Source organism: Amblyomma mixtum, chromosome 8 (assembly GCF_055824585.1).
Source record: "Amblyomma mixtum isolate Tamu chromosome 8, ASM5582458v1, whole genome shotgun sequence".
NCBI classification, from domain to species: domain Eukaryota; kingdom Metazoa; phylum Arthropoda; class Arachnida; order Ixodida; family Ixodidae; genus Amblyomma; species Amblyomma mixtum.
The window spans coordinates 61,277,682-61,421,860 of NC_143019.1; the positions used below are offsets into that span (position 1 = coordinate 61,277,682).

Genomic DNA, 144,179 nt, shown 5'->3' on the forward strand with positions numbered 1-144,179 from the left:
ACGCCACCAGTCCTTTGTCCCCTCGACCGCAATATGCTTCGGGTGACATCACCGTCGGCAGAACGAGAGCTCTCAGCAGAGCCTACTCTGGTGTCGCTGTCGCCGTTGAAGAGGATGCGGGCCACAGCTTGGGGCGCTCGATGGCAGCGTGCTGGATTGTTTCATCGTCCCCGCCACAGCTGGGGCACCGGGTGGGTGCACGCACCTTCGGTGTCCTTGGCCTAGGTTGTATTGGTGCATAGAACGCAGCATTGATCATTAACTCGAAGAAGGGACAGAGTAATGACCAACACCACTTTACTTGCTATTATATAAGTGCGGACAAGCATTAAAAAGGCGCCCGTGTGCTGTGCGATGTCAGTAGTCGAAATTACTAATTTTATACTATTCTATATTAGAGTTTGATATTTCGCTGACACGGGCTGCAGCTCTCAGCTAACAAAAACCAAGTTATCTTTGGTACTGGGAAACAGTGGCGTGATTGCGATCCACGGTGGGATTCCTACTGCATTCCCACACTTAGCTGACATGTCGTTGCCTGATCAGGTTTATTTATTTATTTATTTATTTATTTATTTATTTATTTATTTATTTATTTATTATTTTACCCTCAGGGCTTACAAAAGCATTGTAGAGGGGAGGGGCAGAAATACAAAGGACGCTCTGCAATTTGGTTAAGAAAAGGAAAGAATAGTAATAAAATAGAAAATAAAGGCAAGAACAACAACGACGAAAAAAGAACAAAAATGGCACGTATTCAAAGGACACGGGTAGGATACAAATACGCAATAGTTTAGTTGAACAGAAGGCAGCATAGTACAGCATCAACGTGTTAAAAAATAAAAAAAAATGAAGGAACAGTCATACAGAACATGATGAACGCCAAGTGAAAGTTATAGATTAAATAAAAAAGGGCTACAAAATATGTTAGTAATGGAAGTATGAAAGCGGTGGTTGTCGGTAATAGCGACCAGGGGATGGTTCCAGTCACGGGATGTTTTTGGTAGAAATGAATGTGCATACGTCATGGTGTTTTGGCGAGCTATGGGGACTTTGTAGCAATGATCTACACGGGCAGAAACATGAGCAGCATTTGTAATCAGGCTAGCTGAATGATTTGGCCACAGACTTGGTCGTTCTTGAACTACTGTCAAGGTTCGTACGCCACAGGTCGCCTGCTTCCTCACTCGCGTTGCCGCTATTCGCAGCTCGATGCCATATAACTCTGAATTAATTAATTAATTAATTGATTAATTAAGTTTAAATTTTTGCCACTAAATTCACCGGCTTTTACCTAGCATTTAATTCTGAAATGAAGTGCGAAGAATAAAGCCGTCCAGCATGCCATTGTACTTCCCTGCTTGGTTCTTCAGATAATAAAGTTCTTTTCTAAAACGGTTGAATTGTGAACAAAGCGTCAAAGTTGCGTGCGAATTAAGAGGCGAGTCGCCTCCTCGTTTCACTGGCATTTTCAGCGCTAAAACGATGTTTGGGGGCTTTGTGATTGCTCCAGAACCTTTGAGCTTTGACATAATCCAACAAAGCGCCTTTGACCTTCAATCATTCAGCGCTTAATCTCACCTTATATTATTTTCTCCTTTCAACTGTAGGTGTCCTTTAAGTCTTGAAATCCCAGTGGGAACCCTGCCCGCTGACGACGTCCCCAACCCGCTGAAAACCGTAATCTCTGTAACCGTAACCGCAACCGTAACCGTAACCGTAATCAAGAACACAGCGCATATTCTTGGACATGTGGAGTAAAAAACGTGTGTATAGCATGCGACTCAAGTATAATTAAATACAATGAAGCTTTCACGAAAAAATATTCTTGTTTAGCGCTAATGCACCGGTTCCTGCATCATTGCTTCACGAAGAATGGGGTAACGGATCGCGCGAAAGCCGGGGCATCATGACTAATTTCGTTGGTCTTGAACAACAATTGGCAAAAAAATTCTCTGAAAAATGAGACCCACACTAAATAATTTTAGGCATCAGCGCCTTGGCTGTCTTCATATTTTACAACTCTTAAACGAAAAACAGCAAAGAACAGGATCCCTCATCCGACAACCCCCAACGGGAACCTGAAGCACACTACTCAGACAAAACCCAATATGTCGTTCTCCTCAGACCCAAGCCTCCAACTTGCAAATTTTGCGACGGGTTACGCTGCTTCCCACGTGTTTTATAGGATTCCCCAGAATCAAGAAAAGCTGCAAAATAAAGAATGAAAAATACCTCTGTCTCCGACTCTAGCCCCGACGTTGACAGACCAACTTATTTTAGTCAAACATACAAAACAAGTATTGCAGACAGATTCCTAACTACGCTATTAAGGCCGTGGACATACGGTAGCTCAAAACGCTTAAACTACCTGCTAAGGTTTTCTTCCTCTTTATGTTCTCTATTTTATTGTTGCATCTCAGCAGGGCTGAGTTTCGAAGTAAAGAGCTGTAGTAATAAAAAAAATACCAATACATTGCCATCTTCCAACTCTAGATAATTCCGGAAGTAGTAAAAGCTGTACGCTTGAGATTAGTTCCGTTTCTGGCGGCTTTGAAACTTTTCCTTACGATCTGCAGCGTATGTCTGGAAGGCAAAAAGCGGATCTTGATGCGGCAGCAATAAATGCCCCTTGGGCCAAAATGCGCATTCGGTTATGAAATTCGCCCGCTGGCTGTAGAAAAAGGATGTCATCAGAACGGGGCATTCCTGTTGGCTGGAGGGAAGTGAGGTACACAGACGGGAAGTAAAGTTACTTCCGATAACGGCATCAACAGCTTCTAATACTGCCGCGCTGCCGACACATATAATGAAACTATGCGTGTGCCTGTTTGTTTTTGCTACCCCTTTGTGTTTTGTTCTTGGCTCGCGGCATGGCTGTAGAAAAAGGATGTCATCAGAACGGGGCATTCCTGTTGGCTGGAGGGTAGTGAGGTACACAGACGGGAAGTAAAGTTACTTCCGATAAAGCCATCAACAGGTGCCAATACTGCCGCACTACCGACGCATATATTGAAACTATACGTGTGTCTGTTTGTTTTTGCTGCCTCTTTATGTTCTTGGCTTGCGCCAACCTTGCCCGTAAATTTCGAAGTGGCTGGCGAAGAGGGGATCGAGGTTATAAAGACAGACGAGGTTTATTGGGCTTTAACGTCCCAAAGCGATTGAGGCTATGAGGGAGGCCGTAGTGCAGGGCTCCGGAAATTTCGACCACCTGAGGTTCCTTAACGTGCACTGACTTCGCAAAGTACACGGACCTCTAGAATTTCGCCTCTGTCGAAATTCAGCCGCCGCGGCCGGGATCGACCCCGCGCCTTTCGGGCCAGCATCCGAGCGCCGTAACCACTGAGCCACTGCGGCGGGGTCATACATACCGTACTGTCATACCACACCCTACCATACCATACCCCACAACATTATACCACACCATAGCATACCGCACCCCACCGCACCATACCATACCATACCATACCATACCATACCATACCATACCATACCATACCATACCATACCATACCATACCATACCATACCATACCATACCATACCATACCATACCATACCATACCATACCATACCACAGCGTTATTTCGTTAAGTGCAGTAACCATTCAGCCACCGCAGCGGGTGTCGTTATTTTTCAGAGACCACAACATTTCAATACCACAGGTTAAAGATCATTAGTTTGACTTTCACCTCCACATGTGCGTGTCGTCATGATCCGGCGGCTAACAATATAGCTATTGGTTTCGTTTGCAGTTCACGCATCCTACAGACTTTTGGGCACGGTTTAAAGCACACGTCGGTGGCTCTGAATCAGGTGGTTTCACAATCACGGTGTCGCAACTCATCCTATAGTACATGTATATGCCTGCGCACTGCACACAGCTCAAAGCACACCCCTAAACCTTTACGTAGACACGTGAAGATCGAAACACGAAAACATGAAAACGTGCGTCCATTCCAGAGCCATTACAGAACCCACAACTAGCCGAGACAGGGAAGTAATCAAGGCATTACGACACTAATTTCGTGCTTGCTGTTTCACTCTTTTGCCTAGGTTCTGCGAACATCGACTTCTGCACGATTGCTCAACTGCTGTCGCTGATGCGAGCGTCTTGAGCTCTTGAATGCCGCATGGAGAAAGATGCTTTTTCTCCCGTTGCGTATCAACGTAATAGCGGTGCGAGTTTTATCTTCGGAAGACCGGGATCCGAGTCCTCTGGCACATTATGCGCAAGGCGTTATGCATTGAGGCGGAATGCGTTTCCCGTTACCATGACGCGTGAGTAATAAGGTTTGCCATTACGTTGATGCTGGTCCCTGAAAGGCTCGCGCAAAGTATGTACTCCTGCTTCGGGATGTTAGGTATCACTCTTGCTCTTCTACGAAGCATCCCATAGGAGAACTATATTTTTGTTTTATTTTTACTTTTCTGCGTTCCTTCTCACTTCGTAGGGCAGTGCCTTCGATAATGGGAAGTGGCAGCACATTTATAGAGTATAGAAAGCGTGATGGTGTAGGCTGGAATTGCCACGGAGTGCCAGCACGCCGGGGCTTTCACCGCCATTTTTTGTGTTTATTTATTTAAGGAAGGAAGGCACAGGAAAGAAATGACTTGGCTGATTGCACACTACTGAGTTCTTAATTCTGCGAGAAGAAAAATGACTAGACTAATACTTGGGCTGCGCAACATGCGTCTTTTTGGCCCTTGTCATCAGCTGTCTTTCGCAGCAGTACATTAGGCCTTCGTATAAGGTTTTATTGATTGGGAGACCAATGGCAGCAACGCATTGTATTGGTTCTGCAAGCCATTGCGAGGAAGTCAAAGAGCTGTTGTTGCTCCGTAGGCTTGCGCCTATTAATAATGCAGCTTTATGGATGCTGGACAAAAGACCGCTCTCAGAACGTTGAGTGAAGAGGCAAAGTTCTCACTTAGAGTACAAACGAGCAAAGATTTCGTGGGTACCACTTTTTTAGGAACAGTAAAAGGTACGGTCACCTGTTACATCACTGCGCACTGACCCATGTGGCACATTTCGTTTTAAATCTCTCTTCACTTTTTTTCGCCCAAAAATATGGTGCTTTTCAATCACCAAATTAAGAAACAAAACAGATTGCCGCGCAGCTGCTTTGACCTCTATGTGATACTTTATTTTATTCTCAGTCTATGTATGTTCAATGCTGTTTCAGAGCTTCTTAAACACGTATATAAAATTTGCACATGTTCTGCGTTTCCTCAAAAAACGTACTGGCGCTAGAAGACGAAGACAATACACACAATGAGACAGGACTGGCGCCTGGACTGTGTGGACTGTGTGGACTGTGTGTATTGTCTTCGTCTTTTAGCACCAGTACGTTTTTTGCGTAAACATGTCATGCTACAACCAACTAGCTCAAATCAAAGTATTTCTGCATTTCCCTTGTCCCTATAGGCAATAGAATGAATTCCAAGAGCAGAAGGTACTGTTCTGACGGGCTGGTGTGGAGTATAGAGATAGGAAGAGTAGGGGTGCTCGAAGGAGGCTCTACAAGGCAGGTTTGCTCTACATATTTAGAGCATGGCAAAGGAGCGTGCTAAAATTAAAAGCACACTGAAACAAATCTGGCTCGTTGAATAGCTTCCATGGCCTAGTTGGGGAAATAATGTCGGAGAATATAGTGCAATGCCGTGTTGCTCGTTGTAAGTTAGGAGGCGCCAAAAGCTACACTGCAATAGCTAACACACGCATTTCGCCGTAAGCCTCCGAATGACCTTGAAACGACCTATTTCACCGTGAGCCTTCGAATGACCTTGAAACGACCTTGAGATAAGTATTGGTTGCATGTCTGCCTTACCCTGTGTGTCCACCTTGGTGCTGCATCACTTGACCTGTGACCTTTAGTTTTGACCTTTGACCTTTCAAGTTGTCTTTGGAGGGCGGTAACCACGTGGTAATTGCATGACGTCATGTGATTCAGTTGTGACGTCAGAGTATGGGTATATAAACCGGAGCTGTGCGTTGTGCTTCCATACGAGTCTCACAGTTCATACGTGAAAACTCGGTTCAGCCGAGTTTTCAGTCTTTCTTTCTTTAATTATAGTGGCGGGCTTCCCTGAAACACCTAAAAATATGAGCCCTTTTTTTTGTCATCGTTGGGAAGAATTCCCAGCGTGGCACTAAACATAAGCGAGCTGCTCTGTTGGATGCCTCTTCCGCTGTTGTCGGACTTCTCCTGGCACGTAGCTAGTCATCAGAAGCAGTAACCAGGCTCAGTCACAGTAGCCGTCCTTCGTCGGTGGGGATACAATGCAAACTGTGCAGGAGAAGCTCCTGACTCAGAAGCTGGGGGGGGGGGGGGGGGGGGGAGTGCCATTGTCTCCTCCTTGCTTGCTTGTCCCTTCTCTGCAGCGGTTCGTTGGCGACATAAAGCACCGCTCTCCTGTTGGCTTTTCCGTGTTGCCGCGTCAGATTCCTCATTCCAGAACATCAACAGCAGGCGTAGCAGGGGGCGGCAGAAAACAAGGCGGGCGAATGACATTAGCGAGTTCGCTGAATAAGGTGGCCGCAGCTGGCACAGGAAAGTTCTTTTAATTGGAGAGTTATCGGAGAGACCTTTGTTGTGAGTGATGGTGATGATGATGATAATTAGCAATTCGAGCTTTTCTTCAGTGACAACGATAAATTTTATTTTCTTTTTGTTGCTCTTTCATACTTTAATTTTACTGTTGCAGCAACAATGTTCCACGTTACTGAATATAATTGCCTTTGATTTTTATTTGTTTCCAAGTGCTGTTTCATTGCAGCGTTTTCTAGAATCTCACTGTACTGGAAGCCCCGCATGTGTGGTAGACCAGAGGCATTTGCTAGATTTGTTTCACTAATGCCTAAATGAAAAATCTCGGGGTTTGGATTTAGCCTTCCTAACACGTTTTTCTACTTTTTGAGGTTGTTTAACAAATTCCTGGGGTGTCTCCATACTCTTGTCTCCCATGTTGATGTCTGTGCGGTGGTCTCTTCTGTCGTAATCTATTCCGGGTGTCTCCGATCCCGCTTGCTATGCGCTAACGATGTTAACGCTCGTGCGATGCGGACGTTGTCACTGCAATAGAAGCGTTAATGAGGTGGGTGTCACTGCGGAACCAAAAACGGGCACCGCTTCAAGCTGTAACGAAGTTAGCGGCCTGCTGTTGTACATACGCTTGATGCGTTACGTTGCAGATAACTGTGTACAACGCCGCAAGCGCTAACAACGTGTAGCGATAAATTTAGCGCATTTCTGGCGTCAGTGGAGAATTCCCAGAGAACAGGTCTTGCTTGAACGGCGGCAGCATGTGTACGTACGGAGCGAAGTGCGTGCTAACCTAGTTAGCACTACCCCTGGGAGAATAAAACTTATTCATTAATTAGTCGGGCTCCAGAGCTGATGTGCTCTCGACAACCCAGCGCCGCAAAACGTGGTCTACTCACTTTGTTATGGCTTGAAGGCTCCAAGTTCTGCCACCACATCGCGAGAAGTCGCGTTATCCTAACTGCACGGGAACTAACTAAATGATGGCACAGATGAGAGGACAATAATTTTGACATGATAAAGAAAATGTTTTTTTTTTATTCAGTACTGCTTACAGGTTTCTACATTGCGAAAAACAAACTCGTCTTGATCTGAAGCGGGCCCATCTTTGTAGAACTTGAATTTGCAAGCATCGCAGCGTTAAACGTGCACTAATAAGTCTGTCTGATCAGGTAACGTAGAAAAATGATTCCTTAAAGCGACTATGTAAAACGATGCAATACATTCCCGTTCTCGACTAGGTGATGAAACTGAATATTGTATTTGATGTTCGAAGTTATAGGCCTGAGCGCGAGATGGTTTCACTTTAAATTGTGCGTCATCATTTGTCAACGGGAGATTAGTTTGGCTAATATTAGAGTAAGTAATCTTCTACTGTCGTTTGCAATTCTTTCGAACGTTTGTTTCATATTCATTCTAATATAAAAGGTACACTGATCAACGAAGCGGATATCTCGCCGTTTTAGAAAAAAGCTTCACATGTTGAAAAAGATTGACTTTTTTTTATTCTACAGCGCTTTTGTAGTCAGGAATCTATAATAACATACATTAAGGCTCGAAAGACAAAGTGAAGCTTTTACAGATAGCACCTAGTTTTTTCCTTATGGGCGAGATTGTAAACGAATACATTTTGCATTTAATTAAAAACTCCTTATTCTTTCGGAACTGAGCGGGAGCTTAAAAAAGAAACATGGTGTACAGAGTTGTGTGAAAACCGGTCTGAGGTAATTACAATGCAGAAATGCATTTAAGAGAGCAGTGTTCAAAAACAACGAAAATGCCTTGATGATGGTTAAGTTCAGAGGTGCCTTTAGGACACAACTATATATCAAGTGGCTAGCTAGAAATTAAACTTTCTGGCCACTTCCCTGCTTCGCGCTCATGTCGCTGTTATTACCTCACACCGCTGTGTCCGTCGAGGGTCCCTAAATTAAGCGAACGGTGAAACGAAAATCGCGCGGAACATCAGGAGACCTAAAGTGGCTGTTTGGGCTTGTTGGTCAGTGATCATGGTTAAAGAATGCAACGCGAAAAGACAAGGACAAACGAATAAGTGGACAGGACTGGCGCTGACTACCAACACATTTATTCAAAGGAACGAGCAGCTTTTATAATGCCATCCAAGACCCACGTGACCAGATAAAGCAGCAGGCGTCGGAAATCTAAACACTGATACACATCATTGCACACAACATGGAAGAAACAGCACATCGAGGCGACGCAACGTCACCCCGGTACCTAAAAACTGCATGACTAAATGACCAGGAAGAGCCAAAATAAACGAGTAACAAAAGAATGAATTATCGTCTATTGCTGTCCACTCATCGTGAAGCAATTGGCAGAAACAAAGAACAGAAGCCAAAACAAAACAATACCGTAAGATTGTGTAAAAGTCGAAGAAAAGCAGAATCAAAGAGACACACATTGAATAAGTGTGTTGGTAGTCAGCGCCAGTCCTGTCCACTTCTTCGTTTGTCCTTGTCTTTTCACGCTGCATTCTTTAACCATGATAAGGAGACCGTCCACAGCTGAAAGAACTATGAGTAAACACTCAGAATAAACTAAATAAAGGATAAGAGCGAAGAATTGCTTCTCCTCCAACCGTCCTCCCTTTTGACGCTGCGCAAGAAAAAAAAATCGTGAATTGCAATAAGTGGCGGCGTTTCATGATCCTCGACCTCTCACATGTCCGGTCCAGAAATGACGGCGGCCGGAAGGCGGGAGAAGCCGGGCGACAACCGGTTCTTTACCGCCGCCGCGACCGCCTCCGTCTTTCCAAATTTAGCCTGCGAGGGCCGCAGTTGTCTGGGCGTGACGTGACGTCCGAGCGTGCAGTGAAACGCTCTTGCTCTCAACCGTGCTTTGTTGCTGGCGAAGGGGAATTAATACGCAACAGCAACAAGCGCAAAACGGTTGCCAAGTGGAACGGATTGGCAAGGACAACATCAACTTCAAAGCTTTTTTTTTTACCCAGTGAAGCCTAGAATAAAGTAGGGCTGACATTGGGGCTCTTTGCTTGAATACAACACCAATCAAAGCCATGCTTTACGCCTCCTAAATTTGTCACGGCCAACATTCTTAAACGAAAAATTTGAGAACGTAAGTTGCTGAGCGATTTGGTTCCTATATTCCATGAATACAGCGCAACTAACGGGACAAGAAGAAGGACACAGGCAGAAGAAGGACTACAGCGCTGTGTTGTGTTCCTGCCTGTGTCCTTCTTCTTGTCCCGTTCGTTGCGCTGTAGTCATGGAATATCGAAAAATTTGAATATTGGAAAACTGTAAGGTACTGGTATAGAAATATTGAAGGTAATGGTAATTTTTTCTGATACGCAGCAAAATCTTTCTCTTATAGTGTTTTTCTTGTTCGCGTCGAGCAGTTAAGATTGCCATAGTAAACCAATGGGGAACGCTTTGGACGATAGCAAAAACGCTAATAGCAAAACAAATTCAAGCTTGCCGACGGGAGATCTGTGGACATATTAACTGTTAAGAGAAATTTTACAATATATGAAAACTATGCACTAATTAACTCTTGCCCATTAAAAAAAATGCTTTTGTCCAGAATTGTTGGGTATGGTTTCACGCCACGTCACGCGGTCACTAGACATTCCTACTGAGCGCAAACGCTCACTCGTGAACCATCCATGTTGAGAGTAAATATAAAAATGCCGTTAAATCTTCTGTACACACGGAATGGTCCTTTACTGACGAATGAGAGAAGAGGTGCGATTGGACGAAAGAAACATAAAGGGATGGGTCTCAAATAAAATTAAACAACGTGCCAAATAAAAGCGGCATGGCGTCGTAACGGGCGAGGGCTTGCTCCGTATCTTTATCAGCAATATTTCAATGAAGGCGCAAGAAACTGAGGCACGCATGGACTGCTTCCGCAAACAGTCTTTCTAATGACCTTGCTCACTAGCAGCGTGTTCAAATGAGGGTAGGCGTACGCGATAATGTGTGTCTTGTGTAGTCACGGGAGTCAGGTGGGATCACGTGATTGGAGGGCGACAAAAAACACAGGATCGAGTCTTTGATCAACCCGCCGCGGTGGCTCAGTCGTTACGGCGCTCGGCTGCTGACTCGAAAGACACGGGTTCGATCCCGGCCGCGGCGGCCGAATTTCGATGGAGGCGAAATTCTAGAGGTCCGTGTACTGTGCGATGCCAGTGCACGTTAAAGAACCCCAGGTGGTCGAAATTTCCGGAGCCCTCCACTACGGCGTCTCTCATAGCCTGAGTAGCTTTGGGACGTTAAACCCAAATAAGCCAAACTAAACCAAGTCTTTGATCAAAACTGCGTGCGCAGTTACTTTCTATCTTCTCGTTCTATCTTATCTGCTATCTTATCACTTCTATCTTATCACTTCAAACGGCATTATTGACAACCTTTCCAGCCGTTCAACAGCCCACTTTTCTGCTCACCTTGAAGGCGTACTTGAAGTACTCCACCTCCTTGCAGTATAAGATATCAAGTTTATCCAAGAAACTGACTACCGTTTACGTTACTTTGCGTAATGCGGGATCCCAGTGTTAAGCGCTGTGCTGTGCCCTCTTGCGTCGTGCTACGGCGCCTCATCCTCTCCCACCGCACTGCGTTTTAGCTGTGAGCCTTCACCCTGCGCACTGGGCCTCTGTTAAGGCGAAAGCCTTTAATGGCTCATACTCGCGGCCATGACTCTGTTCGTCCGTCCGTTACATCTGAAGTGAAAGTCATAACTAGACATTACTAGTCACAAGTCATGAATAACTAGTCATTAATCAGTCATCAACTATTTAGTCAAAGTTGTTAGTCACAGCCAGTCATGACTGGTTAGTCATGAGTAGTTAGCCATAATCAGTCATGACTGGTTAGTCATTAACAAATAATGACTAGTTAGTCATGGCTAGTTAGTCATGTGTAATGACTAACTAGCCGTGATAGATTAGTCATGACATAATTAGTCATGACTAATTATTAATGACTAAGTAGTCATGACTAGCCAATCCAAGCCGCCCCATAACCGCCTCGTGTGTGCCTACGGTCGTGCAGCCAAAGTTGTGGGAAAGGCTTTGGCCTCGTGCATATCGTCAAAGTGCCCCCTGAATTTTTTTTGTACTCCTCATTGGTAGCAAGGAGTGAATTGTATCCTACCTGTTGCTGGCGAGGAAGATTCATGGAGCTCAATCGCTGGGTAATTCTGGTTTGCAAACGCGCAACCTGTGCTGTTTTTCCAACACGCTGCTAGCATCTAATGTGCTACAAAATTCGAAACAAAAACAACAGGCGTTGTCCTTGCTGGTTATTTTTTTTTTCTCGTTGCCACCTGAGCGAGGAACTTTGACCGCGATGAACGGCGTCGACCAACTCCCACATTCTCGTCTTGGCCGCAGAGAATATAACAGTCGGCCACAAAAGTTCACGAGATGTACTATTAGGGGCAAAAGTAACAGACCGTGCCACTATGCGTAGAGGCGCCGCTTGACAAAGCACTTCTGGTGTCCAAACGAGCCCACTGCGTCGGTCTCGACACCAGAAGTGTTCTGTCTGGTGGCGCCCCCATGCAGATAGGCAAGGGTCGGAACTTAGAGGAGGTCTGTTACTTTTGCGCCCGATGGTACGTGCTGGGAAACAAATTTACTCTACAGCTGCCTCGAGGCACATCGCATGTTGCCGGTACTAATGACTGGAACATGCATGTCCCCTCTTACCTGCAGGCATCTCAGGCGATTGTGTTGCGGGACTAATTTTATTTCATTAGATTTATTTCCAAGAAGAAGACACTGATTAGTAGGTGGAAAGAGGTGAAGAGCTGCTCTAATACCGCTTGAGCTGGCCCCAAATTCCGGGCAATGACTGCAGTGGGGTGGAAATTAGTTTCCAACCATAATTAGGCACAGTTCCCTGCGCAACAGTTACAATAAAAAGCTGAAAAAGCAATGTATACGCTTAAAGCCTTTTTTTTTTTTTTACAGAAGCAGCTGGTAAGGCCACGTTTCCGCGTTCTGCGGTGTTCGCGTAGCACTGCGCCACTGTGATTGGCCGGCAATGAATGGCGCCAAACATGACGTCACTGCAATGCGCAATGGTAGCAGGCTTCTCTGAGTGGTCTGAATGCAGTGATATCATAAGTGATAGCTTAGTAATGTCATTACGATGAGGTCGTGCAGCGCGGCATGGCAGCGCCCCACTCTGTGTGATCTTTACAAAGTGATGTCACCTGTGCTCTACAAGAGGAGAAAAATAAAAATGAATAAAGAATATTAAGCTCACCACCACAAACTTAGCTGTCGCTGACTCTCGAGCTACACAGTGTTTACTGCCCAAGAGTTTGTTTTTTCCCCACACATCCTCATCCCTTAAACTTTTGGTGCTGACTGTACCTAAGCCTGAAGCCCAAGGGACATGTGAGGCTGCGAGGAGGCACTCAACAGAGTATGCCATCAGCCGGCATGTGGTCCAGATGAGCCTCGTTGAGAACGTATTTAAGGTGGGGTAAGAGTGAGGATGAATGTGGGACGGGGCAATGCAGTTCCTTAGTCGTCGTCAATTCGACGTAAACGAGTAAAAAACGTTCGCAACGTTGTTTAGTTTCGTTGGTATGATAACTATTTCCCCATTGCATTAAAGAAATTAAATAAGTAGACTAGAACAGGTTTGCGGAATTAGTTCTCTAGAAGGGCAGACAATGGGGGGGGGCTCCCTGTTGTGTTCCGTGATGCATGTGCAGGCTGGGAGCTTTCCTGTGGAAGAAATTTAGTCCTGAGGCCTCTGCAGTATATGGGCGGCGATTTTACAGATAGAGAATCATTTTTCAAACAGAGATTGCGAGTGGTTTGGTTCAGTGTGAGGTATAGTGTTTGGGAGGGCTATAAGCAGAAAAAGCATTTCCCCTGTGAAGAGATTCAATTGTTCAGGACAGATCGAAGACTCTGAAAAGAGCAGCTCATTACTAGAGCGCTTAGTTTCTCAGACAAAAGGGATCTCTCCGCACAGATGGTAGGTCATTAACGAGTCGTACTATAATCACGTGGCAAATGTTGTTAGAATTATAGCAGCATAAAGCTTACGCCGCAGTACTGATTTCGTAAAGGTGTTTGTTCGTGTTTAAAAAAAAATTAAGGACGCCGAAAGGCAACGGACGAAAGTTCAATAAAAACCCTCCTTTTAATGCCGATGTCGAAGAAACGATTGAAACAACGGGAGCAACACTGGTTTGAAAGTCCAGCTGGTCGGTCGAGATAGTCCGTCGTCGTTAGCCGCCACGGTTCGCCGGTTCGCCACATAGGTTCGCAGCCACTCGGTGCTTACATTCACGACACACCCGACACTTGTGTCACTGAAAATCACGCGTTTCGCCCAACTTGCAAAAGTATAATGCTCAAACTTGAATGCAGGCTTGCTTCGCGTCAGTAAGATTCCTCTGCAAAAAATCCGCGACTCAGTGCGAGCTCCGAACGCGTTGAGGATAGCAGGTGGCTCAGAATAGCAGGGAAGAGCCGGCGATGCATGCTTGTTATTGCTGCAGTCCATATCGAACGGTCGTTGAACCTAATCTAAACCTGTTTAAGGCGTCCCCGTCTGCTATAAAATAAAAAAATGTCAGAACTGTGGAAATTCAGTTGACAACGGTAGATAGAGAGTAATTTACCAAACGAAGGTATAAAGAGAATGAGTGAGCAGAGTACTGTTGGGGGTAAAGGAAAGAATCGGGAATATAGCAATGGTAAGTGTTGTTACTGCCACAATTTAAAGAAGCTGTATACTTTACTGCGAGGTAACAATTTTAAGAGCTGCGTTAAAAGGCGGCCGCTACTACTAAAAAATCTCTACGCTGCTCGCCGTTATGCGTTCGGCTATTCAAGAATAGTCAAGTGTATGGTGCAGTACAGTGGAACAACGCGCAGTATGGCCAGAAAGGCAACAATTAGATCGGTTCAGGTCAAGTAGCCACGAATACGCAAACTCGCCTCTTTTGGCTGGTTGGGACCAAAGTAGTGTGACACTAATTCTACAGTTGTGAATCAACTATCTATAATTATGGAGTCCCTAAAGAAATAAAAGCCCTAATGCTCAGCTGCTGGCTCCATGGTTATTTTTGAAGAAGTTGGCGTTAGTATAGGACAACTAATGATGAGCCGCGTTTGCGGATTTACAAGATAACCAAGAATGCTACACTTTATTGCAATTCTGTGTGCTATTGTTTCTGATACACCACCTCTAGCTAACCATGACGGAGTCTAATAAGTATCCTTGTGACTTAAGACTGACTGCATGACAACCAGACGATGAAAATAAGTGCACTAAAGAAGATATCTAGGCTTATACCGCATCACTTACAGCAGCACTCATGCCTAATGACTGCTCCGGGGGAGAGAGAGAGAGAGAGAGAAATGAATTTTAATGAGAGGAAAGGGAGGAGAGGAGCTGCTCAGAGGATTCACAGAAGACCTAGGTTCTCTTGGAAAACAGCTTACGAATGTTGTACGCAAAATACTGAGCGATGCCCAGTGCCTGACGCCGTGTTCACCATCGTGGCAAAATTACCTTTCAAAACTCTCTTTCAGAGCGAAAAATGCTCAAGGACAGACGACACTGCGAAGCACTTATTAACGACGTGAAAGACGCTGTCAGGCTCGGGCCTTATTCACGCAGTGAACTGCTGCTGAGTGCGTTCTTTTTGTTTTCTCCTTTCCTTCGCATTCCTTCCTATCTAGCCTTTCCTAGTTGCTGGGTGCGCGATCGAAATATTCATCTTGCTAGCCTCCCCACCTTTCTTTTTCTCTCTCTCTTTATGTTGTATACGCCCGAGTGAAAGAAGTGCCGTCGCATGCCACTGCTTGCATTACAGGGGGTGACAGCTTCGCCAAGGTGCAATCGCTTTTGTGCCCCCCCCCCCCCCCCTCCATCTTTATCTGATGGTGGTGGAAGTAAATCAGTATTATCATTGCGATACTATTAATATTTCTCTGTCTGTCTTTATATTTGTCTCTCTCTCTCCAGTTAAGTTCGTTGAGCAATGAAATCTCGTCAGGCACTTCAACGCGTTTTAGTGTTCTGGGGACTTTGACCGCAACGTCAGTGGTCTCAGCTGTCTGACTGCTGCACTAAGTATCCGGCTGTTTTCACATGTCATGAATCCGATTGAACACTGAAATGGAGCGGTTATGTTTAGTTTTCAGGAATGACTGCCATTATAAACGTTGAAATAAACGTCGTCAAGCCAGATTTCCTCTCAAGGCGTCTGTAGCATGCTCGGAGATTAAGCCGAAGTGTTAATGCACCCCGAACAGGTGTTATTTGAGGAAATTGACCATGTTTAATTTTTTTTTCCGGGAATACTATGGCTCGGGTTCTTCTTGCAGATGTTTTCTGAATGCTCAGTTCGAATGGGAGAGGTTTCCTCGACCTGCCGGAGCTTATCACCGGTGATACTCGCCATCAAAGGTAACTTTGTCTCTGGGTTGCTCCAATCTTCATTTCTAATCGTGTATAACACTCGCCGACTACATCCGCCATTGTATCCAGGCGTGTACCAAAATAGCCTTGTCCTCCCTTTGGAGCTGTTCTGTTTTGAATATCACATGTCGTACTCAAAGGAAACATTTATAACGGCAGACCAGATAACAATCGGGATAAGGTAGAAATCACAGGCACAAAAAACCAAAAGGCGGCTGGGTTCCTGCGGAGAACGGGTAAGTTTAGTGAAAGAAGTGTCAAGAACAGGCACTTGGCATTTTCACTCTAGTGCGGCCCTATGGAACGCTCGGTATTCCCACTGACTCTTCAGGCAGAATTTCTTAAGACAGGCAGAGTGATGCACATACGCAAGGAGTTCATCGCATGGAACTTGCCGGCGTGGCTTTAGCTTGTGTAGTTGATCTAAAGAAAAGCGAAACTCCAGCTCACTATGGCATGTCACGCCAGCGTAGTGTGCACAATGAAAGCGCATGCGCACTGGAGCCAGGGAAAAAGTTCCGGCATGAAGTCTTCGGCGCACATCTTGCACTTGTCCTTTGAGCCGTTAGTACGTACTACGTCGTAACTGCTCGAAAACACAGCCGGATGTATTGCATAGACTGTCATGACATCATCTGCATTCTACCTCTCCACCGTTCTCCTTTCAATTAGTGTGAAGGAGCATGATAGAGTCACATTTCCTTCGCTCCGCCTTTCCTGTCAGTAAAAGTATCTCATTCTCTCTCTCCAGGCATGTGCAGTCCAAAAAGAATGGCATATTTACCACGCGCTAAGCAAAAGTATGATCTCCTCGGTTTAACTGACTGAAATGCTGACCAGCGGCTGTAATACTTAAGCTTAGTGCTGAGAACATCGCACGCTTTGCTTCGCCCGAAAGGAAAGTACTACTTTTTTGCTGATCGCTGAAACGCACACTAAAGTGACCGAGGGTCATGCAGCTATCGATGTGAAATCATGTACTGGGCCTTCGTAGCCGTGTTATTTCTCTGCCATTTCAGTTTTAAATTCTGTAACAAGTGCTGACACTAAATGTTGCTTACATGTAAACGGCTTTGAACCAAGAAGTTATTCTTGTATCTCCACGATGTCCGCATGACAATGCTGAATGCTTGCGTGAACAATGTTAACCTGGCGATGTTTGTTATGTGACAGGCTATTTTTACATTCGAAGCGTTGAAATCACGTTTTTCGGCCAGGAAATGCTAGTGGTTCTGGATGAAACTCAGCCCACCGATGCAGCGTGTGAGCGTCATATGCTGATGCCAGTGAGCTTCTCACTGACGTCCCATAGCTTCTTTGCAAGCACTGGATCCTCGGCGCTTTTACTTGGAAGGGCCCTGCGGCAGTCCATAAAGTACTGGCCGGTAACCTTGACGACTTCGTCCGACACAGCGAGGTATATAGATGTCTGCGCCCCCTCCTTAGGAGTCTGCAAGGGAAGATTAGAGTGACGAATAAGCTCAAACGTAACACTTGTGTATACATACCAAGGTTTCCTGGATGTATTTTTTTTTTCAAAGTATGCAACACACTTTGCCAAATTTACGCACACAAAAAGAACTTGACGTGTGTTTGCCGGGTTCCCCTCGCAGCCCAAAATCAGCCGTCATGAAGATGCACCGTTGAGCTCGTCGAGGCTTTGGTGGGCTGACGAAGGATGTTGACGAAGGGTGCTGGCGAAAGACATGGTTGGGGGTGCTGCCGGAGAACGCTGATGGAGGACAGTGACGAAGGATGATGATGAAGGGCGTGAGCAGTGAAGAGGCAACACTACTGTGCACTTTCGAACAAATGTAAAAGCCTGATTTCTTAGCGGTGCAATTGGCCACGGAGGTGAGGACGATACAACATATATTCGTAAAGAAAGGCGACGCTGGGTTAAATTACTCCTTGGTCCTTTGAATAACCTTTATTCCACTACTGCTGCCTTGGTCAAAGTAATCAAATTGCTCTCAGGAGTTGTTGTATTTGGAACATGCATGAGCCCTTCTTGCAATGATCCTTACAGAAAACGGCAGTATTTCGGAATAAATAAATAAATAAATAAATAAATAAGTAAATAAAAGAGAGGAGAAAACAAGATTACTCTATGTAGTGGGGTTGTCTCTTGACAGAATACTGGAAAGTAAACGCTTTGATAGAAGTGAAAACATTTTGTTAGCGGCTGTTTATTCATAAAAATAGCAATAGAAGGAAAATATATTGCTAGCCGCGGCATCTGCAACCGAAGCCTGAAGCACCAGAGCTGCGGCTAGTGTGAAAGGACAGGGGGAGGGAAAGAAAGAATGGAGCGATAGTAAGGAAAGATAGGGGTCATGCCCAGCTTTCCGGGACGCGTGTTTATTTTTCAGCGCAAGCCCAGCCAGGCCACTGCTCATTGGCTCGCTGTACTGTGCACGTCACTTCCTCTCCGATCAGTACGCAAGCATTAAAAGTAAATGGCTGTTCTACAAAACTATCTACACAAACGTTTCGTATGCATACAAAATATAATAAATCTTTGAGAAACTAGATTTCAACGTTTAGTTTGGTCACGTGACTAGGCGCACACGAGCAGACGACGCCCAAGAGTGCGATCACGTGATATGACGTCACTTTTTGTCAACAGTCAAAATGGCCGCTCGGTGTCTCGGTGTTTTCGGCGTGGTTTTCGGGCAGTTGTAAGCAAGTAGTTCCAAGGCTAGTGCAAGCCGCCTAGTTGAATCCAGGATACTTGCCTCTGAATGGTTAAAGTGCGTCGATTCCAAAGTGCTATGTAAGCCGCGCGGTTAGATGCTAGATATGCGTATCTTCAAACCGACGTAGGACCTACGCAGTGGCGATGTCACGAAGCGTTTGTGGCCGTGTTGCAAGCGTTTCTAATTCCTGTGAGTATCACCACGGACAGCGACGAGTAACAGCTGCTCACCTTGGAGAAAGGAGGCTGCTCATAGTGAATTTCCTGTGCGTGCATAAGCTACACAGCACAGTGACAGTGTCCGAGAAGTGAAAGTGATTGCGGTCGGAGCTAGTGCTTCTCCGCCGAGGCAGAGAAGTGCGCACGTGCGAAGGCTCACTACGCACGCAGTGTTTTCCGAATGCTGAAATGAACTTTGCGTTCTGCAGCTAGTCGTACTGGTTGCAGTGATTGCAACCGAAGCGAGCGTTGTTATACGACGTTGTTTCTGTTACGTATCCATCACCGATTTTGATCGCGCTTCGTGTAGGTACTGTGCTTCGAAACTGCTGTGTGTGCGACGTGACGCGATCCTGGCTGCGCGGCCGTCGAACTGTTTTCTTCCGCGACAACAACAGCGTCGCCATTCTTCGGCGTGTTGCTGCTTCATGCAGTACATTTTGTGATTATGGATGCTCGGGTTACGACGTGCGAAAACATCGGTGTGTAGTGCAGTGGTCTCTTGTGGAGCGTCGTTTTTTTTTTATTTCCTGCCTGCTGTGTGGACCTATGTCTGCAAAAATATTTGCATGAAGAATTGTTGACAACACAAACTTCTCTGCATGATGGTGGGCTGAGCCAGAGGAGTAGTTCTCGGTTTAGGTTGTGACATGGTGCACTCCGTTTAAAAAGTGCTATAGCATTGTGGGCTGCGGAGAGGCATCTGTGAGCCTATAATGTAAGCTTGCGATTCTGTTCTTTATTGTTAAGCAGCTTAATTTATTTTGTGCAATGAGTAATCTGAGCCAGGATGTGAGTCGCCGAGCACTGACAATGCTTTTGACACCAGAAAAAGAAGTGCTTTGGCATCCAGAAAGTGTTTGAGCAGGAGGAGTCGCTGGGCCTGGCAGTTCATGGGTTAACACAAAACTCTCTGCACACAGTGCGACAAGCAGTATGATGGCAATTACGGTGTGTAAAAAAAGCGTATGATTCAGGCTGTGCTTGACTTATCTACTCAAATTCAAGAAGTCTTAACAGTCTTTGCACTCTGCACAATTATGCGACAAAGAGCTGTATTTATTTTCACTCTGTCCACTGTGTTATGAGCGAGTTTTCATGTTATTGAGGTGTGAGTGCATTGAAAAAGTTTTGCCCCAAGAAATACTGTCCATAATTTGAATCCATAATGGGGTCTGTATTAACGAGGCATGACTGTATAAATTAAATTATAGTTATTTTTAGTCCTGATGATGACACAAGTTATTCAGCTGTGTTATTTGCCTAGACGACTTATGAAGTAAATTTGCCATTGCAAATTATGAAAGCTGATTAAAGTATGGCACAGCAGTTTGCTGGTTGTAGAGTAACAATTGGCTTTACCTGACACCACTTTGAAACAGCGGATAGGAAAACAAGGCCTGTGGAGCTAGTGAAACTACAAAGAACAAAGACGACAGGAAAGAACATCACCACCACCGCACCCAGTAGCCATTCTTGTTCTGTCATTCTCATCCTTAGTACATCGTCGACATGCCGTCTTTCCAGCAGTTTACCCGACAGCACACTTAAGCCCTGTGAAACTTGGAGAATGCAACAGCTGGACAGGACACAGTGTGCACATATATCTTGTGCATGCCATGAAGATAGCCTCCTGTTTCATCATAGCTTAGCCCCTGTATGTGTCTTGCCAATCATCACCCAGCACCTATGACCCAATTTGTGCCGTTGGCATGTGCGCCCAATTGTAAACATAATTTATACTCTTGTGGTGCTATAATGTTATGGCCAATTAAGTTGTTTCATCCAAATTGGCAAGGCTTTAGAAAGCATTCCTGCGATAGCCAACTTGCTCTCATTCTCCCTCAACGGCAACATCCCCCTTAACACTTTTTTTTCTGGGCTTTGAAAGAGCGTGTGATAAAATCCCTCATTTATATAAATTAGGCGTAATTTCTCATGCTATAACTTGAATCCAGTTGCTATAAACTGATTCCAAGCTTTAACAGCCAGCCGTCAACAGAATTCCCATACGAATTCTTACGCGTCCTGCTTTTTTCCTGTAATCTCGGGTGTTCCCAAGGCATTGCCCTTGGGCCCGAGGTTTTATTAAATTCAATATGAGCTTCCTTTCAGTGTTTCCTAACGTGCCTTCATTGACGACTATGGAGTCTGCCCTCTGCAATCAATAACAGTATTTCAGTTCTCAGAACAATATTTCGGATGCTCTCGACTAGCCTGTTTGCTAATGTTATTAAGAATGCACTAACGTTTTTTTACTTTCAGGATAACTACATCTTGCCTACTTAAGGCCTTACTGAGAAAGGCATATTCACTGCATACTGAAAAAAAAAATTGGTTTTTGAGGAAAGGAAATGACGTAGTAACTGTCACATATCTCGGTGGATACCCGAACTGGCTGGCAATGTAACATGGTCTCACCTAATAATCCTTCATCATCATCATCATCATTTATTGACCCTTAAAGACCCCTGGAGGGGTATAACATAGGGGGGGGGGGGGGGCAACATCGAAACAAGTAATGACATTATTAGGTCAAAAAAAATATACAGTGAAACAGTCAAAAAAACAGTGATAAAAAAGAATACAGTGAAACATTCGTTGCTTGGGGAAGAGAAAAAAAGAAATACACGTTTATAAATCAGGCAGACAGGTGCAGTAGTAGATCAAACAATCATAACATCAAAATAAAACGCAAAGGCAACAGTTACCCACATTGGGATTTGAAGTGAAATGACAGCAATGGGTGGAATTTAAGAGCATCGCGTTCAGTGACAATACATTCGAGTAGTGAATTCCATTCTTCAATGGCAAGAGGCAGAAATGACTTGTCAAATGCGTTTGAGGAGCCATGGAGTCTTAGGATGCTCATGGAGTTGAAAAGACGGCGTGATGTTCGGAGGGGAGGGAGCAGAAGGGAGTCTCGAAGTGAGGGAAAACAATAGTACAATTTATGCAATAATGATAAACGGGCAATTTTACGCCTATGCGCGAGAGGCTCGATGTTGGCAGATAATTTTATTTTGGTAATGCTAGAGCGGGTGTCCTGTGTGTGTGTATCTTGGTGTTGTGTCTGTTTCTTACCGCTAAGAATATGATTCCTTCAAGGTGTCATAGTTGGAGGAAATAAAGCGGGCTGCACGGTTTTGGACGGCTTCTAGGCTGGCTATTAAGTAGGCTTGATGTAGGTTCCATATTGGGGATGCAAATTCAAGTTTGCTACGGATGAAAGTTTTGTAGGCTTGGCTGCGAATGGAAGAAGGGGAGAAACTGAGGTGACGTCTGATAAAGCCGAGTGTTTTCGATGCATCAGCAGCAATCTTCGTGATGTGCTCGGACCAAGTGAGGTTGCTCGTGATATGGATTCCAAGATACCAGTATGATTCGGCTTTAGTGAGGATGGTTGAACTGAGTGAATACGTGTAGCCGATATTAGTGCACTTGCGTGATACCTGCATGTATTTGCATTTTGTTACATTGAGCGTCATTAGCCATGTGGAACACCGGCTTTCAATACTGTTTAGGTCGCTTTGGAGCAATTCCTGATACAACTACCTTATACAACTTATACAACTACCCACAGCCCAGGATATTTACACCATAGCATGTCCTTGTCACCGTCTTCCATGTTGCTTGCATTCAAAACTCCTGTGCGGCATCAGCAGAATATTGTTATGCCACATGGAATAAATCTAATTCTTCTCAGATCCTGGGATGAATTCAGAACTGAGCTGCTTGTTTTATTCTCTCAGACTATTGTAGAAGCTCCAGCGTCACAGCACTAAAGATGAATCTTCTAATTTCTTCATCTCATGTAAAAACTGCAGGTTTTTTTTGCTCTTTACTGTCACATAACCAACTAATCTTTTCCTGCTCATGGTTCCTTCTGCACTAGCTGCACAAGCACTGTCCCTTCCTTAGCTTATGCCATTGCATTTCAAGATTCAATTTTGTTTTTGCCACGAAAGGCTAGAATGGTCTTCCATCTCGCAAGGCTATGCTTGCTAACCTCTTGTCCTTCGAACTGGTCACTGTAGAAATCCATGCAGTTAATGACAATGCAAGTCCAATATTTTTGAGGAATCCCCCAGTGTGGAGAACGTTTGTAATAAGGGAGTAATTCATTATCACCCACCCAAGCGTAGCCATACGGCTACAAAAGAAAGCTACTCAGGTTCCACAGAAACTTTGTAGTTAGAGGAAAAGTTACCCTAGTCTGGGGTTCGAACCCGGGACTACTGCCTCACCGGGGCAGTTGCCCTACCAAGTGCGCGAACCGGGATGGCTAGCATATGATGGGGCGAGCTCGAAATGGGAGCGGTGTTGGTCCAATATTTTAGACGAATCCCTCAAGGTTGAAATGATTTCTAATAAGGCAGTCATTACTCATTGGCATCCACCCAAGCACGGCCATACGGCTACAAAAAGAGCTACAAAGCTTTTCTTTGCAGCTGTATGGCTGCGCTTGGATGCTAATGAGTAATTATTCCCTTATTAGTACATTGCAAACTCATCAAGCTCCTACTTGCCTCACCATGTCAAAGTTCACGATTCAGGTATTGCCACTTAGGACCGTTGAGGTATAATAAATATTAAAATAAATTGATCTAATAAAGTGCCTACTGACTCGTTCACTCGGGCAAACGAATAAAATGCTCTATTATGCATAATGTGGTCATCGAGAACTTTCCTCTATTTCAGGTAATATCCCGGCATATAAATATGTCCTTTGCACAGCTGCTTTTAGAAATGGTATCCTTTACTATGATACATGTAATGCCCCTCTGCTAAAGTTTTAACCAGAGGCTGGCAGAGTTCCAAATAAATAAATATATGCGCACAGTAGTTGCATTCAGGCTAACTTGCACACTGCACACGAATCCTCTATCGAGTCGAACACACTGAGTGGAACAAGCCAGGCTGCAGTACAAGCTGCTAACAACCGTCATAATTACTAAATCACATTTTTCAAATAGCTAAGGTTATATATTTTAAATTATTAGTGAGTTATTCAAAATAGCACACAGCAGTGGTTTTACATTTGTGATAGAAAAAAAATTGGCCAGGGGAAGGCGCAAAAAAGGACGATCACGAGAGAAGAGACAGGATGGGACGAGCGTTTCCCTAGCAGTGCACAGTAGTTGTCACTGTAATATGTAATCAGGCTTCCTCCCTGCAGACAGTTATTGCAAAAGAAATATGCGTATAACAACGGTCGCTTCGGTCGCGATCACTGCAACCAGTACGACTAGCTGCACAACGCCAAATTCATTTCAGCATTCGGAACACACTGCATGCGTAGTGAGCCTTCGCACGTGCGCACTTCTCTGCCTCGGCGGAGAAGCACTTGCTCCGACCGCAACCACTTTCACTTCTCGGACACTGTCACTGTGCTGTGTAGCTTATGCTGCACGCACAGGAAATTCACCATGAGCAGCCTCCTTTCTCCAAGGTGAGCAGCTGTTACTCGGCGCTGTCCGTGGTGATCCTCACAGGAATTATAAACGCTTGCAACACGGCCACAAACGCTTCGTGACATCGCCACTGCGTAGGTCCTACGAATGCAATACGCATATCTAGCATCCAACCGCGCGGCTTGCAAAGCACCTTGGAATCGGCGCACTTTAACCATTCAGAGGCAAGTATCCTGGATCCAGCTAGGCGGCTTCCACTGGTCTTGGAACCACTTGCGTACAACTGCCCGAAAACACCGTGATACAGTGCTCCAGAACCTGCAACCATGGCACTCTACCGTGACTTGCCGCGACGACCTTTAAAGCGGCCATTTTGACTGTTGACAAAAGTCACGTCATGTCACGTGATTGCAATCTAGTCACGTGACCAAACTAAACGTTCAAATCTAGTTTCTCAAAGATTCATTATATTTTGTATGCATATGAAACGTTTGTGTCGATATTCTTTAGAACAGCCATTTACTTTTAATGCTTGCGTACTAATTGGAGCGGAAGTGACGTGCACAGTACAGCGAGCCAATGAGCAGTGGCCTGGCTGGGCTTGCGCTGAAAAATAAACACGCTTCCGGGACATGTACTACTTGCGCCATCTGTCGGCAGTGGCGGTGACACGGCGCGTACTGAGCGTGGCAACATGCACTATTTATTATCACGATGAAAAAAAACGCGAACAGAGCGGAGCCTAGGCACTCCACTGTTCGCATTTCCTTTAAACACGGTTTAACTTCGGTGGTAGCAAAAATATGCTAGAGTTGTCCGTGATGCATTTTAAAACTACTCTAACGTCTTTTTCTTACCACGTAGGTAAAAGCGCCATCAAAAAAAAAAATTCAAATACCGGAACGCGTAGGCGCCGCGCTGCTCGCGCTACTTTCCATCGCGATAGTACAGATACAGAATATCGAAATACATGAGTAGTCAAAGCATTTGCGCTTTAAATTCGGAATGCCAAGATACGACCAAAAGCTGTGCTGCGTCACGAAACTGCGCAGACATTTCTGCCTAGCTCCGAAAAAAGACGAAGTTAGCAGGAACCCGTAAATCGATGGCTACCAAACTATCCACTGCTCGCAACAAATGTGTTGCAAGTCTTGAAAATAGTCGGTTTGTTTGAGCTGACATGTTTTCGGCGCACGTGAGCGAGTGGTTTCCAATGTCGCGGGAAAACTTTTGACTGGCGAAATTGAGCTGTGTCAAGAACAGCTGTCTTCTCGGTCTGGATATCTTTTTTTGTTCGTGCATTCCTCTTGTTTACAGCTTACCTTCCAGAGGGTTAGGTACTCAATCAAAACCTGCAAAGTGACGTTCCACGTTCTCGATTATTTTTCCTTATGGTACTTAGCCGTGGAAGTTTTGAAAAATATCATACTTATTTCTTCGAACTTTCATCCTTGTTACATATGGCTGGTTGCGTGTGGGCAGCATTATAGAGTAAACAAATTACAAACTTTCTAGTCACCACATTAATGTAAGATGATTGAACGATCGTATGCATCGCGCTCCCCTCCCACGACTGATTGTAACGGAGCGTTGAAAGCCGAGCGTACCTTTCCGAAAAAGTAGAAGAGGGTGTTCATGACGATGTTCATGAATCCGACGTATGTGCTGTTGATGTCCGTCTGCACCGCTCCGGGATGAACGACGTTGGCGGTGACACCTGCAAAAGGCACGAACAAATTCAGCGCTTACAAAGCTAAGTTCAGGATGCAGCCCGCCCTTATAAAAATGGTCTATAGACCTCTTATTGCCTCTATTGACTTCCTACAGATATTGATTTTTGTCTAGTCATAGTCTATAGACTGTCCATAGACAAAAGTCTACTAAAAGTGTATGGTGTTGTGTTTGGGATGCCCCCCCCCCTTCCCCCTCCTGCCTGGGTGGATTAAGGCAGCTCGCGCTCCCCTCCTGCCTGAGTGGATTAAAGGTGCACTGAAGAGGAATCTGAACTCGTCTTTTTGCCGCGGGAACTTGATCTACACGTTCCTAGCATTCTTAGAAACTGCGACTTATTGCCCTGTGTGGCAGATTTCCCCAATTAAATCGAATGAACGCACGGCTCCCGCCTTCTTTTTTTAAATTCTGCCTCGTACGGTGGGCGGAGTCGACCAACGCGGGGAGTGCCTTTCAGCTAGCTCAGTGGAGGCTTTGCTTTCGCTTCATTTTGTTTTTTAGCTTTCCGTGAATAAATAGTTTCATTTGCAGATAATATAACCGCAAAATAAGCCCGCAGAAATAAAAATACGCGCGGACTATTTGCTTCTACGGACTACTACGTATTACTCCGCCGATGGCAGAGCGGCAAGCCGCCACGGGACTGGGTGAAAGGCACTCCCCGCGTTGGTCGACCTTGCCCACCGTACGAGGCAGAATTTAAAAAAAAAAAGGCGGGAGCCGGGCGTTAATTTGATTTAATTGCGGAAATCGGCCACACAGGGCAATAAGTTGCAGTTTCTAAGAATGCTAGGAACGTGTAGATTGAGTTCCCGCGGCAAAAAGACGAGTTCAGATTCCTCTTCAGTGCACCTTTAAGGCAGGGGACCCTGACCGGCGAAGGCCGAAGATGCGGCGGGGGCTGTCAAAGACGGCAGCAGCGGTAGAAACAGCGGCGACGTGGTGCCGACGTGGCGGCGTCAGGTGGCCGAGTCGACCCTCGGGTCGACGGATGTGCTAATTGAAAGACGGCTGTATCCTCGACGTCTCGTGTTTTGGACATCGGGCAGGGAAGCGTCAAACATGTGCACGAGGAAGGTCGTTGACCTGCTGGTAGACTGATCTACCCTTTCCCATCGACCAAGCTGCAAGAGAGCGGGCCAGCCAGCACCGCCCCTGCGGTGGGTGGCATCAACAGTGTCCACAACTGCCCGTCTGATTGGACGTCATTCTTCGAACTATATTCCCCAGACAGGGATCTGGGGAATCCATGCGCTATTTAACGGGTGTTGTTTTGAGGACTCCATGGCACTCCCGTTAACGAATAAGTCCTCATCCACTGAGATTCATTCTCAGTTACCCTTTGTTGTAAATAATGTAAATATTCTTGTATAAAGTTCCTCCTTCCTTGTATTCTTCTTCGTAACCCCGTCTCCCGCCTTCCTCGTCCCTTCTCCGGCCCGACCACGCTCACCCGATCCTAATAATGGCCATAAATCTAAAGAGTGTCTACAGACCGTCTATGGCATTTGTATTGCCTATAGACTTTTGTCTGTAGACAGTCTATAAACTTTATAGACAGAAGTCTATAGACGCTCTATACACTGTCTAAAACTTTTTTCTGTAATGGCGATAGCATCACCGGGTAGCAACAGTGTCCACTGCAGATGTATGCAATGCAGGAGCATAACCGAAAAGCCATAGCTGGCAGAAGAGCTCGCAGAAATGAAAGAAACTTGAAGTTCCAACTCATCACAACCTGCACAAGAAAATGCAATGTGGGTTCGATCTCTCCGGGACACGGACTGTGAGCTCAAAATAAAGCTTCTATACGAAGGGCATCCGGAATTCAGCAAGTGGGTAAGCAGAGCCAGAGGTTACAATAGAAAGCACTGACGTATGTGCATTTGTTGTACGAAGGCGACTGTTAACGGCGAAGGTTGCACATTTGGAAACTCGCGGCAACTTTGGAGAACTTACTCAGACAAATTAGGCAAGAACACACTAGCTGTCAGGTTTCAATACTCCTAAGGTAGCAGCGCTGTTGTGTCGTCTTCTCGTCTCGTGTTCCCGTCTGCGTTCTGCGCTGCTACATGAGGATGAAAAACAAACGAGCCCAATCCGCTGCTCTGGCTAATTAGGTTTCAGTAAGTGTCGCCTTTTCTACCTTGGATGAGGCCAGTGAGAATACTATCCAGATGGGAATTCAGCTGTGTGCTGTCTTCTGAGAAGACCAAGGTTATAAAGCTACGAGGTCACTTTTGCAGTGTGGATGTAGGGCGGGAAGACTTTGCGAGTTTATTCCGCTCCCATTCTCTCTTGAGGGTGCTTTCTGGTTTGTGGTGTTTTATGTTTTTGATATCGTTAAATTGTTTTCTGTTATATAACCTATAAGGCCGTGAATTAAGGAATTAAGGCAGAAAGATCAAAATCTGACTTGCAAAGAGGCGGGTCAGAGTAATTAAGCTGGAGACTGCCTAGGCAGATTAACTCCACAGAACGAAGCTGCTATAGACAGCATCTATGTCGATGCCGACGAGAAGACAAGGTAAAGAACTGGAAGTAGTACGAAGTGGCAGGTAGGAGACAAGATGGACGGTTAATTGTGAAGACACAATTACAGCGTTGCTACACTGGCTCTGCAAAAGGCACTGAAAGGAATCCATTTTGACCTCAAATAGATGAATGCGTTGGTGACGGAGGATTGTTGTAATGCTGCTGACAGATTTAGCTGTCACCCTGGCAGATGCGGAAAAGACACTAACTTGGCAGACATTCGGATGAGGCACAAAAATTATGCTGGATATTGTGTCTGTTGTTCGCTTAAAACAGGCAACAGAAAAGAAACAGACAAAAGGAAGAAACACACAGGCGTGGACGAGGCTGCACTGACAACTGAATGCGTATTAGGAACGCCGCATAATATAGACCGGAAGAGTGAACACATCGAACGAGTTTTTATCATTATTTGTTTGCACCGCTGCGCAGGAAATTCACTTCTTTCCTCGATAGGAACACTGAAGGCGCGCTGACGCTTTGTTCTCCGGATTCACGGATTGCCAAGGCTTCCTAAGTTTTTGTTTTATTTCTATTTCAGTTTTGCTCCGGACGAACTAGTGCGCTAGTTGGTTGCACATCTATTTGTTTACAGCGAACAATAAAAGAACAAGGGCCGGCAGAGTAGACACCACAAAGCGCTCACTTCAACTAGTTTATCGCCACATAAGGCGTCTGCACAGTCAACCTTTGTGACGCCTACTCTGTCGGTCCTTGTTCTTTTATTGTGGGCTATGATAAAACAGACATAAAAGTAGTTGTAATTTGATGCTGCGCCTACGGGTTCCGGACTATAGCCCCGAGCTTTCATCCGATAAGTTTTCCTACTGGTCGCATGCTTTTTTTTTTTTTTTTGCGCGCTGCTGCGTGAACAGCGTGCATAAAGACAGGCTCTAGAGCGCTTAAAAATGGATCAAGACATTTTAGAGTTCCGTGAAAAACACCGCGATCCGACGAACATTGCAGACTAATGAAACATTTTATTCGCAGGTAAAAATCGATAGTTCCCTTTGACTGGAGCAATAGCAAAGCCTGTCACCAAAAGAACCCTGGCTTTTGTGACAATATACGATTCACTTATACTGCTTTAATGAGCGTCGTTCCGAGCGCTGCTTCGGATGGCTGTGCTTCCCAATAAAGCGACTGATTTCAATCTTCCCTGCAAGTGACTGCACTACAAAACCTAGATATCAAAAGCGCCTTCTACTTTGCATACAAAAAGGACCGAGTACGCGGATTCGGTACTGATTTCAAGGTCGGCAAATAAATCTCTCGACAGAAGAAAGAAGGGAAGGTATATAACGTGCGTCGGAATTCGCTTGTGCATTTGAAAGAGGGAAAACCTTTGAATGCGGGGGTTCTTTCTACGGAAGAAATGAAAACTGCAGATACACCAGCCGGCAAAAGTTCAGGAAACGCAAATTAGCGGGAAAAAAAACGATTTCATCGCTGTGTTTACGCGCAGCCTGCAGTAGACACATACTGCCTAGTTTTGAGTGGGTAAATTATAGAGTGCGGCAAAACATCTCAGGCGATGAGCCCTGAAAGCGATGGGAGTTGAAATGTCTCGAAAATGTCGGCTCCCACGAATTTTTGTCAGCGGCTGTTCACCAGCGAAACGGTCGGCGCTATTGTAGATGCAGAAATGCATTCGGACCGGCTGCACGTGCGATTCGGGACCGGTTATCGTGGTCTTCAAGTCAGCTATGGCACTTATCATCGTAGAACGGATTACCACCCCTTCCATACAGTCTTCTATTCATGGAAGCTCTCATAGAAACCCATGTATTCCATCGAGTATATCTTCTGCTTTTATGTCTGCTACTTCTCCCACGAGCATGACCTACTTTCCTCATGCTATAGTGAGCGAACCGGACAATTTTGAAGCCGTCTTTTAGGAAACGACTGGAGCCCAACTGCCACCAGATGCACCAAGGCAGCGATGCTTACTAACGCGACTAATGACAAAAGTCTACTTCCGTCACTTCCTCTCACAAAAGAACACATAACCCACCTGCCACAATAGTCAGGAGGCAACCTGCTTGGCTTTGCAGATGACAATGAATTTAATTCAAATAAATTCAATGAAGTTGCCACCTGTACAACGTGGCGCTGTGCATAAGATCATTGGTCGAGAGGCAGCCTGCCGAAGAACTGTCTATGTAAAAGTGAGCCTTACGGGATCTCGGGAAGAGCAACCTGCGTCTCACAAGCCCCACTGGTCACTTCGTCTGGAACAACTACGTGTACCTGCCGGAGCAATGGCGCACTGTGCCAGGAGTGGTTTGAGTACTCCCTATGATCTATAAATCTATGAAAGATAATAAGTCCTTGTGCCAGAGCGATCATTGATAAGCGATTGATAAGGATAAGGAGCATTGATAAGGATATTGATAAGCGTCGTCCAAGTTTTTACAGCGTCAAACTCCAAGACAAAAAAAAAATGTGAGCCAGTCAAGAGCGCTCGTGAAGAGGGGACCTTCATCTTATCTATTTGCTGTTCAGTTCTTGATTGAAGCTATTTCATGAATCCGGTTCTTGAGAAGGCATATGCTTGGGCTTGAGCAGAGCATGCAATGCGAAGCAAAGATAACTGCTGGTCCTTAAGTGTAACAGAGTGGATTCGATTCCAAGAGAAGGTAGTCGTAGCAGGGGGCGGCAGAAAGTGAAGTATACGCGAATGAGATTAAGTAGTCTGCGGGGATACAGTGGCCGCTGCTGGCAAAGGACAGGGTTAATTGGAGAGACATGGCAGAGGCCTTTGCACAGCAGTAGGCGTAGTGAGGTTGATGATGATGATTCCTAGGGACTGATGTTGAACCTTCCACTTCGACCACCCCTTCGTATTCCAGTCCGTAGGGAAACCTTTGCCTCGCTGGCTACCGAGATAAAGATATCTCTTAATTTCAGTCTCTGCCGCGTACGTATTCACCCCGACTTTTCTGACCTCCACAACACATTATTCTACGTACCTGCGTTCGGAGCAAACATTGAGCTTCCAACACGAGCTCACACCGATTTTCGGTGCGTGCTTCCCACCGCAAACTCTGCGCCTCTGCCCACGCCCACTTCCGTAGCCATTCGTTTCTGGCCAGTGAGTGCTTTCACGGCGCGTCCACCCGTCCCATACCCTGTGATTTCCCAATCTTCCACTCGTTAAAACGCGTGCGCACACAAGCGCTACAACTGCTCTCCAACTCCGACATAGTCTGTTGGACTCCTCTGCACCTTGTAAACACGTCTAAGACGACGGATCGCTTTTGTTTGCACTTCCACTCGTGTGCCGACACAATCAGAAATGAAGCTTCACGGCCTCTGCTTCGCTCGTTTATTTGCTAGTCTTGTCCACTACCTATGAATTTGTGCGTGTGCTTTGGAAGTAGGCCGTGCATGTGTATAGAGCGCCGTGTGTTGATAGAATACCATGTTCAGTGACGTCCTTGTATCCATTCGTAGGCACGCATTCTAACGATGAATACGCTATATTGATCGCTGAGAATGAAGCGTTGCGGACGTCAAGAGTTTATTTACAGAAAAAGGAATAAAAAAAAAATAACTTCGAAGTTCGTGCTTCATCGTTGTTTGGTGCTCGCGTACGTATCCGTTTCTAGAGTTCCTCTTGAAGCGCGATGTAGAACATGATGAAGTCTGTGTTAAGTTATGCTGGCCAGCGGGTTTCTTGCTAACTAACTTAGTGAGGCTTTTATAGTATACTGGACGTGGCTAAGTTCGGAAGGACTAACCATGAGAATCTCACTCCCTATTGAGAGATTTAACGTCCTTGTTAAAAGTAATAAAAGGTGTCTTTACTGTGCAGCCGGAAGCAAACTTGAAGGCCCTTCAATTTATGACTAGTGTGTGCGTCGTAACTCCATACACGGACTTAGGTCATACCCCTGCGACATGCCGGTGCCCTTCAGTTATTGCTCACTTTTTGTCGGAGCTGCCCCGTAGACGTGATGGGAACACTTTGGCGAATGAATGAATGAAATGAATGGAACTCATTGCCATCCAGCATTGTCGGCCATACTGAATTATCATCTTTCCAAACAGCTTTACTAACATTTCTGAACACGGAAAATGCGCCATAGAGTGCTAGATTACTTACCGTGTTATGACGACCGTAACTTTTTGGCGGTCCTTTTTTGCTTTGCGTACATTATGCCATTTCTTGTGTGCTGAACAGCTCCGGAGCCTCTTTTGTGTGCCATTGTATTTGTAGTTATTTGTTTTGCCTTAATTATTACTCACTTGTTTGAACGTGTTGAATTTTTCTGTTTCAATGTGTTATGCTGCACTTAACCAAATGTTACCCAAACTCTCGCTTCTGTATATTGACTATCATTTATTATGAGTTGATTGGTTATGAGTGCGCTTTCTTTTAATCATCCCCCCCCCCCCCCCCCCCCCCGTATGTAATGCCCTCTTCTGGGTCTTTAGGGTAAATAAATAAATAAATAAATAATAGCTGCGAAGCTGTCGATACCGCACTCCGAGAGGTACAAAATTCGGAGGTTAGCTGACTGTTTCGCCACGCCGCGGCATTAACGCGAGCTGCACAGCGCCGCTTAAGACACGCGCTTGGTAGAGGAGTTAAAGTTCCGTGAAGCCATCAGCGGCGCTTCAAACTGTTGATTACGAGCTGGCGACAGCATTTTCCGAGATTTCGATTATGAGTTTCGTTGCTGCTATGAGAGCAGAATTATGGGCATCAATACCAGTAATCGCAAGTTAGCCGCCTGTCACGTTCTATTCTTCCGCCACTAGGTCATTCTCTCTCTTTCTTACGTCACGGATGACGTCAGCGCAATATTTATGAATGTTCGAAGAAGTGCGCCATGTGGTGGCAGCCAAGGAATCTATCAGCGCTTTTCCCGAATCCCTTGTGATGAACAACATGGATTGCAGTATTAAAATGAAAGCAGATGGATTAAAAAATAATGAATAAACTAAAGTAGTGTTTCATTTTCGTAGCCAGAAGGAATCAGATATCGTTTTCGCCACGCTTTCTTTAAAAAAGAGCGCTCATAATTTCTTAATGAATACGCAGACACAATTATTTTCGAAACAGAAACACTAATTACGCGCCTCTAGCTCATTTGAATTCTTTGAGCAATACTTTGCCTTCCAAGTCCTGTTGCCGTCTTCTAAGACTTCGCAAATAGCTTGGCTGTTTTTTTCTTCGCTTCAAGCTGAAGAAATTGCCTCGTTCCTCCCGTCTCCATAATTAATTGGCATTAATAATGTACAACGAAATCCGCACTGTTCTATAATTCCGTTTGCTCTGCTCTTTAGCTCATTCGTGATTAAACCTGCAGGCTCTTTGCTCTCTGCTTCGTCCTGGCTGCTTCTCATTTTAAGTTACTTTCTATTTTTGTTTGTGTTATATGCTTTAATGTAATAAAAAGAAAAAAAAGTGTTCTGCTCTTTGACACGAAACGGGAATGGTCCCGACTTCTGTTAACAGGCACACCGGACTCAACAATCCAATTAGTATGCGTGGCTTGCTCCTGAAGTTAGTGTAGAAATAAAGTCTCATTATTTCTCTCGGCTTTAAGTGATCTCAAAACTGGCGTAACACCGTCAGCGTAAAACTACTTATGCTGGGAAAAAGAGCTACATCCCGAAACGGCTGGATGGTTTGCAGGAAAAGCTTGAATTTTGGTACGTAATAAGGCTTGACAATGTTTTTCGCCATGCAAACCAGTCGCTTATTTTTCTTTCGTATGTCTCCATCGTTCTTGCTTCAGTGGCATACATGTCTGTTTCACGTCTCTGCTATCATGCTCCATGCTGACTCTCACGCTAAATAAAGCGACAGGAATTGCAGACAAGCCTCACTAAACGGTCCGGCGATTCTGTGAAGTGGCCTACGTATTTCTGACAAAAGGACTGTACGTTCCGAACATCGTCCTCTTAGTGACACGTGCACGAAAATACACAAATGACATCCCTATAGTAGCACGCTAATGTGGCGATATTTTTACCAATGAGTGTCACATTAAAGCTATTCATTCCTTTATTGAATTATTCGGTTGTTTCCTGAAATGAATGGTTAATCCATTTTCCTGAAAACAGCTTAACAGCTGAAGACAGAACAATGATAGGCACAAATCGGGCGTTGAACTCTCAAGCGCATTTTACTAACCGTGGTGCTCGTTTACGCGCATGTGTGGCCAGAATCAGAGAACAAAAGAATAAACACAGTAAAAAGAAACAAACAACTAAACAACACAGAACGCAATATGATGTGGTCCACTGATGCCTTGGAATGCGAGCACCCCAACTGGTTATTATTTTGTCTGATTAACGCACGGGCATCTACAGTCTCTTCTGCAACATGCACCACAGCCAACAAAACCCAGCTTTGAGAATATAGCATTGATCCTGTGTCTATAGATATTTTATCAGGATTTTCGTCTGGGTAAGTTGGTGCATTACTAATTGACGGAAAGCACAGCGCGTAATAACGTCGACAAGAAGGAGCACACAAGATAGGATGGGCGCTGACTACCAACTCTAATTTTTCACAAAAGCAGCGCGATAAATACCACCGCACCACGTGGTCCTGTTCGAATGGTATTTCTGGTGCTGGTTTCGTGAAAAATAAACAGTTGGTAGTTCAACGCCCGTCCTGTCTTGTGTGTCCCCTCTTGTTCACGTTCTTTCGCGCTATGTTTTCCCTCAATTGGATCCCTGCCACAGTGGCTCAGTGGTTACGCCGCTCCGCTGCTGACCCGAAAGACGCCGGTTCGATCCCGGCCGCGGCGGCCGAATTTCGATGAAGGCGAAATTCTAGAGGCCCGTGTGCTGTGCGATGTCAGTGCACGTTAAAGAACCCCAGGTGATCGAAATTTCCGGAGCCCTTCACTACGGCGTCTCTCATAGCCTGAGTCGCTTTGGGACGTTAAACCCCAATAAACCAAACCAAACCTTATTTATAACGGCAAATTAAAAACACTTGCCAGACAAAAAAAAAAGCAAGTACTCGTTTTCTTCAAATTTCTCCTCGTTTTTTGTTTCTTTTCGGAACCATGGATTGACAAGAACTCACCCAACTCATTTCGCTCTAGGACACATGAACAGTTACTTTTACAGCGGAATTACTTTTACGGCGCTACCCGTTACCTGTAACGTAAATCATCAAGGAATCAACGTACTCCTACCGGTTCCTAGCAGCCTCCGCGCGAGCTCCTTGGTGAAGAGCACGTTGGCCAGCTTGGTGTCGCTGTACACCTGCATGGGTACGCGGTACTCGGTGTAGTCCAGCCGAACCGGGTCGATGCGGCCAAAGTGGTGAAGCAGTGACGAGAGCGTGATGATGCGACTTGGCGCGCTCGCCTTCAGCTTGCCTGCATGAAAGTGACGCTCACGTAACCGACACGCAATACGCTTAGATCCTGTACAGATAAATAGAAAACTACTAAACCAGCGAAAAGTATATATTGCCAACTTTATAGTTATCACTAGACATTGCACTAAAAATTAATAATCGTTTCATCACCGCCGCTGCGGCTCAGTGGTTATGTCGCTCGGATGCTGACCTGGAAGACGCGGGTTCGATCCCGGCCGCGGCGGTCGCATTTCGATCGAGGCGAAATGCTAGAGGCTTGTGTACTCTGATTTGTCAGGGCACGTTGAAGAACTCCAGGTGGTCGAAATTTCCGGAGGCCACCACTATGGTGCCCGTCATAGCCTACGTAACTTTGGGATGTCAAACCCCCTAAACCAAACTTAAACCAATCCTTTGACCAACGGTCCCGCGAAATTAAGTCTCCTTTAGTCAAACTTCCTATTGCGAGAGAGAATAAACAAGTTACAGCAGCAGGCACCACTTCCGAGGCACTCCGTAAAACTTCGCAACGTGCATTTCATTTCTTGATCTTCAAAAGCGATCCTATTTCCTGGGCTTGAAATGGCCGTACCATTCTGTCTAGGAGGGATTTCAAATGTAGCCGGCATCGCTGACTTCGTGTCGCTTCGAAAAAAAGGTTCAAAAGTCGCGTGCACAATCGCGGACGCCGTGCCGCAAAAGGGTTTGTAAGAACAGTTGTGATTATGTTAGGTAACGTTTTCGGCATTGCGGTGTACAAGATTAAAAAAAAAAAAAACAGACGACATTACAACTATGGCGCGCCACTCTGACCGCAGCATGGGAATGTTCTTCGGAAGTAGGTCACGCTCAGTACGGGTCCAGCAGAACGAAATTGGGGCAGAAAATCAACTGCCTCCAAATTGTGTTACTGTGTTTGGATGGTGTACGATGACATATGACTGCTTGAGAAGTGCGGCAAAGTTCTTCATTGCAGACGACATAAATTTTAGCGAAACACCCTAAGCGACTGTAGGCATGATACTAATCGAAAGTGCCCTTCAACCATAAACCCTGCTTAATCTTGCGAGTAAAAGTAAATTAAATAAGAGAAAGCTTCGTCAACGTCTATTGCGGTCACATTAGATCATCACAGTTGAGCGGGATCTCTACAGAACTTTAAAGTCTGTGCCAGCGATTATTAAATCAGCGTACTTTGGCGTCGCTATATCTTCGCGTGAGCGCACTTTGACGCAGTTCCTCTGGAAGACCAGAGGAGACCTGACACACACCGTTGGGAGGAGGAGGGGAGCCAGGGATCGCGGTTTAATTCGAGCCAGCTGAATGGGGATTGCCTCTGACGGAGAAGCGATAAGAAATTTTACGCTCGCTGCCTATTATCGAAAACGGGGCTGCTAAAAAGGGGAGTTGCGGAACTCGTTGCACTGCGAAGCCCAATGCCGAAAAGGAAAACAGAGACATTGAATTCCACGAGGTCTTTGCTAGGGCCGACGTCAGGTTGAAGTTTCCGGCTGAAGAGTTTTATTCCATTGTAGCAGATACTTGGCCCCGGAACAGTTGGAAAAGAAAGATGCCAAACTTTTGCCCTGCTTTTTCTTTTTATTCGCTTTATTTGCCTCTTCTATTTGCGTTTATTTCTGAATCGTCTGAGCGAGTAGTAAAAGGTGGAACAGCTTTAAATGGTCGTAAGAAAAGTGGCTTCGATGCGTCAGCAAAAAATGAAAGCTTCGTTGTGATTTTTACACTTTTTTGTTTTTGATGTGGTTATGCCCCTCTGAGCATTTTCAGCGTAACATAAAATTTTGGAGATCTACAGTTCCTAACAAGGCAGAGTTTTATTTGCTCTTTGCTACCCTTCTCGTCTTGGTAGTCGAATAGCCATGGAAGAGAAAAACCATGCGACGACGGCTGAATTCTGGAACTGTTTGACTGCAAAAAGTTACGTCCCTCACGTTTATATGAGCGACGTAAGTAGGCAATTGCATGTGTAAAAATTTTATTTTCTCCAAGTCATATCATAAAAAGGCGACAGAACTTGTCAGAAGTCGCAGGAGAATAAAAGTATGCCAAATAAAGCAAAACTTGCTGCTGGTGACTTGGGTGGCTGCAGACCAATGAGAAAACCAGGCTGCACGAAACTACTTTCGCTATTGTGATCACAAAATGAACAAGGGAGGGGAAAACCTCAGGTTCCTTGAGCCAACATTTCGACAAGAGGACTTGTCTTCGTCTGGACGAAGACAAGTCCCCTTCTCGAAGCGTTGGCTCAAGCAACCTGAGGTTTTCCCCTCCCTTGTTCATTCTGTGATCGCCAAGGACCATCTACCACACCCTCTCTCTACCATGGACTCGCTATTGTGAGTACGTTTCAGATACCTTACGGCGCTAAATGCAGTTCTGTTTGCTCTCCATTAACGACCATGTTATTTTTTCCTTGCTGTAAATGTCTTCTAAACGACACGTTCAGTCAAGACGTTAGAATGGAAAGAGAACTGAACAGAAAAACTTCATGAGGGCCATTATGCGAATCCTGCGCTTGAAAGCTCTTTCTGGACACGATTCTTGCTGTCAGCCTTTTTCCCCAGTTATAGAAGAGTAAATGAGAGGTGGTTCTGTTCTATTTGAGCGGCGCTGGCTGCCCCTTTTTCATATTTGCATTCTGACGAAAAGCACATCACTTCATGAACGAGAAACATGACGCAGGAGAAGTCTCGTTTCTGAAATGCGCAGTTCGTGTTTGCACTGCGCGTGGCCTATTCGCAAAATAATCACATTTGTACGACTACCGTGGCGAGTCGACGCACACCTATCATTCACTCTTGCAAACACTAAAACACTCTGCACAAATGTGAAAGTTCCACTGAGCTTGTATGAGCTCAACATCATGGTTGAACCATTGCTGTCAGGCGCACATGCGCTTTGCAACAATGACGTTGTTTTCACGAGCGAGACATTGCATGCGGAATATGGGCCATGGCAACAGCATTTTACCAAAGCTGGAATGTGGAAAATGCCCCTGTACTGAAGTTTCTGTGCACGCTTAGATCAAATGCTAAGGTATGTTGTATATATATATATATATATATATACTACCTTCTTGGGTCTGGCGATTATAACGGGAGCAGCGTGAGTAAACAAAACCGTTTTATTTCGACTAGTGTCATCGGATTGGAAACCGGCCCAAGACCGCACTGTGACCGGCAGAAGTTTCCACCAACTCATGAACGAGCCGGCTAACACCCCTCATAGAAGTCCTCCAACCAATGGTTGATTGGTCATGACTTCGGGGAAAATCTACCGCCACCCTATATCCACTCCCTCCTCATCCGTCTTCATTCTCCAGAAGCAGAACCGGCCAGCCTCCACCCAACTCTACCCTCCAAAAGCTCCACCCAGCACCAGCCTACCTACCAGCACTCCTCTGCAGAAGGCCTCCGCCCACTAGAAGCGCTCGCAGCTGGAGAACAAAAAGGCGACGGTGAAATTGAATTCAAATATGCAGTTAGAAAGACAGCAGCACTCCAGATGCAGCGCTCTCCACACTGTAAACAAAAATACACCTATAGGGGAGTAAAAGGGAGTAACCTAAAAAGGGAGTAACAACTTTACTCCCTTTTTAACTCCTTTCTGTTTAGAGTTCAGCCCCCCCCCCCCCCCCCCCCCAGCTCCGGTATAGCGTATACCACTATTACTTCAAATAAAAGCATCCAAATTATCAGCGAGAGTAAATCCAACTGATTTCGCAGAATTGTCCGAATCAGATGTGTGTCGTCCCGTAATTTTGTTTTGGCACATGTGCATGACACTACTTCAGAAAGCAGCGTTCCCGAAAAAAAAAAAACTATCCACAGCTTGTTGCTGATGCGAAGATCACTCACCCAGAAGCATATTGGTGAGTAGGAACGGTCCCAGGTGATTAGTCTGCAGGGTCTGCTCGAATCCATCCACGGTTTCCACACGGTCCGGGAAAGCTGCAAGAAGAAAAAAAAACGCAGTATAGATTTCGTTTGTAGCACACCGCACCACAAAATAAATGATTAAGGGATGACCAATTGACGAGAGGGCTAGATTGTGGCTTCTGGACGACCATGAGAAAGTTTTGGGAAATGTATTTTGGTTTTCACAGTGACTGCCTTAGAATGTTCCGAAGCGTTGAATTTCGATGCCAGCAGCCGAAAAGTCCAGGATTTAGCTGTTCATTATTTCTGTTTATACTTTAGCTGACATTGTCAAGCCGCTAAATGTGAAGGGAGCCAGCAGTTCTCATGTCGAACTGTTCGTTCCTGCAGAGGTCTGATTGCTAGCACCGAATTTAAATCCTGCACACTCGCGTACTTCAAGCGTTCAAAATTATTACGATGCAAATAACTAATATGCTAGCCTTGAAGTTTTAACCTTAAGAAAGCCGCCTAGTTTACAAATTCAAAAATTCATATTGTTGCTATAAAACCATGTTTAACAGCATTTACGGCTGAACGCGTGCGAAAAGAACCTTGAAACAGCGCAGGAAACAGTTACCGAGTGGAAATTGCTACGGAACGAAAAATTGTATGCTATATTAAAAACAAGCGAATGCGTGAGAATATTGCAAATCAGCAGTTTTGATTATTAGCACGCTGCCTGTCTCTTCCTCCAAAAACCTTCAAATCGAAAAGCCGAGAACTGCTCAGAAACCATCGTTAAAAATAAATGCACTAAGTCAGGTAGCAATTTCCAACCGCAGTTTCATTTTAGGACATTGTAGAAACGAACAATTCCCTAGTGACGAGTCAGGACATCATAATTTCAACGTTCACGGCCTCGTAAAGCAGCTGAAACGGCTAATATAATTTGCATACGTTAATTTAATTGTGAATGGCAACGTCAACGACGAAAAGTCGCTGACACAATGAGCGGCGAATCGCTTTTGTCAGTCGAAAGGGGGCTTATTTTTTTTTTCCTTCATTATGTACGCAGACTGTGGCATACACAAACTGCCACACTTCAATATGAGCCCAACTGCGTTAACTTTGTCGAGGTGATAGCAAAAAGCTAGACAAGTCTGGGAAAGACCGCATCTGAAAAAAGTCAAACTGTGTGAAACTTGCCTACAAATGGATGCGCCAACAGAGTGCGCTCGACGCAGTCAAGTTCATAAAAAACAAAATATATTGAGAGTAAGCATAATAGCTTTGTTATGTACGTTGTCAAGGACAGGCTAAAAGCGACTGCGTAAGGAACTCTTATTTGAATAGGTTTTAGGCGCAAAAAACAGACGAGACAATATAGGAAGGTAGCAGGACAGGACCTTCCTATGTGTCTCGTCTGTTTTTTGCGCCTAAAACCTATTCAAATATGAACCAAAACCAACTAGCCCAGCAGCAAGTGCTCTTTGAGTAAGGAGCTCACGCGGGAAGAAGAAAAAAAAAACAGTCTCTTTTTATTCCTAGTCTTTCGCTGGTTATCAAAGAAAATGCAGAGGTGAACTTCAGGGGTAACAGCTTCTTTTCTTTTTCACTGTCAAGACTAATAAGAAAGGGCGGCGAGCACCGCAAAGAACGATCAGGACTAGAGGCACGTGACAAGATAAAAAGATTTTATCTTGCTCTGTTTTGTTTTAGCCGCAAGACCTGCTCTTACCGCATGGAGCCTTATCAACTACACAGCACGGTAGATCGGCGCCGAAAAATAAGGAGATGGTAAACCTTTCTCGACAGGTGTCGAGCGCAGTTCAACAGCCGCCTTCAATGTGCAAGTTTTGAAGCGGCGCAGATTCGCACTGACACACACGTGAGTTTCATCGTACACAAGAAGTTCCGAACACGTTTTGACTGCTTCCTGATTTTTTTTTTTTTGAGTTTCCCTTCAAAGTGCTGTTTTTCACTTTTGTTGAGAAGCTTCACGAAGGTTCACAAAGATAGCGCCGATCATGAAAATTCCGGAAATTGTTCGCAGTTTCTAGAAGTGTTGCAACGGCCTACATTTACTCGGAGAGCAAGACGACAGCCGCGGACATTGTATTCTTAAGTGGAATTCAAATTCAGTGAAGTATAGCGGCAGTTTGGCGGGTTAAGCGGGCCATTAAACAGTTTTTTGCTGCAGGACTAATCGGTTTTAGACAATGAGAAACTGTGAGTTTTAAGATTAGTTTTCTATCACCGAATAATTAACCTTAACGTGGCATAATAACGCACTTAGCCAATAGCAGTAGTATTCCGGTGATATCAGGAATATCAGACTATACCAAAGCTATGTATACTATGGGCTGTAAGGACTCAATAACAATAGGTACAAAAATAATTTACAACTAATAACATTACTTCACACACGTCCGAAGTATGCGAACTTGCATTGCTCAAGTTCACAAAAACCAGGCTTCAGAAGCAGGAATTTTTTTTTTAATTTCGAGAACTTCTCAGTATAATATTTAAAATTTGGAGATCAATGCCGAAAATTAATGAAAAGACAAAACTGAAAAAAAAACTAATGGTAGACAGGAAAACGATGGCCACCGACCAAGAGAGAGGGGAAATTTTCCAAATGCTCCTACTACGAAATAAGCGTTCGATAAATTTTAAAGTGACACAGAAAGGCATATTTGAACTGAAAAAAGGTGGTCAAAAGAAGATTTGTGCGCCTTTATCGACGTTCAAAAACTTGATCACCATTTACAAGCATCCGTCTTCGGTAACGCAGTTAGAGTGGCTGTAATATTGACATAAGCTTTAAATTTTTAACGTTTCTAATGTTGAAGTTCTCGCATATAAATTTCAAGTTCCCTGGCTCCATGTCTGCAGTGCTCGACGCGGTAATCCTGGAAGCATTTTCCAGGAGTCCTTTTTCGGGCGCGTAAGTTTGATTTGGGCTCGCAAATGAGTTTATTTTGTTCAGCACAGGGTTGGAGAAATTTAAATAACGCAAAGTGCCGGCGCAGGAACTCTTAAACGGAGAATAATTGGTTTTGGGCTATTCCACTAATGGTCGCAAACGACCGCGGGGAGTAGGTTTCCTGTGCGCAGCGCTCAGTCTCCGCAATCGACCCGCGTGCGGAAATCCGTTTAGCCGACGAGTCACGGACCCTATTTGGCGAGCGCCGAGGCTTCGTCTCTTAGAAACGCTGGGAAGAGCGTTATCTTGCGGCTGAGGTCACGTTCGAAAGAGGGCGCAGCAATTCAATCCTTGTTACGTATGATCCTCGTTTAGGACTGACGAACGTTGCTTCTCCTATGAAGGACTGAACGTTAAGTTCATATGTATTCAAAGCGCACATCTACTTCACTCTCTGTTGTTCTTTCTGTCGCTCATGCTACACTGATCGCTAACCGATTGCTGGCTGATTACTGACCGGTTGTTTTACCAGTTTTTGCTGCTTAACGTGTGTAATTAAACTGCGTTTGCTTACGTTCCTATGTGAGCACAGTGAGACGAGGGGTCTCAGCAAGTGATTTCCGCTACGCATGAGACTCGCCTTATCTCTACTGTCCATATTTAGGCTTTTAGGTTAATGCTCAAGTAGTTGCTCTTCGACCCGAGAATTCCAAGAGAAACGTCAATTACACAACGACACTTATTTATAGCTATGTTGAGCATAAAATATGAGTGAAATGTTGTTCTTTTTATGTGTTATAAATTATCTTTGTAAATATCTTGTGCACGACAAAGATTCAGCTAATGAGCCTGCAATTTTTTCTGCTCTAGAAATCTCCTTACTTCAGGACCAGTATTATGTTAGGCCTCTGCCGTATTTCTGGTTGGTTCTAAATGAAGATATACAACCATACGTGCTTCGCAGGAACATCCATAGCTCAGCTAGAACGAAAGTATAGCTCACAAAAGGAACTCCATTGTCTCTGAAGATCCTGTTATCGACCGCCCGCTCACGCACCTCTTTCACGGAAGGGCTCCGGACTTTGTTTACGACCATAGAGGAAGGAAACTCTAGCTAGCTAACTTTCGCCTGATATGTACGTGCCCAGAACCATGATTGCTTTTGCTTCGACGCAATATATATATATATATATATATATATATATATATATATATATATATATATATATATACCTGAGTAATTTGCGATTCGCTGATGACATTGCCTTGCTAAGCCACTCAGGACAAGAACTGCAAAGCATGATCAACCAGTTAGAAAGGCAGAGCAGAACGGTGGGGCTAAGAATTAACATGCAGAAAACCAAAGTAATGTTCAACAGCCTAGCAAGGGAACAGCAGTTCGCAATTGGTAGCGAGGTGCTGGAAGTAGTAAGAGAATATGTCTACTTAGGGCAGGTAGTGACCGCAGATCCGGATCATGAGAGGGAAATAACTAGAAGAATAAGAATGGGGTGGAGCGCATATGGCAGGTTCTCTCAGATCATGAATGGTAGCTTACCAATATCCCTGAAGAGAAAAGTATACAACAGCTGTATCCTACCGGTACTCACCTATGGGGCAGAAACGTGGAGGCTAACAAAGAGGGTTCAGCTTAAGTTAAGAACAACGCAGCGAGCTATGGAAAGGAAAATGATAGGTGTAACGTTAAGAGATCGGAAGAGGGCGGAGTGGGTGAGGGAACAAACGCGGGTTAATGACATCTTAGTTGAAATCAAGAAGAAGAAATGGGCTTGGGCAGGGCATGTAATGCGAAGGCAAGATAACCGCTGGTCCTTAAGGGTAACGGAGTGGATTCCAAGAGAAAGCAAACGTAGCAGGGGACGGCAGAAAGTTAGGTGGGCGGATGAGATTAAGAAGTTTGCTGGGATACAGTGGCGGCAACTGACAAAGGACAGGGTTAATTGGAGAGACATGGGAGAGGCCTTTGCCCTGCAGTGGGTGTAGTCAGGCTGATGATGATATATATATATATATATATATATATATATATATATATATATTGATGTTTCCACTGAGACGTGTCTGTGCTCTTATACACCCGAAATATTCGACGCTGGAGATGGACGCCTTCCCCTCTCTTCGGACTCCTACTCGTGTATCAATGATGCAACTTGTGCAGCGTGGCGTGGTTTGTGGTTGCGCTTTCAGAAAAAGAAAACGAACATCTTCGGTCACGCTAACTGCTCCCCACTCTATTATTTTGAACGGTGAAAAAGAACGAGTAAGGAAAAAAAAACTGAAGGTTATCAATTAATTAATTTTATACTTCAGGCCCTCTCAAGCAGCAGTTCTACCTGGACATGATGTACAGTGATAGATAACTAGGTACAGGTATAAAGCGCAAAAGAGCATACACACTAGGTACCTGTCGAAGTTAGTACAAGCCTATTTCTTGGATGGACACATGCCAAGCGTATAGCTCAGGCGCAGTCGATTAAAACACTGCTGTCAAAGTAGGACAATAAAATTACACAGGACAAGCATTTCGCCAAGAAATCAGCGTCGAGAAATGACAGATTCCCTCTATAGCCATTTTGTGCTGCCTGCTTGGCCAGTTATTATCTCACGTGGTAGAATTATTTTTATGCCTCCAACAATGATTATTTAAAAACACGCCGGCTTTTTTTGCTTCCGTTGCTTGTGTGCAGTTTTGCCCCTTGAAGAATTTTACAGGCAAACTCTTGTAAAGGAGATGAGTGGATCAATTCTTTTTGTGGCATTCCTCGCAACATGAGTTCAGTCATGATTGCTGCTTATAGAAAGAGAGGCTCGATCTCTACGCAAGAAGAAAATAATTCTGAGTGTTATTTGTTCTGTTCACAAGAACTTAAAGTCTTAGGAGCAAAACCCTCGCTAGGTTTTGTGTTCGATTCCCTTCAGAAAAAAGGAGACAGGAAGGTTAAGGAAAAAAACTACGCGGAAACTTAGGATGCGATAGCTTTAGATCTTACATTTGTCGCACCTGCCTCTGCAACTTCTGTGTCTGTCATCGAGTTTCGTGACACTAGACGACCGCAGGTTGCTGCTTACATGAACTGCAATGCAATCTAAGTTGCTATCTAGAAACTAGTTTTCTCACCCCATGGGCAGGTCCTGATGACGTCACAAGGTCACGTGACCTCTCTTGAGCGATCATTAAATTAATTGCCACATGCCTTGATTCGCTGGTTGCTCAGAAACCCGTGTCCAAGCAGTGATCACGCAACAGGGTAGCGTGACCTCTCTATACCAATCAGGGTGGCCCATAACGCCAGCCGGCGTCCGTCCGTTCGCGTTACGAAAAAGCAGGTGGCAATGAAATTAACTCAAAAAAATTTAGTGCAGTATTCAGCTGCCCACAGTAGCACTGCGCATCAGCTAATTAGTCGAGAGACTTACCGCGTCCCAAAGAACTATCTGCGTGAAAATGAGCCTTACGTGAATGCGGGAATAGCAACCTCGTTCTCACAAGCCCCACCTGTAGCTGTGTTAGGAACAGCTACTTGTCGGGACAGTAGCGCATCGCTTAAACGCGGCACTACTGCGCCAGTAGTGGTACGACTGGCCGTGATTTATCAATCTATGAAAGAAAAGAATTGCCCGCGTTGAAGGGATCTGTAACGCTATCGCAGTGAACTCTATAGGATAGCTTAAATGTCGTCGAAGTTTTTTTTATTTCATGACTCAGCGCATCACCTGTTTTTCCCCAACTGTGCCTCTTCCTCACTTCATTCATACAGCGCCGCTGTAAAGTTGAACTTGTTTTTGCTATTTATACTCCTTCTCTATGAATATTATGATATTTCATTTTATGTCCCAATGCTTCTTGCACTGCGCTTAGTTTGTTTAGAAGTTTTTTTTTTTTTCACGAACTTCAAGCTGCCGTCATTTTCGATGGGTACTGACAGCACTCATCTACTGATGTTTTGATGTTTTGCTCTTCAAGGGTATTGTTAACATTCCGTTCATCGCTTACAAGCGACTTACATCTTTAGACCAATGTCATGCAATAATTTTTCGTGATGTAAAGGCCTTAGTCTTTCTCGATATGAGAGCTATAATCTGCTAATTTCTTCATTCATGATTTCTGCATAGGTGTCTTCCCTCTTTCTCTTTTAATATCTTCTTTCCTCACAAAGCAAAGCGGTGAAAGCGCTCCTGAGATTCTTAAGGGACTCGGGGTTTTATTAACACCATCTGTCGGGCTAGTTGCCCTATAATCTATAATCCGTCTAACCGTATAACCGTCTATAATCTTTAAGTTTTCAATGCGCGCCCTCTGTCCCCGTGACATAGCGGTCGCTGGACACTTCCAAAACTCATTTCATTGCGACTCTTTTTCCTTTTTTCCCCTTTCTTCCTCTCACCAAGTGAAGGGTAGCCTACTGGGCATCGCCTGGTTAACCCCCCTGCCTTTCCTTCCATTTCTCTCTCTCTCTCTCTTTCTCTCTCTCTCTATCTCTTTCTGTTCTCCGAGCCCAGCGCAGCCGTCAGTAAACGTCGTCTGGCCAACCTCCACGCGTCTTCTTTCATTCCTCTCTCTCCATCTCTTTCAACAGCACCGCGGCGAGTGGAGTGAACGCGCTCACGGACGATTCCAGCGTTGTTGATGAGCACGTCGAGGCGCTCCTCGTTCCTGACGATGTCGTCGGCGAACTCGCGTATCGACTTGAAGGAGCACAAGTCCAGCTTGCGCACCACCACCTGTCGGCCGGTCTCCTCCAAGATTTCCTTGGCGGCCGCGGCCGCCTTCTCCGGGTTTCGGCAGGCCAGGATGACCCGGGCGTTGCGCCGCGCCAGCTCCTTGGCCGTCTCCTTGCCAATGCCTGCGCCCAAGGACCGGACAGATAGGCACTCTGAACGTTCGCTCTTAATGGGATACAGAAGGTAAGTCAATTTGGCCCCTATCGACAGGTCACCACGTTATCATCGCATAGAGGCTACTTTTAATGAAAATATAGCTTTATTTGTGTGAAATACAAGCCGGAAAATCAAATACTGGTGCCATCACAACAAGCTGACATCGCACAGTACACGGGTCTCTAGAATTTCGCCTCCATAGAAATTCGGCCGCGGCGGTTGAATTTATATGGAGGCGAAATTCTAGAGGCCCGTGTACAGCCGGCCAAATCTTTAGCTGACGTGCGTGATGGCCGGTTTTTCTGCCCTCCTGCATTTTGCGACGAAGCAAACTTGCCGAAAGCTCAATATTAAGCACAGGCTTAGTGAACCTGCGCTTAGATTTGATATTTTCGCATGTTTTCTCCGTCATAAGCTGCAGGAGCACGGAAAACGCAGCCATCACGCACGCCAGCTAAAGATTTGGCCAGCTGTACAGTGCGATGTCAGTCCACGTTAAGAACCCCAGGTGGTCGAAATTTCCGGAGCCCTTCACTACGGCGTCTCTCATAGCCTGAGTCGCTTCGGGACGTTAAACCCCATAAACCAAACCAGCCAAACAACAGGCTGTGTTTTTTAAGGCAGAATGCAGTGACGTCATAGAATTTTTTGTTTGCGGGTCTCTGAGGCTAGGCTACTCTCACATTTTCCTCCAAACGGTAATCACGGAGTCATTTTAGATTTCAGCGTCACGAGTTCGAATCCAGCGAAGGGGAAAAACTGATGCAGCTTTAAATCTCATTTATATGCAGTAAATGCATTTCTTGCTGACAACTCAAATTAAGCAAGAATTGCAGGCTGTTCTGTTCGGAAGCAGAGCGAAGTGCGAAGGTTTTAGCAATGCACGAACAGTTGTCAGATGTCTCCAACAACGGCGCTTACGTTATCTTGCTGTTTGCTGCCCAAGCGAAACAATTCATGTCTTTTTTTAAACAAGTCAATGGGCACAATAGTTTCCTGAGCAAGAGGCGCCCGTGGCAATGACCGTTCGGCATCCATTGTCCTCCCCGCTCTCTTTACTTATCGCCACTGTCGTCATCTTCGATCCGTCCTGCGAAGTTCGAGTGTTTTCCGCTTTCATCCACTTACAAACACCGTCTTCACCGAAAGGAACCACGCAACTGTGTTTTTATTTTACACAACAGCGTTAAGTTTCCTTTCACCGAAGAAACCACCATGGCTTTTTTTTTTTTTTTGCCAAATGTAACCAGGTCGGAAGGTTTGCTTCTCAGTCCTTTAGTGGGGCGCTTATGGTACCTCTAAGCCTCTAAATCTCTGTAAGTCAAGTACAATCATTGTCCTCAACTTTATTTTTTGATATTTGGGAACGTCGTAAGAGCTCCACAATACGAGTTGCGTAGCCGGATTAGATGTGACAGAAACGGTAAATAGTGGTGTTTCGTTTTTCTTCCTAAGCTTCCTTTTTCTTCATTTAATTACAAATACGCCACCACTGCAAACATTTTATAACTGCGCTTGTTTTAAGTTTCCCATGGTTTCTTTTATGTTTCGCCTTGGTTGGGGAATAAAATATCAAGAAACTGTCCACTGCCGGGTTAATGTGTTGTCAGGTTGGGCTTTTAGGCGCCCAGGACAGCTTGCACTCGAGATATGTCACCCCGAACGCGTAAAAACGGTCCTGACAGCTCCGTCGGGCACGGTGTGCGTAAACAAAGAAGAAAAAAAAAACGAGATAGCAGCGCACCCGGCTGAACCGAGAAAAGCTCACATGATTTCGCTTCTGACAAGTACTTAAATGCAGGCAAAGTGCGCGGTGTTTGACAGCTGGCTTTCACGGAAGCTGCGTTGGCGCTGAACGCGCCTTCTTCATTTTTTAAAGCGAAGTTATGGAAACATCTTTCCGAAGAATGAGATGTTTAAAAAGAAAGATGGCAGCGATAAAAACTGTCACAACACCGTGCCAGAAACTCCCAAGTTTGTCAGGATGGTTGTTCAGTTACTTCTCCCCCCCCCCCCCCCCCCCCCCCCCCCCCGGTATGGGCGGACCGAATAAAGATTCCCGGGGAACAGTGAAAGCACGTTTTGACAGGAAGTTGCGTGGATCCATTTTCCTCGTTCTGTTTTTCTTATGTGACAAGAGCGGTGGAGAAGTCAGGCAGCTTAAAAGTTCCCATGGAGAAGAATCTCTTCATTTCTTTTGCACTAGATGTTAACCTATATAGGATACTTCCGGGGCTAACATCATTGCGGCTTTATCTCTTTCGCCATCAAACAATCCTGCCTTGTCTCTCGTGATATCCGATTTTTCTAACATGGTGTAGGAGGCCGCGCGATATACCCGTCAGTTAACGCGTCAATTTGGGCGTGTTGGTTATCCATGAAAACAGCTAGCGCAAGAAACGGAACGACACAAAGATGACACAAGCTTCAAGCTCCATTACGAAATATAAGAAATGCGAGCATGTAATAAATTAAAGCATGTCAACCTCCCCCCTTTCTCTTGTGACGTACCCGCATTGGCGCCTGTGATGAGCACGGTGCGTCCGGTCATGTCCTTGTTGGAGGTGCAGGTTCCGAGCGTGAGTCGGCTGTACACCTTGCACACCAAGCACACCATGGCCAGGATGGTGAGCAACGCCGAAGCAGCCCAGCTCAGCAGCTGGGACAGGGAGGCTTCATGCAGCCGGATGGCCACGGCCTCCACCAGGCCAGGCTCCACCTTCAGTCGGGGTTAGGGGGGATTTATGAACACGTCAAGGTCTCTTCCCTCAGCCTGTGTCTTTTCGCGCTGTTTTGAAATAGATTACCCTTGCAAAAAAATTTTTAGACAGTCTATAGACTGCCCATAGTCGTCTGTCTTAAAGTCTATAGAATCTGTGTAGAGCAATCATAGAGAACAGTCTGTGGGCAATACAGATGCTACAGACAGTCTATAGACAATCTATAGATTTATGACCAGTCAGTTCTAGTAGACTTTTCTCTCTAGACAGTCTATACACTACGAATAGCCGAAAAAAAATCTCTATAGGAAGGCAATGGAGCCCATAAGAAGTCTATAGACTGTCTACAGACCATTTTTATAACGGCGCCACCAACTCGCCCAAGATTCTACATTGGCCAATAGGAAAAAACTTTTCGTTCAGTGTGCAGGCGCCTCAAAAGGTGAACGCAGCTTGGGATAAGTGCGGAAATTGCATAGCAGCGTTTTGTAGTAGCTTTAACGAGCATTGCGGTGAAGGTGCAGGCTGTACAGTGAATAGGCTGCGATGGCCTAAGGTTTGAGCAACCGCCTCGCATGGTGAGCGGTTCGCTCGCCAGCGCAATCGGGTACCCACAGGTTCACTAACGGGTGCAGATTTTCGCCAGACATGCTGCTGCAAAATGCTTCGGAAAAAGGGAAAAGAAAGTGTGTGACACCATTTAGTGAACCAAGAGAAGCTATCCATTGCGCCTTTATGCCAAGCTCTCGAAGTGCATAACAAATAAACTCATCGTCATTATCACATCCGATTTGTTCGTAATGTAGTCTTGGTTCTTTTATTTATTTATTTATTTATTTATTTATTTATTTATTTATTTATTTATTTATTTGTTTATTTATTTATTTATTTATTTATTTATTTATTTATTTATTTATTTATTTATTTATTTATTTATTTATTTATTTATTTATTGTGGTGTGTCCACTAATAGCCATAAGCTTTTTACAGTGGTACACTCACAGCAGTTAATGAGAAAAGAACGATGAAAAGAGCAAAGAAGAGTAATAAATGAGCAATTATAATGATGACAACGATAACATTGGCAATGATTGATAGGAACAGTTAACAGTAAAAGGGTGTCACAGTCCCAATCAGCAAATTTTTCGCCTGAAATATTTCAAGTCCTGAAGAAATAAATCAGGACCACATTAGATGATGAATTACCCTGCCTACGATAATCTCAACATTCAGTGCTGTCAGTTCGTTGTCATCTTTAGGTAAATTGGTATCTTTAGCCCCCTCACTTCACTGGGTCCGTTCACGGAAAAGAAAATTAACGGCGGCAAAATATAACACGCAGTATACAGAAAATAGGAAGATATTCCCTTTTAATTTTCAATCACCTTTTTTTGTTTATGCGCTGGAACGCGAGAAATGTTCCGTGAGGAACTGGACGGACTGTCAACAATTTTCTCGCGGTACAACGACTCAGTCGCCGTCAGCTGCTAGGGAACAAGCCAATACCAACGTTACGCGGTTGTTTGATCGGGGGATCTCCTACTGGTTGCATGCCGTTGAAATGAGTGAAATTATTCGCACTGGACAAAACCGGTTCTTGGCATTACCGGCTGTTGACGACGCAAGAAGCGTGTTCCGTTTACAGGTTACATCTTGCATCGATGTTATACCTTTTAAGTCAGATGACGCGGCGTCCGGTCTGCATAAGGTGGGTGAGAAAAGACAGCCCCTCCATACTTCCACAACCGCATGTAAAGACTAGTTTACCAGTGGCGGATGCGCAACACCTGTAGCAAGAGCATCAATAACTGATATAGCCTCCTGAAAAAGAACTCATTCAAAGCATCTGTTTATTTGAATGCAAGACTCTGGCATCACCCCCCCCCCCCCCCCCCATTTTAAAGAAAGCACTGCGATTTATTTATCGTACCTACGGGAAGCAGGTCTCCGTAACTGATCTGCCAATCAGAGCCGAGATCAATGCCGAGTATCGATCAGAGTCGCATCGCAATGTACACAGGCTAAAAATGCTGTTCAGTATAGTATGTAACAAAGCTAAAATTCCAGAGTTACATGCAATACAGCACAACACGCCGTACACAAAACAAAACATGAAAGGACCGTTTTGTTGCCCATGTGCCAATCTATGAGGCTTATTCATAGTCAGTTTTTGTTCTCACCGCTTCTGAGTGAAACCAGCTGCCATGTAACCTAAACATGTCATGACAGGAATCTGTCTTGTCTTCGATTTCTTCGCTGTGTGTCTAGTGTGCAGCATATTTTCTCTCCTGTTGTTCACTTTCATTAAAGTTCAATAAGTTAGTTGTATTGTATTTGCTCTAATTGATTTGGTTGATTCGAATAATTTGTATCGTCTGGTCTTATTCCCCATTTATTTCGCATTATGTACCACTCGTTTGAAGGAAGTGGGCGGTATTCATTAAGCAAACAAAAGTAAATAAATATATCACCTGGATACCTCGCACACATTAACTCAGCACAAGCCACGAGCTTCAAGAAAATCGCGGTGAATGCAAGAAACCAACTCATCGTCGCTAATGAGCTCTCCTCTCGTAATCCGTAATCCTTCGTTCGGCCTCCTTTTCCCCTCTTCATTCCTTTCCCTCAAGGCACCGGCTGTCGCAATCAAAACGCCAAAGCCCAGTTTCTCTGCCTAGCAGAGTCAGGCACAATGCTTTCCGCCATAAATCATTCAAAGTTGATTAGTAGCCCACGCGAGGGTAGCCAACCGTGAGCTGCGGATCCAAGATAGACGCTGCTCGTAAGGATCGCTCGCCTAATGATCTCAAGAAAATGCATCAGAAGTGCGAGGCTGCGGTTCAGGCAGTAAACACTTTATTAATCTCTCGAGCCCTAGTAAACACGGGCACGCCTAACGCGGTACGCTCGCGCACACAAATTCTTAAATTTTTATCCATTTTCTGTGAGCAGTATTACAAAGATATAAGGTTTCCTATTTTTTTTTCCCCTAAGCCTAACTGACCCGTCACGGTGCCTCGGTGGCTTTGGCGTTCAGCTCCTCACCCCAAGGTCACCGGATCGAATCTGGGCCGTGGCGTCCGCATTTGGATGGGCATTAAAGATGCAGTGAAGAGGAATCTGAACTCGCCTTTTTGCTGCGGCAACTATATATCTACACGTTCCGAGCATTCTTAGAAACCTCGACTTTTTGCCATGTGTGGCCGATTTCCCTGATTAAATCGAATTAACGTCCAGCTCCCACCTTATTATTATTTTTTTTTGAATTCTCCCCGTACGGTGGGCGGAGTCGAACAACGCGTGGAGTGCCTTTCACCCAGTCCCGTGGCGGCTTGCAGCTCTGCCATCGGCGAAGTAATACTTAGTAATCCGTAGTAGCAAAATGTCCGCGCGTATATTTATTTTTGCAGGCTTATTTTACGGCTATATTATCTGGGAATGAAACTATTTATTCACGGAAACCTAAAAAAACAAAATAAAGCGAAAGCAAAGGCTCCGTGGAGCTGGCTGAAAGGCACTCCACGCGTTGGTCGACTCCGCCCACCGTACGGGGAAAATTCAAAAAATAAAGGTGGGAGCCGGACGTTAATTCGATTCAATTAGGGAAATCGGCCACACAGGGCAATAAATCGAAGTTTCCAAGAATGCTGGGAACGTGTAGATCGAGTTCCCGCGGCAAAAAGACGAGTTCAGATTCCTCTTCACTGCACCTTTAAGTGTAAAACAGATCGTGTGCTGTGCGATATGGCCGCATAATAAGGAACCTCAGCTGGTCTAAATTAATTCTAAGCGCTCTACTGCAGCCTTGGGAGGCTTCGGGATGTCAAGCCTTACATATCACTATTTCTAAGCGTAAAAGATTAAACAAGATGTCCTTGCATTTTACAGGCTCTTCAGCTTCGTCGATTACTCCGCACAAGGTTGAATTTCAGTATGAATAACAGGTCTTGTGTAACACGCTACCGATGCAGTCTGGTGGCGCTCAACACCTGATGTATATAATCGTGCGGTTAAAAAAAAATCCTAAATAATCAATATCAAAGCTTATGCCCTACGCACATCATTTAAGTGTCGTAGGCTTCCAAATTAGCAAACGAATGGTACAGGACCCAGTCCAAACTGAAATATTGAAAAATAAGAAAGCCGAAAATAAACAAACCTCATCACCACCTGCGTCTCCTCCTTAATGAACCGGCCGCAGTCACACAATTTTCCTTCCAATTCTGTTTTAGATAGGTTTGTATCTTAGAATGCATACTGAGGTGTATGTGGGCTCGGTGGCATTGCCACGATAAGGTCATCTAACCCGATGATCTTCGCCACGCAGGTGTTTGCTTCCCTCGTCACCGAGATCATTTTCTTCGGCCTGCTGCCTGCCCCTTCGGACGCCATTGCTCCCAGCGAGCCATATCGTTCGGAGCGTCACGGCGGCTCCTTCTGTCAACTGGCTGCAGCTTGGAAATGTTTACCAGCGCCGCAAACGGAGCATCTAACCCTCGATCTACCCTGGTCTGCCCCATTGACATCGACGGCAACCGACGCGCCTACTATAAAGCTGTGTCACCTGCGCATGGCGCCCTGTGGGCTCAGTGGCATTGCCACGATAAGGTCATCTAACCCGATTATCTTCGCCATGCAGGTCAGTCAACCCTACTGCCTTTTTACCAAACGATCAAGTAACTATTGTCTTCTGGAGCTGCCGAGCCCACGGTGCTGTCTTGCTATTGCTAATGAGTGTGCGGATCTTATTCGTTCTTTGCTATTGCTGGCTGGAGATGTTGAGACAAACCCAGGCCCCGACAGAGTTCTCGAAGAACTGCAAAAGCTTTCTGCCGGTCAGTCGCAGGTAATCAGTGAGGTTCAGGGACTCAGGAACCAGCTCACGTCTACCGAAAAAACTATTGCCGACATAAGTAAGAGACTGGCTGACCTTGAAACGCTCCATCAAGACATAGCTGCCCTACGCACTGACCTAGACACAATAAGCGCTAACACAACTGAAATAACCTGTCAGATTTCTGAAATGGATGCCCGCATAGACGACGCCGAGACTCGTTCACGACGAAACAACTTAATTTTCTACAGCATCGCAGATGACAATCCATCAGAAACATATGCCCAATCCGAAGAAACAGTCATCCGCCACTGCTATGACACCCTGAAGTTGACAATTGATCCCAAAGAAATAAAGCGTGCTCACCGTCTTGGACGCCACTGAACCGAACATCTTCGCCCAATAATAGTTAATTTCTCCTCCTTTAAAACGAAGGAGCTAATACTTTCCAAAGGCACTATGCTAAAGGGTACCAACTACAGCATTGGCGAGGACTTTTCACGCCGGGTTCGTGCCGCACGGAAGCAGCTCGTTGCATTCGCCCGAAGCAGAAAAACAGTATTTCCATTGCGCTACAAAACACTGCATATTGGTTCGAAGCGTTATGCATTCGACGAATCCTCACAGACGGTCCAAGAAATCGCATAGCAATCGGCTCATCATCATGCAACTGTACGTCCATTCAATAGTCCTCGAGATAAGATTCCAAATCTTTCTTTTTCCATTATCTTCGCAAACATGCGCAGCTTTATTCCCAAGCGCGAGCATGTTTCTAATCTTGTTTCCTCATCCGTAAGCAGCATACTTGTACTAACTGAAACATCGCTAACAAGTGACATCACCGATTCTGAAGTTCTGTCCGACGTACCAAATTTTAACGTGTTTCGGAAGGATCGCAAAGACTCCCGAGGCGGAGGTGTTCTTATTGCCACTAACCAACAGTTGCCCTGTTCTATTATTAACATCGATTCGGAGCTTGAAATATTGAGGGTACTTTGTCGTTCCGCCCCCCAGTTAATCATACTAGGTGCCTGCTATCGACCTCCCAGCAATAACCCAAATTTCCCGCGTATCCTAGGTTGTTGCCTAAACCAACTTGATACTAAGTACCCTAACGCATGCATCCTTCTCTTTGGCGATTTCAACTACCCTAGCATTAATTGGCAGAACATAACATCAACAGGCAACGCAGAAATGACGAACTTCATTGATGTATGTCTCAACTTTAACCTCATCCAATTAGTAACAGAACCAACACGCGTTACACATGAATCTTCTAACATTCTGAACTTGATATTGACTAATCGCCCTGAAAGTTTATCATCCCTTACTTATCTCCGCGAAATAAGCGATCACAAAGTTCTACATGCCACCTTCACCTTTGCCACCGAATTGCGCCAAACTTATCAAAAAACGATCCGCTTGTACGATAGAGGTAATTACGAGGCGATGAACAACCAACTGCACAATTTTTTTCCAATTTTCTAAACGGGCTTTCAAGACCGATCTGTTCAAGATAACTGGCAAACTTTTAAAACCAAAATATTAGAACTTGCGTCTGAATTTATTCCCACCATAACATTTTATGCCAATCGTCATAAGCCATGGTTCTCGAAGTCATTAAAAGCGCTCGAAAACAAGAAAAAACGGCTATTCCGAGCAGCAAAACTCAACCCTAGCGCATGCGCTTGGAATACGTATTACGAGGCTGAGCACGTGTATTTACAATCCATTCAAAAAGCTAAAAGCACATTTTTTGGTGTAGATCTGCCAAAGATCTTAATCAACAATCCGCGAAAATTCTGGCAAGTACTAATCCCCCAGCAGACACGCACTATCACTCTTACTAACGCTGCCGCCGCGGTGGCTCAGTGGCTATGGTGCTCGGCTGCTGATCCGAAAGACGCGGGTTCGATCCCGGCCGCGGCGGCTGGAATTTCTTTGGAGGAGAAATTCTAGAGGCCCGTGTACTGTGCGATGTCAGTGCACGTTAAAGAACCCCAGGTGGTCGAAATTTCCGGAGCCCTTCACTACGGCGTCTCTCATAGCCTCAGTCGCTTTGGGACGTTAAACCCCATAAACCAACCTTACTAACGCACTTCGACAAGAGACCAGCGACGTTGAATGCGCGAACATATCTAACGCTGCATTCGCATCTGTTTTCACTGACGAAACTGACACGCCACTACCTGATACAACTGCATCTCCAATACCTCCAATGCCTTTACCCACACTTTCTGCACATGGAATCGCCTGTATTATCGAAAATATTAAGATATCATTCTCAGCAGGTATTGATGAAATAACCTCGAAGCTGTTAAAAAATACTCGGCATGTTTCTTCAGCATACTTATCTTTATTGTTCAACAAGGGGAAGCTTTGGGCCAGTTGGTCAGACATGTTGGGGAGGAGGGATAACCGCAAACTTGACAGGACTGAAGATCGAGAAGAGGACAGGACGAGCGGTAATACCGCTCGTCCTGTCCTCTTCTCGATCTTCAGTCCTGTCAAGTTTGCGGTTATCCCTCCTCCCCAACATATCTTTATTGTTTGCGCAATCACCTCACACAGGTAACATAACCAGCGACTGGAAAGTGGGGAAGGTCGTTCCAGTGTTCAAATCAGGTAACAAAGAATCACCTCTTAACTATCGTCCCATCTCATTGACGAGTGTGCCATGCAAAATTATGGAGCATGTCATTTTTTCGCCAATAATCCATTTTCTTGACTCGAACCATTTTTTCCATCAATCCCAACATGGATTTCGTAAGGGTTTCTCCTGCGAAACACAATTAGCCATTTTTGTTCATGATCTGCATATAAATCTTGATTCTAACCTTCAAACCGACGCAATCTTTTTGGACTTTGCTAAAGCCTTTGACAAGGTACCTCATAAACGCTTACTACTAAAACTTTCCCTGTTAAATTTACACCCTAATGTTTTACAATGGCTAAAACAATTTTTAGCAGGTCGCTCCCAGTTTGTCTATGTTAATAACCAATCCTCTAACTCACTCCCAGTCACATCAGACGTTCCTCATGGTTCAGTGCTTGGTCCCCTTCTTTTTCTTATATATATCCACGATTTACCCATGCATGCTTCATCTAACATCCGCATGTTTGCCGATGACTGCGTCGTCTACCGCGCAGTAAATAACCCATCCGATCAGCTAGCACTCCAAAACGACCTAACCTGTATAGAAGACTGGTGCAGCCAGTGGCTCATGGAGCTTAACCCCGATAAATGCAAACGCGTGTCATTTCACCGCAAACGCAAGCCCCTTTTATTCCCAAGCCGCCGCGGTGGCTCAGTGGCTATGGTGCTCGGCTGCTGTCCCGAAAGACGGGGGTTCGATCCCGGCCGCGGCGGCTGAATTTCTTTGGAGGAGAAATTCGAGGCCCGTGTACTGTGCGATGTCAGTGCACGTTAAAGAACCCCAGGTGGTCAAAATTTCCGGAGCCCTCCACTACGGCGTCTCTCATAGCCTTAGTCGCTTTGGGACGTTAAACCCCATAAACCAAACCAAACCTTTTATTCCCTTACGTAATCTCTGGCGTCGCAGTAGAATTAACCAACTCCTATAAATACTTGGGTGTAACCTTAAGCCAAGATCTAACCTGGAATGCGCATGTCACTAACATTCTATCATCAGCTAACAAAACCCTTGGTTTCCTGAAACGTCATTTGCGCCATGCACCGCCAAACGTTAAGCTTCTTGCCTACAAGTCCCTTGTTCGAACAAAACTAGAATATGCATCCCCCATTTGGAGCCCTAACCAAATCTATTTGTTAACATCACTAGAATCGCTACAGAACCGAGCCACTAGATTCATTCATTCATGTTATTCATATGATATCAGCATATCATCTTTAAAAGTGGAGTTGAGCCTAGCAAACCTTGCCTGTCGTCGTCGCATCGCCAGTATGTGTTTATTTCAGAAGTTTTTTTTACAGCTCATTGCGTATTCCACCCTACATTAGCCCTCCAGCAGGCATTTCACTCCGCCTTGGTCATCCCCTGCAAGTTTCCCGTCCACAGACTCATACCACAACGTTTGCTGCATCATTCTTTCCTCGCTCAGCCAAAGACTGGAACGGCCTTCCACACGACGTCGCTGCGACCACCTGTCCATCCTCATTTTCGAATTGTATAACTGCCATTTTTAACGAATAACATGTTTGTACATAAAGTTTGATTCTATCTGTACCCACCCCTTATGTAATACCCCCTAACTGGGGGTCTCTAAGGAAATAAAGTGATGTGATGTGATGTGATGTGATGTGATGTGATGTGATGTGATGAAGTACGATTAAAACAGTACAGGAAATAGTTCAAATATTTTCAAGAAGAAGTCAATCTCAAGGCATACATGTAGTGGTTTTGGCATTGCAGTTGTAGGCCGCCCAGAGGTTAAGATAAATAGAATTGCATTTTCATATTGCCACATCATGGTACAGTACATCAATACACAGGAGGAGGTCTCAATGTGGTGGAGCCGCAAATGCGACTTCCTGTGGTGACTGTGTGATGTAAGAATAATTGTACTCAGCATGCGAGAGCTGAATAAATTGGCCAAATGCTATAACATTGCAGAACCAGCTCCGGAGCATGTAACGCTTTGAAACATGGAGAACTGTGTGCGATAAGCTCGGTGTCGGGTATTTAGAGAGGAAGCATGTTGCAAGGTTAAAGAATGCAGCGCGAAAAGACAAGGACAAACGAAGAAGTGGACAGGACCGGCGCTGACTACTACCAACACATTTATTCAGAGACACGAGCAGCTTTTATAATGCCATCCAAGACCCACGTGACCATATAAAGCAGCAGGCGCGGGAACACTATCTAACACAGATACTCATCGATGTACACAACATCGAAGAAACAGCACATCGAGGCGACGCAACGTCACCTCTGTACCAAAAAACTGCATACTAAATGACCAGGAAGAGCCAAAAGAAACCAGGAACTAAAGAATGAATTATCGATCTTTGCTGTCCGCTCAGCGTGAGGCAATTGAAAGAAACAAAGAACAAGAGCCAAAACAAAAACAATACCGCAAAACTGTGTTATAAGTCGAAGCAAAGCAGAGCCAAAGAGACACAACGCAACCAAACAGAACGCTACGCGAAAGCTGTGTAAAATGCTGAAAGCCATAGAGACTCAAAGAAAAAGTTAAAAAGTTCCAAAGAAAAGGTTAAAAAGTTCTAAAGAACAATTGTCAAGCAAAACAGAGATGTAATTATAGCGGACCTAGAAAACTCAACTCCTTGTCTGCAAGTAAAATTGAAGGGATGCTGACGCAAAAAAAAAAGACAAGGAGACAAGATTTTCAGTCTGCATTCTTTAACCATGACCACTGACCAGCAAGCCCAAACAGCCACTTTAGTGCATGTTGCAAGATCCTGTCCGCTGCCTTCGTTTTCCAATTCAGTTATTTTTATTCAAAACCAATACCAGTTCATGGGCCACAAATTCTTTGCTCCCTTTCTTCCTGTCCCCACTCCCGCCCTACACCAATTTCTTTCAAAGAAAAAATAAAAGCCGATATCTCAGCTGACATCCCCAGTACAGAGTATAAGGCAACCAAACCATAAAGTGCAAACTCATCCTCCGCGCAAGACGGCAACAAAGATAGTTTTCGATCTATAAATAGCACACCGCACAGCACTTACAGCATTTTTTTTTCGGTCACTCGCTTATTACAGTAACTGCATCTAAATCCGCTGCCTACATGTGCAAGAATGTAGGAAACTTGATTAGTCGTGCCGGGAAAGTACTGTGCATCGTCGGCATCAAGAACTGCCAGAGTCATCAAACGTCAGGAACAAAAGAGAAACGCAGTAGCACAAACCCTGAAGACAAAGTGTGACATGACCTCCACCCTTGAGGACGGCATGGTCTGGGTACGTCTGATAGCTCATCAAACACCACATCCAGCGTCAGGGTTACTGCCGGGAAGGATACAGAGAGGCAATCTAGGGCAATAGTGTGATGCTTGGCAACAAGAAAATGAAAAGAAAGCACCCACACCAACCTCAGTTTGCTGCTGGTGGCAGACTCTTCTGCTGCGGCTTCAACAACAAGGGATCAGGCAAGCATCCACCTGATAATTAAGTTAAGAAACATTGCAAAGGGCAACTGCTAGCTCTGCTCTGGAGGATGCCTCGAGGCTTGGTATGTGTCCTTGTGGGCTTACATGCTAAATACAAAGGGCAAACAATGTAAGTGCGTGTGGCGTTCGAGGGTAGTTTGCGTAATTTCCTCCTCCCAGCTCTGTTCACGATGAAACCGCCTCGAGAAACTAGACTTCGGCGCCTAACTAGCACAAGCTTGTCTTCACCCAAAGCAGTTATTATTACTCTGGCAAACAGTTCTAAGGGGAAGAACGTGATTTTGTTGTTTTGATGATAAAGTTCTCGATTCTCCTTACGATGTACAAGACACGCAGGTTTAGGAGTTAGTGCTGAAACTAGTTATTCGCGTCAAGAGGAGATTCTTATGTTGCGAACTAGTTAGGAACGCGAGGACGAAGTTTCTGCTCGCCTGTGTGGTCGCAGTTATGTCGTATTTTATTCAAAAAGAAGTGTTTGCTCCTAGCAATAGTAACTTTTATCATAACGCAGTAAGAAGAAAACTTGTGTGCACTGTTTCGTGAAAAAGGAGGACAGAAGCGAGGTTTGCTGCACTCGGGAGATTCTGCTGCTCCGAAAAGTAATTGTTTATTAACTGATTATATGGAAAAGCAGCCCGATTCTTCGAAGCCTATGCCACACTTTGTGCAATTATTCATCTTTATGAAAACTGTTATTTGATTTCGTTCCCGTTGATATTAATATTTACGTACGAATATTTACACTAAGCTCGGCATAAACTTTAAAGATTACCGTGTATAATAGTGTGCCACTAAATGACGCAACGCGGCACACTTGTCGATTTCGTGCTTGCTTTAGCTGCCTTACGGCTGCTATAGGTGAGGACAGATGCTTTACCTTGATAGAGATAGGCCGAAAACAGTGAAAGAGACAGTGCTTAGCACAGCAACATATATTTTATAAAAGAAAAGAAAACACACTAGCTACTGTGTAGTATACTGGCTGGTTTAGGGCTCTTGTACTTCCCTAAAAAAGCAGCTGTCTTTTTTTTTTTTGCTAAATGCGTCAGGAATACACTTTACATGGCACTTTTTTCAGTTGTACTCGCAATCGCCATTTTCGTTTCCTAACAAGGTGATGTCGCCGCGTTCTGTCTGCCGTATCTAGGAAATACAGCGGTCTCGGAGCAAGCCCCACTCATCTGCCGCACTGAACCGGCCCAATTATTCGACACCTAATCAGGTTCTCAGCGAATAATCCCGGAGGACGACTCACGAACAACAGCCGCATTCCAGGTTCCACTTTTTCGCAGAACAGTCGCTGCTCTAACGAGGGACGCGACCAAATTAGGCACGTTCCGAAACAGACTCCCCGTGGAACACCAGTTGACGTCATTTAATGCGCAGTTTCATTCCTGTTTTACAAGCAGGTATAGTACTTTAAGGTAGAACAACAGCTTCTGTGATAGAGGGGGTAAAAAAGGGGGGGGGGGGGGGGGGGGAGAAGGGAGAAGGGGCATATGGCAGAATTCTGAACGAGTATAAGAGCACCTCTGATTACGTTTTTTTTTTTTTTTTCATTTTTCAGTATCGTTCTCCAGGGAATCGGAGCAACTGTTTCACGGTGAGACCATTTGAAGCTCCACGTAGCCCCCAAATGCTGAGCACTTTTTTTTGCGCGCGGATCTTCTTCTGGAAAGTGCCATTCTGGTTTATCTGAGGCTGCGAAACATAGAATTTAAGTCCATATCTGCTGTGATTTTTTTTTTCGTTTCCATTTTTTTTTGCGTCTGAAAAGCAGCTCAAAGAGGCATGAGACTAGCAGTCATGTTTAGTTCGACTAGCACGCTGTTAACCATTAATAGTGCAATAACTGGGAGGCAAGATGATGAACAAAGAAAATGGCAGCGTTACACTAGCGCTTTATAAGGTATTCTAAATTAGTATTAATATGACGGATCCAAGATCATATTAAGAACGGTGGTGGTGGAAAGAGATTAATGAGCTTTTGCTGAATTTAGAGATATTAACTATGCTTTACACCATTTTCCTGCTGTTTGTACGTAAGTAGCGTTATAAAATGAGCTCATCTCAGCTATCGTTAGTGGGTTGCTGTATAACACAGTAATCAGCAAATAGGCGTCTGTTCGAAGATATATCATAAGGGGGGTCATTAATGTATATTAAGAAGAGAAGCCGGCCCTGAAGGGAACCCTGAGGTACACCGGAACACAAGACACTGAGGAGAGGAGTGGTTATTAGATTTCTCATTAGACACCATACATGAAGGTGGTTTGTTCGTATATGCCCTTCTGCTCCTAAGTGCGAGCAGTAAAGTGTGACTGAAGTAGGAAACCTGCGAAAATAAAAATTCTGGAATGTGTTACCAGCGAGTGTCACTCATACGTGGCGCTGTGTAGCAATGAATAATCGCTAGAAACCACGAATGCTTAAAGGATTCCAAATCTATAGTTCATGTTATTCCTCGTAAAAGATGGCATTACACGGATTCACACAACAGCCGACATTATGCAGCGATAAAAGAGGCTAACAAGCAGATCCTGTTCCTGTTTCTGCCGTGAAGTCACCAACTGTGTGTCGATTCGGAACTGTTCATTCATCCACGTATGGTTGGTCAAACCCGACAAACCAATACTTACAACCTGCAGCCATGCTTTGCAATTACTAACAGTTTTAAGAACCGGTTTTTCTAGGCTGCTATTGGAACACCTTTATCCCACGAGTAAGAGGAAACCCTAAACTAAGCGCGAGAAATCAAGTAAACCAAGCACATTTTACCCGATATCACGTTATCACATTATCACATCGCCAATTGAAGGGGCAAAAAAAAATGTTCTAACGTTAACTGCAACTTGCTCTGCAACTAAAGTGCTGCCGAACTAAAGTCAACAGGGCTATTAAAGACCCAGCTGTCGTATTTTGCTAAGAATATAAACCTAATGGAGTTGTCCACAGTGCTCGTTAAACCCGGAAATCGATTATTAAGCCCGAGAAAAAAATGAGCGGTTAGTGGAAAGACCGCGAAACGATAGAACTCCATGTAAATGCTTCAGAACTAAACCAAGGGGTAAAGAATAACGAAGGCTTTTATTCAGTGGCGTGGAGCACTATAAAAGCAAAATCTAGCGCTCATTAGCGCCCTCAAGTCGCCGTGCTTCCGCCCTGCGACATTGTTTCCAATGGCGGTCTTGAAACGTGATGGTTCTCGACTCTTTTTCTTTAAACTGTTTCTGAACTCATTCTTGCGAGACTTTTTTGGATCAAACTAAAGGAAAGCACGCTATTTAAAAAAAAAAACGAAGAAATAACGAGGTCATGAAAGTTTCCCTTTTCTTTCTCTGGCCTGTCTTGTAGTTTAGGTTTCAGTCTAGTCTAATAATAATGTGTTATTATAATGGATTGCTGTGAATCTAGAGGGCAGCGTTCCACGTCGAATACGCTGCTATCAGAAGTTGTGCTAGAATTCGAGTGAGAATTTACTGCGTGAAGGGCATTCACAAACGACGATTGAGAATTAGTATGAGAAACAAAGGTTATATCTAGCATTAGGGGAATGCAACGGTTTTTGAGGGGCTTTCTATTTTTTTTTTTCGAAATGAGAAATATCTAGAAATTGACACTCAGTTAAGTTTTGCTGTAATATATAATCATCCACAGGTCTTTCTTTTGCAAAAGCTGTGAGAACGAAAAGTACCCATTAACGCCTATACAGAACCTGAGTACAAATACTATGTCAAATGAAAAATGAGCCTGAACCTGCTGATGTGCTGATCAAAACTGCGGAGGGAGCCAGCCTGGGTTCGAAGTCCACTTCGAGTGCAATTTTATCAGCGCGAAAGCACTATTCCGATGTGTAAACTCGGAACAAGATCTTGCGATGTATGTGATTTCGTACGGTATGAATAAATAAATAAAATAAATATTGCCTTGACTAGGCTCCCAACCCGCGGCGGCGCGGAAAGATCAGCTCCTTTCTTGTTTCGTCTTCTCTCTGGGGACTTCCTAATAGCGCTACATCATATTTTAAACGTGAGTCAAAGGTATCAAAGCTGAGATTAAGGCAAGAAAATGAAACCGGCAAGGTACGTAATGCAAAAAAAAAATAAACGATGACCGATTTGGTGGATACCAAAGAAAGTCAAACGTAGTAGGGAATGGCAGGGAAGCTTGCGTGGTAAGTATGACCGCATCTGGCGTAGGACTGGGTTAATTGTGGACCACTGGAAGAGGCGCTTCTACCACAATGGACATAATAGACTAATGATGATTATAGTGATGATGATGATATTGCAAGAACAAATGGGGAGGTGATGCATGCAGCAGTCATAACGAAAGGTGTGGAAAATAAGTAAGGTACAACAAACATTCAATGGAAAAAAACGAGCGGCGGTATATTTGGCAAACATAGAAGGGCACTCGAACGCAGCTATTTCTCTCAAAGAGAGCCGAGTCTACGTAACCGAAAACTGAGGACGCACTGTGCGCTAGAAGGACGTATCCAGTGGGGAGCTATCTATTGGGTAGATAATGTCGGGGGAGTGTATGCACGGTTTCCCATTTCGTGTTGTTCTAAAGAATGTGCATTGCATCTCTGCCGTGCCCCTATTGAACCTGGAGTCTTCATGCGCGCTTAAATGGACTGCCAAGTGATAGTTGATCCGTCACTGTCCTATACAGCACGAATAAGCTCTAGGACAGGAACTTTCTACACGACACACGAAGCAATAAAGTGCTGAAAGCGCCACAAGAATTAATTCTTTGGGGGGCTAACTGCGCAAAAACTACAATTAGATCCGAAAAGAGCAGGCATTACTTCTTTGGAGGTTAACTGTACATTATAGATCAGCCACTATTGGTCTCCCCGCAAGGTAAGCGTTTCTCGCTAGGACTAAGAGGTGCTACTATTCCCAGTTCCCTTTTCTCCGGCCTTATATAAATCGTTTCCAATCGAATTCTATCCCCGGCCCTCAACGTTTCCATTTAACCTTGAAAGGCAGAGTCAGCCATAGGCGCTCTCATCTCATCATGGAGCAGGTTCACAAAAAGCAGCTCACGCGTACCAGTCCTTGGTCGTCATCTGGCTATCGCGGTGGGCTAAGGCGTCACGACCTTGGCAATCGATCAATGTCTCGGCTACCGCGCTATGCCCTGCCTGTCGTTTCTGGCCAGTGCGCGGACGCTGGCCATTCGCGAACAGTTACTACGCTCGAAGAGTTACTTGAATTTGCTGCCTCATTAAGCTACTGAACTTATGTACGCTTTTAGCTGCAAATAAACGAGGAAAAAGGAAAATTCACTGTGGTGCGAACACGGGTTCGATGTCTAGCGTAGCTTTTGGAAGACAAAAAGAATATGGAAGTCAGGCTGTGGCGTTCTACTTACATCTCCTTAACCTTGAAAAAGCGTAAATGTGGTTCTTGCTAGTAGTTAGTAGAAACAGCAGAGCACCTTTCGTTAAAAGCAGATCATATCTCGGCTTTATACCACGCGTTTTTGTCCATGCACTGTATTTCTGCTTGCTTCGATTCCACCTATTTCACTATTTTCTATTGGCAAGCTCTGCATTAACATCGGAAATAGCAGCTTAGCGAACATTCCTTCCTTGCGATAAGTCCTGACGTCACAGGTTCTAGCGACCAATAAGTCCTGACGTCACAGGTCCTAGCGACCAACGTGTACTGGCGAAAAAGAAATAGGAGACAAACTGCGACAAAATAATATTTCGGCACTGACAAATCTTAAGTTAATCAGCAATCCACCACAGCCGTTGATGCAACAGTCCAGGCATCACCAGTGACGACACACAGGTACAGCCTTTGTCAAAATTTTGTTTTGCAGAGTGGAGTGTGCCTTCTGAACACTATTGTGGCGCTTCTGTGGGACTCATGGAAGTCCTATGCATAAGAGGGAGCAGGACAAAAACTCGCCTTACCTTCAGGAGATTTGGGACGCTGAGTATGCATTAAGAGCAAAACAGTGTGGCCCAGAAGCAGACCCCCTGGGCTCTAAACTTTTGACAAAGGCTGTACCTCTACTGAGCACTTGATTAACCTTATCACGCACCCGCTTCCCATTTTATATGCACCTTAATCGCAAGCATACACACTCTGCTATGCGGACTGCGGACTTCCTCGTCCTTCATTCGCTTGAGCAGCTCGTGTATGACGTCACGGGTTACGTCGCTGCTTCATTAAAACGCACGGCGCGCTTCTGACGGGAAAAATCGGCTCACAAGAGGCCACTTTTCACGAGCCTGTTGAGTACACTGGAAAGGACAGGCGAGTGGCGGTAAGTGGGCGGAAGTTTCAAACAGATCCTGGTGTCGCGCACGGTGGGATAATTTGCTCTCGTCGTAGGCGTTTGCTTGGTCCGCTGGCCGGTTCGCTATTGATCGAATCCTCAGCTCCCAGTTGGACCGAGGAGTGTATTCAAGCGCAGCCCAATGCTCGAAAGTTCTTTCATCTTCGTGTGGGTTATTTTTAGGCTGTTGTAATTATGCCAGAAAAGAACCGCTTTGTGGTGGGTGTTGAGTTTATCGATTTTATCGAGATGGACTAATATGCAGGAAGTTGAGAGGAGGCCGTTATTAAAAGGGACAGGATGGAAGAAAACTGGCAAGACCTCTTAACGATGCGTAATAAGTGGTACTGCTTAGAGAACATCATAGTTTCATGGCTAAGCGAAAAAATTCTTGTTCTCATAGGAGCAGTTGAGCATTGAGACTTCCTATTCAAAGCGCTTAACTTCACTGAAGTATATCATTATTTCTGTCATATGAAATGCATATAAGCATGTTTTTTTTTTTATCTAGCCTATTATAAAGCTTTGTGGCGAGCACGACGACGCCGCAGTTTAGTATCTTAAAGCGCTCGCTCTGAATCTCCTAAGTGCTACGGTTTTCCTATTCGCTACCACTTCTTGCTACCGCGTCTATAGTCAGGCGTCCTGGAGTACTTCACCGCCGCGCTGAAGCTCATATTGTGTAATTTGCACTCGAGCTATTTGCACGGGACTTAAGTTACGGCCCGCGAAAAGCTTATTCTAAGCATTTCCAGACGGATGACTGGAAACGTTTTGTTAGAGCACCATGTATGCCCTAGGGGGCACGAAGAAAGTAATCTCAGTGTTCTTAGCAATAATGTGTTTTTGTTTTTTTAACTACCCAACAAAGCCTTTATGCGCACACGAGGAAGTTGTATGCTCAACACCGTCTTAGGCCGATATTCGGAAGGGGCGGAAATGGTGATGGAAGTTGATGTTCGAGCTCCTCAGTTTTCACGGCAAGTGCCCTTTTGGAGGGCATATTCTCCTTCATCGTCATAATTTTAATTATAACTATATATAGAACAATAATGTTAGCATTATAATCAGTATGATGGTGATGGTGATGATGATTATTTCGCTCCAAACGAATGAAACATGACTTCCTTATCAAAAATCATCAGCACCAACAAACGCATCGTAATCAGTTTCAGTGATTATTGCAATGATAATTACGATTTACTCAGTTGCCTCTGTTAGCAGCAGCACCACTTACACTGGCATGATAATCAGTGTCATGATTATGATTATTATGATACTTTACTTGGAGGTCCGATGTACATGAAGGTTTGACAACGCTTTTCTACGCTCGCTGTTTAATTTGGACGGCGAAATGGACATGTGTAATACTGACGTTGTACCTGTACAGTGAAAGTCGAGTTTTCGTTTCGAACGAGTGCTGAATTTTGAGCAGTAAGCGCCTTCTTTTGATTAATGTACAGTGGTGAGCAGGCTTGTCTAGAGCGCTCGGGCGGTGCACTTCCTTGCAAACAAATCCAGATTTTGTGGCAGCCTCTAGGGTCCAGCTGCAACGCTTGCACGGAAGTAGCGCCAGATAGCCTCGTAAACAAAGCAGGCACGAAAACTTTGCCCTGTAATGAGGGGCTGCTCTCTAATTTCGGTTTTTGTTACCAAGTGCGCACTGCTCAAGCTCTCTAGACAAGGCTGCTCACCACTGTACGAGCCCATTGGCCTTGCAGATTGAATGGACACTGGGGAACCCAGGGGAGACTGAGATTATATGGTGATATTTTGCGAACGAAAAATGTAGTTCTGCCTCACAATAAGAGAACAACGTAAATGAGAAGCATTTCTCGCCGTTTTGTTCATTTTTGAAATCTTTAAAGCAGTGATTATTAATTAGTATGCGCATCAGGAAACTTTGCCATTCAGTCAACTCGTACTCCGTGAATCCATAGAAAGACGTCCCGTCTCCAGTTCGCATCAGAACGGACAACGGGCAACATTTCGTATTAATAATTTTGCGATTTATGTCAATGTAAAACTTCATCAGACACCACTACAGCATCGGGCCCACCTTGATATTTTGATATACGTTCAGAAGAGGAGCCTTTCAAGTCGATCACGTTCTGTGCGTGTTTGTCGCTACTTCGATGAGGGAAAAGTAACAAAGAATAAATAACTACGCGAAGTATCTTAAGCGAGAAAATATGTCCACATTAAGCAACGTCGGCCGTATGTCGCGATGATAGTTTCGTTTTGTCCAGCCTTGCGACGAAAAAAACATAGGTACACTGTCAAAATGTCAGCCCGCCGCTCTTAACTATTTAAGATGCTTAGTTCAGTATTCTTTCAAATTGTTAACTGCTGTTGCTGGAACTGTTGATGAGGCTTTGTTCTGATGTTTTCATGTAAGTTTGTCCCGTAAAAGAAAGATTTTCAAAGTCAGCTTCATTAGAGCTTTAGATTTGCCCCCTTTGACATATGTGTACACGCTCGGCTCCTGACCCGAAAGACGCGGGTTCGATCCCGGCCGTGGCGGTTGAATTTCGATCGAGGCGAAATTCTAGAGCCCCGTGTACTGTGCGATGTCAGTGCACGTTAAAGAACCCCAGGTGGTCGAAATTTCCGGAGCCCTCCACTACGGCGTCTCTCATAGCCTGAGTCGTTTTGGGACGTTAAACCCCATAAACCATAAACCAACCATATGTGCGCACGCTGTTGTAACTGTAGTGAATAAATTTATAGTTCTTTGTTGCACTGGTTTATTGTATTCATTTCGTGCAGTTATCGGTGGTCCTGTTTGCAGTTTCGACTTTTGGGCCTCCTGCTGTATATAATGCTGTAAGCGTTTAATGTGCTGCATATAGAAATAAACCTGTTCTTTATGTGAAAATTCACCTGACATAAAAAGCAGAGCAGTCCAATGTCTTGAGCCTTTCCGGCTTTTCGCAGACGTTGGCCTCGGCGAAAAAAGGCAATGCAGTGGAAAGCTGATTACAGGTGTCAACCAGCGCAGTAAATTGTTTAGGTTCAAAATTTCTTGCTATCAGTAGGGTAAATAAAATAGAGTGTCTAGACTGGGCAACGAATGTATTTTATTCGAGCTACTCTTCGGGAGTTTTATCAGCACCAACGAAAAGGAGAGAGAGGAAAACACTCAGATCATGTGCTAAGTGGCAGCCGTAAATTAAAAGTTCAAATTTAACTTTATTATTAATTACAAAATGGCAGTTCAGATGCTGATTATAGCGGCAAAATGTGCGGAGATTGTGTTACCGCGGGTAGGACCATCTCTTCATAATGCCATAACAGGGCACTGCGGCTCATCAGTAACAGAAGACCCATCATAATGAAATGTTAGTCGCAGTTCAAAAGAACATGTCTCGCTTTCTTGTAAAAAGTTTAACGCAAGTTGCTCAATTTATTTTAGCCTTTTTTTTATTCAATAAGTTGCCCCGTTTCAACGTTGAAATAGATAAAACTGCAAACCAAATTTTTCAAAAATTGATTTCTAAGCTTAGGCTGCGTACAGGCTTTTATACGATTTCTTGCGGTTTTGTGTGCTGAAGTAGGCTGCTCTGATGCGCTAACCGCGAATTATTTCCGTTACAAGAACATAAGGCAACAAAATTTCGAGAGGACGGAAGCGCCTTCAATAGCTTTTTGGAGTAACTAGTGTTACCCGACGTCATAGACATAGCAAGTGCACGAGAACTGAGCTGGTGACTGCAGGATAGCACACACGTGCTGGGGTATATATGAGTTATACATGGAATATATGAGTTCATATACGGAATATATCAGTTCTCAACACATGTACTTTCAGGAAACGACATCTCAGAAAATGTAACTAGGCGTTGTTACACATGGGTCATTCTTCTGTTATGCTATCTAAGTTAGCGAAGTTTGTTGTTCATGTTCTGTTCTTCTTCTTTCACTGTTCTGTCGCTGAAACCAAAATTTTCTTTTTATACCTTTTCCTCTTTACTTGCTTTCCTGAAAATTATTCGTAAATTACAGTCCTATGGTGAAAATAAATTTGTTAGATTGGATTTATGCCAGCCGTACGTTTAAATTATGGCCTACAATGTGCGGATCTTGTAATGCATTTGCACAATGAAAGTGCATTTTGGACCACGTTTTTCAAAGGGGAATTCTCGGTGTACAAAAAGAGAAACAATTTTTTCGAAGAACTGGGTAAAACAGCGCAACGGAAAACGAGACAATAGAAGGACAAACACCAGCGCTCCAACACTCTATGGCGGCAAACAGCGGTAATTGCCGCCCATTTGTCTCTTGCATCACAATGCAAGAAAAACCGTACGGCACCAGGCAATACAAATACTGAGAAACTTTCGTTTTACCCTGATTCGGTACACTCACTTTAACCCAGTTTGGAAAGAGGTTCGCTAACAGCAAGAAGAAGCCCGTGATGGTTTGTAAACGATGTCGTTGTTTCTACAGGCATGATCTTGCAGCTGCAGTGAAACGGAATTTTCCGCCACCCTTCACGTACTGCCAGGATGAGCGTATTACAGCGTGGGTAGGAATACTGCTTACTTAACTGTAGAATCGTTTCTAAGAAAACAGGAGTATTTACATACTGCGAAGAATGGACGTAAATACGACGGAATAAATGGAGAGCGAAACTCTTGGACGGCGTGTAGAGAAAAAAGCTGCAAACAGGCTCTGAAACGGGGCATCCGTGCTTTCCTCTCACGAAACAGTGCGCCTTTGTTTGCTAACCCCGAGAAAACAGGCAGCAGAATTAAATAAAATTTTAAAAAATGACAGTAAAGTTGCAGCTCTGTAACATAATATTTTTTTTTCGTGATATGTAGAGGTAAAGATTGGTTTGTTGGGGTTTAACGTCCCAAAGCCTATGAGGGACGCCGTAGTGAAGGGCTCCGGAAATTTCGACCACCTGGGGTTCTTTAACGTGCACTGACATCGCACAGCACACGGGCCTCTGTAATTTCGCCTTCATCAAAATTCAGCCGCCGCGGCCGGGATCGAACCCGCGTCTTTCGGGTCAGCAGCCGAGCGCCGTAACCACTGAGCCACCGCGGAGGGGCTGTAGAGGTAAAGATTATGAGAGCGACTTCACATCTGTATAGCTTAAGAAAGCTCTTTTTAGTTTTCCGCACATGCTAATTTTTCGACTCCTCCTCACCAGCCCGCCGCTGTAGTAGCGCGGTGCCACTGATGACCCTATCCTTAGGTGGCATGTTTCGTAGTAGTCACCGCATATGTACCGTGCTACATTCCCCTGCTCTCTCCATACTCTCCTTCCTCTTTCCACGAAGACAACCCTCCGAGTTGGCCCCGTGGTAACCATCCATCGCCTCTGCCTTCTTACGCTCTCGCCATACCCTCTCTTTCCACGGTAACAATCTTCTGCCTGGGAATTCCTTTACCCTCGCGATACCCTCCACCTTCCACGGTGACCACCAGCCTGTTGCGTCTTCCTCCGCTCTTGTCAAACCCTGCTCCTTCAACGGTAATCACCCTCCGAGTGCTTCTCATGGCAACGCATCCACCGATGACGCCGACTATACGGCAACGACTAATACGATTACTACTACTACTACTGCTGCAACTATTACTGCTGCTATAGTGCGATGACGACGCGAGACTCAGGAACGCGCGCTTAACAGGATATTTATCTGGAGATACCTGGAAGACTAAAACTGCGACGACAATGGGGGCGGTCTGCTGCACTGTACCTACTTTTAATTGGATGATGAAATTTTGTTGCGCCTAAAGGAAAATGTAGTCAGGTCTTTCTTCGGAATAAATACCCTTTCAAAATGGTCCCCATCGGCAATCCTTTATGTCCACCTCCGAGTCACTAGTTTCTGCATGGCGCCGTTTCAGAATGAGGGTCCTCCTTTTCCTTGACACACCTAAAAGCGAAACCTCTCGTCTTAAAACATCACGCTATTTCTCCACGATGATAGAGCATAAAAAGGCTGCAAGCTGTAACTTCGAAGAGGGCGTCACTGGTGCAGCACGCTGCTGGTGTAGCCAACAGCTGCCCTGACTCCTGTACATCATAATCATCGTCAGCCTAGCTACGCCCACTGGAGGACAGTGGCTTGTCCAAATACCTCCAGCTAATCCTATATTGTGCCACTTGCTGCCACCCTATACCCTATCGATAAGAGTCATGCTTGTAAACAAAGGGGGCGCCGCGGTCGACAGCGACGCGGCATCGAGCCACCCACCTGCACTGTGCAGAGCGAAGCTGCCTTCGAAACCAATTCACGCATTCAAAAGTGTGCACGTCGCTTTTGGTTACGAACATTTTGGAGCGAAAAGCTTCACTAGGCTCGTCAACACTGAGTCTGGCGTGCGCCGTGATCAGTTTTAGCCACAGCTGCGCATGCGCGAAACCGAGCGACGTCACGCGCAGCGCAGGTGGCCGTCGTCGCCGCCGCGCACTGACTCCGTCGTCTGAGCGTCGCCGCTTCTCCTCGCCACCGTTTTACCATTCGCCGCTGCCGCGCGGTCGCCGCCGCCGTCCCAAGAGTAGAAGGTTCTTTCACAAGGCGTTGCGAGAACGCGCTAGCGGCGGCGGCGGCAATAGAAGAGGCTGTCTGCCTCGCCACCATTTGACCTTTCACCGCAGCCGTGCGCAGTGCACATTTGAAAGGAGGGGTATATAAGGCGCGCTTGCCCATAGAACAGGCGCAGACACTCGCCATGGAATGAGAAGAAGAAGCAACAGTCGGACGGTGCAAAAACAGCGATCCAGAAGTGTCAGCTTGGGAATCGGCTGAAAAGCAGCGAGAACTTTTCGCTTATCCAGGCTTAACCTTAGCTAAGCCACAGCCAATTTTTTGCTGATGTCCAGAGAGTAGCCCTACAGTTGTTCAAACTGTTCACCAGGCGTAATTACTAGGCGAAGTGTTGCCTCGGCTTCAGTCTCCGCTCCCAGTTGGTAGCAAGTTACAGCGCGGCTAGGCAGGGCGACTACGCTGACTGATTTTAATGAAACCGGGAAAGCACGAGGTATAGAAACTAATCGTCTACAGTTCTCATCTTCTGGGCACAATACAGCATACGTGATTGGTACTTCAAAGAGTAGGATGACGTGATGCACGACGCGCAGCAGCTTTTTCACATGACGAACATTGTGATGTGCTTCCTCTTTTCTTCGAGCTGCCTCACTCCGGAGAAAGCGGAAATTACTTGACTCATTGGTCATACAATTACTTTGAATGAGGCAAATGCGATCTCTCAGTTCGTTCGAACATTGTAGAGTTCCAAGCGAACTTAAATGCTTTATTCATCTTGAGGAAGCAGATAGTTGCGGCAGGAGTCGAAGTCTGGCTCCAGTGGTAATTTCCGCAAGCACGTTTTCTTTTTGCTCTCTCGGTTTTGAGGGGGCTACGCAAGCTAATAAAACGACGTTTTCTTCGATCTTCAAGTGAAATTTAGGTTCACTTTTCTGAGCTAAATGAGTAATCCCGCTTCCTATTTTAAAATTTTTATTCAAGTGCATGCCTTTTTGATCAAAGTGGTTTCAGGTGTAATATCCGCCAGGTGTTCGCCAGGTTCTCATCGACCTGCCAGGGAAAAGTTCTGATGATCTGAAAAATAAAACTGCGTGACGTTGCCGAGATCCTAGCACCGTTTAATCGCTTCCTAAGAGCGGTGTGGAAACGACAGACTTGTTGAAGCTCGCGGAAGTGAAAATAGAGAAAAAAAATTAGGCGTCGTACGTACTACTGGTGCTGCTTCAAACGTCGCGCTTATCGGCATGCTGGTAACGATTGCGCCGACTGCATCCAGCTGCTTGTTTTGTTTTTATTTTTGCGTTAAGAGATGCTTGGCACACAGTCCGGGCGACGGGCATTTAAAAAAAATTATCTGTGGCTTAGCTTGGTTAAGCCTGGTAATTGCGAAAGCAATATCCGTACCTACGCCATGGTACAGGTTGTAGTGTAGCTGGTGGTGGTGCTTGAGGTTAGACTTGTGGTGATGCATCGGTTATACAATCCAATCCAATCCAAACCAATCCACTCCTATCCAATCCAATCCAATGTAATCTACTCTAATCTAATGTAATCTAATCTCATCCAATCCAGTCCAATCCAATCTAATCTAATCTAATCCAATATAATCCAATGTAATGCAATCAAGGTCAAATGAAGGTCAATGGTGGTCACCACCGCGGCACGATCCCATCCGATCCAATCCAATCCATTCTAATGCAATCCAATCAAATCCACTCCAATCCACTCCTATCCAATTCAATGTAATTTACTCTAAGTAATGCAATCTAATCTAATCTAATCTAATCCAATCCAATCCAATCTAGCCCAGTCCAGTCCAGTCCAATCTAATCTAATCCAATCTAATGCAATCAAGGTCAAATGTAGGTCAATGGTGGTCACCGCAGCGGCACGATGGTGGTCACCGCCGCGGCACGGCAAAGGCGTGAAAGTGCAAGTAGTATTGCTTTCGCAATAAAACGCAAGGATCCCACGCAGACGGTATATCACGTCTGAACTTCTCCTGCTGAGAACACGACAGAACGCGAACGAGTTGCAGGCATTCATTATTGCGCTGTTTGCCGCACTACCGAAGAGCAATCATGCATATTGAGACTCAAGCTAACTGATCAGAAATGCAACCGGGATCAGAAGCGCTAGCAGCGAAGCCCATCTGTCGCCGAACTTGCCCCTCTCCACGATTGCTTCTCGTCTGTTCCGCTCCTATTTGACCGCAGTAAAATTGTGGAAACTTGTGCAGCTTCTTTCCTTCTGCCTTGCGGCTCAACGAAAGCCCACCGCACTTTATCATCATGCCGCGAACTGTATTCAGAAATACGCAAGCTTATCACGCCAAGTGCAGACGGTCTGGCATTTTGCCTACACAGCCAAAGTCAGTGCTGACGCCAGCACCGCCGCGCCCAACGTTACTAGGTAATCTAGTAACGTTGGCCGCGTCTGCATGAGGTCACATTCTGACGCTTGCCTATACCCGCAATCTTCCTAATACAGCCCATCCACCTGATTGTTAGCCGCCGTCAGCGACTTTTTCTTTGCCTTGGAATCCGCTCCGGCGCCCTGAGGGGCAATAAGTTATCAGCCCTCCGCATAACATGCCCTGCAGGCATTTACTTCTTCTTGTTTATTTGAGCCGGTAAATAATTAAGTCGCTCTTATTCCCTGACTCACTCTGGCATAGTATAGTAGACCAGTCCAGGAAGTGTACCACCGCTGATGAAGACTGTATGAAAAAACGGTGTGCTCCTGAGAATTGGATGCAGCGTTAATGAATTTCAACATTCTGCAAAAAGAAATTTCTGCTCGGAATAAGGAAAGGGAGGGGATAGTATTGATGAACATCCCTTGAGCCATATAAGGTACAAGCAAATAGCTAGCGCTGTTAAGGTTTCTCCATAGACCAGTGGAAAAAAATAAACATCAACGGAAATTCTGCAACATATTTTGATCCTTTACTACATATATGGCAGGCGCCTCAGACTCATCTCACAGAGCGGGCCTCATTGAAAACCTTTTGTCTCCGACGTTAGACTAGCCGAAGAGGGTAGAGAACAAAGATGGGGTAGAAGCACAAAAATAAAAGAGAAAAAAACAGCAAGCAAGAGCTTAGAAAGGTTCATTCAAGCAGAGGACGTAAACAAACGGGAACCACTGATAAGTCAGGCGTGAAAGGGCACTCCTAGACCAAAACTATATCTTTTCTTTTTTCAGATCGTTTTTTTCTGCCAAATTAAAGGTCTGTAAGAAATCTTCAGGACACGCTAACTGATGGCTTAGGCGGGGACGGCTGGACGCTGAAGAATTACTCACTGCTATAAGTTATCAAAGGAAAAAAAAAGTGAGGACGAGTTAGGTTTGGTTTGGTTTGGTTTATGGGGTTTGACGTCCCAAAGCGACTAAAGCTATGAGAGACGACGTAGTGGAGGGCTCCGGAAATTTCGACCACCTGGGGTTCTTTAACGTGCACTGACATCGCACAGTACACGGGACTCTGTTAGATTCGTCCGAAACAACGGCTGAAATCCATAGGGCCAACGGGAGCCGCGTGTTCGGTGAACCTGATAAATGGGAATACGACTGAAATGATAACGTCCTTTACCTCATACTCTCTGAACTCTAACGTCGCATAAGACTCGGTGCGACCTCCTGAATACAGGACAATTAATTATCGCCCTCTCGGGAACCTCCTGGTGCACTAAAACGCTTTCGCCAAAGCTGCGCTCAGACGAGGGAGTTGCAGCTGGGACCGGCTAATTGGGGCAGGAATGCGCGGACTTCCGGAAACAATTTCGCGTGCGAACTGCTTTGTGAAAGAGCCACACAGTATTAACGGTCGGGATCTCTAATTTGTATGACGCTAGGTGGCTCTGGTGCTACCTGGCGCAAATGTACATGAACAAAAGTTCTTAGAAACCGGTGAAAGTTCTGAATGAAGTGACCTTAGCTTAGTGTGAATGTAATACGGGGACATTTTCACTTTATGTTCAGTGGGTGTTAAGTTCGCTGAACTTTCTGCGGTATCATCCAGCCTCCAGCACAGTGCATGGAACCGCGGACGCACGACGGACGCACCGCGGACGCACGGCGCGACGCGCGTCGGTGGCTGATGCTGTTGCTGGCGGCGCCGTCGCCAGAACGCTTGTTCTCTCTCCGGGACTTTCTAGCGCGAAGCGTTCTGCAGTGCAGGTTTGAACACCTGCAGTCGTCATGTTTGTTGCCACTGGACCCCTCAGCGACAGCCTTTCCTTGTTGTTTCTCTCTCTCTCTCTTTCTTATAATAAGGAATCTTCGGTCGATGATTGTTCCCGTGGCATACGTGCGTCTCGTATGCACGTTTGCGGGAGGGGAAACGAAGAGGAAGGCGGAAGTTCGGAACGTGGCGAGGTCAGTGCTTTTTGTGTGCGTGCTCGGAACTTCTTGATTGACTCGCATCCTTTCCCCAGTATTTGATTGGTTGATGTCCCCGCCAAGGGTGGAGACAGAAGGTTTAAAACGGGACGCTCCCGGTTAAGTGGGGCTGATTTCGTGTAATCAACGTTACAGTCATGTTGTAAATAGTTTTCTCCTTGCTTGTTTCTTCTTGTTTATTTTGTGTAAATAAATAGTTAACCTTCTTGTCCCGCCATCGAGTAACGGGACTGTTTGCGACTCCGAACCATCAATTAATCATCATCAAGCGTTTCCTCTCGTTGCCACCTGAAGGGGAAACTCAACTGGCGCAGTCGCGACAGGATCTCAACTGGCGTAGACGATTATAGGATTTCAACTGTGGGTGAATAGCATACACAACTCTCCTCCATATTAGCAACTGGCGTCATCTATCGGCCTCCAGTGGAGAGCATCGCGCAACTCAATGGGGACATTTTAAGCTTGCAATTTTGAGAAAACTAGAGGACCCCCGAGAGATTCAGCAGGAACTCGGCGATAATCATTGCCGATTCTTCCTAATCCTTGCGAAATCTAACCTACAGAACGCTTCCTGCGCTCGCATAAACTATTTCACAAAGCCTTAAAAAAAAAACACTGGATGTGCCGAACATTAAAAATTCCCGTGCTGATTTTGAGTGTCCAGCGCCGCATGACATGTAGTGACAGCCTTGCAAACTCGAAGCGCTGTCCAGAATTCTCGCGCTTGAATCCATATGTATGCAGAGACAGTCTGAGTGACGAGAGAATTTTTTTTTGTTGCAAATAAGGATCGCTTACTGAACTTATCCTTACTTACTGACCTTATTTTTAAAGGGATGGGAAATTGGGGTAAGGCCAACAGTAACACAAGGTTGGTCAAATATTTAGGGGAATCCCCCAAGGTGGAGTAGATTTGTAATTTGTAGATTTGTATGAGTAATTACTTCCTTATTACAAATCTACTCCACCTTGGGGGATTCCCCTAAACATTTGACCAACACAGTTCCCACTTCGAGTTATTGATCAATTCGCTCTCGCCCTACGATAAGCTTGCCGTCCCGGTTAGCTCAGTTGGTAGAGCGACTGCTCCGGTGAAGCGGTGGTCCCGGGTTCGAACCCCGGACCAGGACGAATTTTTCTTTAACTGTGAAGTTTATGAGAAAGCTGTATGGCTTTCCTTTGAACCGTATGGCTGCGCTCGGGTGGATGTCAATGAGTAATTACTCCCTTATTAGTAACACAAGGAGTGTTATTGCTTTCTACTGCGGCAAGACGCTCCGGCTGTAACGTGGGTGAGCTAAAGGAGCCATTTACGTTCTTGTACGGGGGAATGTTAGGACCGCTGCACAGATACGTGTCTCTCCTGCAGTGCTGACAATAACAAAGTGATCTGCATCTAAGAAAAAGGTCTTTGCGAGCTTTCTTTCAATGCAGCATCTTTCGATTTCAGCAACTGTTGCGGTAATTTCTACTTCGTAGTAAATTATACAGCCGTACTTATTACCTGTTTCGGCTGTGCATTATTCAAACCCGTAATCGTCTGCGCGAGATTGACGAATCGAAAGCTACAAGCGGCAGGTTGCCTCCGAATGGCGGCGGTGGCGCCATCAAAGGCCCAGTGCAGCACTCAGCGTTTGCCTCAGCGCCTTTCGCGCTGTGGCGTTTTCCTGTGCAGACGACAGATGCCGCCACTGCTGTGTTTCTTCATCAACCCGACGTCGGCAGTTTTTAGTTTCTCGATCTCGGTGCAAGCGATTACAGGTTTGCATCATGCGTGACCAAATCAGGCAAGTACCGTTATCAGGCTTAGCAATCAAAAGTTACCGCTGTGTGCAAGCTAAGTGCGCAGTTTCACCGCAGACGAGCCAGCGGTTAAGGCAGAATAAAAATTGAAAAGTTACTGCGTTAAAGATGCGCAACCCTGTAGAGCGCCCTGTATTGCCGCCAGTGCCGCATGGAACTGATCGTGTGGTGAGGGTTGCAGCTGTGCGAGACGCATCTTGTGCAACCTATTGCGTTAATATTTCCAGAACCGAGACCCTATTTAAGGTACTCAGCAGGCAATGCTTGGAAAACGAGGGGTGCGTTATGACTTGCATGTGAAAGAAGTCAACAGTCGCATGCATCAGTGAAGATTGCCGAAACTGGCGCAACAATGAAAGGAGCTTCCTAGTTGACCACTGCAGAAGCTGTTCTAATTGCCGTCCCGAATTCCAGAAAAATAAAATTTTGAAGAGTGGAAAAGATAGAACTGAGAGAGAGATTGTTGAAGCATACTTTATCAAGAAAGCTGGAAACAAATGTGTTAGCAAGCCTTCCATTATTCTCAGCAGCACCGAGACGACTTTTCTGGAAAATGTTTTATAGATCGCAGATTTCGCTTGGTTTCGTGCTCTTATTTCGTCCTTTCTTTTGGTGTTTTGCAATTTTTAGAATATTTGACGCTAAGACGACTGTTCTTCAGGAATGACCTTCAGTTTTTATCACTTGACGCCAGGCGCTGTATCTTCGGACTTCATCCCCCCTTATTGTTATTTTTGGTGATGTCTTTTGCGGGTTATTTTTGGTCATCTACTTTCATTTTTCACGTGGTTTTATCACTTAGTCGTTCGATTCTTGCTCGTTTTCGCTTTGTCCACGCGTTTCATAATTTGTTAATGTAGACCTGTCATGCCCCAGTGCCTTATTTTTGCTTTGGTTGTTGCTGTTATTGTTTCTGCTGGCCAGAAGAGATGTTGGCACCCCAAGCTCTGTTTAGGGTAGATTCCGTAGTAATTCAGTGTTCGCATGAATTGCGGTTTGATATGGCCAACGTTGATGCATTTGATGATACGGATTGGTTGTAGTACAAAAAGGCAGGCTTGTTGCAATAAACCCCAGTTGCAAGTTGGCGTCAGTTCTGTCTTTTGTGTGCCTTCCGTGTCCTCGTTTCTTGCGCCATTACCCGTTTTTTCTTTCTATCAGTGAAAGCATTGGTTTTTATTTGAGGTGTGTGGTAAATTAAACATCGGCGATAAATGACAGGTACTTGAGTGTCTACACAAAATTCCTCATAGAGGCAGGCGTGCCCGTCTGAAAAAATGTGTCTAGGTTTGATTGGATAGCAAATAGGATTATGGTATATTTGGTTTTCGTTTGTAGATGTATTCTACCAAAGCGACTACGGCTATGAGGGACGCCGCAGTGTATGGCTCCGGATAATTTTGACCCCCTCGAGTTCTTCAACGAGCACTAACGTCGCACAGTACACAGGCTTATAGCATTTCGTCTCCATCGAAAATGGACCGCCGCAGGGGCAATCGAACCGGTGAGTTTTGTGTACTGTGAGATGTCAGCGTTAAAGAAATCTATGTGGTCGAAATTATTCGGAAACTAGACTACAGCGTCCCCCATAGGCAGAGTCACTTTGGGTGGTTAAACCTATAAAACCAAACCGAATGTGCCATAATCCTATTTTCTGACCCATTCAAGCCTATATAACATTTTTCAACAGGGTGCACACTACTTATAAACGTGAAATAACAAGACAAGTGACATTTCTAAACCGTGATTACGATTATTTCGTTATTATTATTTAATGAACCAAGTGTGGGAATCATTTTCTTGTTTAGGTAAGCAGAAAATTCATGCTTGAAGCAGTGATAAAAATAAAATTCACTAATACGTAAATTGTAACAGTTCAGCGAAATACTATTGATGACAAGAGCACTAAATGAGTGCGCACTGATGAACAGAATGGAAATACGAGAATTCTCTCACTGTAAAGCTAGTTTTTTCTACTCGAAGTGAGCTTTTGCAATCACGGCTGATAGCATAATGACGACAGTAAAATAAAAAATCGCTGCACCTTAAAGGGACCATGCAAAGAATTAAAAGCCGCTTGTAAATGTTAGAAGTGATGCTCAGAAGCACTGACACCAAGTATGAGTCTTCGGAACTGAGCCGGCAATTTATTATGAATATTTAAAAATCGTGTTTTTTAAAATTCGCGGGCCGTTTGGTGTCTTCGTAGGGAGCCATTTTGGAACCAAAATCGGGAAAACAGACGTCACTAGTCCCATGACGTCGACAGGACACCACACGCTGTCATTCGCTCGAGCCGCGGCAGCTACGACGTCACGGGCACACTTCCGGTAGCGGTGAAAATCGTTTGCTCGAGCCGCCGCGCGACCCCCTCGGGAAAGCGCGAGCCAGCTAGGCATTGCCTTCGCGCATATGTTTTCAATTTGCCTCTGCCGCCTCTTTCTGTCGCGAGTTCGGGAGCCAAGAAAGCGCAGAGACCGGAGAGACGCTGCCGACGCACGCTGCTCCTCGGGAGTGCGACAACCGGAAGTCGTAAACCGAACGTCAGCGAATGACGTATTCATGGGCGGAGCCCAGTCCCGGAGCTGTTCTCAATATTTTTTATGGTGCCCCGCGCGTACGGGTTGAGGGGGGAGAGGAGGAGCGTGATTTTTAATCGTCTATAACTTCGTTGTTATTGATGCTAGCTCAAAAATTCTTGCGCTGGGGTTACGAGTAATGGATTGCCTGTCTTTACGTAATCTCAATAAATTTATTTCATAGTCCCTTTAATGTACCCCAGAATTTGATGCGGCGGTAGTTGACTCGGTCATCATCATCATAACCACCATGTTCTCAAGTTCGGTGAGGTCGACTTCAGAAAGGGCTCTCCGAATGATCTCCATTTAGGGCTTTTCCTGCTTGTCAAATGTTATTGCACTTAACCGCTGGTTGCTTTCAAACATCAGTCGTTCAGAAACCACGTTTTACACAACCCTGTACGGAAATAGCGGTTGCTAGGCGCTCGTGATCGTTCATACGTGACGCGAAGGACTTCAAAGGTTCTCTTCCGGCTCGTCTTGTCCCCTGTAAACCGCGCAAGCGATATAGACCGGCTTTAACCAGTACGTTTGAGCACACACCGTCTTCGTGCGCACCTTTCCGGTAAGTGGGTCACACGCGTGGGAGGTATACAGACGGATTTAGAAAGGGCCCTAAAGGCACGCAGAGCGCGTGGGACGGTCTGGATGAGACACAGGACAAAAGAGGGTGAGAGGAAAAGGGAGAAAAAGAGTATACATGTGTCTCCTTTCTCTCGAAGAGCGGTGCGCATGCAGTCGCGTTGTCATCGTCGTTGTAGCAGCTGCTGTCGCTGTCGGCTCCGTTTCGAGGGCCTTCAAGCGTGTGACGTATCTGGGGCGACGACGGACCACGTGCCACCCACGCCCTCTAGAGTCGTCCTCTGTAGTTTTGCGTAGGAGTCACGGGACACCGGCGCATTGCTGTTCTCTAGGCCGCCTTAATTTAGGTTTGGTTTGGTTTATGGGGTTTAACGTCCCAAAGCGACTGAGGCTATGAGCGACGCCGTAGTGGAGGACTCCGGAAAATTCGACCACCTAGAGGTTCTTTAACGTGCACTGACATCGCACAGCACACGGGCCTCTAGAATTTCTCCTTCATATAAATTCAACCGCCGCGGCCGGGATCGAACCCGCGTCTTTCGGGTCAGCATCCGAGCACCATAACCACTGCTGGGCTGTTTAAAACAAGAGCCTATTTTTGTTGTTCAGTGCGATGCATTTATGGGAGCAAACATTGCATTTTTCTCATGGACACAGTTTTGGCCGCATGAAAACGTGTTAGTTTTCCACGCTACATAGGTGATAACGGCGCCGTTATCTGTACAGGAGGAAGTTCAGTACGCAAGCTTAGAGAATAGACTTTATTTTAGGCAGCAAGTTTAAAGCCAAAAAGATTTACAGCCCACAATTATTGTCGTAAACTGCTACCCGTGGAGTGATTTTTGATTGCTATATTGTGGTTCAGTATTTTCTCGCTATCTCACGATTAAACACGCTGAGAGCACACGCTTCAGGAGCACTGTTCTGAATCAGGACGCCAAAGAGATGATCCTGGAATATATCTCTTGCTCGATGCTTCGCCGGAAGCATGTCGCTCTGAACAATAAATTCTTTTCTGCTCTTTCTCCACGAGAGCACTGCTTACTCTACGCATTCATTCGTTCCTTGTAGCCTCTGGGACGACGACGAACAACCCACGCCGCTTATAAGCGAAGCGATCCGTAGTCCGTAGTGGTGCGGCAACTGTAGGAAGATGTCGGCGCCATTGGTATCCAGACAAATGGCTCTCGGGCCGACGCTGCAAGGGATCAGTGATGCCTATATACAGCGCCGTTCGAGGGCCCTCCTTTTGTACGCTTCGTACGCCCTAGCCGTGCAAGTAGCTCGCCGTAGTGGCGGGACCCGCCAGCAATCACCGTAACGTAGGACAAGCAGCTCTGTCAAGTGGGGGAAGAGCGTATATAACAGTCGGCGCCATCAAGAACCATGCAGCGTTTCGCAGGTTAGGCCCATCTTACAGGACTGAATTGACGGAACTGCCAGATGAAAAAATTGGTCCAAGATTTGCGAGTGCCTTGGACGCGCTGTCATCGCACGTCGTAGTTGGTTAGCGAATCGGACAAAGATAGCCCTCTTACCCGCCGCGGTCGCTGAGTGGCTACGACGCTTAGCTACTAGGCAGAAGGTTTCGGGGCCGAATTCTGGCTTCGGTGTCCATACGATATCATACCATATCATACCGTACCATACTATACCTTACCTCACCACACCACATCATATTTCCGATACCATACCGTGCCCTACTGTGTCATACCACGTCATACCATGCCATACCCCACCATACCATACCATACCATACTATACCATAGGGTACCGTATCATACCATTCTGTACTGTGTCATACCACACCCTACCATACTAAACCTCATCACATCATAACATACCATACAAAACCATAGCGTACCGTATCATACATACCGTACTGTCATACCACACGCTGCCATACCGTACCCCACATCATACCACACCATACCATACCGTATCATACCATACCATACCGTACCGTACCGTACCGTACCATACCATACCATACCATACCATACCATACCATACCATACCATACCATACCATACCATACCATACCACAGCGTTATTTCGTTAAGTGCAGTGCTTTAGCCCCTGAGAATCCATCCCGCTGCACACATTTCGGTGGGGTAGGCTATAAATGAAAGTCCTGTCGCGTTCCGGTCGAGCGGACAGGTGCATAGGAGGCGGCTTGTCTTCACAGATCAGAAAGAAGATCCTCCCCCGTGCAGGACGTCCTCAGCCATCTTTACTCCCTGACAGGGAAGCGACACTGCGAGCCTGTCTTGAGTGAGCAGCTCAAGATCCGAGGCGGGCGCGTGGCACTGTCAGTTCAAATTTGTTACGGTTCTTGGGTGGCCTTATCGTTGGGCCGAAAATTTTAACCCGTTGTCTTTTTAGACCTTCCGAGTGAAAGCGTGTGGTGGAAAGTAAAAGACTGAGTTATGTGTTCTGAAAAAGTAAAATATTAGTGCAAGAGGTCTGGCGGAAGAAAGATCCTTAGAAGAAGCCGGCTTGAAAGAATGTAAGGCCATTTAATTTATTTTTTGTTCAGTGGTAGAAAGAGACGCAGAAATAAACGGCCAGGCAGTTGAGTCGTTGCACAAAAAGGATGGCTCAAGGCTACGCAGGGAACACGAGGCTAAACAATCATTGCTGAAAAAGCTTCCATTCAAGACCTTCTGGAAATAATCCGACTCGACTGCAGCATACGAGAAGTTGAAGGTATTGAGCAGAACAAAACTAAAAAGATTTGAGCGACTGCTTTCTCCAGCTATATCAGCTTTATCGGGTATTGCATTACTATGCCTACTCGGTTTGAACTACTGTGACTTATGATGCTGTACCGCTTATTGTGCTACTTTTATTTCCATTTATGCCTGGAGGTCTATGTGAAAACACTTGGATACGTTTGTATTCCACAGTTGGTAAGGATTTTAGAGAAAGACTAAATTGTTTTCAACACCGCAACTTTAGTTCCGGTGTTGCTCGTAATGTGCTGCCACTCCTGCTTAGAAAACAAGCCATTTACCCAGTATCAGCAGTTTGTTTTGTTTGTTTTTTTGCTCAGCAAGAAATTTTTATCGAGTCCTCACTGCTCGCCCAAAATTCCCTGTAAACAAGGGGCGTACAGACACAATCACTGCAAACGCGTTCATTTGTTAACACTCTAAACTAAATTCATTTCTACTGCTGTATTCAATATGAAAAATGTATCATGAAACTCAGTTCAAGGCTTTATTATCAACAAGAGTTATAAAACGCATTGTAAACATACCCAAAAACTCTCTGGATAAGCGTATCTCTTGGATGGGAAGTTGTTTATGAACGCAATTGTTTTGCATGTTATATATTGCGCCCTAACACTCAAAATATTCGCAAATCTATTTCGGGATACTTGTAGTTTTCTGCTATATACTGCTGTCGAAAACGCAACTCATTGCTTTTCTATGGCAGTCTTAACTGCCGTGCGAGCGCAGGACTAATTTTAAAACCAAGATTTTTCAACGCTTCTGAAGATTACACCATCCCCAATAATATTTTCATAACAGTGTGTAGCAATATTTCAAAGTTTCCTCACAGTTACATATGACGTCCGAGACAGCTGGACGTGAAAGTTTGATTCTCCAGAGGAAAATAACTTCCAAAAAACACAAAAATGAGGGGAACAATTCTAGGGGCTCATTCTAGGGGAATCGTTGTTAGCCACATGCTAACGAGGCATTCATTTTATATTGCTTAAGTCTGTAAATGAACTTCCTCACATCTGCCCAAAAGGACTTATTTCTCTCAAAACTACACCCTCTTCGCTCTTCATAGCCTATTGCAGCTCTGTTCGAAATTACGACGGACCCACAAGAAATCCACTAGCTGCTGGTCTCATCCTGCCTAGCACTTGTACTTTTCCTCATTAATTTCGAAGTGAGCCACACAATAAACAGATTCATTACACATTCAAGTCTTGCAAAATGTACAGTTAAACCACGTTTTCCGTAGCTACAAGAAGGGGATACAGTAAAGGATAAGTGAATAAGTAAGCTTTGGAAACAGGGTGCTGTACATCTAGATTCTCCTGTCCCCCGCCACCCTTAAATAAAGAGAGAGTGGGCACGGAACAGGAAACAAAATATATAAACCGAGATAGGTCTTCCAAGTACTTCGGAATATTCGAGAACAGCATTAGTTGTAATGAAATTTTCCGCTACACACATGATTTCTCTCTGTCCCCTAAGCCATGCTTCGTACCAAGCTTTGGTAATGACAATCTCGAAGTTTGCCAGCTAAGTTCATTATACAATGCTAACCTAGCAGTGGTCGAAAGGAATTTTTTTACTTTACTTACTGAAATGCCACTTTAGATTAAAGCTATTGCATTAACTCTAACTTCTGTTGTTTTCTTCCTAGGAATCATATTTTCCTCCTCTTACAGGATACACATTTCCAAACACCTTCTACACGCAAGCTGGTGCCAAAAGTGGCGGCGTCTTCTTTCCGCACTCTAATCTCGGAGCGTTAAGCCGGAATAAAGCATGTCGCGTACATACACACGAAAGCAAAGCCCCGCGTGCAGTGTCAACGAGTAAACAACAACAGGCGCGTCAGTCACGGCCACTCACTCCGGCACCACGGATTACCAGAGCGACGCGAGTCACGCAGCAAACCGGGAATATAATGCAGGAAGCCATCCGTTACGTGTACAGACCCTGGGTTTCCTCGCTTCCTTTCCCTGACAAAGGGAAGAGCTCGGAAGCTTCGTGATAAAAACAGAGCTTAAGGGAAGACAGATGGAGAAATTCGTGAGCCTGGAAAGAAAGGATGGGGCAATTAAAGCGTTGGGTCACGTAGCGTGCTCCGCCACGGGCTCACGAGAAGTGGCCCGCCAGCGTAATAGACGCGTAATTCACCGTACTTTCAAGGCGAAAGCATTTAATGCTTCATACTGTCGTTAGCAGACGCGTCGGCAGCCGTGTCGGCAGATTTGTCCGCCTTTCGGCGTCACTGCTTAAAAAGAAACTGCGCCGAGGGTGGGAATCGAACCAGGGCTTAGGCACTTGAAGCGGAGACGCTACCACTCCGCCACGAAGGCTCAAGGTTCGAGCATGAATAAAGGCGCATCTAGTGAATGCATGGGTTTCATAAATAAAATAAAAGGAATAAAGTCAATAAAAGGAAAAATAAAAAGAATAAACAAAAATAAAAACCAAATAAAAATAAGATATGAAAATAAACATAAAAACGCTAAAAATAAGAAAGGGAGCAAAATAAAAAATAAAATAAAATAAAATATGAAAAATGAAAAGTAAAAACAAACAGTGCGCCAGGAAACGTTTTCGCCTTGCAGCACTTTAGAGAGCCAAAGTGCCCCCTGAATTTTTCTTAATTTTTCACGAATGTGGCTTTCACGGCTTTTGCGTGAATGGCAGGCAGTTTAAACTCTCTGCCTAGCTTTCAAGTCATTCGCAGGGGAGCGCAGGGTACAGACGATAAACGCCGGTTTCCATAGCTGCGCTGTTCTAAATAAGTATCTGATTTTTACATGCCAGTGGTTAAGACGGGTTAAGAGAGGCGCCGTAAGGAAGGAGTCCAGATAACGTTGGATCTCGTGGAGTTTTTTAACCTGCACTGAGATCGTACAGCACACAAACGTCTTATGCGTTTCGCCACTGTTTAAATGATTCTGCCACGACTGGGATTCGATCCGGTGACCTCGGGCTCTACGGCCGAACACTGTGTAGCCTCCTAGCCACTGCGGCGAGGCCGGAAGCCATCCGCACTGCAAAACACAATAATAAAAAAGGTGCCAGTGTGGATGCCGATCGTTACTACGTCATACGGCAATACTAGGCCACATGCACAACCTGGTCTTGACTTTCTCAGGGAGGTAATGATCGAAAACATAACTGAGGTGACAGACAGCATAAATATCGGGACTTGTTTGTTTAATCAATGAAGGTCATAACGCTTGGCTCTCATTCTTTAACTTTGTGCAGCTTTCAATGCAGCGAATGCTTTAAGTCCAATGTTTCAACCAATCACAGCCCACAGCCCTACTCAGTTACCCATCACATCATCCAGAAATTCCGAAAACATTCATTGTAGCATCAAAAGGGATTGGCTCTCAACATTCGTTACGCAGTCCTTACATTGAAGGATTTTCTAGAACTCATTCAAAGCACGCGCATGTTCTGAACAAGTATATCCATTTTTTTTTCATTCCGGGCAGTACAGGTTTTTAAATGAGAATGTTGAACTTGAGACAGAATGGTACTATTAAGATCGGGTTTACTGCCCTTCCTCAAGGATATTTATTATTATCAGCCGAGAAATTATTTAGGCAGTTCTAATTGGGATCGTAATTGAATTTTATTCAGCATAGTCTACTGAGTATTAAAAAGCACATTGCATAAAAGCTCTTCATGGGAAGTGATAATTTGATTATCGTTAGGGGGAAGTCTAAGAAGTTACTAGATGTCTAAGTTTTCTTTAATTTCTGCTTTGTTGTTGCTTTCGTTGTACTTACTCATCATGTGTAAATACTTTTGTTACTTACTGGTTGTAATAGTTGCACTACGTATTATTTTCTTTGTCTACTGCCGATGAGCGGTTGCGTAATACTGTTGCTTCTTTGTCTGAGCTTTTTTTCCTGCACTTTTGTGACCTGTGCTCCGTATTAATTCTTTTCGCTTTATTGCCGATGAGCGGTTGGTCAATATTGTGACTTTTATCTCTGAACTTTTCGCTGAGATTTTGACACTTTTGTTCGTAATTTTCTTCATTTTTGTATTCCTATCCCACCCAGCTAAAATGCCTTGTGGCATTGCAGTATTCATAAATAAATAAATAAACGAAGGAAGGAAGGAAGGAAGGAAGGAAGGAAGATAGAAAGAAAGAAAGAAGGAAAGGAAGAAGGAAAGAAGGAAAGAAAGAAATAAAGAGAGAAGGAAAGCAAGAAAGAGAGAAGGAAAGAAAGAAGGAAAGGAAGAGAGGAAGAAGGAAAGAAAGAAAGAAGGAAAGAGAGAAAGAAAGAAAGAAAGAAAGGAAGAAAGAAAGAAAGAAAGAAAGAAGGAAGGAAGGAAAGAAAGAAAGAAGGAAAGAAGGAAAGAAAGAAAGAAAGAAAGAAAGAAAGAAAGAAAGAAAGAAAGAAAGAAAGAAAGAAAGAAAGAAAGAAAGAAAGAAAGAAAGAAAGAAAGAAAGAAAGAAAGAAAGAAAGATAATGCGGCTCGCTCGCGGTTATATAAAGCAGTCTATATAAGGGTACGTACGCAGAGTGCCTAGAATGGGCGCTTAGTGCCCCATATATATCGCTGTATCTTTCTCACGTTTCCTTTTTCGGCCATCCTCATTCCGACTGCACCGGTTAGGGCGCCATTGAGCCGCACGGTACGAACTATAGCGGACGAACACATTCGAGTGCCCTGCACCGGGGCGATACACACTGCTTAATAGGCCACTCCCGCGGGTCCACTCGGGCTGTTACGTTGCAAGAGGAAAGCGTGCTCTTTCGCGCCGAACGTGATGTAGATCAGGGAAGATCAGGTACAGAAAGGGGACTGAGAGACAAAAAGAAAGATGGAAGGAAGGTAAGAAGAAAGAAGAGCAGAGCGCCGTGTGAAGTAGCTGTGGCTGTTTAGGGAAGTAAGCGGTCCGCGGTTACGAGACACGTTCAATAGTTGTGCTGAAATCAGATAAAGCGTTCAGAGCTTTCGCAACCTCAGAAACAGGTCGAGCAGCAGTGGTTACGAAATAGAAGGTGTATCGGGAATCAAGAGGAAGCCGCAGAGATTTTGTCGTCTGTTTTCTTTCTTGTCCTTCCTAAATTCAAGAATATTGCGTGCGAATGAAGGGGCGACGCTTTTTAAAGGTGATTGGAATTGTTTCGGTGATGATGTACCAATCAGGGTAGCTAAGCCACTCTTGAGGTTAGCTCTCGCAGTGTTCCCGAGTGTTGCCGAAGTAGTTGTAACTGACATCAGCTATCCAACCCTTACAGAATTTTTTTTTAGAATATATAGACTCTCTATTGACAATTCTTCAGGTTAGCTCTCGCAGTGTTCCCAGAGTGTTGCCGAAGTAGTTGTAACTGACATCAGCTATCCAACCCTTACAGAATTTTTTCGGAGCCTATAGACTCTCTATTGACAATTCGTAGACAACAGTCTATAGGCAATTCAAGTGCTTTAGACAGGGTATAGACTATGAATAGACAAAAAAATATCTATAGGAAGGAAATAGAGTCTATAAGAAGTCTATTGACTGTCTATACACCATTTTTATAAGAGGAGGTCAGAATAACATGGCCATTCTATTTCATTTTGATCCTTTTCACTCCCTCTTCATTGGCTCAAGCCACTCGACCGTTATCACTTCGATTAGTCACTCGGAAAGGCACTTAATAAGGGTGGGTAGAATCGATGCACAAAAAACTTGTCGCGACTCAGTGCTACGCTGCTTGTAAACAACAGCGGTTCACGATTAGACGCAGCACAGGCCATCGTGTACTATTAAACATCGCGATCGGCAGCTGAATAAACGCTGGTAAGTCGCGAACGTCGTAATCCGCAAACGACTGCGTGGGTTGGATTCTTGAAGCGTTCGAGCTCTGTGACTTTCACAACTTTTTTTTTTTCATGGTATTTCGTCACGCATAGAGAATTGGGAACCCGTAATGTCTTCATTTCGCAACACAATCCGCTGAGCAGAAGAAAGTGTGCCATTCAATATTGTTTTTAAACTTTCCGCCATTGTTCCCTTTCCGCTCAAAAATGCACGTGGTCGAAGCATGCTGGCAACACTGTGGTCAACGCGTGTGCTTACAAACACCCATTGAGAGGACGAAGCTTTTGTCCTGAAGAGGCGCGTAAATGCAACGAAAAGATAAAGATAATAGTTGTTCAGCAGGTACCATCTCTGACTCTCGCCGTTTGCAGTGGCAGAGCCCCGTAAAGATATGACTTAACGCCGAGAAAACTGTACGGACGTGGTGAAAACAATTTTCGCAAGTATACCCTTGCACGTGTTCATTTCGTTCCAGTTTGGGCTGTGCGGAATAATTTGCGGCAATTAAAAAGAAAAGAAGGGCCTTACATGACGCACGAAGTCTTCTGCGGGGCAGTAGTCAAGCTGGGAAGGATCGCCGATTCTCTGGGCGAAAAGATCCATGGCTGGCAGATTTCTGTGGCTGCCTTAGGAGGAACAGGTGACCGCTGGAAGAACTTTGCGGCTGATGCTGCTATCCAGATGCGTTCGACTAGTTTCACCCTGGGTTATATGTAGCAATCCAGAGAGGGGAGGCCGAAAAGGATGCAATCCTGAAGACTGGAAGACGTGGAGTGCTTGCAATCAGGCGCTAGGAAGTGGGCAAGGGCAGTAAGACTAGACGGCAGGTAGCGAAGGTAAAGTTGACTGTAGGTGCACTAAATAGGCTTTCCCGGTGCTCAGTTTCATGTCCCAGTTGATTTCTGCTGAAGAGTGTGAGGCCTTCTAAGCAAACACGTAGTTCTGAGAAGATTCACGCTGGAATTCGGCACTCCACTACACGAGAAAGCTTGCACAGCCGAGTATCACTAGATGACGAACACCGAAAAGTCCCAGCTCTTCTAGTACGTGAGATGTCTAGCAGATCACAACTGTTCGGAGCCGTTTTACTGGTCCAAATTTGGCACAGCCGTAAGTACCTTAGGCTTTCAAGAACAGCCCTTTGGGATAACAAGGACTGGCAGCTTCTTCAAACTGATCCTTCAGTATTTTCACTTCTTGTTGAACAGCTCAGCTAGCGTCCTTTCGAGCAAGCATGATGGACAACTTGGCAACGGCACAGAGTCCTGCAGTCACACGCCTACACGAATCCTCAGCTCCGGTTCTGGTCTCCTTGTCTGACGCTTCCTGGGTGCGGACTACTGCGATGCTTCGACTGTGCCGAATTCCAGATGAAGAGCAAAGGCGATGGCGAGCAGTCAGGTCTTGAATAACCGCTTCCTTCCGGTTGCCGTAGTCAGCCAGCGTTCTGCTTGAGGCGCACCTCACAGGGCTTCCTCCGAAGACATCGACCCAGGCACGCCACGGCGAATGTTTCCAACTGGTCCAGGCGCCGAACGCAGCAACGGCCGAACCGAACGAACAGCAGCGCTCGTACCGGGTCCAAGGCGTGGCACGATCTGACAGGCGGATACCCGGCACGGGCCACGAGGCACGCAGCCAGAGACCACGAGGAAAAAACTTCCCCGCTGAGCGCCTAGCGAAATGTAAAGTACGCCATGCAGCTCGCAAGAGGGGAGAGGGGGAATATTGAGAGAGGAAGGAGACAGGACGTGGTCCCGGAACGGCGGGAGGAAGTAGGAAGAGATTCTTTTTTCGGTGGGGGTCGCTTCCACCTGAAGGAAAAGGAGGAGGGGGTGATGACCCAACTCCGTCCGGTCGCCAACGTGACTCGTTCGCCCCTCCCTCCTCGCCCGTTCTTAGCTCTCGCTTTCGAACGGCGTACGGCCGATCCCGCCGCAAGTTTTACCGCATGCTACCGGCGCGGCCGAGCGAGGAACTGATATTTATATACACACGCACCGCGGACAGCCTCCGCCACGCCGCCCTATCAAGCACGCGTCGACGAAGTTGGCCCGGGACGCCCGGGGCGCCCGTGTAACGGCGCCGCGTTCCCATGTTATGCTCGCACACGTAGTATGCGGCCGCTGCTTTATCGCCAGGCGCGCCTTGGCGTCACGTGACTGGAACGGCTTGCCTGCTTGCCGAAAGCGGAAGTTGGACGGTTAGGAAAAGAACAGGAGGAAGCTTAACGTGTGATCGGTGGGTAACGACGGTGCGGAATTACACGTTACGCTCTTTTAAGGCAGGATGAAAAATAGCCTCACGCCTGACATAATTCTCGTATAAAGCTTGAAAGTGTCGCTTACCTTAGATAACAAAAAGGTGCAGGACGTCCGGAAAGCGTGCGTCGGAGAGATTACAGAAAGAGAGTCGGATGTTGTTCTGGAGCCTAGGCACGACGAAAAGAAACATTCTCTGGTCACGTTTCGGAAAGAGCATCTCCAAGTATTTAGGCGTGTCTGAAGGCACTCCTTCATGAGCGCAAAATCATTTTGGCAAAGGCGGGGTTTAGCTTATTCGTCCAGTAATTGAGTTTAGAGGACGTTAATACGGTGTTTCATTGAAATGATGATAATGACGGTTATGGACCGCTGCGTTCTGTGTACCTGCACGCTAAATTCTTCTTTTTATAGTCCCGCCTTCTTACTCCTTTTCTTTTTGGTTGGATAGTTAAAGAGCTGGAATCGCTTTTCTATTGTGATTTCTTCTTGGCTCTTTCTCTCTCTTCCTTTTAAATTTTGATGGCTTCATTTAGCGATTCATTTTCTCAAGCTCAGCCGGAGAAACATAACATGGCACGCCTATATACATTTCGACCTGTGATTGCTAGCAAGGTGCGATGTCAGTGCACGTTAAAGAACCCAAGGTGGTCGAAATTTACAAAGCCTTTCGCTAGGGCGTCCCTCATAGCCTGAGTCGCATTGGGACGCTATACCACCGTAAACCAAAGCAAGGTTTTACGCACTACGCCGAAGTCCCTCAACCAGTTTTGACCTTCAACGACCAGTGTTATATTGTTCACGGAATACTATACCTTAGTAGAATATCAACTCCCACGCGCTTAATCGACGATGTCTTTCGTGTTAGATCAGACTCAACTACTGCTGTTCTTTTCTTCGGTCTCCTGAATGGATGAATAAATGGCTCATTGAAGTTATCCCTGCGTCTTTAAGCACCCTAATCTGTTCCTGCGCACACTGCCTCTAGAAAGATTTGATACGAGTTTCACTAACAGGGGGCCTAGAAACACGATTAAAGGGTATTGTTAATATTTAAAGCCATTTAGGAGATTTCCTCAGGTGCTTCTCTAAATCTGAAAATCATGATTAGAAAAACTTGTTGGCTTTTATTGCAGTACGTGACCGAGAATTCTACGCACGTTGTATCTGGATCTGTTCGTTTTCGGGTTTTGTTCGTTTTCAGTTTTTTTTTTCTCTCGGGGGGGGGGGGGGGGGGGGATAAAATCCCATAATTTTATTTTGTTCATATTTACAACAGTTATTTTGTAGCGCGCACCTTCATATCCTTTCGCTGCACTGCGGTGTCTAGACTTATGTACTCTTTTTCGTGCAATTCCGAAAATGCTCATTCAGCATCAAAACGGCCATTAAAACGCACAACTGCCTTGCAGAATCTACTCGCCTTTGTTTTTCCTCTTGTAACCTCTCTCGCTCTTTCTCACAGCCCGGGCAGTCGCTCATACAGTGGTGACGGCCAAACACCTGGACTACACCTGCAGGTTTTCCATCCTCTCGGTAGTGCCCTTTTGGAGCTTATTTCTGGATTAAAGCAAACGAGGGGCAACCATCGTTGAAAAAATAAGTAGAACTAAGCATACCGGCTGAGAGCATTATTCAGCGAAAGCCGGTTGGAATTAGCGGCGTTTCCAACAGGTAGTGGTCTCTCTGGCCTCGTCAAGCTTTTTGCGTAGCTTTTAGCTCAAGATACCATCCAGTTCTTTCTGGAAAATAATGACGTATTGTATTGTATTGTATTGTATTGTATTGTATTGTATTGTATTGTATTGTATTGTATTGTATTGTATTGTATTGTATTGTATTGTATTGTATTGTATTGTATTGTATTGTATTGTATTGTATTGTATTGTATTGTATTGTATTGTATTGTATTGTATTGTATTGTAAAGTCAGTTTGGGGCATGCTTGCAAGAGGACGGTAGCGCTAGCACAAGCATATTTACAGACATTTTATGCCCGCGAAGAGAGAACCTTGCACACAGATGACTTACGTTTAGCTACTTGGCTTAGCCTCTCTTTTCGAGCATATTTAGCTACTTGGCTTCGTCCTCTGTTTCGAAACTTAAAACACCGCTCTAGAAAAAGTGTACGATACCCGTAGTTCCTCTGTGGCGTCTCAAACTTTGTTGTCTGGTAAATTAATTTTCCTGAAAAGACCGGGTCGGCCTATGGGTCAGTCTTGGAGGGAAAACGGTGGTATCATTACCATGTTTTGTTTGAACTACTTTCGCCGAAAAATGAGGTTCAGCTTGATTTTCATATTTAAAATTTCTCGTCTGTGTTGGCGGAGGGCGGCGACCACTCCCTCCGCACCAGCCATAAATTTGCCCCTATGAAGACGTTTCACTGTAGCGTAGAAATCGTAGAATTCAGGTTCAACCTGGTTATTGAGAAATCTGCTTGAGGTGCAAGAGTATGGTGTGGCTGGAAGAATATGGGTGCAGGAATATCAGTGAGCATTGGCCCCTTTGACGCGAATTTCTTATTAAGTTAAAGATTTTTAAATATCTTAAAATCGAACCAGAAATCTTGAATTCCGTGTTTCCCAGCAAAGCATCTATGCTTATTCCGATTCCCATGAGCGGCTGTGCTCTTCTTGCGCCAGTGACCACGTCTGTGCATACTGTCTCGATAGAATGACACCGGCTGATATTCTATTAAGGAACGCCTGAAGGTTGTGTGCTTGGCGTCTGACCAACAATTCCCCAGTCCAGAGTACCGCCGGCATTAAAGGCAGCCAACCTCGTTCCTATATTAGGCCATGCAAAGATGTCTGCACCGATCTAGGGAGTGTGTCCTCGCTGGAGAAGACAGTACAGAAAACTGACTTGCTTCTTGTGAGCAAGATATTCTAAACTTTCATTCTAATGTCACATCTCTCACTTCGCGTATTGTAGGCAGCCAACCTCATTCTTATATTAGGCCATGCAAAGATGACAGCACCGGTTTAAGGAGTGTGCCCTCGCTGGAGAAGACAGTACAGAAAACTGACTTGCTTCTTGTGAGCAAGATATTCTACACTTTCATTCTAATGTCACATCTCTCACTTCGCGTATTGTAGTCGGCCAACCTCATTCTTATATTAGGCCATGCAAAGATGACTGCACCGGTTTAGGGAGTGTGTCCTCGCAGGAGAAGACAGTATAGAAAACTGACGTGCTTCTAGTGGGCTAGATATTCTAAACTTTCATTCTAATGTCACATCTCTCACTTCGCGTATTATAGGCGACCAACCTCATTCTTATATTAGGCCATGCAAAGATGACTGCACCGGTTTAAGAAGTGTGTCCTCGCAGGAGAAGACAGTATAGAAAACTGACGTGCTTCTAGTGAGCAGGGTGTTCTAAACTTTCATTCTAATGTCACATCTCTCACTTCGCTCGCTTATTGGAAAAGTTGCGGCTCAGGAGTTGAAGTTCGTGAGCACTTCCCGCGGGTCCTTCTCCAAAGTTTCCCCACCTCGAAGTTCTCCACATGCGGCTCCTGCAGAGTCCAATATTACTACTACAGCTGTTGCAAGAACGTCCGAAGTGTCGCGTGCACGGCGTCAGACGGCTCCCTCGTCAAAATGACGACACGACTCCTTTGTGCACTCCCCTCCGCTTCTACGCTCATCCAAACTTCTCAACAGCGCTGGTAGGTGTTCCTTTACGGGGACAGGCCACGGACTTTTCAAAGAGCCTTTTAGGACATCGTCCTTAATCGACAGCGGAATCGACCGTGAAGGACTGCAACGAAAAGATACGGAGAAGCATGCGTAATTAGCAGCGAAGAAGCAAGCATAAGCGTCCTGCCATCGCGTCCAGATCGCCCTGGAAGAACTGTAACCACGCGCGGCAACCATTATGATGTTCCGCACCATTCGCGGTATGCAGACTAGCTATCAGGATATCTGCCATTCATCTTAATTAATTCGATTGATGCTAATACGGGCATTCTGATCCCAGCTGCCACATTGAGCAAACTTGCTGCTATTGAGAGGACATAGTAGTAGCGCTAAAAAACAGGTACGACAGTGTAGAAGAAGACAACACAGGCGCTAGATATCAACTGACTTTATTCCCGAAAAATACCACGAATTTATAGGTGACACTCAGGAGCTAAAAAATCGAGAATGAAATCGCATGCGTGACGACACTGCCCGATAGAGGAACTTCAATTCTTTAGTACAAAGACAAACATGTGGTTTGCTCACACACGATTGTTTTTCCATGTGAATAAGAGAGGCTTCCAATACCTCCCGCTCCTTCTGGTCTGCTCTTACAAATATCACACGTGTCTGCTCAAGCAAAGGGGTACAAGTTTTTTCATTATGTTTTCATTATGCTTATTGCCGCCCTCTATTTGGTTCCTTGTCGTGAGCACTAGTTCACGCCAATAAAGAGTCCATTGCAATACTGCACCACCCCGCATCCTACTGTCGCCCTTGCTGTCCTCCGTGCCTGTCGTGACAGCCAAAGAGCTCTGATAATAAGGAAGCAGGTATTCATTATCGTACACCAAAGCGCAGCTGTACTTCCACAAAGAAAGCTTCATTGCCTTCACCCAGAACGGAGTGTCTAGCGTTCCGTCCAGACGGAACTTTTGCTGCTGCTGCAGTTCCGTCCAGACGGCATATTTACTGCAGCTAGAGTTCCGTCCATACAATAGACAGTTTTAGCTTCACGTACGTAGAAGCTTCACTTAAGTAGAGCGCTTACGGGTCACCAGTGCGCATGCGCAGAACGTAAAGTGTCTGCGTGGGTCGCACGGACGTACGTGAGATTCGGATCTGCGTTGCGGCCTTCACGTTGCTTGCTTGCGTGCGTGGCGTTGGCAATATGGCGGCGCCCTGCCCGCCCGCTTCACAACGATAACAGCTTCGTCGCTATTCCGACGTGGTATCGTGCTGTAAACTGCTGTATTTGCCTTCAGTTGGTCTATCCTTGCTCTCGCATGAAGTTTTAGGTGAGCACTAGCTTTTGTTTTCCAGATAGAAATCCGTTTCAGCAGCTCCTAAGCCTGACGGAGAAGCGTTTCTGGTCGTCATAGTGCCACGTATCATTGTAGTGTTTGTTCGTTCAGATGTCACGTTGTAGTGACGGCAGTATAGCGGTCAGGAAGACACCAACCAGTCTTGGAAACGAAGCTCTTTATTTGGGCTGACTTGCGCCCGCAAAAGAACTGAATCACTCGGCGGCGGCGTAAGCAACAAGCGTGCTCGTCGGTCGTCGAACTACGAATGTACGCCGCTCGCGGCATCGCTCAATTTAAAGCCGACAAGGAAACTTCCAGATAACAAGACAAGATCATCTACAGAAATCTGGAAAAACCTAGATGCAGCCTTTCATGGCTGCGATCAATCGAGATTAGTGTGGTCGCTTCTCGCGTCACGAACAAAAGTGATAACAACCCTTTCCTGCAGCTTTGAGCGTGAACGAACAAACACTACAATGATACGTGGCATTAACAAATTCTCCTCCGACACGGCGCACCCGAAGTGATCATCACAGACAGAGGAACAGCATTTACAGCGGAGCTGACGCAAGCCATTTTAAAGTACAGCCAGACAAGCCATCGTAGGACAACTGCCTATCATCCGCAAACAAACGGACTCACAGAGCGTCTGAACAAGACCATCGCAGACATGCTCTCCATGTACATCGACGCCGAACACAAGACGTGGGACTCTATTCTGCCCTACGTGATCTTCGCCTATAATACTGCCGCCCAGGAGACAACCAGGTTTACTCCATTCCAGCTGGTATACGGCAGGAAGCCCACGACAACACTCGACGCAATGCTCCCGCACGTTTCCGACGAAGACAACCTCGACGTCGCCGCCTACCTTCATCGCGCCGAGGAAGCCCGAAGACTTGCGCGGCTTCGCATTCAAGACCAGCAGCACACCGACGCCCGACGCTACAATCTGCGCCGACGAGACACGCATTACAAGCCAGGTGATCGGGTTTGGATATGGACGCCAGTTCGCCGCCGTGGATTGAGCGAAAAGTTGCTTCGACGCTACTTTGGCCCGTACAGGGTTCTCCGTCGCATCGGTGACCTCGACTATGAAGTCATCCCCGACGGCACGACAGCATCTCAGCGACGCCGCCCACGCCCGGAAGTCGTACATGTCGTACGTCTGAAGCCATATTATGAACGCTAAAGGACTCGAAGTTTCATTCTCCGTGTTTATTTTCATTTTAAAGCATCGAGACGATGCTTCTTTGGAAGGGGGGTAATGCCACGTATCATTGTAGTGTTTGTTCGTTAACGCTCAAGGCTGCAGGAAAGGGTTGTTATCACTTTTGTTCGTGACGCGAGAAGCGACCACACTAATCTCGATTGATCGCAGCCATGAAAGGCTGCATCTAGGTTTTTCCAGATTTCTGTAGATGATCTTGTCTTGTTATCTGGAAGTTTCCTTGTCGGCTTTAAATTGAGCGATGCCGCGAGCGGCGTACATTCGTAGTTCGACGACCGACGAGCACGCTTGTTGCTTACGCCGCCGCCGAGTGATTCAGTTCTTTTGCGGGCGCAAGTCAGCCCAAATAAAGAGCTTCGTTTCCAAGACTGGTTGGTGTCTTCCTGACCGCTATACTGCCGTCACTACAACGTGACAATAGCAATGAGTGTGCCGACGGTCTCGCGAGACCACGCGAAGTTCAAAACCTCGCGGGATATTGCGAGACCCTCGGCACGGTCAGCAGTAAAAGCAAAAAGGTGCACGTTTTGGCTCCATACGCGCACGTCGTCAATATGAGTGGGACACCAGCGCGCCTTCGCTTCTCGAAAAGCGGTGATTTAATTATGCTGCGGGACTTGAAGAAATGCAACCCCTTTGAAGATAACATGCAACATAGAGTTCGGTGGACTGAAATTGCTCAGTCAGAAGAAAGAGGGAAAGTATTTACCGCCCGCACTGTGGCTTGGCCTGGCTCCGCTCAAGCAGCTCGACTAAACAAAATTAGTTTTCTTTATCTGTACTAGATGGCGCGGCACAACATGCTAGTGCATTTTTCAGGTTCTATGGCAGATATACACAGTTTGCGTCCCGTTCGTGTAGCTAAAACTGTACGAAGCGACACGAGCGTACGCTCACGTTTACGTGCGTGAAGGTTCTACGTACGTAAAACTAGAACTGTCTAATCTCCGTATTGACCATACTATACAAAATGGGTGATTTCTGCCCACATAAAACATTTATTTGCCTCTGGAATAACCAGTTGACAAAGCTGCATTCAGATGTTCTCTCTATGCATTTATACGGCACCAAAATATCTGTCCGCGTATTGCGTTTAGTTACATCCTCGAAGGTATAACTTCCGTGCATGCATGCAGGATCAGGAAAATGACACTGTTGGAAGCAGAGTGCAGGAACTCTTCGCGAAGTGATGTGAAGCCCTGTCGCTATTTGCGCTGCACGATGACGTAGCGCGAAAAAAACTAGGACGTACACAAACGGTCAACAAGCATTATGCAAACGCACCAACAAACCCAAGCCAAAGCTCGTTCTGTTGCCATTTCTCACTGACTGCTTGGAAAATAAAATGATGCAGCAGAATGTCCTGTCACACATTAGGCGGAATAGGATTGCCACTTTTTTAAATGGGCATGCAAAAGTCTGCAAGCAAGCTGGTTTCCCAATCCCTAACGCCACCTTTAATTCCGTCTTGACATAACTCATGTGGCAGATAATGCTGGACAGAACTGTATGGTGTCAGATACAGTTCCGTCTGGACGGAACCCCGTCGCTACATGCAGTTCCGTCTGGACGGAACTTTAGCGCAAATTGTAGTTCCGTCTGGACGGAACTCTAGCCACAGCCTTCACAGAAACCTCCTTGTTGAAGAAAAATTCCTCCTGCTCCGGGTTTAGAACCCGGGACCACCACCTGTCCGGGGCCGTTGCTCTACAAACTAAGCTAATCAAGACGGCTAGCACCTGCTAGGCATCTTGATTACCAGGACGAATACTTCTGCAACTGAGGAATTTCTGTGGAAGCTGCATAGCTTTCCGTTGCGGCCTTATGGCTGCGCTTGGGTTTATACTAAGGAGTAATTACTCCATCATTCTATATCTAGTCCAACTTGGGCGATTCCCCGAGAACCATGTTCCTAAAAAGCTTTGGAGATAGCTATAGGTAGCACGTTGTAAAAAGACATGCGCTGCCCGCTCCAGCAACTATACAAGAAATAATGATCGCTGCCCAGCACTTCGCCTGGGCGCCATCTTTTTATCCTCTTTCCCGTCCGGACTTCGCAGCCACACTTTTGAGTCTGCACTTTCAAATCTCGCCTGCAAACCAATAAATACCGCCCGATTTTTTTTTTTTCGTAATCGCACAGTGTATACCTACATCATCGGGACTGGACAACAGGCATAAGTTTGACATAAGTTTGGCCATGCCGCATTAACACCTTTCCCTATTAATTCATTCCAAGCATGTGGACAAATCGGACAAGCTCCCTCTTCCATTTCCACGATTACTGACTTTTATCATCTCGGTGCGCGGCACATAATATATATAAGAGATTAATATACCATAATAACGTGATTCTCGGAACAAACTCGATATCGTATTGTTTTTGTGTACGCATTATTGTTTCTCGCCTTTTTTCTGCTGCAGTATATAATGTACCAATGAAAATGCAACCCACTGCTTTCTACAACGTTGTTTGCCTTAAGGTTATAAATAAAGAAAGAACTGTGTGGCGATCGTCAGTGGATCGTTGGAATGCGTTAGCATATATCCGATGTTGACACAGTACAGTTCGTTATATCCAGGTGGTAGACTTAGGTTCTACATTCGGGGTGAACACACAAAAAAAGGCTGTTATATTCAAGGCGGCATACTTAGATTCGCTATATCCGTGGTAACACTCGAAAGTTTGTTGTATCTGGGGTAAACGCATGATAATTCGTTTTATCCGACGTTAACACAAGAAAGTTCGTTATATCTGTGGTGGAATGCTGAGGTTCGTTATGCCACGTGTGACTGAGTTCGCCATTTCCGCTTGCCCAGATCCTTAATAAATAAATACGTAAATAAAACTACCAGAAACTGGCGTTCGAAAAGGAAAAAGAAAAACCACATGATTTAAAGTTCTTCGCACGCTGGGACACGTGCAGCTTAATTGAAGGAAAGATTAATGAACGTTCCGCCCTTTTTACGCCATAACAAATGCACCAGCGTGCCCGTCATCCCTTCTCGCGGCTTCGAAAGCCATCATCGGAGAATGGACACATCGTTCCGAATCCTAATTCAACGCTCGGCGTGCGCCGGCAACGGAAATCTCATTTCCTTCAATGAATTGCAGCACGTTTCATCCCAATCGACTGCGGGCTGCGTGCCGAAGACGGACGCTTCCGCATAGACACGTGCGGCCCAGCATACTCAGTGTAGATACAGTTGCGTGCAGCAGTACTTGAAGGCTGAGGGCGCGCGGAGCCGCATGGCTAGCCTTGCGCGAACTGAAGTGGCTTCCACTTTCGGTGACAGCCGCGTATACGGCCCGACTAGGCGGAAAGATGGGCGCGACAGCGCCCTAGTTCGTAGTCAGTGACAGCGCGAACAGCTCCAGGAAACAAACGGAGGGAAAATTTACAATATGTGCAGCAAGCGCTGACACTAAACAACATTACTTCGCTCGGCCTGCGCAGAAGTGAAATATCGGATTTATATACGACGTTTGCCTGAGGGAGTTCTTTTTTCGATGGGCGCTGTCTCATTTATTTTGGGTCCTGTGTCGAAATTGCCAGCGCAGTATCATCATGCAGACGCGTGCCAGGAAAAGTGCTCGCAACTTTCTTTGGCTTTTATGATGTTGATGATGGGCATGCAGAACTGATTCCAAGCGACAAAAAGCACAGCCAGAACAGAACACAAGAAGACAGGTGCGGAGAGGATATTAAGATAATTTACAGGGATGGACACCCAAGCCGGTGGCTGGGGCAGGAAACGGTTGAAAAAGGGGCTCTGCTCTGCTTATGGCTAAACGGGCTGCTGTATGGGCTCCTGCTGCTGATGATGATTAATAACAATGATAAAGTTGGACAAAATTAAACGCTAAATTTGACAGCCACCACCTGGATCAAACCCGCGTCTTTCATAGGAACAGCCGAGCGCCATCACCACTGAGCCGCCTGTGCGGCCTAAACGTATTTTAAACTTTTCGACAACTACCTTTGGTCAGTGCTGTTTCCATTTTCGGCCTAAATTTATTACCTGACCAGACGAGCTGTCACAAAACCTTAACTTTCACTTATGCACCATTCACCCCCTCAAACATTCAGGGCAAACTTCTAATAAGTAGAAACGCAAGCCAGGTCCTGGATGCTCTAAGACGAATGCTTCAGAGCCTCGAGCCAAGCACAGTTTCCAATGCAACTATCCGCCCTTACAGGTGAATTGAGAAGCACTGCTACTTTTCAAAACCGCACTTAGGTGGCGGTCGCCGTAATACTAACTGTGGGCGTTAGTTTTCGGTTGGTAGCTTTTTACCATCACCACGGACCAATGGTCATTGTCACGTCACATGGGCAGAACAGACAGAACATTCCTATCTCTCTCTCTATTTTATTTCTTGTATCTTTCCTCTCTTTACCGTCCTCCTTATGAGCAGGGTAGTATGTACCAGCATGTCAGGATACCAAGATTTATTAACCTCAAAAGCTAAGCCTGATTAACCTCAAACCCACTCCTAAACATTCGTTTCTTCCCTTCACCACCTATCGACTTCTTGCCTGGATCATTCAGGCACTCATTGCTTAACCGATTCACTCACTCACTCACTCACTCACTCACTCACTCACTCACTCACTCACTCACTCACTCACTCACTCACTCACTCACTCACTCACTCACTCACTCACTCACTCACTCACTCACTCACTCACTCACTCACTCACTCACTCACTCACTCACTCACTCACTCACTCACTCACTCACTCACTCACTCACTCACTCACTCACTCGTTAATGCAGTCATTTATTCAAACATTAGTCACTGCATAACTTTCCCTTCATCCATTCATTCATTGAATCATTCGTCATTCACCTGCTTGGTCGAGATGCTCCGCAAGTTTTCGCCATACTGCACGGAACTTTCGTCTGCTCAGGAGCAGTGTGGGGCGCAGTTAAATGGGGCTTCCTCGTGCGCCATGCATCGACAAGCAGACAGCTGTGGCACGTCAGCCCGCGTCGAAACTAATGGGCGGCAGGCATCGTTCCTTGCTTCTAAGAGCCTCCGCAACACCGCCAGGATGCGAATTTTTTCATTTTTTTTTTTTTTGAAGACGGCACTTTTAAATGTCTTGGCAGCGGAAAGACTTTTGCGGCCAATATATTCAGCAGTCGCACAGAGCCGAAGAATTCCGTTCTGAATATTGGTGCATAGGAATTTAGACCTTGAATGGCGCGCAGACAGGCCGTGGATGCGTCGACAGCAACGCTTTTTTTTTCTATTTAGCTTTTTTAAACTTTGCGATTACCACACTCCTCGTCTCTTTCCATCGTCACCCATCCTACCCCTCTTTCTTCCCATCTGCTCCTTCCGCAAAGTAGAGCAGCAAGGAAGAAAATCATCAAATACAAATTTGTGTTCTAAATTTTTTTAAACTTTTCTAACTTTGACGGATTCCCTGTCAAGAGAGCTATAAGAACAGCTTGGTTAAGCCAGGACACCAGAAGTTGGCAAAATAGCAGAATGCAGGTTAGGTTCAATGATGAAAAATTTGACGTCCTAAACACCATGCAGAAAAGGTGAAATAGCAGAGGTATTTTTACAAACACGTAAGAAACCTGTTTTGAAATCCCGTTTACAGAGAAGTGAGTGCCCAAAATAAGTAAGTACTGAATAAAATGTGACACCACACGTCAACGCATAGACATCACTGAGCAGTCAACATTCGCACAAAACATTATAGTCAACCCCTTCATAATGGCCGCGTGGACCTAAGGAAGTGAAAAACAGCGTTATAAAGAAAAATTAAATCAATGAGGCAACGAGCGCATTAAGGTATGGAATCGAAAAACAAAAACGCTTTCCACACCGCCTACCTCTATTCCTTTCTCTGTAAACTCGCCTCTTGTGCGACAACTACGGTAAATTTGTGGTACTCTATAGTTAGAAATATGCAAGAATTAGTCTTCTGTATTTTTTATTGCAGTTAGTCGGAGTTTGCATCATATCGTAAGGTACCCAATTCTCGTTAAAGCTTAAACTAATATTCGTGAACTGGAAAGCGTTATTGATGCAGCGGTTGGTGTGTTAACGTACGCAGCACCGCTTCCAGAGAATCAAACAACCAATCACACCGCCAAGCAAATAATACTACCATAACTTGCTCGTATGCTGACGTATCACTGGTAGTGACAAGGCAATAACTATTCAGACTGACCATCTTTGACCTCTTACTTAACAGTTTCAGAGCATCAAAAGAAGTTGTTCATGTCTTAACGTAATCCAAGAAACGAAATAAAGTACAATTCTACTATTTACGCTGCTTGCTACACAAAAGTTATTTCATTAAAGTTGTGAAAGCTTCTAATTAGGCCCTGCTTTAACACAAAAGCAGGTTTTCGGGCCTGTTAGTTTTGGTCCCGGGGAAGGGTATACGGAGGTTTATTTAACCGTGTTTACTCTTGAAAAAAGTCGCTTAAGAATTAATCATAATAGCAGGGCTTTTTTTTTTTGTTAGCCTAAATACGTTGCATTAGTTCAATCCTTTCTGAGAACGTTAATGGCATAAGCTTTACATTCGGTAATTTCCCGCTTATGTCGAAATTATTCACAATAGAACATGTTGTGCGCAAAATACCCAAAAAATACGCCATGCTGCCGTGTAAGGACGTTCAGAGCACAGAACACTGTGCTAATTTAGTACGAAAGAGGCATTTTTGCTGCGTGTGCCGACGCTGTTTAAACCAATCAGTTGTCAAACTCCGAATCAAATTGCGGGCATGAATTGTGGTCAATTTTTGGGAGTTAGAAGACGGTGGCGCTAGCTGTAAATAGCCACCTACTACATCCTTAAGCTTTTCCCTATGTCTACTGCAGCGCTGAGTGGTTCGCTCGGTGGCCACAGTGGCGCGACAGTTTGCTTGCCCTCCGAGTTTTAAACCAACCAGAGTGCTGGATTTCGGTACATAGACCCATTGCGGAGTTTCGCAATTCTTTTGATGAAAGAGTTTTGATTTATACGCAGAAAGAGTAAATCTGGTCTGCTGAGCTCTGCGTCCGAAGGTTACGGATATATACGAAAATCAACCTCTGCAATGTCGCGGCGCGTGACACCTGAGGCAGAGTTATTAGCATCCGGTCATACCTCTTCATTTGCGAAAAGGAGTTGCTACGTCCATTATACTAAGAATTTCAGAGTAGCCAGCCGCTGATTATTAAAAATAGGCTTCTTGAGGTCAGAGGCTGGCTTTTTCGGCAAATTACTGTCAGTGTTGGCGAACATCAGAAAAGAGCGGAATTCTGTTAACTAGTTAGCTGGTTAATTAAACTGTAGTGGATGAATCCTTAACTATTCAAGATCAAACTCAAAATAACTTTATTTCAGCATCGACAATGAAACTGAACAATTAGAGGGTGCTAGCAAAAAGCCTGTCAGGACTTGACAAAGAATAGCACCCTGTTTACAAAGCGAGACAGATAGGCACCTGCTAGCATGCATAGATTTGCAGCTGACCATTACGGAGAGTCATATCCAACAATAATAGTAATCTTTATTTTTCCATAATTTCCATAAAATAACGATATAGGGGGCCACGGGTAAAAGCTGCAAGACAGCTTGACCAGAGCCCACAGTCCCCTCTACGAGGCACTACAGGAGCATACCTGAAATACAAATAAGAGACGCAAACCTGCAAAATTATTTACAGTCATGGAATACAAAGTGTCGTAGTTTAGGAACCGCAGTGCGGCCTAAATCAATTCCAGATGTATGTATTTAAGTTATTAAGAAGTGTATGTCAAATATAAGACAATGCTTCCATGCAATAATTGGCACGAGGAGTGACCACCTTCCAGAATTCAGCGTGGCTTGTAGTATAAGATGCAGCTTTTGGTTCCAGCTTAGGCAGGATGTGAAAATAGTTATGATTTGCTTTTAATTGACACTTGAATGCGACACTTAGTCTATCGATATATAATTTCCAAACAGGTATCACGTCTCCTTGAAGAAACAGATTATGAATATGGGAGCGGTAATGAACATTAAAAAGAAGCCTAACTATCTTTTTCTGCAGCATGAACGCCTTTTCAACTTTGTTGCTGTTGTAGAACCCCAAACTAAAGATCAATAACCGAGGTAGGAATAAAAAAGAAGTGTATACAAGTTTTTTTAAGCTAAATGGTAGTATCTCCTTTCAGAATTTCGAAGATACGACAACCCTTGCCTCCATGGCTCAACAAATTTTTCCTACTATTCGCTCTATTCGAAAATCGCGAGCCTGCTGGGTGCGCGCAGCGAAGTTGATCAAATCGGGTCGCTCCGCGGAGCACGTACAGCCTTTGTCAAAAATTTGGAGCCCATGGGGTTTGCTTCTGAAGCACACTGTCTGGTTCGTAATGCATCTCCAGCGCTCCAAATTTCCTGAAGGTAAGAAGATTTCTGGTCCTTCCGCCTTTGACGAAGACTATACAAACCACGGGATCTTTCTTTCTTTCTTTCTTTCTTTCTTTCTTTCTTTCCTTCTTTCTTTCTTTCTTTCTTTCTTTCTTTCTTTCCTTCTTTCTTTCTATCTTTCTTTCCTTCTTCCTTTCTTTCTTTCTTGCTTTCTTTCTTTCTCTCTTTCTTTCTTCCTTTCTTTCTTTCTCTCTCTCTCTCTCTCTTTCTTTCCTTATTCATTTCTTTCTTTTCTTCTTTCTTTCCTTTGTTTCTACCTTTGTTTCTACCTTCCTTTCTTTCTTTCCTTATTTATTTCTTCCTTTCCTACTTTCTTCCCTTTCTCTCTTTCTTTCTTCCTTTCTTTCTTCCTTTATTTCTTTCCAACGCTACCTGCGCTGAGATTGATTGAAAACGTTTATTAAAGTGCTAAATTTAGAAGTCTCCGGCGACGGTGGGGTGGGGTCCTCAGTCAAGGGCTGCAGAAGCCTTTGCCGCATTACGAGCACTGTCAGTCATCTTTTGCTGATCTTCAGCCGCGCAGCCGCACAGCGCAGTTCCCCGCTGCTCCGGTATTGGCGTGCTCCTGATCGGGGCTGCCGTCTCTTCCCGGCACGCCCATGTGAGATTGCCTGCCAGTGCAGGCATGTGCTTCTCTATATAAGCCCGCTCGGCGCCTGCCGAGGCAGGGAGGAGAAGGTCACGTGGCATGTGTGATGCGGAGCTGCCTAGGGTACTATAAAAAAAAACTGGCTGTGGCTTAACTTGGTTAAGCCTGGTAATTGCGAAGCAATACGATAGGTTCGTCGCTGCCGTTTGATTGCGTTCCAGCGTTCTGAACTAGTAGTACTGGAAACAGATGCACATTCCTCACTGTCGGCCAAACTCGTAACTTCTTCTCTTGCTTCTGACGTTGTTTCTACCGAAGACGTTGACCGTTTTCGTCGGGCTGCATATTGAGCACGCCGCTTGGAAAGTCGTTCTTCTCGTTCTTCTGCCGTCTCCGTAGCTCGCTGATGCTTCCTCTTTGCATTCTGCCGAAGTGTCTTGCTTGCTTGAGGCGGCATCTGACAGGCTTGACGAGAGGAGCGAACCGGCGTTGGTGCCTACCAGCCTCGCGCTGCGACGGCGCGAGATGGGGCCCCGTTTTTTTTACACAGATGGTATGACGTCACTCCGCGCGCGGCGCCCCTGGTGAGAGGAGCGGGAGTTAGGCCGCCGTCGGTGCCTACCAGCCTCGCGCTGCGACTGTGTGAGATGGGGCCCCGTTTTTACACAGATTGTATGACGTCACTCCGCGCGCGGCGCTCCTGGTGAGAGGAGCGGGAGTTAGGCCGCCGTTGGTGCCTACCAGCCTCGCGCTGCGACGGCGCGAGATGGGGCCCCGTTTTTACACAGATGGTATGACGTCATGCCAAAGGTCATGCCAAAGGTCAAGTGGTGCCTACCACCGCCTCGCACTGGAACGGGCTGAGGTGGTAGCTAAAGTAGTATTTCTTCGCAATAAAAGCTTGTTTTTTTATATCCTCCTAAGGAGCGACGTGACCCGATAGATGTCGCTGTGCGCACAAGGCCGGCGCGCAAATTTTTAATGGCGCGCGAAAGGGCCAAAATTTGTTGAACCACTGCGCCGAGGGAATTCGTGTCTTCTGAATTCTTAATAAAGAAGTATGGCTATTACTAATAATCAACCTCACATCTCTAATTGCAATCAGGTGCCTATCTCTAACAGTTAAAAAGTAAACTATTATAAGTTACTTAACCTCCTGACTGTTAACATGATTCACCTCTTTTCTAATCTCCTCCAACACAGATGTCACTATAGCACCGAAGACTTTTTCTTATCTTAAAAATTGAGGCATGATTACGATAGTCGGTAAGCATAGCTCTTCACATGGCACCTGCCACGGCTCTCAGGTGGCGCGTTATACTCATAGCCACCCTCCAGGATCTGAAAAGAGGCGGTCGCAGGTGCCCACTGCTTCGCACTCAATGGCATCACCTAAACTGTTCACTGTGGTGCAAGATGCGCGAGGCGCAGAGAATGTGGTCATGGTAAAGATCGAAGTAACTCCGGATTTTTGCCGCGCTTAGACGATCCATATGTCGCTTAGCGAACTCGACGACAACATACAGCCATGGACAAAATTTTGCGCGATGTGGTTGCGTTGAAAAGAAATTATTGCTGCTTTGTACCCGTCTACTCATTCTGCCGGTACTCATTCCATCGAATTGATCATGCATATGCCTTCATAATTTCACGGTCCGTACTTTGCAACTTTTCCTTTAGTTTCGAATTTATTTGGTCCTGACGTCAGTTGTAGGCGAAAGCAACAGGAGGTGGAGACGAAATTGTCCGACGACAGGTATGACAGCCCTCGATACGGCGCGCTCATATTCAGTCCGGCCGTGTCATAAGAACCATGTTATGCAAGGTTGCCGCACTACGAATGGACAGTTGAGCTGAAAAAGCTCGCCAGCATATCAAATACGTCACCGTGTTCTCCCACTGTATACGCGTAGGAGTCGGTCCAGCATTGCGACAAGGGAGCGGTGACAGCTTATTCAAGATAGTTGCGTCACCGACGCGTTTCTTCAACGACCAGCGTGGCGTCATCTCCCACGGCCTGCGTAAGCTGCAGCAGCGACCAATGCCAAAGGTGCAAACGGAAGGAGCACGAAGCGAAATGTCGCAAAATATCGTCGTAGGTATTTCATGGGCGGTTTTGCGTGACTAAGCGCAGAAATATTTTTTTTCGATAAACTTCGATCGCTCATTTTTTTTTTTTAAGACGGCACCATGCACGTCTCTTCCTTCGTACAAGTTTCAACATCGACCGTTTCTGTTCTGGAGATCAGGTGACGCACGCCATAGCGATGCATACACCACCGTTGCAATAGGATGCTTTGGTAGCTACGTTTCAACATAGTGGCTAGCGCACAAAGGAGACGCACACGGAAGGAATACAGACAGGACAAACGCTACACGTGCAGTTCTGGCTTACTTTGATTGAGTCACGGAAGCTGCCTATATTCCGCAAGTTGCGCCATGTTAGCAGCCGTGCCAGCAGCTCTGGTGGTTTCTACTTCGTGCTCGGGAAGATGAGTGCCGAGATAGCTTGCCTTTCACATATAAGACCGGGTTTTCATAGCCACGGCACGCGTCTAAAGAACCGCGCGTGCATGGGCCGAGAGCACGCCGTCTTGATTCTAGCACGCATACGATGTTCCGCTCTCAATAAATTTGTGCAGTGTTAAACACGCTACACAGCTTTTCGATGGAGGTGAGATGCTCGAGGCCCGTGTGCTATGCGATGTCAGTGAACGTTGTAGAAGCCCAGGAGGTGGAAATTTCTGGAGCCGTCTACTACGGTAGCAATCATAGCCTGAGTCGCTTTGGGACGTTAAACCCCATGAAACCAAACCAAACTCCTCTGCCCTAACGGCTATGTCAAGTTGCGGTGCCTTTTCTTGCCCGACATGTCTGACCAGCTAGCCCTAAACTTGACCCTGTTGTATAAAACTTGAAGTGTAAAGGATATAAGCCCTATAGTGGTAACAGCCTCAGGCCAACAGTATAAACAAATAAATAAATAACAAGCAGTTATTAAGAAAGGCGCGGCCGCAGTGCTACAGTGAGTGGGCGCCTGGACCATGCAGTGAACGAAGGCATTGTATACAGTGCGAAAGGGGCAGAGGTAAAAAAAAACAACGCATGTCAGCCCTAGGTCTCACATTCATTTACGAAGAAATGTGAACGTTGTCAATTCTTCACAAGGATTGCAAGTGCAGGGCAGCCCAGAGCGATTTACGGGCTTAATATTTCATATCTAATATCCTTTTCCGAAGATTTTTCTTTACCCTGTACTGTCTTGACGTCCACTGATGTATTCCCCAGCCTGCCGCGCCCCTACCTTTGGGCTGGCAGTGCTTTGTCAATAAATAAATAAATAATAATGAAATTATCAATAAATGAAAAAACAAAAAATAGATGGATAAAGGTAAACAAATCAATAACTGCACCTGTTGCTATCGTGCCGTTGCCTCCGAGTGCTTTCTTCCTTTGGAGTTCACAAGTTCTCCCAGTAAACTGTACTCGGGCAAAGTCTTTTCCAGTCTGCTTGCCGTCACAGCTCAGTGACAACATCGAACTCAATACGAGGAAGTACGGCAGGGCGTAATAACTCGGGGTTCTGTCCAGTGGCATGTGGACCACTAAAAGATCACTCAGGAACATATTATACGGGGCCATACCTCCGTCCGCAGACAACATATGGACACCGACCAGACTCTCGAAAGGGATTCCGCCGTGCGAACAATAGTTCGGCAGATATTGGGCCCTGAGGAGCTGACGCCTCAAGCTACGGCTTCTACAAAGCAGCTAATATGAGAATACCAATCCCGCTGGGAATAAAAGGTCGTGGGCGCCATCATTGGCGCCACGTCGCCACAATCTCGAGCGAATGAACACTTGCAGATTCAAGCGTCGGATTCGCTAAGCCGTGTTTTTTTTTTTTTTCGCCCGTTACGGAATTCTCCATCTCATCATTCGGGGATCGTTAGCTGCATTCCGAAATCGGCTTCCTTGTGTAATTTGGGTCGCATTAGTGATGAGGCTGTCTTGCGCGCTTACCGCGTAGAATTTCTCGCGCTGTGATCACGAATCACGCTGGTCTTTTATCGGGCTCCGTTCGGCTTTTCCTGAGCAGAACATCCACCGCAGAGCCACGGCGGTCGGTCTTCGTTTCCTACTGCGAGCGCACCCGAAGTTTCCGGGTTGTAATCACGGATCCACTCTCGCCCTCTTCGGTGTCTTGGGAAACGGAATGCAATCGGCCGCGAAGAATGTAATCAGGAGTAAGGCCGCGCCTCCAAGTGATCCGTCGCATTTTGGCGCCGCCACCGCCTCTGCGATGAGGGGCTAGTCGGGCGCGCTACTGGCAGATTGCATGCGCAATCTAGGCGACGCGGAGATTAGCTGCTTTCTGATAGCTGGCGAGTTCCCAAGGGAACTTATATATCCGACAGCTCGGCGGCACCGGGGCCTAATATCCTTCCGGCGTATTCGACTAGGACCGCTACTTTCTTCACTTTTCACCTTTTACAACTTGTCTTGGTACCTAACCATAGTTTTTTATTATTAAACAGAGGGAAAGCCGGCAACTTCTCTTGATACCAAGTCACAGTTTCTTATTATTAGCCAGAGGGAAAGCCGGCAACCTTGCACTTCATTCACCAAGGACGCCCGAGGTATGCCGGGAAGATAGAGGGTTCGAATGAAATCTTGTCCGATTCTAATCACAAAGAGATCATTCTCGCCGAAAACGAATCCTTTATAGGAAAAGAAAAAAAAACATTCGAAGGTGCTGAACCTACAGCCTTTGGAGTACAATGCGATAACATTACCGATTCCTTCAACACAAGTACTTCTTTTTCAGATTCATAGGTCGCGGGGAATCCTTCCACGGCAGGCGACTGTTTCGAATACAGTCCCCGGTTCGGCTTCTTGGACCCAGGTAGCTCTTCCCGAGCTCCCGTAAGGCTCGCGAACAGATACTTCTTTCCGGGAGGCTGTCTGCCTCTCGACCAGTCAGCTGATGCACAGTGCCACGCTGGGCAGGTGGTAATTTGCATTGAATTGATTTCAATTAGTCAATTCCCACCTGCCCACTCTGGCAGGTGTGCCATCTGCTTTTTCGTGACACGGACGGGCGCCGACTTTTCTCGTGAAAGAGACTTGTAATCATAACGCCGTTTCATAAATACAGAAAAGTCGCCGCTACCGGCCTATTGCGCAGGCAAAACGCATAGGTCGACACTAATTTTCTGGTGTGGATCCCATAGGCTACACTGTTCTGCCATGCACTTGAAAACAATGTCAACTCCCCCTTTTCCGTAAGCCCTTACAAAAATTTGTGTACATAGTCTAGAGACTATCCATTTACTTCCGTCTCTGAAGTCTACATACTTTCTATACAAATCCTATAGACAGTCATAGAGAATCTATAGATTTATGGCCGCACACTTTTAGTAGACTTTTTTTTATAGACAGACCGTAGACTATGAATAGACAAAAGGAAATATCTATAGGAAGGCAATAGAGTCTATAGGAAGTATATAGAAACCCTATAGACTGGTTTTATAAGGGAGGACTTGACGAGTTTGCGTCGACTGGCGAAAAGATTTGTGAATGCAATTTTTGTGCGGCAATTGCGTCTTTTGGAGCCAGACAAATATATCATAGAAAGATCCAGAGAACCAATTTTTGCAGAGAGAAGCATAATTGAATGCAGCAGTCCACATTGTCTCTTTAAAGGGAGACTGAAGCGCTTTTTTTGAAAATCAGGCTGGCAGCGGAGTCCTATACTTTTTCATGCTGTATGCTCGAATATCGCATCCAAATAAGGCAAAAACAAGCGCGAATTGCCTTTTTTAGCAGAAATATGCGGCCTGTGCCGCGGGGCACGCCGCGCGGCGCGCCGCCGCCCGTGATTGGTCAAGAGAGGTCGTGACGTCACTTTGAGGACCGGAGAAGCTGCCGATGCGGATCCGGCGCTGCGTTGAGTGCAGATCGCAGCTTTCCGTGGCATTGTAAAAGTGAATATGGTGACTATTTTTCTACTGACCTCCAAAGAAAAGGATACTACAGTTTGTCCATTCCACGTATCACCTGAAAGCAAAAAAGACACGAGCAGAAAATTCTACGCCTAGCACAAGCATACGCCAGCGTGAAAGACGCGTATGCAGACCATGCGTAAAAGGTGCCAGCACAACCTCGGCTGGTATTCTCGGAAAGGAAGGGGTGCGAACAATACTCAAGTCAATTACCACCACCGGACGCTTCCTGGCTCGCCCGAAAAAGCGTCATCCTAAAGAAAAGGCCCAAAGCGCTGTGTAGAAAAAATCCTGTTCTCAGTACCTTGCGTAGGTTGGGGCAAGAAAGTATTTCAAGGAAACGATGAAGCAGCACAAAGTTGATGCCAAAATTAGCTAAGCGCAGTGGCCAAGCACTGCGAGGCATGTGACCACAAGATAGTGACGGAATCATTGTGCGCTGGAAACCAAGCTAAATACGCGCACAAGGCTGCTGCTTCACTCGTGGCGCGTTCAGCAGATGCCAGAAAATATTAATCGCTGCCTCCGAAACGTTCGCCCTTCCTAGATTTGCAGTTTAGGTTCACCGAAGTAGTGGCCAACTATATGTGTGTTTAAAAGCCAAGCTAGCTGCAACTCGCCCGCTGCCACAACTTGATGAAGAAACCGAGTAAGGTTGCACGACATCGTGTTTTTTCTTGCCAAAACTTGGTTGGCATTCATTTCTCTGTTAAATTTGAATCTGAAATCGGAACGTCGAACGCTTTCATTTTAATCGCTTAGCTACGATTAAACGAGATGCCGCATATGAAGAGCTTCGATGCTTGCTTGCTTGGACACGTCGAACCGGATATAAAATCACTAACCGAGAATTGCTGAGCACGCCTCAGGTGGTCTGGCCGCACCTAAGCTGAGGAGAGCAACACATGCTTGAGCCTCTATTAGGTTTCTGCAGGGGCTAAGTGAGCATGTTTCTACTTTTAGAAGAGGCGCTTCTTCAGAATGGTGACACGCCTCTCATGCGCGAGGAAATCAAAGGAACTGCGCCATGGTTCAGCCGCGACAGAAATCTCCAGAGATCACATTAGGGACAAGCTCTGCATGTAGCCGCTCTTACGAAAGTGCTTCGAGCAGAGAACGCTTGCTTTGGTCGGCTTGAATTCTTCGTCACAGCAGCGAGCGCTTGCGCTCCGAGCGTATGATCTTGCGGAAAACACTGGAAGACGACACAGTCGCGGGCGTAGTTGTTCGTGGACACGAACGCAGAGTAGTACCTCGTGTTGAATCTGATTCTCAAGGTCGGCTGACACGCTTTGTACGTCCCAACGCACGCAGTACGAGGAACAACGCATGCAGCACGAGAAACAACGCGCGCTGAAAGCACTCTCGGGTGCGCCGAAGTATCCCCGGCTCCTCAACATGACGTCACGGTGGCCGACATGGAGGAATCTCCCTCTCCGCTGTTCTCCTCTCCTGCGCTCGCACGGGGCGCGGGAGATTTAAACATCGCGTTTTTAATTGGTGATTGCGCCACTGTTTTCACCAAAATCGAAAAAATAATTTCACAGACGTGATCAGCAATGACACTTCTTCAAAACCCTAAAAAATTAGCTGATTCGAAAACCGCCTCAGTATCCCTTTAAGTGTACATTACGTATTATCTCGATCGCAACATTCCAAGCATCTTACTTGTAGCAAGGACTTCCTTATACTTCAGTGCTGGGTGTTGTTCGGGCCTCGAACATGCGGCAGCCGCGGCATCCGCTTGAAGAAGCGCAGCTGCTATCCTAATGCCTGACACGACACACTGACTGGTCTGGCAAAGAATGAGTTCATGCAGCGAGCACAGCATAAGAAAACGACATGTCCGCTTTTATAAGCTATTGCAGCACAGCGTAAGAAAGATTCGTTTGTTATTGATCTTCTTGAGTTTGCAACGCACCCCCCTAACCACCTGCAAAATATAGTTTGCTACAAGCCCGCAGGAGTTTGACGACAGGGATCATATGTATTGTGTGCCAAAGGAAAACGTCGCGGGCACATCTTCACCTGCCCTAATTTTGTAATAAACGGAGCGAGACTGAATTTTTGGTACGACAAGACGTTCAGTTCTCGTTAAGAATAGAAACAGCTTCAGATTAATCTTCAATGTATTTAATTAGGAATTAGAGCCGCCTGTTCCAAGGCATACGTCGGTAAGATAGAAACGCATAAGGGTAACTGGCGCAGATGCACAAAATTCCTTCGTCGAAACAATCAATTCTCACATATTCCAGTAGAAACACAATATGATGCCAGTAATTATCACATCAGTATGCATAATAAAACACTCTAACGTCCACATTCTTATTAAAGAACATGGTAACATGGCACCTCAGAAAATATCTTTCAACAGTATCACAGAAAGTCACCTCTACTTGCGAGGAAAGAAAATCTTCAAAGGGGACAGTTACTCTTCCTACATTCTCAATTCTTATAAGTTACTCTGCACTTTTAAATGCTGCCAGGTCGGCGAAGGTTTCCTACAGTTTCCGGGCATTAGCGCTTCGTTTTGTTACGTGATAAGGGCATTAGAAGTCGAGTTAGCTTTTCATTGAGTCTAATGTCTTCTTCCTGAAAAACTTTTTTTTTTGCTAGAAATGTTTTGAAATAAGCTCTGTACGAGTGGAATATGACACGCCTCTTCGCTGTCGTCTTTTAATAGTTTCTTTAGCCCCCCCCCCCCCCTTCCCCTCCCTCCCCCTACGCGGTATCAAATGTGTTTCATTACCTGAAAAAGAGTTTTCTTTTGTGTATACACCGTTGCTTCTGGAAAGGACGAATTCATGCAGAAGGGGCTGATTATATCACAGTGACAGAATTTACAGCAACGTCTTGGAAAGTTATCAGCGCACAAGACATCTTCCCTCCCGATTAGTTTGTAGTGACGGTTCCGTAAACACCGCCAGTGCGCACTTCATCTCCAGAGAGAGGCTCGAAATGAGTTTCGTGCTCCAATATAGCGCACGGGAACGCAGCTCGGGCTTCAAGAAGAATAAGACGACGGGGCGAATATGCAGCTACATAGGTTTCCTACCTTCATTCCCTAACGCAGGCAGGGAACGCAATCAGGTTCACAGCAATTTCATTGGAGGAGAAATTCGAGGCCCGTGTACTGTGCGATGTCAGTGCACGTTAAAGAACCCCAGGTGGTCGAAATTTCCGGAGCCCTCCACTACGGCGTCCCTCATAGCCTTAGTCGCTTTGGGACGTTAAACCCCATAAACCAACCAACCAGCAACTACACTTTTAGTCATCTTTGAACTCCTTATGTTGGCGTTAGAAAAGGAATTTACTGTTACACATGCGGAACGCTGGCAGCAGCTGCCAGAGACTTGCATGCCCACGACTTCTTGCTGAAGCCTGTGCATTCTAGTTAAGCTACTTCCTTCATATACTAACATATTACTCGAACGTAATGTGACCACTCTTGCAACTCGAGGGTTGACTTTGCTGGAGCGAGACATGGAAAAAATAAATGTGCCGGCGATAACAGGATGTGATTCGACAGACCTGTGTTACCAGTATTGGTTGAACATTTCACTTTTACAATGGTCACTGTCCCATTGCGTCTGTGAATTTCATTTCCTCCCGTGCTTTTGGCGGGCGGACCTTCTGATGGGTGGAGGAGGGGGGCTGATGGGATGTGGCTTGTTTGTGGGAGATGCGTTTTTGCCTGTGGGTGCCGTCGCCGTTTCGTGCCACATGTGCCGTTCTCAGTAAGCGATAAGAATAGACTAACTCTCCTTGCGCGCCTTACGACCGGCAGATAATTTTTTTAACACGGCTTGTGACAGAAGCATAGCTGACGCCACTTTGCGGAGCACGCTTTTGTTTGTCGCGCCGAAAAAAAAAATCCACTTAAAAGAGACCGCTACAAAGCCGCCCTTAAGAATTCAATACTGCGATCGATGCTTAAGAAGTTCTAGGGAATGTCTTAGATGAAAAGAGATAGACAGTTATTTCTACAGAAATGCTCACTGCGGCTTCGCCTAAGAATGGGCAGAAAGGTAATCGATTTCCGCGTTCTTCGAAGGAATGTGTTACTGAAAATCCAGGGAGAGATAAATTGTTCTAACAGATGGAGAACTAAGCCCGAGTTGTTAAAAAAATGGTCTGCACTCCATCTGGAATTCTTCGAAATACTAAGATCCGCTCTCGACTATTCTTATCTCATCTTCAATATTCTATTGACGCATGAAACACAGTGGGGAAGGCGTACAAAGCTCCCTCAATAGCGATGCTGGATTTTCTGTTGGCTCCTGGCCTACACTTAAAAGAGAACTAGGCCGAGATACAAAGCAGGCACATCAAATACTATATGCGGATAATCGATGAACGAGGCTGACGTCCTGCCTACTGCACACGACGCTGTCGACCGAATTTTTTCTTGGGCAGATGACGGCCGCCGGCCATCGTACTTACCACGCAAGGAAGCCGCCTATTTTTTTTCTTTCATGTAAGCTCTGTGCATTGTTTTCGGGAAACTTTGTATGCAGAGCGCGTCCGTGTGAAAGAATGAGACTCCAGGGGTTCTCTGCGTCGTCTCACGCTGTTCTTGATCGATGCGTTTAAGGTAGGTACAGAGGTGCTGCAGAGAAGTGAGCCACAAAGTAAAAAGACAGTACTGAAGAACAGACGCAATAAACCCAGATTGCCGAGAGCAGTTTATGGAACGAGTGCGATGGATTGTTGCGTGCAGATGGGAAAGCACAAGCCTACGGGATGAAGGCTGCAATTTATTCTAACGCAGGCACTTCTGTACATGATGTCGTAGAATGCATTACAAATAGTCTATACTTCTACAGTATTGTTGCATGGAGAACGACTGCTCAACTACCATGCGCGATGTGTCTTAAAGAATGTCTGTCTGTTATGTCATTATCTCTGTGATTAACCATATATAGTAAGAAACAAAATTCTTCTAAGTATCTTTTTGATCTGAGTATTCTTTCAGTTGCGGGCTCTACAAAACTTGTAGAAATTATGGAAAAACATAAGTTGTGCTTTGCTTCACAAGCTCCTTCAAATTACTTCGGTGGTATCAACTTCGGGCAATTCGCAAGCAATCACAATTCTTCGACTCTTATAGCCTGAGTTGCTTTGGGACGTTAAGCCCCATAAACCATAAACCATCTTTGGCACTAAGATAGCTCGCGTTTGGAGCACTTCTTAGTCTATGTGTTTTCGAAGTCAGCTTCTTTTAATATGCGGCCAAATGAATCACAGTTGAATTTTTTTTCGTTAACCAACCTGCTGTTTCGATTACTCCTTATTCTGCATCTCTCGAAATTCTGTTCAAGAAAAACTGCAACAATTTTCTAATTTATCAATCATTTCAGTTTCCGCAGAGAGTACTTATCTTGTTTCTCGGGAAACAATTTTCAATGCTGTCAATTCTGTATTCGGTTTAATCCGAGTTTTGCAATTTTTCTTCAGTAGTTATACGCCTGCCTTGAACATAAAAGAAAGCCGCTTTCCGCACCGCTTCTTTTTCTTAGCTTTCTATGATGTGAGGCCCGATTTTCTGACTAGTAGGGCCAGGATTTCCTTCTGCATCACGCAGTAGCGGCCACAATAGGCTTACCAAAGCAAAACATTCACTAATATATCTTGCAATAGTGTGCGGACATGCAAGCATGACCAGAAATGATCGCTGTTTAATCCAATTCCTTTCCTTCCGATCTGCATGAGTAGAGGAACGTTAGACGACGTAGTCATGGCCTAATTATGTTGTCCGCTGAAGGCTGTACAAAAAGACGCCCAGTTTAAGTCCAAGAGCTCGACTTCATGGTGATGACTGGCTGATGTGACGGTGCTCACGAACACTGCGCTGTAGATCCCATGTTGTAGATGACTGTGAGAAGACAAAGCGACGAGGGCAGCTGGTTGGAATGGAAACATAGCCTTTCGTTCTGAATATCTAGCTCTGATTTCAGGGCGACTACAAAGCACCTGGAAAACACCTGCACGAGTAGTGGCACGTTGGGCAATATAGTCACGGCCTGGTCGCTTTGTCCACTGTGTACATCACTTGATCTTATGGTTTTATGGAGTATAACGTCCCAAAGCTACTGAGGCTATGAGGGATGCCGTAGTGAAGGGCTCGGGAAATTTCGACAACCTGGGGTTCTTTAACGTGCACTGACATCGCACAGAGCATGGGCCTCTAGAATTTCGCCTCCATCAAAATTCGACCGCCGAAGCCTGGATCGAACCCGCGTCTTTCGGGTCAGCAGCCGAGTGCCATAACCACTGAGCCACCACGGCGGCTTAGATCACTTGATCTGTCATGTAAACTCGGCAGTATAAAAGAAGTACGAAGTTGCGGATTTCAAACGCTTAAAATGCGAGCTTCTTTATTAGGGGTAATTTGAATAAGTCCGACCTATCACCTGCACGCTATTTTTCGTCAACCTCGAATAAATAGTTTCTTCGTTACGTTTGTCTTTATTTGTTCTTTCTTGTCTGCTCTCTTAAAATGTGGTTTAGACCAGGCGCCTGGAAAAACACGGAATACAACCGCTGTTCATGATATCAGATTATCCTGCGCTGGTCCGTTTCACTCGACCTCTGTTTTCGTTCTTGCAGACTGTACATATCAATGTCTGGAGACGAATCCGCTGCCAAATCGGCACAGTTCCTAATAGACGCTAACTCGAAGTATCGACTTCGAGTTAACTTCGAGTAAACTCGAAATTAACTCGAACTGAAGTCTGAGAAGTAAACAGTAGCACACACACACGCACAAGTGTACTCCTCCAAGACCGTGGCCTGTTTTGGTAGACTCCCTCTTCATAATAACCTTCTTAACAGGTATTTCACAAACTTGTGTATGTGATGCGGAACATGGAAAATAAGCCCTAATTTTTCCAACTATTTTCGTATAATTCTCAAAGAGAACGTCTAATTCCTTGTTCACATAGCCACTCGAATGTAATTGCCTAAAATGAGTTCTGCAATACAGATACTTCGGCCTTACATACATGCAGACTATGTCGTGGTCTGAACACAACGATCTGATTTCTAACAAATCTCTTGAAAATCTTGGAGACTTGCAGCTCACTTTGAGCGTTGCTTCTATAATACAAAGCTTCATACAACACCCTTACCAGCCCGATCTTAAAATACGGGCACGTCATTTGCAATTCACATAAACGGGCGTTAGAAAATTGGAATTGGTTCCAAAAAAGGCCCACTGCGGGCCTTCGCCCTGCAGTGGGCATAGTCAGGCTGATGATGATGATGCTAATATTACAAGATTTTCCGCCTTCTCATCTGAGTTGCTTTGGGACGTTAAACCCCAATTAGCATGAGTTGCTTTGGGACGCTATACCCCAATAAACAAACCAAACCAAACCTTCTCATCTGTTTGACCTGGCGCTCATTCCACTTCTCTCACATCGTCGCAGTGAATCTTCAAAGTTTTTGCACACTGTAAATAACACCCCGCGCTTTGAGTTACCTCACAACTAATTGTTGTGTCCCCTTATTGCTTTTGTGTGTGTGCGCCCCCTCCTAACGACCACTCGCATTCCCCTCCTAACGACAGTTCGCATCCTCCTCCTAACGACCACTCAATCCTCCTCCTAACGACACTTGCCCCTCGTCGCACGCTGTCACCAGATGCCCCCCCACGGTGCGCCCCCGCACCCTCCTCCTGTTCTGGGAAGCCACTCCCTCCCGTGGACGCTTCTCAGCTCCCTCCTTTCTTCGGGCGGCCAGTTCGGCTCCTGCCTCGGTCGACGCTGGTCGCACCCTCATCGGCTTTAAATAAACGAAGTCTAAAAGTACCGTGTGCGTCTTCGCTGCATTCAACACAGCGACCGGACACGACAGTGGCGACGAGAAAGTGGATTCGACCCGCGCTACGCAACGCTATTGACAAGCCATGGCTACGCGAGGGTTTCCCAATCAGATACCAGAGTTCAACGGCTCATCGTGGTCATCGTGGGTTGGACGCCTTCAGTTCTACTTTGAAGCTAACAACATCACAGACCCAGCCTTGAAGAGGGCCAACCTGCTGACGCTGTGCGGGGAGCAGACCTACGATACTGTCTGCGCCCTTATTCAGCCAAGCACACCAGCGGCAGTGTCTTACGACGACATCGTAAAAGCGCTGCAAAAGCACTACGACCCAAGGCCATCCGAGGTCTACAGCCGGGCTCGCTTCCAACGACGAGATCAACTGGGAGGAGAAACTGTGAGCGCCTACGTAGCCGCGCTCAAGAAGCTCGCTGCCGACTGCAATTTTGGAACGCTGTCGACAACAGCTACCGGGCAGGAGGGAGACGCAGCTTCTTCTGCTAACACCACCATGCTTCCCTTGGACGTGATGTTACGCGACAGATTTGTGTGCGGACTGAGTGACGAGTCACTGCAGCAGCGCCTGTTCGCTGAGAAGGACCTCACATTCAGCAAAGCTTACGACATCGCCGTTCGAGCGGAGAGCGCCGGTCACCAGCAGAGAGGGATTCGCCGGAACACCGAGCCGGTACACCAGACAAGCAACCAGGTGCGCAAGCCTTCTGTTGTTGTAAAATCGGTCAAAAAGGCACAACGCTGCTGGCGGTGTGACGACCAACACAACCCCCAGGGATGTCGATTCCAGTCAGCCACGTGTAATTTTTGCCACAAGCGAGGGCATATCGAAAGAGCATGCATTACGAAACGGAGACTTGCCAAGATAAAGTCACCTTCCCAGCCTAATCACAGCGTCAACGCCTCAGAGAATACGCCGCTATCTGATCTCCATGGAACAACATCAGCAACACCATCTGTGTTGTACGACCTGAACACCATGAATCTCGGCACGCGACCGAAGATTTTTACAGAAGTAAGCGTACATCACCAGCTGATTAAGTTCGAGGTGGACTCCGGCGCAGCCTGTACTCTGATCAGTGAGGACACGTTCCGAACTTCATGGCCATCTGACGCACCCGCCCTGCAACAAGACGACACGCACCTGCGAACGTGGTCAGGACAGAATCTGCCACTATTGGGCTCTGCCAACGTGCAGGTTAACTACAACGGCCAGACCCATACGCTACCTCTGCTTGTTGTGAAGGGCACAGGATCAAGCCTTCTAGGGAGAAACTGGTTTTCTCCACTAGGCGTGATGATATGCGGCATACACCAGACGCCGAGCCAGAACATGGTTGAGCAACTGCAAGAGAAATACGAAAGAGTATTCTCGGAAGAGATTCCAGGAAACGAAGGGCCCCCGGTCACACTGGAGTTGTTGGACAACGCGCAACCCAAATTTCTGAAGGCCAGGCCGGTGCCGTTTGCTCTCCGAGATTCAGTTGAAAAAGAGTTGGACAAACTGGAGCAGCAAGGTGTCATCGAGCCGACGCAGCATTCCATCAAACTCTCGGCGTACGACTACGCTCTGGTCTACCGCAATGGGAGTAAACATCAAAACGCCGATGCGCTAAGCCGTCTGCCACTAGACGCAACTGTTGACGAACCATTTCCACCAGGAGACGTTCTGATGTTCGAAGCACTGCCAGAACCTCCGCTTACAGCAGGCACAGTTGCAGCATCTACGCAGAAGTGCGCAGCTCTCCGGCTAGTTTACACAGCTGTTCAACAAGGCAACGTGCATAAACTCAAAGGGGACAACTTCGACGCTTACCGCAGGCGAGCTACAGAGTTGAGCACCCATCGCGGCTGCATCATATTTGGGTCCCGAGTTGTGATGCCGAGAGAACTACGCGCACAAGCTATGTCTCTCATCCACGCCGGACATCGGGGCATCGTTGCAATGAAAAATTGTGCCAGAAGCTACATGTGGTGGCCTGGCATTGACAACGACATCGAAACAGTGGTGCGAGAATGCAAGCCTTGCCAGAGCAGCCGGAGCGCCCCGCCGAAAGCTCCTGTCCCAGAATGGGAAAAGCCAGACACACCATGGCACACACTGCACATTGATTTTGCAGGACCAATTGAGGGCTGCACTTTCCTTGTGGTCGTAGATGCCTACACAAAGTGGCTTGAGATAAGGCAAATGGGACAGACGACTTCGGCAGCAGTCATTGACAACCTCCGATCACTATTTGCAACGTTCGGCCTGCCGCGCAAGGTAGTGTCGGACAACGGAACACCGTTTGTGTCTGCGGAGATCCTCAAGTTTTATCGCGACAACGGGATCTCATCAGTTACATCGGCCCCCTACCACCCAGCGACAAACGGACAAGCCGAGCGCTACGTAGCCGAGCTAAAACGCGCCCTTGAAAGAGATCAGACAGGCTCGCTGCAGCGCCGCCTTGCGCGCTTTCTCTTCAAGCAGCACACGACGGTTCAGAGCACAACAGGCGAGACCCCCTCGAAAATGATGTTCGAGCGTGAAATGCGAACCCAGCTCACAGCCATCCTCCCCGAGCCAAAGGCAGAGACGTTCCGGGAAGAAAAAGCAATTCCGCGCTGCGGCACGCTTAATGAGGGGCAGCGCGTCCTCGCCCGACAGTTTCTGAAAAAGCCACGCTGGGAGGAAGCTACAATTGTCAGACGCATAGGCCTGCGCTCTTGGCTCGTCAACATACATGGCACAGTAGCACGCCGACATCTCAATCAGCTGCGTAGATTTACGACGCCGTCTGAGAGCTGTCCGCCAGCGGAGAGAACACGTGCACCATCTTCCCACATAGCCTGGCACCTCTTCCCGGAAGAAGAGACTTCGCCCAGGACAGACCTAGGAGACACAGCGAACAACAGCCAGCCTACAAGTGTTTCTCCCCCGAGCGCACAAAGCCAGCGCGCCTCCACGCGTGAGCGCCGACCCCCTGCACGATACCAGGCAACTTTCTAAGGGGGAAGGAAGTGTTGTGTCCCCTTATTGCTTTTGTGTGTGTGCGCCCCCTCCTAACGACCACTCGCATTCCCCTCCTAACGACAGTTCGCATCCTCCTCCTAACGACCACTCAATCCTCCTCCTAACGACCACTCAATCCTCCTCCTAACGACACTTGCCCCTCGTCGCACGCTGTCACCAGATGCCCCCCCACGGTGCGCCCCCGCACCCTCCTCCTGTTCTGGGAAGCCACTCCCTCCCGTGGACGCTTCTCAGCTCCCTCCTTTCTTCGGGCGGCCAGTTCGGCTCCTGCCTCGGTCGACGCTGGTCGCACCCTCATCGGCTTTAAATAAACGAAGTCTAAAAGTACCGTGTGCGTCTTCGCTGCATTCAACACAGCGACCGGACACGACAGTGCGACCGGACACGACACTAATTAAAGCTTTGAAAACCATGTTCGCTAAGAAGCTACCATAAACTAAACATTCCGGATTTCAGTCCTTGTTTACTTCTCATCCACTATTGAAATTAGGAGCTACCTTCCAGGCCCTAGTTACGCTTTGCCTTAGAAGGAATTTTTAGGTTTCCTAATTTGCACTGAAGATATTTTTACTGAGCGTTTTCTTGTGCTTTCATAGCAACTCGTATGCTGCTGACTCCTGTCATTTGTCCTTGTAATTTTTATCTCCTGCTATATAATATTCCGACTCTACAGTATGTGTAACAAAGTAGCGTAAAGGTTTCGGCAAGGTGGTGCGGCGTGCTCTGGGAGGAATGGCGCGGCAGGGAAAGACGTGGACAAAAGAAACACACACACACACACACAAGCCCCATATGTCACTTGTGTGCATGTGTTTTCCACTTACATGCAAGCGCCTTATGGCGCTTCTGCGTTCGTGGGTAGGTTAGGTTAGGTTAGCGCCTCATGGCGCTTGTTTGTATCCGGTCGCCATAAGTTTGTATGTCTTGGTAAATTCGTAACTTGGTAAATTGGTTTTTGAGGAAAGGAAATGGCGCAGTATCTGCCTCACATATCTCGGCGGACACCTGAACCGCGCCGTAAGGGAAGTGAGGAAGGTCTTTTTTCGAACCAATTCCAATTTTCTAACGCCCCGTTTATGTGAATTCCTACCTTTCAATTCTACCTTCCTCCCTTCCCTTACGGCGTGGTTCAGGTGTCCGCCGAGATATGTGAGGCAGTTAATGCGCCATTTCCTGTCCTCGAAAACCAATTTACCAAGTTACCAAGAAATACAAACTTATGGCGCTCGGATACAAACAAGCTGCATGAGGCGCTAACCTAACCTAACCTAACTTAGCGCCACAAGGCGCTTGTGTGTATCCAAGGGCAGGTCACAGTCACAAAATACTGCAAGAAAAAAAGCGAGAGCTTTTATGTATATATGGGCTTAAAAATGGTCAACGCTTTGAGAACTTCTAGTTGGTTGCTCGAGAAGAAAACTGTACGCTCACACTGTTTGATATCAAGCGATAGAAAAGGGTTCGTTTATATTTTGTGCCAAGCTATCACAAGCAAAAACAATTTCCGATCTTAAAGCAAGCACTTGCAAGCTGTGTTCCCCAGTTTCCTGAAGCATGCAGTTATTTCTTCGCGTTTTTTTTTTTTTTTTGAGAATCGCTGCGTCAGTACGTATGTTTTACCGCTTTGTTTCTTTTGAGTTCAGCTCATTCCAAACAGCGTTTCTTTTTTTTTTAGTAGGTAGGAAGAGGCCTAAGCTGCACCATACCGAGGGCAGCGTTAGAAAAGAAGTTAAGGGAGGATTATGGCGACTGCGCGTTAGAGGCAAAGAAAACATCTTTTTTGTCTACTTTTAGAGCGTTTGTGGTCCAACTATCCCGAGGGGTCTGCGTGGACCAGCTTATTCTGATTCTTCCTGCGACTTTGCGGAAACTTCTAAGCCCCAGTTTCTGAGAAAATGGTCGAGAAATGAAGCTGGAGAAATGTTATAGAAATCTTGCTTTTAATGTGTAAAGAAAAAACACGTTTCTTTTATTTTTTCGCGCTGCTTACACCCCGGCTCTCTGGATAAATCCCCGTCAGAAAAGCTCTCCTCTATAGTTTTCCCTATGTTTTCCAAGTGTAAAGAAAAAATAGCAGAGATTCGGTGCCACTGGCAATCCTCCAGATTTCTCCATTCGAAAGATGGGGAGCTCTAAAGTTCTGCAGAAAGCAGTGGTAGCTGAAGGATTTCTTTTTATTTCTCGCTATATTTGCGCCAGAGTTGAAACGAGTTTAGAAAAAGAGCAATATTTTAGGCATGCATTTTTCTCTTCTGTCTCGCACTGTTTACCTATCGAGCAAGATAAACTGCACAGTGGCGTAGCAAGGACTTTAGCTTACGGCTTACGACTGTTTGCAAATGCATAACTAATGACATAAACTATTCTTTATAATTCCAAGAAAGTGGCTTCACTACACAGTAGCGTCAAGCACAGGCTGAAAAATTGCGAGGACTCTTTGGCAATTGAAGTGATGAGAGGCGAAAGCCGAGGACACTATGCCGTGACGACTTCCGGTGGATGTGACGTCACACCGTTCCCGTGGCTACATCTATACCCAAATTATACATCTTTCGGAGATCTGAAGAGTTAATTACGCTTAATTACACATTCTTCTATCTAACTTGACACAAATCTGTCGTTTGTCCGACCATTCTGTGACAATTTTCACTATGCCGTGACGACTTTCGGTGGATGTGACGTCACAACATTCCCGAGGCTATATCGATGTCTGCGCTATTTCGACACAATTTCGACATTTTTGCCTATAATTAATTAACTAATTACTCTACAGTCACCAAACTTGGCTTCTAGGTTCATTTTCTCCTCCTTTATCTGATGCAGCCATTAATTTTCTTGTTGCTTTTTTCTGTTCCCGAGTTAAACGCGTGTGACACTATTTGTTAACGGACGGCAGTATGAGCCATTAAAGGCTTTCGCCTTAATACGTTATATAGGTCCACCAACAAGATTTGAAGTGTGGGGCCTAACTTCCAGCGTGGACAGCTTCTCTTCCTCTTGAGAAAACAAGGGTAAGCAAATGAGGGGCTCGTTGCTGATATATACACGATGTTTCGGTGAACCCTTTCAAAGCTTCATTAAGATAGGGAGTTCAAAACAAAAAAAAATATTTTCAAGAACAAACTTTCCGCCGCACCCGATGTCAGTTACTTTGAAAGTCATCCTAATTAGGTGGGTAATTAACTAATATTATTTTTAATTAACAAAATACTGTGGTTAGTGCTAATGGGCAGCTCGAAGCCATAGACAAGATGATGACCTATCAATTTTTGAACCAAACGAAAAGCCATTCTCTGAAGCTGTTCAGCGCGTGAAAACGCGGCGATTTCCCCTGGAAACCAAAACTGAGCACATGAGTTGCGCCGAAAGCTCAGTAAAAACACAACGTCTGCTTTTCCACTTTTTTTTTATTTTTCCATTGTTCTTCGCGAGAGGGCGCTTTACACTCCTCTCCTCTCTGCATTCACTGAAGCGCGTTTCAATACTCGGACACAAAGCTGGCATTGGAGACTTTAGTAAGAGAGCTTAGTGGCACAGATGTACAGAGGCTGTGCATAATATGCACCCACAGTACTTTATTTCTCTCTTATTACACTGATTTCATGCTTTCCCTCACCGCGCTGTTCAGAGGTCCACCCATGGTGAAACAGTTGAAGCACTTTTCCCGTCCTCTTAGTAGTCTGGAGTAGAGTGGCAGCAAAATATGTGACCTAACTTATCATCATCATCATAACCATCAGCCTAACTACATCTACTGCACCACAAAGGGCTTCTCCCATGTGCCTCCAATTAACCCTTTCCTATGCCAGCTGCATCTACCTTATCCCCACATTCTTTCAAATCTGATTCGCCCACCTGACGCTCTTCCGTCCCCCGCAACGCTTGCCTTCTGTCGGAATCTACTATCACCCTTAAGGATCAGCGGTTATCTTTCCATCTCGTTACGCGCCTTGTCTATCCCCATTCCTCCTTGATTTTTGTCTAGACTATCATTAACTCGCATTTGTTATCTGGCTCATTCTGCTTCTTCCTGTCTCTTAACATTGCTCCTACATTTTCCTTTCCATTGCACGCTGAGTTGTTGTGAAAATAATTTCAAGCCTTTTATTTAGCCACCAAGTAAGTTAACTAGCTGCGAAAATTAAAACAGAGCATATAAAATGTTCAGCCTTAGACTTACAAGTAACCACACACACTGCGCGCTTTTTTCAACTTGTTCTCGTATTTCCAAAAGCACAGTGCAAGTGTTGTTCGTAAGCTGCTCACAGCGGAAAAGGAAATCATATGCCACTAACTAAATACTTAAATTCTTTCTGAGGTCACTTCTTGCTTTACGAAGACACATGCAGGTAAACTGCACATTCCTTTCCCAAAGTTGCGATGTAGTTGCTGCATCCTTTGATGGCATTTCCTCCAGCGAGTTATTAAACTGAACCACGTAAATCCACGTTTTTTTTTCCTCACTGTTCATTTGGAAAGCGTGATAGAATCTCCCGACCAGTTTCCCAAGCCACTGATCACTCGCCGAAGTATCGGCATCGCGGCGTGTGGGGCCCTCGGCCATTGCCACGATGTTTTACTGCGGGCATTGAATCATCCGGCTCGTTAAAAGCGATCTCGCGGAAGCAATATCGCGAACGAAATGGGCCTTGGCATCTGCGCCATCAAGTTTTCACAACAATTTTCCTTTTTAACTCCCCCTTCAGCTTCTCTACTTCCAACTCGGATGTTTTATTCGATAAGCCTGCGATAAGAGCATTTCGCCATTTTGTGCATCATTCCCCTAAATCACTAACTCATGTCTGCTTTCCAAGAACTTCACGAAGGACCCGGACTTATCAGCTATAACTAAACCATCATGACTCTTGTATCACGGCCCGTTTCGTTCACGTGAAGCCAAGAGATGGACAAAAATAGCCAATTACAGCTCGTTAATGCTGTGTAAAAGGCATTATACTGCTGAATTTTTACTTTCCTATTCCTGGTCTCCCGAATCCTGGTCTCGCATAGTCCGGGCTTTCTGTGTACAGTTATATTCGTCCGTTCATCCGTCTTTCCACGCTGGTGGCCAGGTGTATACCTGTAGAGAGAGGTCAATCTACACCTGCTCTGCACCTGTGATTACGCTGCGCGCAGATGCTCCTGAGCAGATGCCGAACGCCGTGAAACGGGGCAAGGGAGCTTACACAGCTCACCCAGAATTATACGGCCTTTACCGGAAGCCCATATCGCCAATGAAAATCCAAGGTCACCTCTCTAACAGGGGCAACCTTCCCATTTCACCGTGCGCAAGCGAAGTCAGCCTTTGTCATTTTTGTTGTTCGGCTATGATCACGTTTTATGGAATGTGTGAGCCTCTTTTTTGCTCTGTAATGCATTGAGTGTTTGTTTGATTTGTAACGTGTTGATTTTTTTTCTCCCGTTGCACTGTACTGTACATGGAAGCTGGGGCCTCGTCAGGCACTACAGCCTTTTGCCTCAGCTCCCTCTTTCTTGAAAAGGAAGAAAGGAAAAGGAAGAAATTTATAAGCGCAGACGATGATGACGACAACAGCGAAGAATTTTTATGGCGCGAGGGCAGCTTTGTCCAAAGAGAGCCATGATACAAAAGTTTCGCTTTACTCAAGGTGGGGATAAAGGCCCGATTCTCAAGCGTTTCACCCCAGATAAGCTGAGCTCCAGGGCAGGAGAAAGCTTGTGCCCATTGTATCACCGGTGGGTACCCGGCAGCACTTTGGATCGAAAGCACTACGTCACCGCCGCGTACTATGTGGTAGATCATAGCCTCGAAGAATGCATGCGTCTCTATGGGAGCTTCGCAAGAGACAAGCGCTACGAGTAGTAACTTACTGCATATGAAAATACTTATTGCGTTTTTGTTTTTGATTAGCCTCTGCCCGCAAGTAACATGTGTCTGTTTGTTAATGCTGCCATGTGTAACCTTAGTTTAACCTTAGCTGATGTGTATTTCAAGCTGCCCCATGCAGCTTGTTCCACGTCCCTTTCCGTGTAATTGTTGAGAAAATAACTGAATTAAATTAAAATGAAATTTTGTGTTGAGCGCTTTTTTATATCGTTCTGTCACCCGGTACCCTACCTATGCCGTCGTGGGTGCAGTACTGTAGCTTCCTTTCTGGCATTGTTTGTCAGTCCTATGCGTTTTTGTCAGTTGCTGTAGCGAGGAGTATTCGTTGCCGCTGCACGACGTCAACCTGTGTACACATCTTTAGGGCCCTTTGCTTTCAGGTAAAACCAGATCTTACTCGATTCTTGCACTTTGAATATATTTCTTAAAAATCAGGTTTTAACCCGTTTGTACCCGAAAATCGCTTTCCATAGATGGTACTTTTCCACTGCGAATACCTGAAGGCACTACATAAAATTATGTGTTACCTACGGGTTAAGAGCGGTATTTACAGCTAACTGGTACCTTTCTTCTTTTTTTATGCTTGTTTTTATTTCGTGTTTCCGCCGTTCTTTTCCCGCACCTCGGCGTTGCGAAGCTTTTTTCGGCGGTTAATACTTCACGAAAACAGTCATTTTCATTTTGTCTTTTCTTTCATCTTCTAAAATAAGGAGAAAATATTCACGCCGAAACGTTTAATAAACACCACGCCTTCTTCTCACTACAAAAAAAAATAAACATGTCACGGATCTAATCACGAACCGGCGAAGGCTAAACACACACACACACACACACACACACACACACACACACACACACACACACACACACACACACACACACACGCGCGCGCGCACACGCACACGCACACGCACGCACGCACGCACGCGCGCACGCACGCACGCACACACACGAAAAAAAAAGACCCTTGCTCATTTGTAGACACCCAATTCAATACATTGTCCAAGAGAACTGGGACTCCATTTCCTCCCAGTCTTTCGAATGTTACCTTCCAACAAATCTAGTGACGAGAAGATAAAGGTCTCGGCCAACAAATTTCATTGCGAAAAGCAGGTGAGACGTGCCTAACAGCTACATCGTAACGGAAGTATTTTGGGACATATTAGGTTTGCAGTATGTGCCCTCTTCGGCTGGCCGCAGCACCAGTAACGAGGTTCCAGTATACGTTTTTTTTTCCTTTTCGCGAACATCCTCGTGAATGCCTGTCTTTTAGGCAAGACGGCGGTAGCTTCGTACCTTCCTGCCTCTTTCCTCGCTGCTTCTTTCGGCGCTAAATCCGATTGGCAGTTGTCCGAGAAGACGACGGCGACTTGACAAGTACTGCAAAGCAGGAGAGACCCGAGGGCGCAGACAAATGGCCGCCTTAATGACTTTTATCTTCAGAGATTCACTGAGAGTAAAAGCGCTGCGTGTGTGTTTAGTGCAGATGAAACTCTCTAGAAAGCGATACTCGGGAAAATCAGGAAGAAATAAAAAAGGTGACCGCAATTCGGCGAACTCTAAGCTCCGCCTGAAGAATACGCTGCGATAGTGTCATTGGCTCTCTTCAGCGGCCTGGGGCCCTATTTACATATCACTCCACAGCCTCGAAAACTTTTCGTTTTATTTTTTTCGTTTAAATTTTATTTCTTTTGTTTTTATTTTGTTTTCTCGCTTTTGTTCCTTTTTGCTTTTTTTGTTTTAATTTACCGTAAGACACACAGGCCTCCCTTTAAAGGGCAGCTGCAGCGCTTTTTTTGGAATTTCGCGATAATCGAGGATTCAAGTCGATGTAGGGTGTACGTAAAGCATGCCAAGCGTTTTTGCAGTAGCATTTTAAAATAGTGGCGTAATCGACGATTGAAAATTGCGCTTCTTCTCAATGCACCGGAGGAGTGCAGAAAAACTCGGCGTGACGTCACTGAAGGTATGATTTCAAATTACCGCTGTCGCCATACCACACCCTGCCCTGACGCGTTAGACCTTGCCAAACAACTCTCGGCAGTGTTCGCCTTCGGTGGCGTTGGCTTTTTTCCTTCAAAGCAGGCGTTTGTGCGTTGGAAATGCACCGATACCCTCGATGACGTCATCATGCGCCCCCCACTTGACGTTGTGTTCTGCGGAGAAGCTTGAAGGGCGTCCGGATTTTAATCAGCGATTACTTCACTATTTCAAGTGCTTGCCCAAAAAGACGTCGCATGCTTTACCTGAAAGTTTCACACATTCGACCCTCTTAAGCTCGTTGATTTCTAAAACCAATGCAGTTTCCCTTTAAGAAAGTCGAGTGAACGTTCGTCAGTTGTGGAGAGGTAGCAGTTTGAGTCCTGGCCCGACCATTTTCCTTTTCAGCGCAGTTGCTTTTCTTTGTTAATGGGCACTACGTAAGGGCGGTGGAGTGACGTCACGAGCCTCTAAACCGGTGACGAATTGTGCTGTAGTAACGTCGTCACTGTTGTGCTGTGCGATTGTGGCGGGGCGTTTGAATTACCCGCGCGAGGTCATGTGGTTGTGACGTCACGACCTTTTGATAATTGGGGAATTATCGTTCCATGGACACCGGGTTTCGCATCCAACGGGAAGTTCGCTATCACGTTCATAAATAAATAGAAAACATTGTGTTGCAAAGAGATGTTCTGTTTTTGTTTCTTTTTTTACTTCTGGGAAAGATCCGTCTTTAAACGCCAAGCGGATTCATAGCTGTCGTAATATCATTAGTATGGTGGAAGTTGTATAGCTGACAGCAGCAGTAGGTACATTAGGGGTGGCTGTAGCAGTTTTTTTCATTGCGATAAACGTGTTTTTCTTCTTTTGTTACTTTCTCAAACGTTATGCAATCCTCTTTTTTACCTGCTCTAGTACTGCCTTCGGGTCCTAGATTAATGAGCAATATATTATGAATAGAACATTCAGTAATAATAATTATACTGTAAGTGATAGTATTCATATTAGTACTGTAGAAAACTGTTCAAAATTTTATTTCTTTATAAAATAAATAAAATTTCGTAGTAAAACAACTAAAGCCAGGAGGTCACAGCTTAAGTCCAAAGAGAAGAAAGTAGCTGCGTTTGATATACTGTACGCCATTATTATTCCACGCTATTCCTCCAAAGAACAAGGTTTCTTTCGAGTGATCGATGCCGTGTTCTCCTTTACGCTCAGACCTCTACCCGAGGCGGCAGCATTTGAGAGCGTTCCGCACAGAGCTCCGCGGTGTGAAAGATCTTTGAATGCTCTCTCGTCGATATATCCCGAATCGTTTTTACAGCTATCCCTGCCTGGCTGCCGTCTTGACAGTCCTGTTTTTTAGAAGCACTGGCACCCATCATGCCAAGCTATTGATTTATTAGCGGCATGCGCACTGCTGAGAAAATGCGCGTGAATGTGAATGGTGAAAAGTTGTTATTACTGCGCATAAAGCTGTCAACACGAAAGACCTAGTAATATGCACGGCGTCTGCTGGTTTCAGCGCTGCCCTAAACAAACGGTCCTTGCTGAGCTAATTCAGCTCTGCAAACCGTTCCAGCGCAAAAGAGTGACCCAATAAATTACAGGAACAGCTGCGTCGTTTTAAAGCATAAGCAGTATCAACGTATCGCTCCGTTAAGGACCTGTCGTGGCGGGACACTAGCAAAGACGGCAAGTGCACGCCTCAGCTCTGAGCGTGGTTGCTGCCTTAAACCTTTCCCCACACCGCCGTGAAACCTCCTAAGATAGGTTGTGGCTTCGCTTAGTCGCACGCATCAGTGGTGCATCGTAACCAAACCATGGTGCCCGTATACACGAACCAATACATGGAGATCTGCCCGTACGTCTTTAAAGACAACTACAACGTACGCAACCAAACATTGCATGGGGCGGATGAACTTTCCCTTTCGCACTGTTTCTAAAACACGCACAGCGTATGTGTATGTAATAAAGCCCTAGCAAGTACTGAACCGTCTTTGGCTATTATTTGTTTCTCGAAATTTTATAACAAAAATGGATGAATCTGTAAAGAACTTTTATGGGTATCTAGATAGGCATGCTGACAAGTGCCGCTAATTTTTATCGCGCTCTCATTGGAAGGCATAAATAAATGTAAACCAATTTGATTGGACGTACATTAGTAAGCTTACAACGCCAGGCAACCGCCTATATGCCTCTTACATGCAACACATAGAGCACTCCACGTACCCAAGCGAACTTAGCCAATAAAGTTATTTCGGCCCCACCACCAGTGCCTCTTCGCCGCAAAACTCGGCGTGTGACAAATGCGAAAAGTGTGAACTAATAACCTACCGCTCTGGGAGGGGCGTATACGCTCTGAGAGTGGAAGTTCAGGGCTGTTGTTTAGCTGCGGTTTCGTTGCAACTGCTGGAAAGATGAATCACAGCGACGAAGTAGACGTGGGTGCTGCCAGGACCCGCAAAATGTGCAACTTGTCCCACAAGCTGTCGCACGGCACAGTGATAAGTTGCTGGAACTCGCAAAGCAGCGGGCAGGCAAAGCAACCATTTAATCAAAGTGTGTCCCCGGTTTCATGTCTGCCTGGCAGTGCGGACTGTGGTAATCAGCGCACTGCCTCATAACACTCGTTGCCGGGGTGAAAAAGTGCACGCACGGCGTGTTTTCTGTGCTCGTCGCATCATAGCGCGCCTTAATATGAGTCCGGTGGCGCCACTAAAGAAAAATAACGCGTGAAACGTTCGCGCTCCTGAATCAATACCTTCGTCTGGTTTATGCGCACTTCTCGGCTTATTTTCGCGCTGACTTGGTTTTGCCTGGCGATGCAAAGCGTATCAGTTTGTTCGTGTCTTATTAGATGCAGGACGGCATGCTAATAGAATTGCTTAGCATAGTGCCTGACATACATTACGACGAAAATTAAAATGCCTCAGCTCTTAACGTCACTGCTGATTTAGCAGTACCTTTTGCGGGGCTAGTTGGTGTGACATTGTGTTCGGGAAAGTAAAAACAGCGCTAAATTCTACACAAACCACTGTGTGGTTTGAGTAGAATTTAGAGCTCTTTTTACTTTGCTGATTTAGCATTTCGGTTTTGTTTTTGTACGCGGGTAACATATTTCAGAGAACTGGTGCTTTGTTGTTTCATGTTTTTTGTTTGGAGCCGCCGACGCGTGGCCTTATAACCTTGTGTTTATTAAACGAGACGAGGCCAGAGTTCAGGAATTGCCAAGATCACGAGTGGCATTTTCATTTTATACAATGTTTCAGATTGTTGTCAGTGCTTAAAGGTGCACTGAAGAGGAATCTGAACTCGTCTTTTTGCCGCGGGAACTCGATCTACACGTTCCAAGCATTCTTAGAAACTTCGACTTATTGCCCTGTGTGGCCGATTTCTCTAATTAAATCGAATTAACGTCCGGCTCCCGCCTTTATTTTTTGAGTTCCCCCCGTACGGTGGGCGGAGTCGACCAACGCGTGGAGTGCCTTTCAGCCAGCTCCGTGGAGGCTTTGCTTTCGCTTTATTTTGTTTTTTTAGGTTTCCGTGAATAAATGCTTTCATTCGCAGATAATATAGCCACAAAATAATCCCGCAGAAATAAAAATACGCGCGGGCTATTTGCTCCTACGGATTACTACGTGTCACTCCGAAAATGGCAGAGCGGCAAGCCGCCACGGGACTGGCTGAAAGGCACTCCACGCGTTGGTCGACTCCGCCCACCGTAAGGGGAGAATTAAAAACATAAAGGTAGTGGCCGGACGTTAATTCAATTTAATCAGGGAAATCGGCCACGCAGGGCAATAAGTCGACGTTTCTATGAATGCTCGGAACGTGTAGATCGAGTTCCCGCGGCAAAAAAGACGAGTTCAGATTCCTCTTCAGTGCACCTTTAAGGCGTTGGTCTTGAACGTTATTTGTCGAGTTTAAATTGAGTGCGGTGGAGAACAGCGGAAATCTTTTTGGTGTTCAACGACTGCCCGGGACCGCTGCTGATGTCGGCACCGGAAGGGGGGGGGGGGGAGTTAATTAAATAAAGAGTTTGAGTTTTATTAAGCACCTACTGCCTGTCATCAACGCCCGTATCTGTGCTGTTCTTCCAGCGTCGCTGGATTGGGGTTTTAACCTAGCGGATATGTATTAGCGTAAGCGTATTCAGGACGCCTCCTGTGCATGCGCAGAGAGAGACAAGGCCAGGTGGGGCTACTGCATGCGGGCAGCCGGCGTCCGGTAGTCCTGTACACGCTTACGCTAGTACGTATCCGCTAAGGTAAAGCTGTCTACTGAATCACGGCAACTGCCGTCAACCGACAATTGCAATACGATCAGGTTCAGATAAAAGCGCCGCTGTTCCGCGCCTTTCCTTATCTCCCTGTCCTCCTCGCACTCTGCGCCATTTCCTTACTGATACGTAATTAACGCAATGTTTCGTGTTTCTCTAAAGAAAAAAAAAACTGGATGGTTTATTGGTTTATTGGGGTTTAACGTCCCGAAGCAACTCAGGCTATGAGGGACGCCGTAGTGAAGGGCTCCGGAAATTTCGACCACCTGGGGTTCTTTAACGTGCACTGACATCGCACAGCGCACGGGCCTCTAGAATTTCGCCTTCATCGAAATTCGGCCGCCGCGACCGGGATCCAACCCGCGTCTTTCGGGTCAGCAGCCGAGTGCCATAACCACTGAGCCACCGCGGCGGGCAAAAAAAAAACACTGGAGAAAAACTTTTTTTTTTTCAAGCAGTCAAAATTTCTTTAAACTTTAAACTCTGGTCTAAACTTCCCAGATATATCTGCAGTAACTCTCGTTATCGGGCTTCAAAGCTGGAATGGAGGTAACTCCGTAAATACCGCCGTTAACGACCCAATCCGTCACTTTAGAAACACACTTTCATCGTTCGTTATTGATGTGTTTGTGAAAACTAAATGGGCATTAGATACCGCTAATGGCAGCATAGATATCAAGTTTCCCTTTCAAACATTCTTAGCCGTTGAATGGGTCATCGAATTTTTTGGAATAATGCTGACATTGGTGGCATGCTCTTTGGAGGAACATGATACATTTTCGTTCGACTGAGTCAAGGATTAAAAAAAAGTTATTTCACTGCATGGTACTAAACCTATTCCTAAAGGCTAAGTAAGGCGTCTGAGAGGTGAATGGGAAAAAACGCGTAATCTAATGCTTCAAAAGCAAATGGTAAGCGCGTTGTTGTCACTCGAAGAGTCTTGCGCTGGCTATTTCTAGGCACATTTTGTAGAAGTGGAAGGGGCTGCAGTACCCGCATAAAGTTTTGTATTCATTAGCATTGTTACCATGGCGGCTCCGAGCACTGACGCAAGGCTTTGGGAGCTTGAATTTCAACGTGGATTCATGGGTGACAGTATAAAAGACACTAAAACAGTGAGCACAATGAGAGCAGCGAAATGTAAAAGACACTATGAGAGCAACGAGCAGGAAAAATTCAAGTCCAGGGAAGTAATGTCGTAGCAAACACAAAGGGAAGAAATGGACTTGTACTCGATACAGGGAAGAACTGTTTCTAGATTTTTTTTAATGAAAATTTTCAAGTGAAGGGAAACATTGCCGTTGGCAACAGAACCTCGAGGCCTGAGTGCAGTGCGATGTCAATGCACGTTAAAGAACCCCACGTTGTCGAAATTTCCGGAGCCCTTCACTACGGCGTCCCTTGTAGCCTGAGTCGTTTTGGGACGTTAAACCCCAAGAAACCAAGCCAAATCAATTATCGAACGTCAAAAAAACGTATCTGAAAGCTCACTGAGTAGCCTTTCCCGCAATGCATATTTATAAAATGGCGTCTCTAGCCTCGCATTTGTTATGCATGAAATACAAGCGCAGTTACCATGCTCATGAACGCCATTTTATAATTATTTAATGCGAAAAAGCCAACTCGACCAGCTTTCAAATACGTATTTTTGACGTTCGATATTTGGAAGCACACTGCCGATGACGAAAATATATAAACAGAAATCAGCTGGCATGTTCACTGACATCGTTTTCGCGATATTACCATGCACCCTAAATTCAACAGCGACTCAACTTTTAGCTCCAACGGAGGCTGTTCTCAATTTAGTCACATGAGGAAAGAAGAAACACTGCTTTGTAGTTCAGGAAGCGTGAGGAGCAGAAACCGGCTGAAACAGGTTTGAGAAAGGTTGAGGGGCGCCGCACTGAGGTAGGTATAATGGTTGGTCCGCGGCCCGTGGCGAGGTAGTCGGACATGGCAGCGCATGTTAAGCGCGCTCGAAAAGTGCGACAGCGGCGAGTGGGAACACGTCCATGAGACCAGGGCTAGCGTTGAAACATCCCTAAAGTCCAGGAATCGCTGCAACCGCAGGAGTCGAGGAGGCAGCCAAGGTCTGTTGTTTAAGGTCATTACGCCGATAGGGACAGGGCTACCAGCATCAATGCTTGCTTGAAGCAGTAGTACTGGCTGCATTGATACCACAGAGACTGCTCGTATAAGACACTGAGAGCTCTCTGCTTAAATAACAGCATGCTCTATTTTGTTTAGTATAATAACCGGACTTTCCTTGGCCAGGGTTTGAAACTTGCCTGATGGAGGTGAAGCTTCTTGCAAAGTCTGCTCACAAACTCGAAGCCTGTGGTACAAATGCATGCAAATGCATTCTCACCACCCATATAAGTCCCTGTATACAGTGTATCGCAGCTGCCTTCTTCTTCTTCCGCCAAGCATTCTACCCATTCATCTTCCTATTCTTCCAAGCTCGAAGTATGGGCTCTCTTAAAGGCATGAACGGTGTTTATTGTTATACAATCTAGACAGGAGCTGGATGGTTAAACATTTGATGTCTGGAGTGGGAGGACTTTCATGGAATCACCTGTATTCTGCAGCGGCTATCTTCTTCTTCGCCTACTTCGCCTTCTTCCTCTAGTTCCGAGTTCTCCTGATAACGTAGGTAACCAGTCTTCCTACCTTTATGTCTATGTATGCTGGGTGCCATTTTTAAATCATGAACGGTTCTTGTCCGTGAGAGATTGACCATGGATTATTATCCAGGACAGACAGCAGTGCGGACGGCAGTTGTTGGTAAAAATTTGGCGCTCACGTCATAGACGGCATTGTCAGGTTAAAATGCGCGGACGATAACTGAAGGCGCTGTTTTCGTTCGTTGGCGTCGTACTCGTTGATGGCAATACGCGTGTTTCGTGGGTAGCGTAACGTCCCATGAGCGACTGCAGCAGCATTGATACACCACGGTTCATGTCTTGTCGTGAGGTATGCAGGAACTCTCTCTCTCATCGTTAGTCGTAGAGTTATGAGGCTATGAGGGACTCCGCAGTGAAGGGCTTCGGAAACTTCTACCACCTGGGGTTCTTTAACGTGATTCACTTAATTTGAACTCCGCACAACTGGACACAAACTAGTCATTGATAGTCGATAGCTGCGGAAAAATTATAGCCGATCGAGTTCGTTTGGCCTGCCTCGTACTCTCCCCACCGTTCCCGACATTCAAACTCTTTCTGCCTCATAGAAACTCTATGCATTCACATCAATCATTCGCTGGGCGTAGGCGTAAAAGCGTACTTGTGCAAATGACGCAACCAGGAACTGTACTGAGATCACACCCCGAGGATCGATCGCCGTCCGCACAATATTTAGAGGCCATTTCCGCTCTCGTATTCTGTTCGCGTTCTGGTCTCGTGTCTAAAGCTGTCAGGACCACGCGTCCATTCTCACACTGTCTCTATGGCTGAACTGCACGGCGCTCATCATAATCCAGACAAAGCCCAGAACGTGCGGTCAATGCGGAATGGCTGCTGACTTCCGGTCGGACGCCACTCCATTTGCTTTAGCGGGCGCGCTATCCAGAGTCACATTGATTTCCGGTTCGTCTGGACACATGGCCTCCATTGGGGTATTTTCCAACAAGACACGTACCTTCAACTCCATTCTTTGTACCCTTTTTGCCTGACACAAAGATCCTGCAGTCACTATGCTTCATGCGATACTTGCGTACAACTTACGCAGTGAGTGATTGTATGAAGCTTAAGATTTTTATTTATTTATTTCGTACTTTAGGAGCCCACAAACAGCAGTTCTGACTAGACAGCGACACGCAGTGATACAAAAGAGGGTTCATGCATAAAGCGCAAACGTGTACACACACTTTCCATACATGAGAAAAGAGGTACTGTCGGGATCAAAAGCAACAACAAACCGTGTTGCGCCAGCTGCCACATACACTCTCAGTAAAATCGTCACAAGTAAACTATGAGAAGGGGGCATACATATTGTGCTAGAGCAACTACACGGCATTTAGTTTAACGAAGTGAATCTGGGGTTGTTTTATTTCTTGATTTATTTTGTTTTATTTCAATTCAATTAGTTGCTGTCTAGAGACTTGGTATCTCACAACCCGGTGGGCAGGTTTGGATCACGGCATAATGTTACGTGACATCTACCGACTAATCAGCGAATTTGGTGACACCGGACATCGGCGCGCTTTTGGTGCGACGACAACTCCAAGTTGCTGCCTGCCGCACTGGAGAGGTTGTAACGACGTCATATTGTGACGTTACCTCTCTGCCCAACAGCGAAGGCTGTGATCATGTCATAAGTTCAAGAGACCTGCTTCGCATAATCAGTATATTTTATGACACCCGACATTAGCCGGGTTTTAGGGCGACAAAAACTGCACTGCTTTCCCATTAAAAAATTCAACGACCAGCCCAAGCCACCACCCGAATTCAAGCCACGCATAAGCATGAAATCTTCCCGTTATATAGTGAGGGTAGAATTTTTCTTGCCCAACATGCGATATGCTCTGTTTCCTTATCGAGATGTGCGGGCCATGCACGCTGGATAACATTGGCCTAATTCTACAAACGCTGATGAATGGACAGTGCATTCTTGTGTGGACGTTTAGCGAGGGCAATGAAGATATCAGCAGGCTAATAGGATGCTTTGCGTAAAGACCTTAGCCGTGCTGTTGTTCTAATCTGAGTGCTGATGATCATGAGAATGGCAGTGACGATGGTAACGATGACTGGAAAGCATAGTAGGCGTGCGGAACTCCAGTAAAGTGCGCAGGACTAAAGAAAGTGGCCAAACGCCTGAGGAACTAAAAAAAAACCGTAAGCTACGCGAAACACCGGAAGGGAGACAGATAAGGTGCTCCAAGTACCGCGAATTAGCGGCGGGGTTCCGTACCCGTCTTCCTGTTTGTTCCCATGTGCCGTGGTTGGGAGGGGAAGTGTCGTAGCCTTGCCTAGTTTTTTTCCCCTTAAAGCGGGAGCTAAAGTGCTATTGAGACTACAGTCGCGGCCCAGCGGGTCGTCTGCGGAGGCTTTCATCTCAGGCAGAATGTATTTTTCTGTTTCGGTTATTTCTACCTGCAGCTTCGCCACAAAACAAGTCTGCCCTTAATTCTGCTCGCCGGAAGTGCCCAAAACGGAAACCGCACTATAAGCACGGCGGTCCACTAAGAATGCAGCGTCATTTAGAACCGCGCATTTGATGGAGGTAGGGAGAAAAAAAAAATAACAGCTCTTGACTGCCTCGAGTGCGGCCGTAGACAAGTCCGCCTATTCAGGGGTCGCAAAAAGAAGGAAGGAGGGGCGAAAGAAAAAACGAAGAAGCAAGAAAAGGAGGCGATGCCAGGAAGATTGAAAATGAGGGGAAGGGATTAAATGAAAGAGTAAATGGAAGAAGGAAGATGACAGGAGGAAGGAATGCGCATAGGAAGGATGAAACGTAGGAATGAAGGGAACAAGGGAGGTAGGCGAGGGTGAAGGACGAAAAATGCAGGAAAAGGGAGAAAATAAAAAGGATAAGAAATTGGAAGGACGGCATGTGGGAATTCATGCATTAACGGAGAAAGATGGTGCGAAGATAGGAAGAATGTAAGAAAGAAGGTAGAAGGTGAGGAGAGATGTGAGGAGAGAAGGAATAACGGTAGCAAAGGGGATTGAAAAGG

General features: G+C 45.7%; 1 protein-coding gene and 1 pseudogene across 2 annotated transcripts; one reads left to right on the forward strand and one right to left on the reverse strand.

Annotated features, from left to right (window-relative positions):
* Positions 1–17,234: 17,234 nt before the first annotated feature.
* Positions 17,235–93,597, reverse strand: LOC149332721 (retinol dehydrogenase 11-like). Of its 2 annotated transcripts, none has more exons than XM_089558297.1 (7): positions 92,541–93,597; positions 50,141–50,348; positions 47,359–47,595; positions 39,802–39,894; positions 35,757–35,942; positions 25,932–26,041; positions 17,235–17,443 (listed from the first exon to the last, which is right to left on the reverse strand). In XM_089558297.1, exons 1-7 carry the CDS (start codon positions 92,613–92,615, stop codon positions 17,264–17,266), a joined length of 1,089 nt encoding a protein of 362 aa, XP_089414423.1. In that variant the 5' UTR covers positions 92,616–93,597; the 3' UTR covers positions 17,235–17,263. The 2 variants fall into 2 exon arrangements, with proteins under 2 accessions (XP_089414423.1, XP_089414422.1); XM_089558296.1 differs by having other exon boundaries at positions 35,751–35,942.
* On the forward strand, positions 54,983–55,831 carry LOC149332722 (uncharacterized; annotated as a pseudogene).
* Positions 93,598–144,179: the final 50,582 nt, after the last annotated feature.

Excerpts from the sequence above, each read along its gene's own strand:
- LOC149332721 (XM_089558296.1), bottom strand. The coding sequence starts at position 92,615 with ATGGATCTTTTCGCCCAGAGAATCGGCGATCCTTCCCAGCTTGACTAC. Across the intron at positions 26,042-35,750 it reads GCTGCTAGGAACCGGTAGGA|GTGTCACCGCCAACGTCGTT; the intron begins GTACGTTGATTC and ends TGCCTTTTGCAG. Across the intron at positions 17,444-25,931 it reads TCTTCTACTTTTTCGGAAAG|ACTCCTAAGGAGGGGGCGCA; the intron begins GTACGCTCGGCT and ends CTTCCCTTGCAG.